At 38.8% G+C, this 144179-nt stretch overlaps 6 protein-coding genes across 10 annotated transcripts in view; 5 read left to right on the plus strand and 1 right to left on the minus strand.

Annotated features, from left to right (window-relative positions):
- The first annotated feature begins 876 nt into the window (after nt 1-876).
- Nucleotides 877-37433, plus strand: cdc14ab (cell division cycle 14Ab). 2 transcript variants are annotated; one of them, XM_038286639.1, is made up of 16 exons: nt 877-1309; nt 5183-5273; nt 8869-8944; nt 12157-12249; nt 15755-15834; nt 18470-18536; nt 22610-22672; nt 23049-23136; nt 23637-23867; nt 24578-24716; nt 26854-27016; nt 29603-29700; nt 29867-29914; nt 29993-30121; nt 30715-31069; nt 36439-37433. In XM_038286639.1, exons 1-16 carry the CDS (start codon nt 1264-1266, stop codon nt 36466-36468), a joined length of 1797 nt encoding a protein of 598 aa, XP_038142567.1. In that variant the 5' UTR covers nt 877-1263; the 3' UTR covers nt 36469-37433. The 2 variants fall into 2 exon arrangements, with proteins under 2 accessions (XP_038142567.1, XP_038142576.1); XM_038286648.1 differs by lacking the exon at nt 30715-31069.
- Nucleotides 37434-41916: 4483 nt separating this feature from the next.
- Nucleotides 41917-61335, plus strand: vcam1b (vascular cell adhesion molecule 1b). Of its 3 annotated transcripts, XM_038286690.1 has the most exons (11): nt 41927-42112; nt 43793-43960; nt 48156-48458; nt 48541-48834; nt 50733-50984; nt 51066-51332; nt 51414-51689; nt 54570-54872; nt 55770-56042; nt 60384-60644; nt 60723-61335. In XM_038286690.1, exons 3-11 carry the CDS (start codon nt 48167-48169, stop codon nt 60884-60886), a joined length of 2382 nt encoding a protein of 793 aa, XP_038142618.1. In that variant the 5' UTR covers nt 41927-42112; nt 43793-43960; nt 48156-48166; the 3' UTR covers nt 60887-61335. The 3 variants fall into 3 exon arrangements, with proteins under 3 accessions (XP_038142608.1, XP_038142600.1, XP_038142618.1); XM_038286680.1 differs by lacking the exon at nt 43793-43960 and having other exon boundaries at nt 41917-42112; nt 60726-61335; XM_038286672.1 differs by lacking the exon at nt 43793-43960 and having other exon boundaries at nt 41918-42112.
- An 8242-nt stretch (nt 61336-69577) lies between these two features.
- slc30a7 (solute carrier family 30 member 7) lies at nt 69578-81941 on the plus strand. The gene is made up of 11 exons (XM_038286703.1): nt 69578-69739; nt 69991-70092; nt 74158-74271; nt 74344-74431; nt 75120-75249; nt 75366-75536; nt 75613-75660; nt 78081-78216; nt 80161-80251; nt 80346-80495; nt 81452-81941. The coding sequence occupies exons 1-11, from the start codon at nt 69660-69662 to the stop codon at nt 81497-81499; spliced, it is 1158 nt and encodes a 385-aa protein (XP_038142631.1). The 5' UTR covers nt 69578-69659; the 3' UTR covers nt 81500-81941.
- dph5 (diphthamide biosynthesis 5) lies at nt 81935-91788 on the minus strand. The gene is made up of 7 exons (XM_038286715.1): nt 91533-91788; nt 86649-86773; nt 86146-86254; nt 85387-85507; nt 83993-84032; nt 82609-82712; nt 81935-82306 (listed from the first exon to the last, which is right to left on the minus strand). Exons 1-7 carry the CDS (start codon nt 91665-91667, stop codon nt 82074-82076), a joined length of 867 nt encoding a protein of 288 aa, XP_038142643.1. The 5' UTR covers nt 91668-91788; the 3' UTR covers nt 81935-82073.
- A 26456-nt stretch (nt 91789-118244) lies between these two features.
- On the plus strand, nt 118245-122834 carry s1pr1 (sphingosine-1-phosphate receptor 1). The gene is made up of 2 exons (XM_038286726.1): nt 118245-118496; nt 119677-122834. Exon 2 carries the CDS (start codon nt 119799-119801, stop codon nt 120921-120923), a length of 1125 nt encoding a protein of 374 aa, XP_038142654.1. The 5' UTR covers nt 118245-118496; nt 119677-119798; the 3' UTR covers nt 120924-122834.
- Nucleotides 122835-136819: 13985 nt separating this feature from the next.
- Nucleotides 136820-144179, plus strand: part of zbtb37 (zinc finger and BTB domain containing 37) — a 7415-nt gene continuing 55 nt past the window's right edge. Inside the window, exons 1-4 of one of the 2 annotated variants that reach the window (XM_038286765.1) lie at nt 136820-137186; nt 138427-139386; nt 139458-139557; nt 142785-144179. The exon at nt 142785-144179 is cut by the window's right edge and continues 55 nt beyond it. In XM_038286765.1, coding sequence (XP_038142693.1) covers nt 138461-139386; nt 139458-139557; nt 142785-143312 — 1554 coding nt within the window. In that variant the 5' untranslated portion in view covers nt 136820-137186; nt 138427-138460 and the 3' untranslated portion in view covers nt 143313-144179. The remainder of the gene's footprint in view (nt 137187-138426; nt 139387-139457; nt 139558-142784) is intronic. The other variant, XM_038286757.1, reaches the window with a different exon arrangement.

Below are 144179 nucleotides of genomic sequence, written 5' to 3' on the forward strand. Positions count from 1 at the left end.
CTATGAAAGCATACCATTTAGGCTTTTATGAATAAATTTTTGTGGGTTGGATACAATGTTTTAATTTTCCTGAGAGTTGAATTTTGGGTTTTTATTTGCTACGGGGTAAGCTGCTGCCCTAATCCTTAAAATGGACATAAATTCCTTAAAATTATAGTGTTTGCAAGTTATCTATACTTTGATAAAGTAGTGAAAAAATAACCTTTTGTGGATATAATCTGAGATTTCCCTTTATAAAATGACACTTTGTTATGCTGAAAATTGTAACAATATTACAGAACGTAAGTGAATTATTTGTTGGAATGCTTGGAGTTTTTTTTTTTTTTTTTTTTTTCTCTTTAGTGATAAATTCCAACAGAGCTAGTGGTTTATAACATAGAATAGAATGAAAAATCCCTTTATTCCATAAAAATTATTCAAAAAATATCCACTGGACTTGGTTTCCAAGATTTGAAGACGTCTCAATTCAAATGTCTGGATCCGCAGTGAGTTCAAACTCACTGCGGATTTAAGTTTTTACGGAATGATTATGACCTGGATGACTGAGAACCTTCATCAGCAAAATCCCTTTATTGTCCTACAATGGGCAACAAACACTGGCACTCCATAGGCCTACATATGGTTTACTTAAAATAAAAGCTTCAGTTCAGAACTGTACAAATTAATGAACTCATTAGTTTGTTGTTAAAAAAAGTATATTTTAATAAAACTGGTTTCATTTGCTTTAAAATCTTTTAGTTTAGGGATTCCTGTTTTTCATTCGTTGACTGTTTCCCAATGGACCCTGAACGCGGCACAAAGTGTTCTGTTCACTGATTGGCTACGGGTTCCCTTAGAGCTGCTATCGTTGTTATGGTAACGTGACTTAAGGAGGGATTTAGTCAATCAGAGTTTCAGACTCTTCAAGCTTTCGGAGCTCTAACTAGCTAATATGCTAACCCGCGAACATTCATCTGATTAATGGAGGAGAAACAAAACAAAACTAACAATGGAAATAAACCCGCAACGAGTAAGAAGACGCTACAATAAGTGATGGGCAACCGAGAAGGAAGGTTTTCAACTTTTTAGTCTGTGTCCCAACCGCTCTTAGCCACGCAAGGGCTAACGAGCTGCTAGCAGTTTAAAAAGTTTCTGAAGCTGTCCAGGAGTTAGACGGAACCCTTTCTGGAGCTTTTGACGAGACCCAAACAAGTGCGGGATTTAAGACTTGACCCAAGACCGTGAAGGGTGTGAAGCACTCTGGTACCGTCTGCCCTGTTCGGGATGGCGGAAGAGGCCGAGTCCAAGGAAGCGGCAGAGTTTATTAAAGGTAACTATTATGTTTAGAAACATAAAAATAAATAAAGGTTAGATTTAACAGAACTTGATGACAAAGATTAAAATAGAATAAACCTTATTTTGAGAAACTTTAAATATTGTTTGCAACGTTTTGAAGTTGTCGTATCGAACTAAACATTTGATTTAAAAATTTTAACATGCTTTATATAATATCAATTTTAATATTTTTATTTTTTTGTTGACTTCTACTTTTTAATTATATTGATAGTATATATGTTTTAAAGATCTGAGGAAATTAAACCATTATAAGTAACTTTAGATCAGGTGGATGTTCTTCTGTCAGCTTTCAGAGTTCTTGTTTAATATCTTTTAACATTTCTGTCTCTGGTTAGTTATAATAGGAACTTTTTACTGCCAGTTTTCACCACTGAAAGATGTAGAAAACCTGAACTATGGTGATTAGTTTGATTTAATTAACAACGAACAGGATTTTATTAAATTTATAGAACCAAGGTGGTATAAGAACTTCTACAATACTTAAAATCTGCTAATGCTGCTTTTAGTAATATATTTTTTTTACGTGGTATTCTTTTTTTTTTGTCTTATTTGATTCCATAATCTGAATGCATTGAAATTAAATAGCTGTTTAATCAAATTGTATTTTATTCATTAAAAGAAAGATAGAATTAAACAGATCGACATGCAAAACACTTTTTTAGAATAGAAAATAGAATGGAAAATCCCTTTATTGTCCCACAATGGAGAAATTATGGTGTCACAGCAGCAACAAAAATTATCGCAAAAGTGGTCACACAAATGTGGACCGTAAAAACGTGGATAAAAATGATAAGTGACAGAGTTAAAAAATATAGAGGTAATTTCTCCAATGTGAGATCAATAAAGTTCAGTTTATATTATTATTATTATGAGTTGAGCCATGATCCAATATATGTTTCTAAGCTGTAAGATTTTTTTTTCTGTTTAATTTTTAAGCTTTTTCTTGGTTTTTCAGTCAAAAACTAGCTTTTATCTCCATCATCCCCTCTGCAAAGTGAACTTTATTTAAAGAACAACGAAAGCTAAGCTTTGAAAAATGCTGTAAAATAATCATGTTTCACTGCAAACAATAAAAATATAACATTTTCAAAGCAAGCAGCTGATGGCATCCATAAATATGAATTAATCAATCCTACTTTATATGTATAATGGATATACAAAATAAATCGTATTTTGGCCTAATACTGAACCCTATGGGACACCACAAATAACTTCTAACATTTAGATCTAGTTTTCTCTATTTGTACAAACACAGCCTCCTCTCGAATGTCATACTTTTTCAAACATCTAACTGGGAAATCATGATTGAATACAGTAAATGCTGTCTTAGAATATATTAATATACTCATTATTTATTTTAGGAGGGCATAAATATTGCAAATTTATAGTAAATGTTCATTTATTAAGTTTATTATACGACTATCAAGTATTCAGCCTGTAGTACACTTGGTGACATTTTTGTCTAATACAGCATAGAAGTGATTTTATGTAAGAACTGGCTAATAATAAATAATTAATAATAATTATAATAATTAATAATTTTTATATAAATAATTACTACTTGTATATAATTAAATAATACAAAGTAATAAAATTTAAAATATACAATGATATAGTTTTAACATGAGTATCGGCCAATGATGGTCATTTTTAAACACATTTGCGTTGGTTCGATGAGTAAAACTGGGGCGATATTGACGAGCTATGTTTATTTCCATCTAACTGCCAGCTGTTCGTCATGTGGCCTTGATAGTAATGCAGCGCACAAATGTGGCTGTTAAACTACAGCAGCGAAGCAATGTCGGCACCCCAACATGGTTGATTTTTTATTTCACAGAGAAATCTTTAATATTGGCCATAATGTCAATATTGATCTAAATTTATATCCGTGCATCCCTGAAGAAAATGCAACCAAGCTAACTTTAGGACTGCAGCTAATTCTGGTAATTGATGAATCTTTTGATATTTTTTTTGTTATTTTATTTATTTATTTTTTTTTTATTATTAATAATCGGCTGACAAAAGGTTAGTTAAAGGGAATTTTTACAGATTAAAACCAGGTGAAACTAAAACTTCCATTGAGGATTTCTGGATAGAGCCTATTAAAATATGAAAAAGGTTTTTTTTTTACTCTTAAGTGCAAAATGATTAATTATTTTTATTTTATTTTTTTTTTACAATTTTGGTATAATTACTGCTCTAAGTGGGATGCTCTGTCAGCTTAAGGCATGTTTTAGAGTCTCTGTACTCGAGTTAATGATTATTTGATTAAAAAATTAGTTGATTCATATGTTGGTTAGTTGGTGATTCAATAAAGAATTAATTATGATTAATAGTTTCGGCCCTAGCTAACTTTGAATAAAACTTTGATATAGAAACATGTTGGATATTATTTCTAGTATTTTATTTTTATTTTTGTTTTGTCTGATCTAATAGCTTTATAAATGCCAAGGAATTAGATCTAATTCTTAATTCATCTGAAGGAATATTTTTTCCCCACCATCTTCAAGAATGGGAAAAGTAAGGCTGCTGGTATATTTGGTCATATTACGTGTGTCCCCATTCCTGTACAGTGGATTCATCGACTGATTTCATTTGGTGTGAAAATGTCCCAGTTAAGAATGATGTTAGACTTATTAAGGTTGTGTTGGTTTTTGGGTATGCTATATATTTTGTATTCTCGTCGTAGTTGTCTGCTCAATCAGTGTTTGCTCTTCGATCTAATGGGATGTAAAATATCTAAAGTGCTGCTTTCCTGAAGTGAAGTCTCGCCTGTTGGATGAACTTCAACTTGAATATTTTGAGTTGATGAACTATTACAGTTCACATAATGATGTGGCACTATGGTCAAAGGAATTCATTTCTATTAACATTTATTTTCTCATTTAATTTTTATTCCTAACTTCCAAAAGAAAAAGAATGGTTATGAACATGTGTTCAAACATGTTTAGTGGTAGAAACTGGTATTAGGGTTGTATGATTCAATTAAGGAAACATGTCATTGTAACACTGGTGTTGTTTTTATAACCTCTCCTGCCTGAACCCTATTCAGCTTTGTAACGCCAGCCTGTAAGGTTGTGGAGAAGAAAATAAAAAGCATCATCATGTGAAATTGCTCATCCTGCTGCTGGACTCTCAAATGCTCAAACCATTTTAAGCAGACCAATACATTGGCTGGCCAATGTTTTTGGCAATGTTGAGGGATTTTTGTTGTTTTTCTTGTATCGGGCTGATACGTGCATGTGTTTGTAGATTTTTTATTAAATTCAGCAGCCTTACCTTTAGATCATTTGAAGCACATGCATTGCCACTATCTCCATTTACTTTACATTAATAAAGCTTTCTTTGATTTGTTAATTATTATTTATTATTATTTTTATTATTATTTATACTTATTTTCTGTTTAAATTTAGACTTATGCAACATTTGCTAGAATTGTGTTTTATCGTGTAAATGGGTAGGAGAAAAAATATGGCTCTAAAAATTGCTCCAAATAAGACATGTTAATATAATCTGCATTGGCCTTAAAAAAAAAAAATATGAATGGATGGATGGATATTGGTCAATCTCTTTTTAAAGGGGAGTTTGTATACAGATTGGGAGCTGCATTGACAATCAAAACAGCAGAGTCTCTCCCATTGAGCCAGTGAAGGAATGTTCTTACACTTCTCAGCTATTTATCACAAAAGAGAAAATAAGCAACAAAACCACCTCCCTAACTGAATAGTTATACTTCCCTTCTTCTAACTCCTCCTTGTTACATGCAATTGCTTATTTAAACAAAAAATGAAATTCATGATTTAATTAGATTATATCCTTATATGTTTTCTGTTTTATTTATCCTTAGACCGGCTTTACTTTGCCACATTACGCAGCAAACCCAAAAGCACCGCCAACACCCACTACTTCTGCACCGATGATGAGTTCACCTATGAAAAGTAAGTTTCATCTGCTGTATTTAACAGGGAAAAAACATTCTTTCCAGCTAAACGGTACACTAAAAACACATTTGTAATAAAGTGTGTGTATATATATATATATATATATATCTATATATCTATATATCTATATATATATATATATATATATATATATATATATAAATATAAATATAAATAAATAATTTGTCACTTTTTTATAGTTTGTACATGCAAAAAAATATTCATAGAATGTACATGAGCAGGATATGGCACATTCTTTTTTTATTTAGTAGAGTTTTATAACTAGATGCACCCAAGTCTTCAGTGATGACATTTGATGCTGGTGGTTCTATTTAAAGTCTAATTAATTTAAAAGCACAGTTTGTAAAAGATGAATACTTTGTGTTGTCCCTTCTGTTTTCCATTTTTAAGAAGATTTGAATTATTCTGCATCCGTTAAGACACTGACATTTGCACCCTGTGTACTTAGCAGCTGTACCGAAAGATCACATGAAGCGCAGGCGTTGCTGCTCACTACATTTACTGTCATTGTTAATGTTTTGTGTCATTTTTTAAATAGAGGTATCCTTTTTAAACTGAGGCTTTTCTAATATTTTTATCACCTTGCCATTTTTATTATGTGCAATGGACTATTTGATACCCTGTGTAATAACCTGTTTCTCTATATTTGACATCCAGCACAATAACTGTGTGTGGGTGGGTGTGTGTGTGTGTGTGTGTGTATATACCCGTAAACACCCTCTAAAATAACCCTGTATAATGATCTCACTATTTAAAAAAGAAAAAAATATATACTTTATATATCCCCATGCACCTTTTTCTTCCTTTGGCACATTCATCTTCTTTGACTATTTGAGCTGATGTAATGAGTACATTTCTCCACTGTGAAATCAATACAATCAATCAATCAATCATTGAATTGGAAGAAGAAAAATCAATGAATGTACTGGTAATGACCTTAGTAACTCTGTATCAGTTGATCTCTTATTAAAATCAAGACAAAACCCTTATAGGAGCAGCAAATTGTCATATTTTGGAGACCATTTGTGTTGATCTTTAGTCGTCCAAGACATGAAAATCTTGATCGCTTCAATTAGAGGCAACTGGACTTGTTCTCTTGCTACTTAGAGATGTTTCAAATTTTATTTGTGAGGCTTCTTTAGATCTGAACATGGTTGGAGTCACTGGCCCCACCCTTCTTCATCTTTTAGTGTTAGGGTTCAAAGCTGAAGCAATACCTCCATGAAAGCACAGAAGTCCAGTTGCCATTTGTCTTTTTTGTTGCTTATTCTAAGCTTTCAGAAAGCTTAGAATAATTTCTTCTTCCCATATACAACAATAACTGCTGGAAGATGTCTAAACTCTTGATGAGTTGGTATTAGGACACGCACAATTTTGCACAAGTAGTAATTGCAATTATTAACCAATGTTGCAATATTGATTTTTATTTGCAATAACTTGTAGATGTTTCAACTTTTGAAAGCTTACTTTTGTAGAGTCCAATTTTGCAGCATTGCTCACTTTTATTTGCATTCGAGGATCTAGCTGCAAGTCTCTCTAGCTTTCTGTGTGGGGACAAGCCAACTTAAAGCGTTCAGTGGGGGTAGATTCAGCTTTTCTAGTTTTTCTTTTTTCTTTCTTTTTTTTTTTTCGTCTTAACCTCTATGTCTAAAAAAGATACCCCCAGAAACTATCCACACAATGGGGAAATTCACTCTCTGCATTTAACCCATCCCCTTGGGGAGCAGTGGGCTACCATTGTGTGGCGCCTGGGGAGCAGTGTGGGGTTCGGCTTTGATCAGGAACCCAGAGTGGAGGCTGAGGGGGATCAAATTTGGTACTTGCAACCTTCTCAAAGCACAAGCGCACTGCTCTAACCACTAGGCCAAAATTCCACTTTTGGGCTTCTGTAGTTCAGAGGAACGTCCCGTCATTACTTATTGTTGGTTGTATGTATTCAAAACTGTTCACCTACCTTATTACGTAACACCACTAGCTGCAAATATTTTGTCTTATTTCCATTGTTTACAGCGGCAGCGCCTGCAGACTCATCTTACAAGCATGCATTACAGTTTGAATCTAGGTGCACTTTAAATGTAGTTTAAAATCAAAGATCTTCAAATGGTGAATCTGGTTTTTAAAGTAAGTTAGTTTTTTATAAAGCATAAGGGAGAAAAAAAAAATCAATTGGTACGAAATGGTCTGAGTTTAATTTTCAGGTTTTATTTTTTATTTTTTCATTCAAAACACTTGGATGAAAAATCTTTTTTTTTTTTTCTTATATGAAGCAAGTTATTTTTTTATTTCTATGTTTTTGTTACAGCAGGAGACTTGGTAGCTTTGGGTATTTGATCCTCCTTTATCCAACTTTTTGTCCCCTCAGTAAAATTTGACATCAGTCCGGTATGTGAGAGTAAAGCTGCTGTTAAACTGGACCCTGCAGTTTTTCTTTTAAGCTGTGATCCTTCTGACCCAAAGTTCAGTATAAGGAATCTGTTTAGTTGGTTTTATGTTTTTTGGTAGCCAAAGATTGATTTATTATTACAGACTCAAGGTCCAATATACATTAAAAGAAAACAGATACACTAAGAATAAAAAGAATAAGATTACAACAGAGAAGGTGCCTAACCATTCAGGAGGCAATTATACCAATGTCTCCAAAGCACAGATGAGTATTTAACTGCACTATATTTGACATTGGTCATCAGTAAAATAATTATATTATTAGACTCATTTAGACGACAAATAAATGTATACATAAGCTTTCTCAAAACAGCCTCAAAAGTCCTGACACTAACAGATACAAACAATTAACTGGCACTGGTCCATCTGGGCTTATTTAACAAAAGTCTTAGTGCATCACTATAAGCCACCTTCAACTTATGAAGAATGGCTTTTTTAAAGTTGCACCACAAATGCGCCGTATACAGTGATGTGCAATATGATCTGAACAAGTGCAGTTTCACTTTATCAGAACAGAATCCAAACTTGCGGAAAAGGATATTTACCTGAGCGTATATCATTCGGACCTGACGGTAAATGTCTTCATCATCAGACAGACAGTCTGTCAACACATGACCAAAATATTTGACTTAATTTGAGACGTTCAAAGGTTAGGGTTAAACATAAAACAAAATCTTTTCTTTATTTTATATTCAAACAGATTTATTGTTCTGCTGAAGGTTTCATGTGTTCCTTTTGCTTTGGATGATCTTCTGTAAGAAAATCTTAAAATAGTTTCTTAATTTAAAAAAATACAATAAAACTTTGCCTGATATGCCATCAGATGGAAAAAAAAGGGGTCTACAAAAGGAGAAGTCATAAATTATTTGGGAAAAATAATTCATTTTACTGTCAACCAGAAGTTTCAGTCGAGAGTGTAGAGGCCTAGCCAGTTGGGAGGGACCTGTTGGGGATGTTTAGATCATTCTGAAGCACAGCATCATGAAACCTTAAGATAAGAGGAAGTATTTCTGGAATTTCAAGGGAGACTTTCTCTCTTTGGCACTCAGCTGTACTTCCTGTTTTCTTACTTCTTTCAATCTGAGGATCTCAGATTATTTTAAACCATTCTTCTTTTCTGTTTCTCCAGTTTCTATGCAGACTTTGGGCCTCTGAACTTGGCCATGTTGTACCGATACTGCTGCAAGCTCAACAAGAAGCTAAAGGTGAGTTTCTCTGCTGCTGATCCTCCCTCTGAAAGAATGTCCTGAATGCAAAACGGGAAAGATGTAAACATGACGCAACCATTCATTCAGACAGCGCAGCAGGTTTGCTCGTCCATAATGAGGACTCGCTCTGCTGCTCCTGCTTTTGGCTCATCAGCTCCTCATTCACACCATTAAACATGCTTTCTCCTTGTTTGTGTTTGTTGCCATGGTGCTTGGATTCCTCTAGTTGACTGTTGTCACCCATCACACCGACCGGATGGTCTGGATTCACGTGGCGTACTCCCGAGTTAGACACGCAACATAAAGCTACTATTCATTCCCAGTTTACAAATAATCTGGGTTTAGCAGCATCAGTTACCAATGACTAAGGCCAAACTGTTGCTGTGTGGTTCCAGATGATCCCATTTCACCAGTCTGACTAGGTGAAGATCTCATTCTCTGGATTTGCTCTTGGTTTGAACTTTTCCATTTAGACCCAAAGACATCCCACAGCCTTTTTGCTTTATGTTTTCATGTTTGAGCCCTGATTGTCTGCTGGTTTTTTGGCTTTGATCTGATGGAGCAAAAGCAGAAAGCTATTAGATGGGAATAATATAGATATATATATGAAAAAGGAATATATTAAATATCCCAACAAATTATTAGCAATATTTTATACTCAACAGTGAAGGTTTTGATTATATGTCTTTAGTGATTGAAAAAAAAAATCAACTGGTGTTTAGTATGTGACCCCAAAACTGTCAGAAGATACCTGATCCTGGATAACAGAGCTGCAACAAGTTACCATATAAAAAAAAAAATCCAAAGTCAGTGAAAGCAGTGGAAGAAGGAAAAGTCATAGCTGTTGTTAAATGTGAAAATGAAAGATCCAGTGACGCCAACCAAACGGGTGACTTTCCAAACAAAATTAAAACTGCAGAAAGTGATACAGCTCCACAAATCTAGAAATTGGCAACAATTCACAAAACTATAGGCCTCTTTCTTTTTTTTCCAGTTTTCCAATAATTTAGAAAACTCTTTATTAACTGACTGGAAAACTTTTTAGATAAACACTAACTAAAGTCAGTATGAATTTAGATCAGAGATTTGCAACTTTGACAGTCCTGGTATTAATAGAGGGAGTCAGCAACGCCCTAGATTAAAAAAGGAAAATTACAGTTGTTCCTTTCACTGATTAAAAATAATTTTAAACATTTGATCCCATTATATCAGGAAATCAGGGTATTATGGTGTACAGGGTGAGGAGTTGGGGTTCTGGAGTGGATGAGGAGCTGAGTTGAAGTAGCAGACAACAATATGCAAGAACAGATGATAATCAGTCATTATGCTTGGAAATTGCTTCTGATGTCCCACATGGTACAGCACTGGGACTCAGTGTTTATTCTCTACATAAACTACATTTTGTAAGGTTTCAAAAGGGTTTAATTTTTTCTTTGTAGATGATACTCATATTTTCTGTGAGCTTAATCACCCCAGAGACAAATAAGCTAAAAAATGCTTTAAAAAAACAAAAACAAATTGTCCTTAAATCTGAAAAAACAAAGTTTATTTAAAAATTATAAAGAATATATAGATGTAAAATTCACAATAGATGATTTAGAGGTGGAAAAAGTAAATTAAATACATCTTGGCTGTAATTATTTGATGTAAGATCTGCTGGAAGCCTTTTTCAGACTAAACTACCTAGAATCATCCCAATTTTTAGTTAAGTATTTTCTAAATATTGAAAGCACTACACATTCTATACTGTTCACCTATTTTTACCACACCTGAGTCTGGAGTAACACCTTCAGGACATCACTGAAATGCTGCTGAATCAGGATAATTCATAACTAGGGCTGCAACTAACAATTATTTTGCAAATCGATGAATCTGTTGTTTATTTTTTCGATAGCAAATAATCTGATAGCAAAAGGGTTTTTATTTTAATTCTGACACAATTATTTCTCTAAGTGGGATGCTCTGTCATCTGAAGCCACGTTTTAGGGTCTCTACACTCCAGTTTGCGATTAATCGATTATTGACGATTACTTCAATAAACGATTATTAACAAATAATCCGATTAATTGTTTCAGCCCTATTCAGAACACTCGCTATGATGATCAAACTATTCCATTAATCTTTCACTCCTGTTTGCTCAAATAGTTTGATCTGGTAGAATTTCAAACCTCACAAATAATGTTTAAAACTAGAAAAAAAGATGGCTACCAGATGGCATACAATTACTATTTGTTGATTGAGGGGAGGGTATAATTACAGGAATAATCTAAATTTTTAAATCTTACTAAGAACGAAAGAGTAAATGGTGTGAAAGTATAGAAGTTGAAATAAAGCATTTCCAAGCAGGAGACTGTTTAGGGAAAGGTTCAAACTGGTCCTCTTAACAAGATATAAGATTGAAGAAGGGGGGGAGGGGGAGGTGAATATCAATGGTATATACATAATTTCTGCAAAATTGTGGCCATGTTGCCTACGGCTAATAATTGTACGAATGAAGATGTGTGATTGTGTTCATGTATATAAATAAATGCTCATTTAATGGACTCTTGGATTATTATTGCCTCTAGATGTTTGAGAACAAATAACTATTATGATTCATAAGTTACATTTCAAGTGTTTTAATTTCCAGATTCATGGATGTTTGCATTTTGCCATTCCTTTCACCACAGGCATTGATTTGTGTTGATTTATTCAAGTAATATCACCTGATTAAGGCTTTTCTAACATTTCGCAATACAAAATGATTAATAAATCTATGTATGGTTTATACTGATTTGTTCAACCTTTTTTTATGAGGCCAGATTTAAAGCTCTGAGAGGTATGAGTTGATCCATTATACTCGTTCTGGTTCGTGGCCCTTCCTCATGTGCAACAAACGGGAATAATGGGATGGAACGAGCACTCTGGCAGTGTTGTTCTGGAAGTTTCTCACGCTTAATGATTACCAGGTTCATCAGGCAGCCTCTAATAAGAAAACTGTGGCAGCTGATTGTTTCACAGACTGCTGTGAGAATCCGCAGCTCAGTGTTTTCTCTGATTCAGCAGCTGCAGTTTTAGTTCTGCCTTAAAATTATCAACTTTGACTTAGTCATTTGTTAACACATGAATGCCAAAGAGGAGGGGGGGATTAAAATGCTAATTGAACATCAGTTAAGCCATATGTTTATCTACTAATGTTCATTAGTTTGATCATTTTTGTTTCTTTGCAGTCATTCACGCTGACCAGGAAGCGAATTGTTCACTACACTAGCTTTGACCAAAGGAAACGGTCCAATGCTGCTGTGCTGATCGGAGGCTACGCTGTGAGTCCATTTCCTCTCTCTGATCACTTTGTCTGAAGTTTTGTAATGTTAGCACATCTAATCTCCCATAACAAAACGAAAAACTTTTAATCCTTTAATTGTATTTAGTAATACCTATTAAAATAAGAACCTTAATGATTTTATAAGGTTTCTAAAGAAGTTTGGAAAATGATCCACTGTCTCTTTCCAAAAGGGTAAAAAATTTTCTTGGAAAAAAATTGGTTGAATTAAGCATTTCTTTGCCAAAGATGATAGAATACTTTCTGATTTGTGTTAATTCTCACAAGTAGAGTAATTGTATGTTTCTTTCTATCTATGTGCATATTAACAGGAGTTTAGACGGTTGTGGTTAGCGCGCTAATTCGTTTTGGTTCGACCGTCTATTACGAAACCATCCAGGGAAAATTCACATTTAGGTTGTGGTTGAAAGGTTTAGTCATTCCAAAGCACCAAACTGCTTTAGAAGTTGAGTAACTTAATTAGGCCTTGATGTTCTCTTAATGCACACAAAAATTAATAAGCAGTCATGCAAAACATTGTAACAGAAGGAGCAAGTTCAACTATCACCATTGTCTATAAACCCGTCTCAACATTATTAATGAGTCTGCACTGCACAATTACGAGGATTATGTGAATACATTCTTTTTTTCACCATGGTTCAATGCAAATATTTAGAAAATTGTGCCATTTTTTAAAGTTTCTGTAACCGGTTTAATATATACACGCGTGCCAGTACTATTTAATCTGATGCAGAGATCTGCCTTTATTGTCTGTAGACCATTTATACAATCAGCCTCTGTAATATTGTAGACCGAAGGAAAATCATTATTAAGCAACAGTAAAACATTATGCTGCATCAGTAAAAGAGATCTGTGACACTGAGTCCAGGGTCTGACAGCTGCCATGGGATCTGAGCCTCTCGTAGCTCAAATCCACACTGATGAATTCTAAAATGAGAGAAAAAAAAAATGATTTATTGATTGACTGTATTGATCTCACAGTGGAGCAATTTACTCATTACGTCAGCTCAAAGAAGAAGGTGCCAAAGGAAGAAAAAGGTGCATTAAATATATGCAGTATATACAGTGCATTCACATGACAGGTTTTTGTATCTTTTTTTTATAGTAGGATTATTATGCAGGGTCATTGGACAGGGTGTTTAAATTGGACCATACCAATGTTTTCCTACTGTATGCACCCTTATGCACTAAGTAAATTTTGTGGCACTAGTGGCTTTGATCTTTAAATCTTCGCTCCATTCTCTTATCAAGGCCCTGAGCAAGATTTCCTTCCTAGCTTCATTTTTTCCACCACAGCATCAAGTTAGAACGGATTTCTCAAGATTTGCTACCATCCTAGTGTTGGCTTGTTTGACACACTCACTATAAACTCAGAACAAAAAAAATAGTAATATACATTTAACAACTTTGTTTTGTTTTGGTTTTTTGTGTTTTTTACATATGACAATTTAAATTAACGAATAGTTAATCTGAATAGCAATCTGATGAACTGCAAATGTATTGTAAGCAGTATTACAACATTGCTCAGTGTCTCCACTATCACTTCAGTGATCTATCGTTTAGCTCAGAGGTGTAAATTGGGACTGGCCAGCTGGTACCACTCTGCCCTTCTGGGTGTTGGACATCTTTTTTTCTTGGGTACTGCCAAGGCAAACACACACAGTCATCATATAAGGGCTGCAGAGGCTACTATTATGATGGCACCATGATCAACTGTTCACCTAATCAAGAGAATTTCAACTGTTGTGAAGAAAGTGTCAGGGCCAAAGAAAGTCCAGCAAATGTCAGGATTAGGGGGGGTTTAGATTAAAAGATTGCGTTTACAACAAGCGCGTGCTCAGGACGCGCAGCAGGAAGGTGGGAGTATTTCTGGATTTTGGACGCTGTTTTTTTGTCAAGATTGTTGCAAGGCAGCCTCTGTCTCCAGGAAAAACAGAAAGGACAGACTGACTTTCTGCATGCAGAGGTGTTTTTTCCCCCTAATGAAGTCCTCTGAGGTTGTCTGGAGCACCTAAAGAAAGGACCTTACACAGAAGGAACTGTTGAGCAGGACTACAAGTTCACCCTTCTTGTGTTGGGTTTTCTCAAAACAGTGACAGGAATAAAGATCAGGACCAAAACATCTTTCAGAAGTAACTTTCCCTGATATTCCAGGAAAGGTGGGACTTTTTCCTACATGATGCTTCATCAGGTCACAAAGCAACGTGATAAAATAAGTGGCTCAAGGAACAGATCCCTTGATCTCATTGAAAACTTGAGGTCTATCCTTAAATAAAAGGTGGGCTGTAAAGGAAGATCAACATTTTATAACCACCAAAGAAAGAACAGCTCAGAATTAGACCCATTAAACCCATTCTATCAAAGTGAACTACATAAATCCTGGAATAGAATTCGCAGCACTTTGACCAATGAATCTTTGCTGTAGGCATTTCTCAGACAGACCTGTGAAATGGATCACATTTATTTTATAGCTTCTGTTATACCGTAGAGAAAACTAAGAAATAGATGTACTGAAGCAAAAATGTTTGAAAACTAGGTTTCTTTCTGTTTCAACAGGAATTTATTCCACTGATTGTTTGGAAACTTTTGACCATGTTTCTGGGAAAATCCAAAGTTCCTCTCAGAAGTAGAAGAAAAGACTCAGTCAGAAATTCAATGTTTTGACATCTTAGAGGAACCATTTAACTTTCTGTTTTAATGGATGTTCAGGGATCTGATTCTGCTTTATTAGACTATTTATTCTACACTCCTAATTTCCTTGAAACTCCTAATACCTGCAGAGTTCTGGAAGCTTTCTGGACATGTGGTATAAGCAGATCCTTGTAGGTGGAACCGGCGGACACAGACTCTCTCCTGCTGTGTTTTGCACGTTAAATATTTGATGTCAGTTCAGCCTCTGAAACAAAAGGTGATTGTGTCCCCGGAGCAGCTCCAGACTCCGACACAATCAGACCAGTCAGATCCACAACAATACGAGTTTTTTATGATCTAAGAGATGAAATTTCCACAGAAGTTTGAAACATAGATACTTTTATTTTTACTCGGGTTTTCCCTTATTAAGGGATTTATGTTTTTGTCCTCAGAACTTAAACTTCCTCCTTACTCATTACTTTTTTTGAATTTTTTTCCAGTAAACCTATCTGATAATCCACAACTTTGGTTTTTGGTCTTGTTACATTTAATAAGAAGAAGACACTTTCTCACTCCAGCCCTTTAGTGCTGCAGTTAGCACACAGATCTATGCATAAGAGCTATTAAGGCCTGTGACAATGGATTCTGGACTAGAAAACATTCAATGTCATGGAGCCAAACATGTATATGTCAGAATTAGTGCAGAGGGACTTTAAAATAAAATTGCAAAGGAAACTTTGATTTTTGGCAGAATCCCCCACGTACAAAATGAAATTTTGCTTTGTTTACACTCTGTGTGTAGAAAATGACCATAAAGTTTGTCTAAATCTAATTATCTTTCCCTTTTTTTTCAGGTAATTTACCTGAAGAAAACCCCAGAGGAAGCCTACAGAGCCCTGATATCTGGATCCAACGCCTCATACCTGCCCTTCAGGTCAGTTCTAACCTTTTTATAAATGTTTTTTTCTCATTATTTTTCATCCAATCCATGATGGTTACTCATACCTGCTTACGATCATTATACCCACACTGCTGCAATGAGTAAATTTATAAAATTACTAAAAAAAGCAAACAATCATGTCTCCTTAATGAGCTGTAAACACAACTGACCACTTGGACCATCAGTGGTTTGGATGTAATGTTTAAGTGGTTATACATTCACACTCTGCAATGGTTTGTGATATTTATCCAGTTAATGCTTTGTTTTTATTTATTTATTTCCTCCTTCAAACCTTGATGTATATTATATTGGCTTGATATGCTAAATCTCATGCAGAGAAGGATCATCATAGCGTTTTTCTATTTGTCCTTTTTATTATTGTGTTATTGTGATAAAGCACTCAATCATATTGAAATTAAATATGCTGTGCAGCTCTATTCTAATGGTAACCTTTAATAGCAGTTATGGTTTTGTTCCTTTAATAGGGATTTAATATGAGGTCAGGGTTGTGTGAAATGAACCGGTCATGGTTTAATCTGCAGGGCTGCATTTATCGTTTATTTTTAAACATGGAGACATAATGTCATCCTCTTGACTACATCACTGCAAACCAGATCCAGCAGCTTCCAGTCAGAAAGCTTTAGACTGTGCGCAGAGTTCAGTTTAAACTTGTGCTGCTGTGAGCTTTAATGACTAACCCTGAGCTGGCAGCAGTAGAGACAAATATTAAGAGTTTGGCAGCGATGAAGAAGGAAATGTCCGAATGTGGAGGTTTGGCCTTTAAGCTCAAACCACAGACTGAAATAACGTCAACCGTCTGACTTAACCCACTGGAAGGAAACTTATGATGATGATGATAAGCAGAGGAAACTCTACCCATGTATTTATCATGCACAACTGCTCCTGTTTGGATTTACCACAATTAAAGCTGTTCTCCTGCTGCCGGTTTTCTCTGGCTAGACGTTTTATTCTGTTACTTAAGAATATGATTCTAATGTGAGAAATCTGGTTCTTTTGAAAACTGCAGAAGTTATGTTTGTTTGAAGCTTCTGCTGACCCAAACAGAGAAGCTGAGTCTGTGTGAGAGGTGTGTTTTTGTGTGTTGTGGGAGGTTGTTTGTACTTTAACTTGTAGCTGAGTGAGGACACATTTTTACTGGGTAGGACTTTGATGTAAACTGAGGAGTTTTTTCTGATACTCATGGTCAGGTTTAGGACCAAGATGTAACGTAGGTTGAGTTGGGCCATAGAAAGGGTAGAAAATGAATAAAAGTCGAAGCATGGTCCGCAGTCTATAAAACGCAGATGTGTGTTTGTGTGTATGAGAGATAAAGGGCTTTTTGTTGTCGTCAACACGCAGCAATTATGTAACATCAGAGCGCCACTGAAAGGAGGAGGACTTTGTTCTTCTGTCGGCCTCATGAGGAGCACTGTGCTCTTTGCAGAGCGCTGATGTATAAAAACATGATGCAGACAGGCTACACCCACTGCAGAGCATTAAAGATCCCACAGCGGGGCCCCAGTTCTGTCTGTAGAAACTGATGATACTGAAAATAAGATGTGGACAGGCAGAGATCCAGGAGGTTGAAGATTTGATCCAGTCGTTCCTAATGTGGAGGTCTGCCTCCTGATTTCTGACAGTGGGTGAAGCAAAGCGACATTGAAAGAAACCAGGGTTCGTCTTTGAGCCATTCTCAGATGTGGAAGTTTGTTGGCAACATTTTGGGAGTATTCTTCATAATATAAGATGTTAGAACCAAGAGCTAAAAAGGGGTTTTTAGTTGGTTTATGCTGCAGACTGATTCATCTTTCTGCATTTTGTAAAGCACAAAGAAGGCATGTCTCCCTCAGCATCAATCGCTTCATCATGTGCACCAGAGTGTTTGACTGTTGGTTGCATGAGCCGAGTCCCATCAGGTTTTACACTGATGCTTTTAGTCCCTGATGAATCCTGGTTCTATTTTATTTTGTAAAGTTCAGTCGCAGATGATTTCTTCCAGTGACTAAAGATTCTGCTGCTGCTCCATCACTGGTAGTGCTGGTTCATCCATTTTTTCCTTTCCTCATGAAGAGCTTCAGCATGTTTCTCCTCATCTTGTCTGTAATTTAATCCTTTAAATGTTGCTAGAAATTAGCATAGCAGATTAAATAAACAAAACTAAGTTGATCTGGTAGAAAAAAAACTGTGAAGTTTCCTAAAATAAAGGACAAAAACGGTTTCATTAGCAGTGTAGCATGATGGGCTGCAGAAACTATTATCAGTATTCACACTACGGTCAAGTGAGTTGTTTTTACACCTTTTCTGCGTCATAAGATAATTTTGCATGAAGTGGTTTCCTACAGCTCTGTAAGAGTGCTGCGCTAAACATTGGAAGATTTCAGAGCTGCTGTCTGAGTTCGTAAATTCAACATTGAGAGGTTGGACAGGAACTGTAGGATTCAACAGATTATTCAAATTCTCCAAATATTCCTTCCTTCTACCAGACTGACAGGTTGAAGCGGATAAGAAAATCCACCTACATGTTTTTATTTTCTTAAAAGAATTTGGGTGATGTTTCAATGACACATAAAGCTTCATCTGTATTTTTATGCGTTAGTCTTAACCTGCTTTCTGCTGTCTGCCTCTGCAGAGATGCTTCCTTTGGGAATTGCACCTTCAACCTCACCGTGCTGGACTGTCTGCAGGGAATCAGGAAGGTGAGATCATCAGCTGCCTCAAACCCTGCTGTAGAAATCTTGCTGATTTGTTTGGAAGAAGACGAGTTTTACAATGTCTGAATGGGAAATTAGTTTATAAGAACAAAATTTATCAAAAGACCAGAATCTCTTTCTAAACTCTGAGAACTTGACATTCAAAGAGAAAAGCAGCTCCTATCTAAGCTTCAAAATCCTCTGTTGTTTGATGAATAATGAAAGCATTTAGCATTGGAACTTTTTTTTTTTTTGATCAGATAAAAAACAACAGTTTTATCTCCAAGCATGTTTTAGTTACAATCTTTTCTCAACTAAACTTTTAGGATAGAATAGAAAATCCCTATATTGTCCCCCAATGGGGAAATTCTGGTGTTTACAGCTGCAAAAAGATTATAGAGAAAAATGATCACACAAATGTGGACCTTGGGAAAATGTATAACATAATAGTGAAGAGTTATAAGATAAACAATAAAATACTGTACTGTAAAGTGTTTTAACGATATAAAACTATGCACCTGGAGAATAAATAACCATATACAGCTATGGACATTTTTACAGTAGTGGGTATTTGAAAAATAGCAGAAACATCAGAGATGTGCAAAAGGAAAGCAGCATGTTATTTACCTGACTAATATAGAAACTGTGCAAAATCAGCATGAATGTAATAACTTATTGAGGTTAATGGGAACAGTGATGGTTATACGTCTTAGAGCTGCTGGGAGGATGGATCTGCGATAACGCTCCCTGGTGCATTTAGGGTGCAGCAGTCTCTCACTGAAGGAGCTCTCCAGTTCTGCAACAGCTTCATGCATGGGGTGGGAAACATGATCCAACAGAGATATTAATTTTAGTTAAGATCCTTTTGTTTCCCACCTCCTGCACTGAGTCCGGAGGGCATCCAATCAGAGCTGGCCTTCCAGATCAGATTATCCAACCGCTTTCTCACAGTTACAGATAAGCCACGGCTCCAACAGACAGCTCCATAGAAGATGGCTGTTGCCACATCTGAGACATAGAAGGTCTTAAGGAGCGCCCCCTGCACTCCAAAAGGCCTTTGCAGGAAGAGTCTGCTCTGACTTTTTTTATGTGAGCCCAATCCAGTTTGTTATTCAGGTGAACACCTCGGTACTTATAAGAGTCCACTATCTCAATGTCCGTTTCCTGGATGTTCACTGGTGTCAGTGTGGTGGATCTGCTTCTGCGAAAGCCCACATTCTGCTGCACCTGCAAGTGGACCACATGAAAATGTCTCACAAATACTTGGAATGTTTACGGTTTTTATGCGTTCCTGATGGACGTTTTTTAAACCTACATTTCTGTCATGAAATGAACTGGTCATTCAGGGCTGGATTAGAAATAAACATGGATATCTACTTTTAGAGGCTCAGGTAGATTCATCTAATGCTGGACACCTAAACAACAGTCCTGAGGTTTTTATTCTGGATTTTTCCACATTTGCATTGCGTTTTTTCCTCTGCCTCTGATGACTCAACATTTTAAACATGACTTCAATAGATGAACAGTTGACAGCTCTCAATTTAAACCTTATCTTTATGGTTAATGCTTTAGGATATCAGGAAATTGTAGTTCTGATACTTTTGCTGAACATTAATAAGAATTTAGTTGCAGAGATATAGGAAGGATAGTCCGAGAACAGCTCCAAAATTCCATGCATCCCTGAAGAGTTTATGTGGAGCAAGTTCCCCCTGGCTCTGAGGTTGAAACAGGAACAGGCCTGGATGTTTGCAAGTCCAAAACAAGCAGGAGGCCGACCAGAAATCTCTCAGCAGCTTACTGTTACATAACGGTTCAGGGTGCTGAGCCGGACAAGGAGCTGCTGAACTATCTGAGAGCTGCCGCGGCCAATCAGAGGGCAGCAGCTCTTAGTGTTTGTCTGGACGCTAATCTGACAGAAGTGTAAATAATCCACCACTGAGTGTGTTTACATGGAGCTGAGAGTACCACGACTGTATCTGGGTATTGTTCTGAAGGAGTATCACCAGTTCTGTTTCACCAGTTTGTTTTTTATCTCTTTCTGTCCATCTGCATGACTGTATATCGTTACCGGTATTTTTAATCAAATGTAAAAATCAAACAGAAATCCAGGTGAACTGACAGATGCAATCGTGTTTCAACTGATCTATTTGCTTTAGGACTGTTTTCACAGCACCTTTGTGCTCTTGGACCCCCTCCCTATCACTCGGGGGAAATTGAAATTAGGCAATAAATATAACCATATTACAAAGGGTAGCTACAATAATATTTATTCAATGTGCTTCATAGAGCTGACCTTTATAAAGTCCCTTTATGACATACTGGCATGTAAAATGCTATTGGTCCCCAATGGGGGAGTGTTGGACTAGTGGTTAGAGCAGTGCGGTTATGCTCTGAGAAGGTTGCAAGTAGCAAGTTTGATCCCCACAGTCTCCACTCTAGGTCCTGAGCAAGACCCTTAACCCCACACTGCTACCCGGGCGCCGCACAGTGGCAGCCCACTGCTCCCCAAGGGGATGGGTTAGATGCAGAGGTAAATTTCTCCAATGTGAGATCAATAAAGTTAAATTATTATTATTAAACAGACTTCCTCTTAGATGTTAGTCCTTTTAACCAGGAGTCATGGCATTCCTGCTGCTGTTTGCAATTGTTCTATTTCTCATAAATAGTCTGTGTTTTTAAATGCACAAATATACATGTTGTTGTTTTTTTTGTTTGAATATTTATTTGCACATTTCTTGAATCTTTAATATGTGGAGGGTTACTAGCGACCAACTACCCCCTAAGGGATGGTTCAATGTAGAGGAAAGATTCCCCCTCTGTGGAACTATAAAGAGAGGTTTCCTTTCTTTTGCTATTTCCTTTGGGAATTGTTCCTTACTGTACAGACTGTCATTGCTCCAGCACCACCTAAATATTCCCTCTAAAGGACAATAGTGTATTTTTCTATTTGATTTTAATGGCAGTATATTTTGATATATTGTGCAGTCTCAGAGGATGGGTGTCATTAGGGATGCACTGTTCCTGCCCAATATGAGCACAAGTATTACTTTTTTTTTTAAACCCGCTGATGCCAAGTATTGGTCCACATGGTGCAGTTGCAATGCAAGTGTTACTTTTTAGATCCTCCTAATGTCTTTGAACATGACTTGCAGTCTTAAAAATAAGCCTGATTTGAGTTGTGCTTTCAGAAGTTTTGGGCAGCAGAGCTCTGCTAACAGACCAGTTTGGATGCTAAGCTAACCAGAGGATTCCCTTTAAACAAGTAGTGGCTGCTTCATCACTCATCTTTGTTCACTTGAAAATACTGCAACATCACTGATGTAGTTCTTCAATATCATGGCTTCTTAAAGTCATGCTGTAGTTAAACTTCCATGCTGCTGCTCCTACAGCTAATCCTGTTGCTTTTTCTCCTTCCTTGGCTTTATGGTAAATTACCATTGTTTACGGGGCTGTAGTATTTGTAGGCAAACTAGGATTAATAGCGATAATTCAGCAAATGTATTATTAATATATCAATTTATACAGAGTTTAAATTGTATCGTTGGCTATAAGAACAACCTACTTAGACTAGTAATTATGCCAAAATTGAGACAATAATATAAAGACATTTTGCATTCAAGATGGAAAACCTTTTTTTCTTCCTCAGTATGCTATATCCAGAACTCCTCAAGTGGCTGAGTTCACCCCCTTACCTGGTTTCAATTCTGTATAAAATCTGCTTTAATAAACATTTTGCTAGCTGATTTTAATTGATTAATCGATAGATTAACAAAGTAATCATTAGTGGTGCAACTACACTAATAGTTTATTATGATTAGTAATAACTCTAGAAACAGTTATTTTAGTATCAGAGCATATCTGTATGTTCCTAGGTGGTATAGTTCAATCAGATAAAGACCTTGAAGTGTACATGTTTACATTTTTTTTTTTCTTCTGGTCATGTTTTTTTCTGCTTTTCTAATAAAGGTTCTGGAAAATGATGATGATTATCATCATTGATGATGATGATTTTTTTTTGTTTAACTTTTCTATTTTCTATTGAAACCTTAAAAAGAAATCTGTTTCATTGTGTCTTTCAGGCTTTGCAGCATTGCTTCTTTGACTTTGAAACATTCGACGTGGAAGAATATGAACACTACGAGGTAAAAGTGGTACCAGCAGGGTTATAGACAACAGTACCAACCGGTCACAACTTCAGGGCGTTTAGTGATTCATCATGAAAGACAGACTGTGTTTTTTAGTGGGTCGGTCCAAAACTGGTCCAAAACTGGTTAAAGCAACATTTTCACTGTTTCCATTCTGCAGCATAAAGTCTGAAGGTGTGAAACAGTGGTTGGTAAATTAGACTGTAGTGCCCTCTTCAGGATGCCCAGAGTACTATCACTGTTCAGGTTTTAATTCAAGGAAACTCAGTTAAAAAAGTTATCAGAATTAAAATCTTTAAAAAAATTCACTGCCTGTTGCTGTTCTACACCCCTGCCTTGATCGTTTATAGCTGCTTTGTTTTTCTATCCGCAGCGTGTGGAAAATGGAGACCTGAACTGGATCGTCCCAGGAAAGTTTCTGGCCTTCAGTGGACCTCATCCGAAATCTAAGGTAGAAAATGGTGAGTAAACAATTTTAAAGAATTTCTTTCATATTATTGTCACTTTATTTAAACCATTATAGGACTTGTCATGCAGGTTTTCTTTTAATAATCCTGTAAAAGTCTAGGGTAACAGGAATCCATTGAGTATTTTTACTCCATCCTGCATTAGTTGTTTTGCTTTCTGGAGGACCTCCCCTAACGAGTTCTAACAACACCAATTTTAACAAGCTGCATGGCATTTTCTATATTTCCATCCGTCAGCTTGTTAGGTTAAACTCATTCTTGTGTTGCACAATAGGACGCACACACACCTCTGCCCTGATTTTGGAAAAGTAAACAGCAGTTGTAGGTCAGATCCCAAAGCTTCCAGAGATGCCAGACAACTAAGAAAATCAATTTTCCACACATTATTTACTAGTCAGAAATTTTTCAAATTGTTTTTGAAAGTCTGAATGATATATACACACTGGTAGGTCCAGAGAAGAGTTTCACCCCTCTGATATCCCTATCCCCCATAGGCTACCCATTGCACGCTCCTGAGGCTTACTTCACATACTTCAGGAAGCACAATGTGACCACCATCATCCGCCTGAACAAAAAGATCTATGATGGCAGGCGATTCACCAACGCTGGCTTCGACCACTACGACCTTTTCTTCATAGATGGCAGCACGCCAAATGACATCATCATTCGCAGATTCTTGCACATCTGTGAGAATGCACAAGGAGCTGTGGCTGTCCACTGCAAGGGTGAGTGCTCTCTCTGTCTCCAGAGGGCGATGTTCTCCTATTTAATGTTTAGTCGGATGAGGACAGACAGAAACGCTGACAATTTTACACTTGAGTTTAAAAGCAGCTAGCAAAATGTTTATCAAAGCAGATTTTATACAGAATTTAAACCATGTAAGGGGTAAACCCAGCCACTTGATGAGTTCTGGATATAGCATACTGAAGGAGAAAAAAAGGTTTTCCATCTTAAATGCAAAATGTCTTTATATTATTTTCCCAATTTTGGTATAATTACTAGTCTATGCAGGTTGCTCTTCTAGCCAACGACACAACAGACTGTTCAGACTGGTTGAATAAAATCAGTTTTATTGAGTGAAACTTTGACCTTAAAAGGGGGTGAGACCTGCAGTGCTTTAGATGTTCTGGGTTCTGCTGTGACCTCCTATATGAGTCCTTTTTCACAGCACTACATGTGACTGCACTGCAGGGCTGGGAAAGGACTTCCCTGATCCGACCTGGATGATGATCCTCTGTTTATTCTGGCATCATTTCAATTTGGGTCTTATCTCACAGGCAGCAGTGGCACAGACTCTGTAAATCTGCAACTCGGCACCAATGAAGTTGTGTTTGTTGTTCCAAGTGATAGTCTACATCTTAGATCAGTGGTTCAGATTCAAACAGCTTTTTTGAATCATGTCACTTGCTGATTCATTTTTGTCTCTCTCCATCAGCTGGTCTGGGCAGAACGGGCACTCTGATTGGCTGTTACCTGATGAAACATTACCGCTTCACTGCCGCCGAGGCCATCGCCTGGATCAGGATCTGCAGGCCGGGTTCTGTAATCGGCCCGCAGCAGAATTTCCTTGAAGAGTGAGTTTCTTTGCTTACTGGGGTGTTTCCTATGATTTGTGATAGTTTTGAGCCCAGTAATGTCTGCATTAAAAATTATTGTACTAATTATTTTTGTTCAGACCTCCTCTTTTGAAAGTAAAGTTTTTGTCCTTTTAAACTATAGCAGAGAATTAAGGCTAGGCTGCAGATGTTCTGACATTTTAAGGAACAGATTATTTGCCTGATGCCTGAGACCACACATTTTGCTGGAAAAACTTTCTCCAACATTATGTTTCTCTGCTGAGAAACACAATCTAAGCAATCTTTCTTAGATGCTAGGCTTACCTGAGCTGTTTCCTTCTGTTTTGCTGGGTATCCAAACATTTTTACTCTTTTATTCCAGTAAATTTAATCGAGAAATCTCACAGAAAGAGCTGCCCTATGTGTGGCTGTTAGTCTGAGGGGAAGCTGTTTCACTGTGAACATCATTATCAAGAGTTTGCTGACAGTTGGGCTGCTGGAAAATGAATCAAAAGACCAAATTACACAACATTACAGATTTTTGAAAAACCCCTGATTCTGCTGTCTAATTCCTCAAACGTAATGCTTTAACTGGTACTGGATTGACCTTCTATTCTGCCTGTTAACAACTTAAGCAAAAATTGATTATGAAAGACTGCCTCGTCCTCCTTAAAGTACTTTAACAGCAATACTAACATCCATCATCATGAGCCGATAGGAAACATTTCACTTGATGGTATTAGAATTGGGGGGGAAAAAAGGAGTGATTTTTCATTCCAACACAGCATGAGACGGACACTTATCTCAGTTTCCATGGAGTCCCAATTTCATTTCCTGATTCCAGCCTCTCATGACATTAGCATCAGATTATTACTGGAAACTTCATCTTACACCTCATATTGACTCTGTTAGTGCGAGCATTTCCTCTTGAATATCTAACTGTCCAGCAATAACAAAGGAAGAACTTGGTGTTATAAACATACTGATAAACATTTAAACAGCCTATGCCTTATTCAGATGCATTTGTGAGCTGACCTGCAGGCTGATTGTTAAAGTAAACTGCATGGCAGAAGGAGATTACTCAAACATGCAGATAAGGGAGTCCCAGAGGACCATGGTCCTGAACCATAGTTTGAGACAGACCTGTTTCAGCTCTGTAGAGGCTGTAATGGAGCAGGAATGCAGAACTTGGAATGTTACAAAGTTAATTTCAGTAATTCAATGAGTGAAAACCATAACATAGATTCACTTGATGTTTTCAATCTTTTTTTTTGTTGATTATAGTGATTGTCAGTTTACAGTGATTAGAAAAAACAAACATTTTAAATTGAAATGTATAAATCCAGTTGAGGTAATTAAGAAATGTGGACTTAATAGATGTTTAATACCTGCTTAAGGAGGGTTACTTAAAAAATTTTAACCAGGCAAATGTTCCTCATTGTATTTAATCTTTTAGGTTACTGAATATGACTATTATAGTCGTATAGTATAATATTGGCTAAAATAATATTCTTTTATTGCTCATGGAGGGGCTTAAATTGAATCAAGGCAAATAACAATGTTTCTTTTATTATAGGATGTTTAAGGAAAATGAATTACCAAGGAAAAAACTAAATGAATAAATCACAGATTATTTGACTTCAGGAGAAAGGGAATCATTCCTTACATGAAGATTTTTGCACTTTCTGTCATGTAATTTCCCCCCTGTACTCTTTAAGTCCGCCTCAGCAGTAGTTTTTTTTTTTTTTTTTAATTGGGAAATCCCTCTTGGCCATTTACTGTAACTCCAATTAAGATGTCATTTTGGCTTCAGTGGGTATTGAAGGCTGAGGGAAACTTATCAGACAACCTGGTAAGCAACCAGTTTTAATTAGGATCCTTTTACCATTTACCAGCAGTGATCTTTTGTTTGCATTCTTTACCAGGCTCCATGAAATACAGCATTTGACTCTGTTTGACAGTTAAAGTAGGGTTTTAAGTCGAGTGAATGGTTGACTTCTAGATCATGGTTGCCTTAAACTTCAGTCTGTCCCTTGAATGTCTGTTAGCATTTCAGTTTTCTTTTCTTTTAAAAAGGCTGATAAAGCATCAAAAACTTGTCCTGTTAATGAGTAAAGATTTAAGGTTGTGATGATGTTTTTGTGTGTGTTAACAGAAAGCAGGCGGCTCTCTGGTTGCAAAGTGACAGCCAGCTCCCTCAGAAGGGGAAAATGGAGGACAAGACAACGCGTCTTATCAGCGGCATGGACGAACTCTCATTAAACTCCACCCGCAACAGCAATGTGCCCCGCTCGCTGAGCTCTGACCATCTTCAAGAGGTCAGAACCACAGCTGGGCATCTTTATCCTTACTTCATGAATAACACTTCATAAACCAGTTGGCTTGTTATAGATGCAGTGTTACTGACTTGCCTAATTGTTTCAGTGCTAACATGGTTCTAGTGCCTGCTAATAATCCGGTCCTTTTGTTCTTAGTCTTGAAAGCTTTTTTTTTTTAACCTAAGCTGTCTTATGAAGACCAACGGCCAATTGAAATATTCTGAGCACCATGTTTACTTTTGCCTAATTTCTAAAAATCATTTTGATCTGATAGATCTCAGAGCTTATATTTGACAATACAAAGTGAACAATCAGATTAACTCCAGACACATAAACCCTGTGCTGTGAGCACGGCTTGTGACTATTTAAGAAGACAGCCAGCTGTTTGTATTTGCTTGGTTTCCTCTGCAGAAACTAAGAAAAATACAACAGAGGGAGGATGACATTTTTAACTGGTGAAGATGGTTTTCATGCATGCTTGATGTCAGGGATTGCTGTCGAGGCAATCAGCTGGTTTTCCTTGGATCGAAAACTTTGAACCAATCTGACTTTGATCTGGTTAAATTGTAAAGCACCTTGAAATTACATTTGTTGTGAATTGGTGCTATATAAATAAAGTGACCTGAATGGTTTTCAATTAAGGAAAGGCAAAGACTCTAAGCTGGATGTGTCCTAGATAAACCAGTTTGTTTTTTTGCTGTGCTAAACTAGAACCAGTGAAGAAAAGAGTCTTATCTAGTCAGTTCCCAGTTGGTTCTACCTTTCAGTTATCCTTGGTTTTGCTCTAAAATCGCACTGATGGCAAACTTCAGGAACCAATTGTTAACTGTTATAAACTGGATAACTTAACGTTCTTTTTTTGGACTCAGTGATTTCAAATGAGCCGCTACATTAAATCTTAGACCACATATCCTTACCGATATGTACTTTATGTTAGTGATATTGATTCCATTACTTAATAAACACTCTGCGGTCTTTGTAAATCTATTATTAGAATAGGTGATTTTTTCAGAACCTATTCTGTTTTGGGGGGTTTATATCCCCACATCTGGATGATTCTTTGTGATCCACTACAATTGTCCTGCTTTTCTTTGCATGAAGACACCTATTGCCTTGGGACACTGGTCAATATTTGACTGACATTAATTAAATGACATCAGAAAATATGGAGTAGAGGAGGAAGAATTGTATGTTTATCTGAAAAAAATAAAGTCATAGAACAGCTTAAAGGATCAGGCAGTGAAGTGGTAATATTTTTGGTTTCATCTGAATCAGGATTTAAATAAATGGCTAAATGCCATTTTGTCAGAAATATTCAAAAACTATGGATATACATTAGTGCTGTCAATCGATTAAATTTTTTTAATCGCATCAATGCCTAAGTTAACTCGCGATTAATCGCATTTTAATCACACATTTTTTTTCTGATTGAAAATCATTTAAATACTCTCGATGACATACAAAAAATACATACAGGCTAGGTTTGTGCCAATGTTCTTTTTTTTTAATGAAAACAGGTCACAGATACTGATTTATGCCATAGAAACATATGGCAAGAAGATGGGGAGGCATGTAGCAAAAAATAACAAATATGTAGGCAAAAAAAGGCCCTGAAAACAGGCTGATGTAAAAGACAGTCTTTACAGTCAATACTGTCTTTTGAACAGAGACAAGCATTTTACCCTACTGCTATAAAATGTAGTAGAGTTAATATTAGATGTTAATTAACCAAGATAATAATGAACAATTTTCAATCAATACATCAAAATCAATAGACCGACATCACTAGATGGAGGTAGTCTATGCTCTAGAAAGTTACTTTTCAGCCTCTTAACAAAAATGAGAACACACACACACACACGATACTGACCTGTGGCGTACACAGACAGACAGACACACACAGCCTATGTTTTGCTATGTAACTTGTAAGTGTTACAAATTAAATTAAATTTACCATTCAAGAGTGCTGTAGCAGATTCCATTTCACGTCAGTAATCTGTTTTCTCAGCGTATTTCAGGTTGCTACTAGGCACCAGACACTCAACTTGTTTGTTGGTGGTGGGGCTTAAAGAAAAGGCACTAGCGCCACCCGGTGTATGGGCGTCTTTTTCCCTCGAGGAGCTCCGCTCTCGAAGCCTATGGAAAATGCATAGACTGAGGGAAAATTGTACCATAAAACCACATAGCGTTAATCTCACGTTAAAAAAAATTTTCGCCATTAAAATGGCCTCGCGTTAACGCGATAATAACGCGATAATTTTGACAGCACTAATATACATTTATGATGATGTACTGTACTGTCTTTTTCTGGGTCTTTAGATGCGTCATAAGATATTTTCATTTACAAAACGTTTGCCAAAAATCTGAAAACAGATGTTTTTATTCTGTTGGAATCAATACCGGTTTCCTTTTCATCTTCAGGGTGATTAAAAATGACAATATGGTAACAAATATTAAACAAGTCTCAATTTAAACAAAAATAAACATTTATTAATCAATGGAAAATGTAAAAAAAAAAAAAATTTTCGTCTATCTTGTCTCTTGTTTTCATTTGTCAACTTATGGAGCACTTGTTTTATCCTCCAGGGTGAACTGACGGACAGTTCAGGTCTGACGCAGGGGGACAAACTTCGAGCCCTGAAGAGCCGACGGCATCCTCGTTCAGCTATGACCGGACCCGTGAGGTACAGGACTTCACTTTAAACCAGAAGGAGGGAAACCAGGGGGATCTGTTTGGATTAAAAAAAGGCTTTAAGATTTTCAACCAGGTTTATGTGACGAGGAACAGTAGGTGTTTGTTCAGGAAGGTGGGGGTAGTTATGGAGGCTGATGCATTTCGTTTTGTTTCAGATTTGAGGAGACAAATATTCAAAGCCACTCAAGTTCACAGCCCCTGAGGTACGGTCTTCATTTAATGGCATTGGACGGTCTAACCAGTGAGAAAACTAGTACTGATCACAATTGATGTGCTTTTAGGGCATCTATTGGGAGCAGCCAGAGTCCCGCCTCAATTCTAAAGCCCTCCAAGTTTGCTGCATCCTCTACTTCTGCTGCTGCCAAGAGGATTGGGAGGAACTCGTTATCGCCGATGACAAATATTCGAAGGTCAGGGCCTGCTCTTCATCATCATCTCATACTTTACTCCTGCAGTTCTCCCCTTGTCCTTTTCATCAGTATCCTTAATTCTATCACTTCGTTCTGTTTTGATTACATCCTGATTGTATTCATCAGGCCGGCCTCTTCCTCTTGTCCTGCTGCTCTCTACTAACTGATTATTCTAATAAATCATGAGCTGGTCCGAGCTGTTAAAAAGAAGCCTGCTAATTCATCATAAAAGACGGGAATGAATATCTGGTTGCTCTTTTATATTTACCCAAATGAGTAATTGATTTGGTTTCATTTCATTTATTTAAAAGAACATGCAACCTGATGTTTACTCTTTCATGTCTTAATGCAGTCTTTTCATTCCTGACTGAATTTAATTATTCAACCACCACTAACTACTTCTTTCGTCACATATTTACCCTCTGTAGTTTAAGGATTTAGTAAATAACTTGTAGTTTGTCTCTCCCGTTACAAACTGAGAGCAGAGGAAAGTGATACTACATAATGTTTCTGACATGTCAAATGACAATAGCTTCAGCTCTCATGATATTCATGTATGTTGTATTTGCTCCTCCCACATCTGCTGACCTCAGCTCAGCTTTTGGCTCGCGGTTGGCCAACTCTCTCGGAGATCTTTATGGCGCCGACATCGAGGAGGATGAGAAGACTCCATTCTCCTCTCTTCCGCCTTCCTCTTCCCCCTCCGTTTCTGTAAGCTCCTCCCCCTCTCTTCTGGCCCCACCCTCTCTGTCAAACTATGGTAGTGGGCCGCGCAGCATGCAACACGAGGTCAACAACAACAGTACCTTGTACAGCGGTTCTGTGGCGCCCCCTGCCGGCAAGGGTTATATGAGACCACCGCATCAGGATGCCGGTGGCTACAGGGGCCACGGGCCCTACAGCGCCATGAAGGGCCCCTCAGGACGTTACCTGAGCCGCTCCATACCTGTAAGTCCTCTGACGCAGCAGCAGCTTTCCCCCTCCCCTTTGATCTGATTGTTTCTTTTTTTTTTCTGGCTTCAGTTGCACATGGAGAACAGCGTTAAAGAATGCTTCAGTTCTGTTTTCCATGTGTTTCTGAACTCTTCTGTTTGTTATGTGTGATAAGGTGTTTCCTTACTGTAAAACTCACTTATTAAAGATGCACCGATCAGTCAACCAGAACCAATTTTATTCCTCTTAGATCTGTGATAAACTGTCATCTTTGTATTTAAATACCCCAAAAATAATGTTTTATTTCTATATCGCCCATCCCTTCTGCCTCTATCAAAGAACCTGCAGCATGTTTGTTTCTCCTTTTTTGCTCCTTAGAATCAAAAGTCTCAGAATTCGCTGCTTAGGTCCTAAAGAAAACCAGAGAACAGTATTGGCCTGAAAGAACCTTACCGGTGCATCTCTAATCCTACTGAGAGCCACATATAAAATGAGCGCCTCATCATTATGGCTCTTTACAAGTGTTTTAAAGGAATAGTACACCCAAAACATGATTAGCCTTCATTTTCTACTCACCCCCATGCTGAACAACACTCTGGAGTACTTTTTTGATATCTCAAATGCATCTGGAGATCTGGGAGGCTTCTTGCTGTCTGCTGACATTCAAATAATGGAGGTCTATGGTGCCCGAGACAGAAAGGTCCATAAAAGTCCACAAAAAACGTGTCAATATTCCTCCATACTGCTCGTCCAATGTATTCCAAGTGTCCTGAGTGGGTAGCATCCAGAATTTACTCGAAACGAAGTCATTTAGAATGTTTTTGGAGCATAAACAGTAGTGTATAGGATTTCCTGAAAGCGCGCACCTGCGCGATCACGACGCTACGGAAGCCGGCAGACCAAACCAGATGAAAGTGCGCATTCAGCTCGGCAAAGAACTCATGCTCTTCCTCAACACTGAAGTCCTCAGACATTTATCTTTCGTTGTTTCTTTCTTTGCACTGGTAAACAGCACATTTCTTCTTCTACGCTTGCATTATTGGCAGAGCAGATGCTGAATGCGCACTTTCATCTGGTTTGGTGTGCCGGCTTCCGTAGTGTCGTGATCGCGCATGTGCGCGCTTTCAGGAAATCCTATACACTACTGTTTATGCTCTAAAAAAATTCTAAATGACTTCGTTTCGAGTAAATTCTGGATGCTACCCACTCAGGACACTTGGAATACATTGGACGAGCAGTATGGAGGATTATTGAAACGTTTTTTGTGGACTTTTATGGACCTTTCTGCCTCGGGCGCTGGGCACCTCCATTATTTGAATGTCAGCAGACAGCAAGAAGCCTCCCAGATCTCCAGATGCATTTGAGATATCAAAAAAGTACTCCAGGGTGTTGTTCAGCATGGGGGTGAGTAGAAAATGAAGGCTAATCATGTTTTGGGTGTACTATTCCTTTAAATGTTTGGGTTTTTTTTAACCATTGTATGAAGTCTGTTATGTCTCCTGTGATGGTTTGTCTCTATAAATCTGTAGATTCCTTCCATTTCTTTCTAATGTGTTGATCAGAGGGAGCTGAGGTATTTCTCTCCATCGGTGTTTTAACTTCACACTAAGCTGCTGCTGAGATGAGGAAATGCTGCAACAAATTTGTGTGAAACAATTTGCTTCAATAAAAGGCCATTTATATTTTCACTACACGTCATCTTGAGGCGCTTTATGAGAAAGTTGACTTGACATCATCTGTCAGTCAACCCTGAAGTCTCGTCAGCAGCTCACCAATCAGCCATCTCAATTTGCTTATGGTGATCTTTCAAGGCAAGGCAAATTAATTTGTATGGCACAATTCAGTGCAAAGACAATGCAAAGTGCTTTAAATGATTAAAATATAGGAAAATAAAACAGAATCAAAGCAAGTAGGAAAAAAAATAAGAAAAAAATAAATTAAAAAATGCAGACTCCAACAATGACGTCTTTACCAACTTCTGTCAACCCTGTTGACTTTATAGGTCCCGGACCTATTTATTTCAAACTCAACGTTGTTTTTTCAAACCACAAGATCCCTGATCTTGACACAATATGGTACCCACAAGATCAGTTTCAGTTGGCATCAGGCCAATTCACTGAAATCATGCAGACAGATGACTGAGACATAAATGCAATAAGAAGGGAGTCGATGCTCTGGTTTCTGATCACAGAGCTTCATATGGTTAGCCTGAAGCTGCTTCTTTTTGTAATGTCAGGTTAGTCTCAAACCACATGTACCAAGCTCCTGAAGTCCAAAACTGTTGCAATCCAACTAAATTATAATCTGTCAAATATGTGATGGTTTAATTTAATCTGTGATACTTAACAGAGCTTCAAGAGAAATAAGAAATATTTGTTTAGAGTAGATCAAAACTTGGTTTAATTATTTCTTAGATTGTTTTTGATTGTAGAGTCCTCTACTTATTTCATTTATAGTCCTGGATATTCTTCTTGATTAATATCCGGTTTGACATTTTTGTCATTTAAATGCTTTTGATTATTAAACTACTTCAAATATTAGACCCAACGGTAGCCTTTTTAAATAAAAAAAATCTCTCAGTAACAAATTTGATTTATTATCTGAAGTGTGTGAGATGAAAATGAAATATTTTAAAAAGAAAAGCATTATGTTTGGATATAAATGAAATCAAGAATAAACTAGAAAAGCACTTGGAGAGTGCAGACCTCCCGCCAAGCAGCAACATTTTCCCCGAATTGCAACTTACATGATCTGCTTCATTTCCAAGTTTACATGAATTGGCATTATTGGCATAAGGCACACCTCTGGTTTAAAAATAAAAAGAAATCAATTCATAAGTTTTCAATTAATCCTGCTAACTTTAAACCAACAACATTTCCTTTTCTTGTGTTTTTGTCTTCAGTAAAATATCTCCGGAATGCCGAGAATGTCAATAGTAACTGCTTCCACCCTCTGGTTTAGTGGATAAATATCCCCTTCTCATGATATTAGAGAATCTTTTTAAAAGTTCCTCTATCCAGATTATGATCTGGATCATCACTAAAATGTAATGGATTGTTCCTTCGTATGAGGGATAAAAATGTAAATAATATCCGTCCATAACTTTTCAATTTATTCTGTACACACACTGGCAAACACAAACTCTTCTAAAAACATGACTTCCTTGGTGGAGGTAGTCAAAACCAGCCCTTAGATATGTGACAAGTTGGAGATGCTTACAGAGATACTGCTGAGGCTTGTAACTCCAGAGAACCACAATTAGAACCATGGTCCACACATGGGGAGAATAGGACAGCCTTCACAGGAGAGGGACATTTTTCACCCTGAGAACAATTTGTCCTTTGCCACCAGAATGTGGACCTATGCAAATTTAAAGGGTAGGGGTTATCTTTTAGATAGTGGGCTGGACTCTACCAGGGGATTGAACAACACAGAAGGCGAAACTAAAACCTCTCACAGCATCACAGTTTTTTGCCTTTAATTACAAGTTTGAAATTGTTGGTATCCTTACTAAATAAAAGAGAAAACACAAATCTGAATCTGACAGACGTAATGAAAAATAAAATTCAGTGAAATTGACCGAATGAAAGTCAAAATTGCTTTTCAAGCATGCTTAAATGGAGTGATTAAAAAAAAAGATCAAATACAAAAATTATGGTTCTGTTAAATTAAAGCAATCACTGTAACCAAATGTAACTGTCAAAGAGACTTCTGCTCCTCTCAGTAGGTATTTTGGCCCCTCTCCTCATGAGCAAACTTCCCCGGTTGTCTTAGGTTTGATGGTGACCTTTTCCAGGCAGCCTGTTTTAGCTCCTTCCAAAGGTGTTGTTCATCAGGAAGTAGATCAGGGCTTATAGAAACCACATTAAAATAGTTCAATGATTTTCCTCTTCGCCATTCTTGGTGTTTCCAGTTGTGTGGTTTGGGTCATTATCTTTTGAAGACCCATGAATAAGACCAAGCTTTCTGACACTGGGGAGCACATTTCTCTCTAAAATCCCTTGATGCTCTTGTACCCTTGTAATGATTGTAATGAAGGAAACAGCCCCAGAACATAAAAGTAGAGACAGTGTTCTTTTCTTGATTTGCTTCATTTTTCTGTCATTGAACATGGAGCTGATTTGCCTTCATGGAACTCTTCATTTTGTCTCATCGGTTCATGGGACATTATCCCGGATGCTTTATGCCTTGCCAACATGTAGTTCGGCAAATTCCAGTCTGCTGTTATGAGTTGTTTTCAACAACAATGTCCTCTAGACTTGCACTTGTTAATCTGTAGTGCTCTGAAATCGGACGAGTTTCACTTGGTGACCAACTGGTCATTATGAAGACCACCAATTTAAAGCGCCGGCCATTGTGTTGAGTTTTTCTCTGAGCAGACGCCACGCATCTCTCTCGTGTGCTGTTACCTAACAATTACTACTGTTGTGCAGCATACTACCCCAGCCATCATAAAATCGATCTCACGATTGATGTTCATAGATCATATTTATCATAACATGCTAACAGAACGTGAACAACTTTGCGGAAAATCACACTTCCTGTCCGCCCATAAATTACTGTGTATTATATAGTAATACAAAACTAATGAACTACTGATGGAGCAACCAACCAAATCTGAACCGGAAGTTTACAGCACCTTAATTTGCAAAGAGCTTTAAGGTGCTGCTGTGGTATTTCCCTTATATCTGCATTAACCACTCTGTCTCTACCATACATCATATTGGAATTATATCTATAGGTCCTTCCTTTGTGTGTGACCATCAAGCTAGTCTTCAGCAGGCATTGACCGCTCTCAGGTGATAGTGGACAGGGTCCAATAAGCATAAGATGAGGCTTAGCATTATTGTCCTTTCAGTTTTTAACTGACAGGTCACATGGATAGTAGGCAGAGATGTCATTAACTCCTGAACATTTTCATCTAAACAATGGAAAATCATGCACATCTTCATTTTTTAGTCATCCATGAGCCTTGTTATCGTCATGAAAAAGATTCATTTAAAGAAGTAATTTCATAATTTTCATAGTTGATTGTGGAAAAAAACACTGATGGAGACATCTGCTCCTCAGAGACTTTTTATAGGAAAGAAAGTTGACAGGAAGTCTTCTGGCAGCCTGAGCCTAAAGTAGCCTAACTATTGAGCTAACTAGCTGGACCACAGCTTTGCATATCAGGATATATGAACCCTAATCCACATGGGAACCTGTCCAGTGCTCTTATGTTTATAAAAATGAAAGCTCAGATTTTAACACATTCTGTATGTGAGGGAGGTCCAGCAAGGATTTGCCTGACATCATTTTATTCTTCAAGCATAATTTTTATTTTCACTGTGAGAAAACTTGTACTTACACATTTGACTCTGTTTCCATGTTTTCTTTTTCAGTCTCTTCAGTCGGAATACATCCAGTACTAAAACGAGAAGTTCGACCTGATTATCTGAACCACCTCCCCATCATCACAATTCCCATCTGAATGCTGCTGAATGCAACGGTTTTAAAAAGGGAAACAGGATTAACGAGTGAGAGTTTGTCTCTCTGGACTGAATGTCTTCCCAGCTCAGACTGTATTTAAATGAAGCTGTATATAAATATACACGTGTTTTGCTGAACATGTATTTTACACTAGAGTCAAATTTTATATTTTATATTTTGTTGTGGAAGAGGAAATATTTTTGTTTAATGACATCAAGTATTTTTGAGGGTTTGTTTTTTGATAATTGAGAAGGGGGGTCAGCTGATGGCTACTCACCCCATCGCCATGGTTACAGTATTTACGTCCAGTCCGATCAGTTCAGTTGCCGATTTTCCTGCTGATGGTACTGATCAATGTTAAGGGGGGGGTTTCTGATTGACAGCAAAAATGAAGATGCAAGTAGAAGGGACCAGATGAGGCTGTCAACAGCTTAACTCAGGGGACTGAAGGAGAATTCAGAGCGTTAAGACGCCTTAAGAAAGCTTTAAAGTTCAGCTTTTAGCAGTAAAATATAACAACTATAATGTAAGGAACTTAATATGAAGCAAGATAAGAGTACAGAACAACTCAGGTTGTAAATTGACACCAGCTCAAAAAGTACGAAGGAATGTATTCTCTTCTTATGCATATTCCAGCACATCTGGAAAACTAAAACATGCAATAAAATATGTAGAACTTTTCACACAATTTACTCTTTAATATATATTTTAGTTGCCTTGAAGACTGGAGACATGACCAGAATTTTTAAGTGTTTTATTGATGCATTCAGACTGAAATATTTTATCATGATACACCAGCAGCTGCCTTTAGAGGGCGCTTTAGTACACTCAGCACATGTAATGTTCTATAACATGACTGTTATATTTTAATGATCTTGTTTACTAAAAGAGCTGTCATAAAAAAAAACTAAAAAAACAAAACAAAAATGTGTTTTTTTTGTTAATGTTTAAGAACGGAACATGAATGGCCTTTTTTTCCAGTATATCTGATCAGGAAAAATACATAAAGCAATATTTGTTCATTGGTATAGTGGAGGATTTTAACAATTTTTTAAAAAGACCTCTCCACTTTAATAAAAGGAAATGCACATCCACAACCCTGTACCCGCTCCCAAGAAGGAACGCCTTTTAAACGCGTGCGAAAGCATGCACAAGCCCATTTCTCCTCATGCACACTCTGAGCTCATACAACCTTACTGTGTCCGAACGTCCGCCCTAACCCCTAAATCCGTTAACTTACCATTCGGACAAATGATCACTACTATTTGCTCCCTGTTCGTCACGCAATTCCACCCTTAGTGTGCGGTGTCTGTAACTTTATTAGTCGCCGTTGTAGGGTAGCCACAGTGGGTCGCTGTGAGAGCAAATCCCATAATGCTTTACGTAGAGAGCTCTGTGAAGAATATATCTGCATCTTCAGGGGCCTTTCTTTTCTTCTCATACACTTCGTGGACACCTTTTCTCTTATGACCCTCGGCCATTTTCAAAGAACCGCGAGAAAGATGAGCTTTAATGACTGTCTTAAACCGTAGCTCACCACACATATACTCCTGAAAGTATGCATGCATAGAAAAAGAAGGCTAACGGGATGAACACATAGGATGGCCTTATAAAAACATATCACCAGAATGATTGACAATTAGGAGGACCACTTATTTGGATGATCCACCCAGAAAAAGTACATCCTCCACTATACCTTTATGACCACCTCAGTCTCTCATTTAACAGGACAGAGAAGGTTTGGGTTCTGTCACACTGCTGGGATCATTTCTATGTTGAACCTAATTGACTGGATGTGATCAACCAGAACTGTGGATCAGAGCTTCCAACATAAACTGAAGTAATGTTAGAAAGATGGAGAACCTGGTTTCTAACAGGAAGATGTTCAAATGTAGCTGTTGATGTTTTATCCATGAATGTTTTTAACCTGTATTTATGTCACATTGAGACTTAAAAGGGAAGTCGGAAAAATATGTTGTCGTTTTTTCTTTTAACTCTCAGCCGAGTTTCTATATAACTACAAATGGGAAATAAAATGACTATCTTGTCACTGTTTATCCGAGTCAAATGAAGTTTCTATCAGATTTCTATTAATATAAGGTAAAAAGAGGTCAACTGCTTCTATTTGATTCTATCCATCTTGATTCACCATCTATGTTGTTTCCATCCTTGCATATATTTGCCCATCGACTTCTTCATAGGGTTCATCTTTCCATTCATCCATTTCTGTATCGCTCCTTTCTATGTCATTTCAGTTCTATGAGAAATGAGCCTAGATTTCTGGGAAATTTTGTTTCTATAAAAAATATATATATATATACAGGAATCCTAATAAGAGCACCTATATATCAAGGTTATAGAATAATATAACTAAAATGTAATTCTGTCTGTTACCAGTTAATTCAACTGGATGAGATTTTAACACCTTGATATCATACCTGGAGCACAAAACGCATTTTAGCACAGTAAGCATTATTATAAACACATTTCTACAGATATCCCCAACAACCCCAATCTCTACAGCATTGGTTTTGTTAGGTTGCAAAAATTACGCAATTGAAATATTTTTTCAATTGCATGATTGTGGTTAGGGCATAGAGCCTGGAATCCTGTGGTTCTGAGTCTGAGCTCCACTCCCACAGACTGCCACTCAGGGGGCCTGTTTCAATAAGGAAGTTCAACCAACTCTGAGTTAAAACTTGAACTCTGAGTTGACTTATCCTGAGATTGGAAACTCTGAGTTTTGGGTTTCAGAACAGCTGAAATGAGTTAGTTCAATCAACTCTAAATTGACTGACTCTGAGTTAAGCACGTGCACCACAACTATAAAAAGCCATTATCAATGGAGCACAGATATTACGAGTCACCATGGCAACAGCGTCAGACAAAAAAAGGTGTGCATATTTCTCACCAGCAGAACTGGATGTGCTTATGCAAGCATATGCAGAATTTGAACATGTATTTTTTTTAAAAGCAACACGGCTGCAGCGGCGAAGGAGAGAGAGTTAGCTTGGGTGAAAATAGCTGCTGGAGTCAATGCGTAAGTTTACATTTTAATTACTTTTATACAGTGTTGGGTGTAATGAATTAAGTTACTTAAGTCATATAAATACTGTAATTAAATTAAAGACTATAAAACAATAGTGGATTTAATATCAAATTTTAAAAGATATATTTTGATTTGAACTTTCTCCCTCTAGTTACACACTTTGGTCAATTTAAGATTAATTCATGCAATTGAATATTGTTTATTTGAAAGCATTAGAAGTGCAGTTTCTTGTCTCGTATTGTTCAAGTGGTTGAGGTTGATTTGGGATTTAGAAAGTAATTAATAAGTAAGTAAAACAAATTAGTAAGTAGACCAATACTTTCTAGAGACAGTAATTATTACATTAATCTAATTAGACTTGTTGAAGATAAAATTTGTAGTTAGTAATTAAGAACTATTTTAGAGTAACTTACCCAACTGTTATAATATCAGAGGTGAAACTGGAAAAACAGTATTTTATTAAACCTAATTTAGTTTTCATGGATAGGTGCAATCCTGCAGGCATCAAAAGAACATGGCAGCAGCTGAAAATGAAATATAAAAACATACTTCAAGCAGGTAAGCCTTGAGCACATCATGGGAGTAGAGTAGCTACCTGGCTTTACAAACAGGATCATCCATAAAAGGACATGCCATTTCATTCCCTTTGATGCGCTCTACGTGACTGAAATGTGTGCAATGAATATGTCCCCAAAGAATCAATGAGGTGTTTAAACACCACTTCCTCTTTAAAAAAGGGGAGGAGACCAAAATAAACTCTGGATTTTCTGAAGAAAACCTGCTCCCGACCAGGTTAGGTTCACAGAGTAAATTGCCATGGTAACTGACTCTGAGTATAAGTTACCTCTCTTTCAGAAACGGGCTTGACTTACTCTGCTTTCTCAGGTTTAACTTACCTCCCTTTCTGAAACAGAAAGCCCAGAGTTTCCCTCATTTCAGGGTTAACAAACTCAGAGTTTTCACTTAACCTCCTTTCTGAAACAGGCCCAGGGTCTCTGAACAACCTCACACTGCTCCCTGGGTGCCCCATGATGGCAGCCCACTGCTCCTCAAGGGGATGGATTAAATCCAGATGTAAATTTCTCCAATGTGAGATAAATAAAACTTGAATATTTTTTTTGATGCTGAAATCATCTACTGAAAACTAACAGGACAAAACAGATGTAGATATAATTCATTTACAAGGGATACATAACTCAAATTGGACATTTCTGTTTGAAATGCTAAACTTGTTTTTCCCAGCAAGTTGGAAAAAATTTTCCAGAAAACCTGCAAGTGATCAAGAACCCAAAGCCAAAGAAATAGAAATTTTACATATAAGAAAAAATGAATGAAATAAATTTATTTACCTTCTTAGTTCAAAATGACCCAATAAAGCCTTCTTTGCAAACTTGTCCAATAAAGTTAATTCTAAAATTAACCTTTTCTAAATGCACAGTTTACAACCTGCGGAAATCATCATTTAAAGTTGAACGTTATGTTGATGTTATTACTTATTTAAGTTTTTGTTTTATGTTTCAAACTATCTGTATGCCTTATGGAAGGTCAACCATCTGAATGGTTTGAAAATGTATAGAAATGCTCAATAAAATCACAAGGTTTTTTAAAATGACGGATTTTCCCATTTCATTATTGAATCATGTTTTAACTAATTACCAATTTACATCAAACAAAATAATGCATACAAATATGATGAGTTGACTTATTTGCAATTAACTTTTAAGACGGGAACATCTAAACTACAACAAGTAGACAGAAAAATTAAAAGCACTGCTAAAATCTATTAAATAGTGTGATAATTCTACTCAGCTGGAGTTAAAAGGAGTTGAAAAAATATCTTTCAAAGACTTCAAGGCAATCTTGTTCATAGAGATTTATGATTTTTTATTTTTTTCTACATTTTTAAGAAATTAAATTATGGAAAAACTGTCGGGCTTTTTATTGCATGTATTGCCAGTTTTGTTTAAAAGATCACATCTTAGAATGTTTATTAAGTGACCAATTTGTTGATTTAAATAGTGTCTCTTCTAGAAATTTAGAATAGAACAAACAGCACTTAATCTCATTTCCTCTTATAAACTAACTGAGCATTAGGATGTGTGGTTTTGGATGTGAAAGAGATTTAATTAGTGCTGTTAGAGATAGATTAAAGCTGCATTCAGTGATTTAAGCTCATCATGTTTATATTCATGAGTCCACCGACCTTCACACAGATACAAAGGCCCTGCCAGGGGGGGGATGCAGGGAAAAGAAAAAGGCATAATGAAAGTGAAAAACATGGTCAGCATTTTGTCCTGCAGAGGGTGCTCTGGGCTCCCAGATATAAAATGCAGCCAGCTTCAAGGGGGGGCGTTTTGTTTCATCAGAGGTGTGGGGGGTGTTTCATGTGTCAAGCTCATTTTCTGCCTCAGATTCAGAAACAGGAACACAAAGGAGTCGCTGCTTTGCTGCTGTTTCATCGATCCATTCATCCTTCCAGAGAACAGTGAGGATGGACCTGCTGCAGGACCACTGGAGCTTTGTTCAGCTCCTCTCAGGTGGGATTCAGGATTTCTCTGCTTCATATTCACACTCAGCAGTCTGTAAAACCTGCCAGAGCAGATGTTAGCTCATATATGCGTTTTAATGGTTCTAGACGCTGCCTTTTGAAACCTCTCAGCTGCTCTGCATTCATTTAAATAAGAAAACAGCACAGACAGCGTAAAAAAGCTCTTCTAAAATGGTCAGATTTTCTAATACACATTTGATTAATGTGTATTAGATATCAAAAAGAGCACAGATGCTTTACCTCTACAGTCAGTTTATCTGGAACTTTAATCATCAGGTGATCACCTGATGGGTCAGAGGTTCAGAAAACACGTTCCTTTGTTTATTCTAAATGACTGATGCGTTAATCAGAGTCTGAAAGGTAAAGACGTATTGTGCATTTTTAGGATTTGAACCACATTTCTTGTCAAAGGAAATAAAGACTGTTAGCTCTGCTCTGTATTTTTTTGTTTTGTCCTATGTTTTTGTAAATTTATTCGGCGTCTTCTTTGAACAGGGCTCCACTTTTGTCTCCGGTGATCAGGGTTTTCTGACTGCTCCATGTTCACAGCCCCAAAGCAGCGTTTTTTTAGTCTAGCACTGTTTGTTTTCAATATTTGCTGTCTCAAACACAGCTGAGTTAAACGAGGGAGTCAACATCAGACCTCCACAGAGTAAAAACATTTCAAACAGGTGTGTTTGAACAGCAAACCATGTTTGACATGCAGAGCAACATGTCCCCAGAGACAGCACAGATGGACACTGATTTAATGTACGAAGGGCTCTGTGTTCACATATTTGTTAACATCGGACACATAACTAACAAACACTGCTTCTAAGTCATGGTTACAGAGTTAATCTTGCTCTGTTGTCTCCATCTCTGGTCTGTCCACCTGCCATTGTGCATGTATAACTTACACTGAGTCTAACATCACTGGATGAGTTCTAATCCCCTCTGCTTTGCAGAATTGTTCTTATTTAGCAAGATGGAGGATTTCTGTGTATAAATTGGCTTTTTAAGGTCCTGCTTTAACTTTCTAGTGGATTTTTTTTTTAGCCATTCAAAGGTGGATTTGCTGCTGTGTTTTTGATCATTATTTTGCTATATAACCCCGGTGTGCTGGAGCTTAGTCACAAACTCAAGGTCAGGCCTTCTGTGGAGAACACAATTCACGCTTCCATAAATGACAGTATATCTTCCAGGTTCTGATCCAGCCAAGCAGCCTCAGGCCGCCTCTCTTTCCATCACCATGTTTGACTGTCAGAAAAATGGTAAATTTCTGATCTGTTAAGTTCGATTTTTTTTAATAGCTTCCTTTGGAGAGACTCAAGACCACTGCCTACATAATATATATATGTGTATCTAATATGAAGACATTTGGGAAAACTTTATTATTGCACCATGACCTCTGCTGTAGTAGTGAGTCCTGAGAGCTTTAGCTTTTTTTCTACAACTGCCTGAGCCATTGAAGCTCTTTGGAGTATTTGTGGTATATTGGCGTTTTCTGGGAAGTTTCTTCTCAATCCAACATTTTTCCAGTTGTTTATTTGTTATCAGGATCCCCATTAGTAGCCCACTAGGGTAGCATTAAGTCTCCCTGAGGACCGTCACCGAATAAATACATAGAAAGTGTTATAGAATATACTAGTAACTGCAAAATCTCCTACCCATCATCATCATCATAAACCAGGACCAGGTCGGGGAGCATTTGTCTCTGTAGAGACTCCCAGGCTCCCCTGACACCTCCTGCACCTCTGCTGGGGGAGCCCGAGGTGCTGCCGAGCAAGCGCTTCAGCGTTTCCTGGGTCCTCCCCTTGACCCCCCTCTTAGTGGAAGGTGCCTGGAACATCTCCCAAAGGGAAGCGTCCAGGGGGCATCAGAAAAAGATGTCTCGATGTGGAGGAAAAGCGGCTTTACACCAAGCCTCATCCGAATGACTGAATGGCTCCTTACCCTCTCTAAGGGATTGCCCAGACAACCTGCTGAGGAAGGTCATTCCTGCATATATTCGATCATGATCCAGATTACATGACCATAGGTAAGGGTAGGAATGTAGACCAACTGATGAATCTTGAGCTTGGCATTTTCGCTCAGCTCCCTCTTTGCCACTCAGGCTGATGCAGCGTCTGTATTATAGCAGCAGCTGCACCAATCTGTCTATCAATCTCCCGCTCTATTTCCCCCTCACTTGTTAACTCAAAGACACTTGAATTCATCCACTTAAGGCAGGAAGTCACCTTCAACCAGAAGGTAACAAGTCACCTTTTTCTGTTTGAGAACCACGGCCTCAGACAAGAGGAAGCAAGCAGAACCACTACATTAATGAGGGACGAAATCTGTAAGTTGTCAAATCCGATCCCTTCTGGCCCTTGGATGTGGCTACAAATTATTTCCATAAAGGCTGTGAACAGGGGCAATGACAGAGTGCAGCTCTGCTGGAGTCTAAAATGCACCAGGAATTTGTCAAAATTGACCAAATTGACCAAAATGATAAAACAATTGTTTCGTTCATAAAGAGACGAAATGGCCCTTAGTAGATGCTCCCCAGCTCCTTACTCCTGAAGCACCCACACACAGGGCACCACTAGGGTGAGGGGTGCCTTACCTGGTCCATAGAACTCATGTGAAAACTTCCAAGCACCCTTTATTACCATGCAGAGTGTGTAAAGCTGGTCCACTGTTCCATGTCCAGGACAAAAACACTCTGCTCCTCCTGAAGCCGAGGTTCAACATTCAGCCAGACACTATAGCACCCAGAATTAGATCTTCCTAAGGATACGGAGAAGTGTGATTCCCTCTATAGTTGGAACCCACCTTACTGTCCCACTTGTTATGTAGTCAGCTGCTACCCACTCAAATGAGAACAGTGTTAGAAAAGCGCTATTTTCCCCTCCGGAGACACCAGAAAGTTTGCCAGAATTGCTTTGAGGACAAATGATATTCTTTCCCAGTGGCCTCCCAGACCTGAGTTTTCGCTTCTTTGACCACCTGGTCAGCAGCATGCCTGATGTCTTGCTGCCATAGGAGTCCCACAAAACTCCTTCTTCAGCTTGAAAGCATCCTTTACTGCCTTTACTGCCACCACCAGGTTCAGAGATTGTCTCCCTGCAGGCACCACAGGCCTTACGGCGACAGCTACAGGCAGCTGCATCTACCGTTGAGGCAGAGACGATGGCCCACTCAGACCTCATGTCCCCAGCCTCTTCCAGGATCCGGGAGTTGTGCACATCCTTTAACGAGTGCTCCACAAGACATTCCCAACAGATCTGTACTACTTGCTTGGGCCTGCCCATATGTCTGGCGTCCTCCTCTTCCAGTCAGTTGCGCAGCTTTGCTCTGCAATATTTGAAGCTTACTTATGTGTTTCTCTGGAGCACGGGACCATATGGCTGATCAATAATCAAAAGGACACAATACTAATGGTTGTATGACTTCTTTAATTGAAAAGTATGACATAAAGTAGGGACCGCTTCTAATGACAGAAATAGCCCTACCCAGTTGTCTACTTTCTTATCAATTTGACTAGACCAGTTTAATTGTTCATCCATATTTAAACCTAAAATGTCAAACTTCTGCAACCGAGGTTTGCTTTCAGAGTGAGAGACAATGGCACAACATTCCTCAATGAATAATTTGAAGCAGGATTTAGACGTTGTGTTAAAACAAGTCTATTATTGTCCAACCCTCTGGAAACCATGTCTAATTAACTTTGCGGTTTCAAATTTACAACTCTATTATTGGTTGCATCATCGGGTATTTAGTCATTTGTAAAAATAGGAAAAAGAAGGGGACCAAACAACTTCTCTGAGGGACACCACAATCCTGTCTCCAGTTGGTAGAAAAACTACAACTTTAATGCACAGACTGAAATCTGTCAAACAGCTTTTCCTAGATCTAAGAACAAATTCTTTAAACTCATATGCAGAACAATGTCCCAGCAGTAAAGCATTATGTATCAAATCTGTTAATGTACAGTAAATCATGGTTTTGACTGCTGTTCTCTGGAGTCCCAAAGTTATTTTATTTCTTTAGATGTGGGCAGGATATGCTGCTGCTTGATCCCCTTTAACCTGCTTTGTGTTGTCAGACGGCTTCTATTTAGGCGATTTCTTGAACTAAAGGTCAGACAGAAATCAGGAAAAATTAAAACAAAGAAGTTTGATTCATTGGCAATGAAATAAGACATCACCTGTTTGGGGGGTAAGAATACCTTGAAATGAATTAACTTCTCTGATTATGTCTCATTCAGTCAGAAGTTTTTTTAATTTTTTTATTTTAATTTTCTGTTTTTGTTTCTGTTGGAATAAAGCATAGAAACTAAAATAGTTTCTCCTGGAAAACAGCTCCAGATGTTTGACATTTAACCTGCTGACTGCAAACAAAAGACTGTTTTGCAAAGTAGTTGAATAATAACAAAGATCTTCTGTGGTTGTAGGAAAAGTGGTCATTTCTGGACAAAAATAAATCAAAATGAATCATTTATGCTTCATTTTGTTAAATGTCCTGTACCCCTATTTTGTTGCTATTGGTTCTCATCATACAGTCCGGTGCAAAACTCAGCCTCGCCTTTGTTCTTTGTGTTTCTTCCAAGCAGAAAGATTTCTAAAATGGCTTAACTTCTTCATCAGTGGCTTGGCTTTCGGGATGTTTTCTGGGGGGGTTGACTTCTTTTGTATTCGGTTTACAAAATGTTTAACATTTTTACTTGTGGAATGCAAAGTAATCAGAACTAGAGGGCAGAGTGAAGAATATCTTAATACTTTTTCACAGAGTGGTTCGATGTGAGCCTGGACAACATTGAGACAAAACTATGGTTAAACTCTATAGCATTGTGCATGAATCATATTGATATAATTTGTGTAACATGTTATCGTTTCAGACTTTAACATTACATAAAAACATAATTAGAAACTTGGGAGTAAAGAGGCAGAAATGTTCTAGCCTCTTCTTTCTGAGTGATATGCCAACGTATTTATGCAAACACAAAGTTATAAATAGTTTCCTACAAGTACTTATTTTCTGCATATTTAAACTGTTTACTTTAAAGAAGTCATTGTGTTGGGTAAATTGGGTTAGTAATGTTGCCTCGCAGCAGAAATCTGGGCTTTAAGCCCAAGTTGCAATCCGCTAACAGTTTTTACTCTGCTATAAGAGTTCTGATTCATTTTAGTGCTCACGTTCTAACAATTTAGGACATTTAACTCCCATTAAATATTCCCTGTTTTCTGAGCCATCTGTGACATTGACAGTGTTTCCTACTACACTTTGACCCTGCTAATTATTCTCATTCGTTTTGGCAAGAAGATTACAGCCAAAGGCATTTCTAAAACACATAACTGCTGAAGTCACCTTTGGCTGTCAAGTTAAATGGGCTCCTGTTAGCTGCAGGGATGCAAAATGTATCCATCAAACCTCCACTCTCAAAAAAAAAGCTTTAAGATCCATTCTTTAGGCTCATAATCACCAACAGCCTGAATCTGTGGAATCCCAAAGATGACAGTTTCACTGATGGGGAATAGGTTTTTAGGTCCTGTAAGGAGATATAGGCAGAAACCTCTCTGCATTGTTTGAGGTGTTTGATATAAAATTTGAGAAAAAGGACGTAAGAAGTGACTTGTCAATAGTTGTGTAGACATCTTTAGGAAGAAAAAAAAAGGATAAATCCACAGCAAAAAAACACAGTTCTATCATTCCTTAGGGGATCATCTTCCTCCATCTTGCCAGGCTTGAACAATGATTGGCCTCAGATTTCATTGGCTGTCCTAAACTGACGTCTAGGTGCAGGTAACGAATCAGAGTGCTACTTTGTGCCACAGATCCAATGACTGTGAGGTGCAGGTAGGTGGTAGACAGTGAACGGATAAATAAAACATTAATGAAGTGAAGCTAAAGCAATAAATCTGAACCCATTCAACATGTGAAATTAATATTACAGAAGATTCTTTAAAACTTCAGAGCAGTGAAGATCTGAAAACATCCATGACCAGTTGGTTTATCAATGCAGATGTTTAAAGATTTTTCTATTTTATTTTTTATTTTTTTGTCCCCTGTAGTGATACTGCTGATGTCATCGTGGTGCGTTCAGGGTCTCCGTGTCAACGTGTTTCCCAGGAAGCCTCTATTTAAGCTCGGCACGCTCCAGCAGGTGGTCTGCCAGGTTCAGGAGTGTTCAGCAGTACCTGACATTTCCTGGTTTACCGTAAACGACCGTCCTCTGTTGGCGTCCACCGCCACCAACAGGACCCACTCTGTTCTGACTTTTAACTCTGTGACAATACAAGACGAGGGACAGATGGCATGTAAAGTCACGTGTGCAGGACAACGGGCAGAGATCCGGACCTCTGTCTCAGTTTACTGTGAGTTTATACACCAAGAGATCATTATTCTCGTCTCATTTCATGCTATGAACCTAAAATCACCTTCCTCTTCTGGTTTCAGCCTTTCCTTCAGACCCTGTAATCACAGGTCATGACCACCTGAGAGATAACGTGGAGACGTCCCTCACCTGCCAGGTCCCACACCTCTACCCTGCTGAAGATGTTGATTTCACCTGGCTTAAAGGAAACACAGTTCTGAATAGCACTAACACACAGTCAGGGTCTAGCTCAGTGACTTACACGCCTCAGAAAAAGGACTCTGGGGGGAACCTCACCTGCCGGGTGATGCTCAAGCTTCAAGGTCTGCCATCTGAGAAGAGGACGAGAGAGACCACAGTCCATATAAACGTCCTCTGTGAGTTTGTGACTAAGTTTGTCCATTTCTTCTCAGCCTGTTAGAGGCCTGGGTCCAGAGGTCCTGTATCCGAGTCCCAATACCATCATCTGCAATCTGTGGTTCCAGACCCCAAACGGTTCTTTAGACACTCAACCATGGCTCTTCATCACTTGGGCTAAAAATGATGAAGAGCCAGATAATGTCTTGAGCAACAACTATTCTAACAAATGCATGTTTTAGTATTTTACTCCACTGACTAATTACAACGCATAACCCCACCCCAAAAAAATTACTCAAATTAAACCAGAAATCATATGTAGGAAAATGTCAGTTTTTTTAACATTATCTAAAAAATAACAACAATCCATTGAAACTATATTATCATCTTCTCACAAGTTTTTTTCTTCATCAAAACATAACATTTTAAATAGCACTGTGTTTAAAACGTACACATTTTCTGTGGTAGATATCGATTACTTATAAGTTATCTTTTTCTCTTTTAAAAAGAGAAAATTAGCAATCTGTGGTTGATATCTGTTGTATTAAAATTTTTATTTGTTTGTTTTAAAGCGTCTGGAAATATTTGCATGTCTAAACTAAATGTATTAGATGGACTGAAGTCAAAACTAAACACTTTGGATTGTAAAGGTTTAAGACCCCTGATCTAATCCGTGATCAATCTGGGTTGATCACGGATTTGATTAGATCAATGTCGATGTCTGGAATTAGAACGCAACGTGTAGAATTAGGGTTTGATTTCCAGAAGCAGGGTCTTGAGTTGTAAGGTTTTATTATGGGTGTTTGTGTTTAACTAATGCCAGGGCTAACTCCTTTGTGCCGTTTCTGAGGCATGGTTTTCTTTTCATAATACTGTTAATTCCCTAAAGGTGATAGCTGCAAGTGTAACCTCTCACAACCATTAAGTGGCAAACCCGCACTCATCTGCCCTCTGACCCCCTTATGTTGGCACTGACAGTCAAAAGCCTTCACACTTGTATGCTTTCATTTGGCTTAAATCTTAGTAAATGTAACTATGAGAAGCCATTTCTCAGCTCTATCTACTAGGATCTGGCAATGCCTAACCCATCCATCCATCCATTATCTGACACGCTTGTCCCGAGTGGGGTCGCGAGGGTGCCGGTGCCTATCTCCAGCAGTCAATGGGCGAGAAGTAGGGTACACCCTGGACAGGTTGCGAGTCCATCGCAGGGCAACAGAGACACACAGGACAAACAACCATTCACACACACACTCATACCTAAGGAGAATTTAGAGAAGCCAATTAACCTAACAGTCATGTTTTTGGACTGTGGGAGGAAGCCGGAGTACCCGGAGAGAACCCATGCGTGCTCAGGGAGAACATGCAAACTCCATGCAGAAAGACCCTGGGAATCGAACCCAGAACCTTCTTGCTGCAAGGCAGCAGTGCTACCCACTGCTTAACTGAGCAGCCCATGCAATGCCTAACCCTAAATGGATATTCATATTGGTGAGGAATTCTTCTGCGCCGCTTTGGCATCTCAACCAGAAAAAAGTTATGTATTTTGGACCAGTTAAGAAGTCAACAAACAATTATTTATATACTATATTTCTTCAGTAAAATACCACTCTAGTTATCCTGTGGTTGATATATTATTTTTGCAGAACATAAACGAAAAACATTATCATTTTGATGCAAAAGTTGTAACTACTGTGTGACTTTTCACTTCAGTCCAAAAATGAAATCTTAACGTTTTTCTTCACCTGACTCATGATGTCTGAGGTAAGTATGGACTGATGTCTTTCTGAGACATGCAGTTTTAATCCGAGTCCCCCTGTCCGTGTCCTCCAGTCCACTGTCCTGTTGGCCCTCAGCTCAGCCTGCTTTTTCTAATCAGATCCAAATCCTGATTCCCTTTCATCTTCCTCCTCTGCAGATGCTCCGGTCTTCAGGAATGTATCCGGCCCCATGGAAGTGATGGCGGGCTCTCCGCTGACTCTCAGCTGTTCCGCAGAGGGAAACCCGGAGCCAACCATCACCTGGACAGTAGGTGGTAGGTTTCTACATTCTGCTCCTGCTGGTCTGTTTGTCCTGTCGGCTGTCGAACTTTCTGATGCTGGACGATACGAGTGTAAAGCCATAAACTCAGAGGGAAACCAAACTGCAGCTGTAGACGTCAGTGTTCTTGGTGAGAGTTAGCTCCGGTCTCATTCAGTCTTCTTCTTGTAGTCTCTATTGGGTTTTGACACTTGCTTGTTTTCTCGCGTAGCTCCGCCTACCATGACCTTCCTGTTGGTGAATCCAGGTGAGGAGGTGGTGGAAGGTCAGCAGGTGAATTTTACTTGTGGCTCCGAGGGAGCTCCACCTCCTACACTGGTTCTGAAGAGGAAGGGGGAGGAGCTTCACAGGACTGAGTCCGCCTCCGTATGCATGTTCAGCCTCCCTTTTGCTGTACTGGAGGACTCTGCCCTCTATGAGTGTGAAGCCTCCAATCAGTATGGCTCCCAGCATACCTCCAGGTTCATCACTGTCAGAGGTACCTTTGTTCCAAGATGTTGGATATTTTTGCCCATCAGGACTGCTCTCACACTCTCCATGTGTTCCTCCTTGTTACCAGCCCACCCTCTACAGGTGGAGGCCAGCCCTCAGGTCTCAGCGGAGCGGGGCTCAGCACTTACGCTGACTTGTAGGGCCTCAGGGTGCCTGCACCCCCCCACTCTCAGTTGGAGAAGGACAGACCGGAACCGAACCCTCCTCCAGAAGAAGAAGCAGCGGGATGGGCGGTCCCAGCTTCACCTGTGGAACCTGGACCTTCAGCATCAGGGAGGGTACAGCTGTGAGGCCGAGTGTGACTCCGTCATTAGGACCAGGGAGATCCACGTCCAGGTGTACTGTGAGTCTGACCACATTTTCAATACTTTGTGGAACCTTCTTCTGTGCATGCTTGGATCTTGTGTGCTTGCTACAATTGTTCTGTGTCTGTGGATCTTGTCCTTTGTGTGTAGATTTTTTTCTCCTTATGTGAATCGTGCTGTGCATGTGTTGATCTTATCCTGTGCATGTATGAATCACATATGTGTATTTGTGAAAATTGAGACCGATCTACTTCCATAATGTTGGTGACCGGATGGTTTCCAAACAAATGGCTCATTTTTTCTCTGTTTTTATAAAGCTTCTATGCATGTTGTTGAGTTTCAATTAACATACCACTAACTTGTGGCAGACTTGGGGAACTGCACCATTTTCCAATTCTGTCTAAGCCACTTTATAGGGAGATGGTAATTGGAGTGGTGTTCCTTGGTTTGAAGAGTAAAAAATGTCAGTTTCACTTTTCAGGCCTTTGCTACGTGTCTTTTACCTTCTTTCCTCATTTTGATTATTGTTGATGAGGGCTACCATTCCCTAAAATCAGAGGTGGGTTGAGTAAAACTTTGGAAAAATAGCTTTTAGGAATACTTTTACTGAACTGTACTTATCATTTTCAGTATTGCTACTCTTACTTCGCTAAAAATACTGGTTGCTCTGTCTACTGTGAGTAACTTCAGATCAGATAAATATATACAGGAAACAGAAGATGTTGTTAGTGGAAGTTTGCAACCCCTTGGCCGCGGGGGAGTGGTGGCCTAGTGGTTAGGGCATTGTGCTTGGTATCCAGAGATTCTGAGTTCAAGCCCCACTCCCACAGACTGCCACTCTAGGGAGTTGCCCTTAACCCCACAATGCTCCCCAGGCGCCGCACAATGGCAGCCCACTGCTCCCCAAGGGGATGGGTTAAATGCAGAGAGTTTATTTCATTGCTCTGTACTTGTGACAGTGCAATGACAGTGAAAAAACTGGGGAGAAAAAAAGGAAGTTCGTCATCCTCTAGGACTGGTTTTCTAAGTTTTATGTTGAAAAATCTGTTTTGAAAGAATTGATTCCTCTACGTGAATTTTTTATTTTTTATTGTGTAATTTATTATTTACTTATTTTTTTGTATTTTATTTTTTAAAATACCAGAACCTGCAGCTTAGGTCTTACTGACTGCAACATTTCTAAACATATATTAGATGTTATGATCCAACAGTTACTCAATACTTGAATTGCCTTTTTATCAAATATGTTTTCTCTTTTGATTCCATAGATGACTACTTTTTAGTTTGTATCTGGTGTACAACACACATTAAAGTAGTTATACAGTCGCCCGAGGAAAATGTTTGGATATATGTAATAAAATATTTCATTATAAGCCTAAATTACCTTCATATTCAGGTTGAGGAGTGGATTTAAAGCTCTTACCAGAGCAGAAACAGAAAGTGAAGCAAACAACAATATAAACCCACGGCGGCTATCAGGAACCTTTTACTTACATTTTAATATCTCTAGGAGTGTTGGTATCGTAGTACTACTGAAGGAGTTTGGCTTCCTTCCAGCTGATATCAGATGTTTTTAAGGAAGGAGATAATGCTGATGAATCAAATTATTACTTTTTTCCTTTCCAGAACACACACTGATAGAAGTTTATGGGAAATTATTCCAGCATTAATCACTACTGTTCAGTTTCACTCTGACTTGCTGCTGCCGCTCAGTCTATTCTGTCCTGCCACTGCAGCATACCTACAGGTCAAGGGTCAGGAAGTTCTACATTTTTTTTGTTTACATTGGTTTTGTTCCTCAGCATTTTATCACACTACTCTTTCTGGCAACACGTCCTACTGTTGACAGTTAAAAACACAGCAGCTGTAGGTGCCAGGCCTCTGAGTCAGAAAGGAGATTAAAGTAAATTTAGTGAATGAAGGAGCTCCTGTTTCACAGTATTTCAGCCTAAAAAAAAACAGCTGATCTGGGGTTTGGTTTAATCCAAGAGACTCTGATATAAAAGGCGATCATGACTGGGAGACCCAAGAAGAAACAACAGAGCTGTTAAGTGAGAGAAAATGTGAATTTTATTTATCCTCAACCTTCAATCTGAACTGCAGAGGACAAACTCCAGCGCTCCGACCAACATTACCCAACACAGAGAGAAACCAAACACCCCCCACCACCCCACCCACATATACACTCTGACTTCCCGGACCTCCTCACCAAATGTGAAACGCTCTACTACGAGACAGACTGTCGGAGAGTCTGTGTTTCAAATAAAATGGTTTAATCCAGGCCTCAACTCTCTATCAAGTCCTCTGTCATGACATTCCTTTTTTTTTTTTTATCAGAGTCAGAGCTGCGTTTAAAACAGAACCTATTGAAATACACAGAAAAATCTACCTTTTCAGTTTCCAAAGAGATTTTTTTAAGAAAAATGTTTTGCGGAGATCTGAACTGAAGCAGACTTTGTTCAGCTTTCTTGCAGGGACACCAGGATCCCGCTGACATGCAGAGCTTTTACGGGTGTTACTTTTTACTTTAACTGGAAGTTGATGTCTTTACAGATGTACTATGGCAGGAGATCCAGAATATTTTGTGGAGGTTTCAGGTGTGCTGAAGATGTTCTGTTGAAGGTTTATGGTTTGACCAGTGACAGAAGAGGCAGGGGGGGTTTAAAGGTGAAGGAAAACTTTTATATGTAGTTAGATAGTAGCCTACTGGAGATATTTTACAGGATGTTCTACAAGGTTTATCTGTTCCAGATTATTTTTCACCAACAATCCTTCAAATTCTATTTTATCAGTCTGACAGAATCCAGATCAGGACTGTGAGCATAATGAAAAGTTTAGATGATATAGGAGATTAGCTTTTTCCTGTCTGTTGTTTAGTTCCTCTCATTGATGTCTCTGCTCTTTTCTTGTCTCTCCAGCATTCCCCTCTGATCCTGTTCTGGAGGATCCTGGTCCCGTCCTGCTTGGCCAGGAAACTGAATATCACTGCAATGTCTTCAACATTTTCTCAGCCAATCAGCTGAGGTTCTCCTGGCTTTCAGGAAATGAAACCCTAATGATGGAGATGTACAAGTCCTCTGGTTCCCTGCAGAACATCTCATCAGTCCTAAAGCACCAGGTTGAGACGGTGCAGCAGGTCCTGACCTGTAGGGTGGAGCTGCTGACAGTGGACAGAGACGTTTGGAAATCCAGAAGGACTAGCATCCCTCTGCAGATCCACTGTAAGTAATCAGGGTTTGGGTTTTAATCATCTCAGATTCCCTTTTTAAAACTCCAGAGTTATTCTGAGTTGTTAGAAGTCAACTTTATGAGTTGACTTCTAACATTCATTGAGGTGGTTTCATTCAGATTATTCCTATTTCTGTGATAATTCCAATAAAAAAACAGGAAATGTAAAGCTTTTCTCTATAACATGCTATGAGCCTTTAGCTATTAAAAAAATAGTTTGGTAGCTCCATGCTCCTTTTTTGGTAAGTGGTGATTTGAAGGTCAAATGTCAAGAACAGCTTAATTTAGGAGGATCCGCCAACAGAGCAGACAATCCAACTTCCCAATTAACTAAAGGACGCGAGTAAAAGCTGTAAATATTTTGATGAGACTTAAGTAATAAAACAAGATTCCATTCTCAAAAACTGGCTCAATTATAGCTGATGTTAATTGAGTCCTTTGGGGAGATAACAATATTTCAGTGTGCAAGACATATTAAAAAAATTATGTACACAAAGAGGAAGGGTGTATAGATATATAATTTTAGAGTTTTCATATGTTTTAGGTTTATAATCACTAAATAGTTCCATTTAGTTAGTTTTTCCCTATTATTTAGTTATTATTTATATTTACCTCTTCTTGCACCCAAAGGATCTGAATAAGCTCTACACTGGTGGCCTCCTTATTCATTAATTCAACTATTAAACCGGGTTGCCATCAGTGCAGTACCTGCTCATAAATGGTAGCTTTTGAATTCTATGTTACAGTTTCCCATCAGCATTGACCAAGCTCTGCACTGGTGGCGACCTTGTGTAATTCCTTGAACTGATGTCTTTTTTTCTCCTAATCCTCTCTTTCTCCTTTAAATCTTGATAACCCTAACCTCAGGTTTGTATCTGTTTCTGACCCAGATCCTCCCAGGTTGCCCTCCTTGTCCATCAGTCCAGGTGATGAGGTGCTAGAGGGTCAGCAGGTGACGTTTACCTGCCGTTCAGATGGAGTTCCGCCACCCGCAGTAATGTTGAGGAGAAATGGGGAGGAGCTTCTGAGGAGTGACTCTGATTCCTCCTCCTCTATCACTCTCAGCATCTCCTCCGCCCTTCTAGAAGAGTCGGGCCTCTACCAGTGTGAGGCCTCGAACCAGTATGGCTCCCAGTTTGTCTCCAGCTCTGTCACAGTCAAAGGTCAGAAGGTTGATGATGAAAGACGAATTTCTGTGAAGTGTTTTCCAAACCGATAAGCTGGCACCTCAAAAATAATCCAGCTCAACAATTTGCCGTAAAATGTCAAGTAATGAGTAGCTAGCTAAAGTTTACCTGAGTGTTTATTCTCTGTATAAATGCAGTCCTATAATGAAACCATCCATATTCATAGAAAGTACACAATGCTTATTTTGCAGCAAAAAAAAAAAAAAAAAATCCTTGTCATTGTTTTGTTGTGAATATTAGAATTGGCCCTTTTTATTTTTATAATTGAGGAGTATTACAATAATAGTTTCGCCCCAGAGCCACAGTTTTCAGGCCCCTGCCCAAGGCTTTAACAAGACTAAACACCAGTTAATTATCATAAAAAATAGGCTTCATTGTTGACACTCTATCATCTGAACTGATAACTAATCATCTCTGGGTCAAAATAGTCAAAATGTGTCTGGATGATCTGAATTCAGCAGGTGATTTTAGATCAGTGGAAACCTGAAGGTTTGTTTAAGAAGTTTAATGAACCCTTGAAGACATTTCTGTTGACAGATTAGGACAGAACTACTTTGGTTTAATAGGATCACAGGACCATGATCGGGACCACAGGTCTAATCTTGGACAAACTTTATTCAACTTTCCTGCCGGGACTGAAGGATCATGCTGACACATGGATCTTCATCCTGTTTGCCCCTATCCATTTTCTGCTGAGAAGATCTCAGAATTTTCCTAATCCAGAATTGGCTGGATTAAAGAGGTTCAAATCTGTCAAACAAAATTCCACAAAATACTAGCCTAGTAAACTAGCCCCACCCGCAGTGTTGGGCACGTTACTTTGAAAAAGTAATTAGTTATAGTTACTAGTTACTTCTCCCAAAAAGTAACTGAGTTACTAACTGAGTTACTCCACAATAAAAGTAACTAGTTACTAGTAAAAGTAACTATTGCGTTACTTTTGCGTTTCTCGCCCCCGTAACCCTCACCACCCAGCCCCCACCTTCTCGCCGTGTGTTTCCAAAGCCAGCTGAATAGAGCGAACGACAAAGACAAGAACCTGCAGAGAGTTTTGCATTTATTGCAACTGGTGAGTATATGAAATTAATAACTGGGGATGTCTAATTCTGAAATCTATCTATCTATCTATCTATCTATCTATCTATCTATCTATCTATCTATCTATCTATCTATCTATCTATCTATCTATCTATCTATCTATCTATCTATCTATCTATACTCTGTGTGTGACATAAAATATGGATCTCCATCCCTGCCACAAAGGCCATCAAATAATGTTTAAAATAAAAAATACAGTAGGTTGAGAAGGCAGAGTATCCATCCATCCATCCATCCATCCATCCATCCATCCATCCATCCATCCATCCAGATTTCTCCCTTTCTCCATATAGGCTATCATTTGATCGTTCACGCTCTCCATAGTTCTCCTGTGGCGTGAGCACAGGGCGACTGTTGCGCGCCTTTAGCGAGCATGCGCGTTTCCTGTCGCGTGTGCGGTGAATCGTGCCGCCTGCGGTGTGCGGAGATGCAGGGGAAACCGTATGTGATGGGGAAACGCAGCTCGACCTAACACCGGTATTTCTATCAGGAAAACGCTGTTTTGCTGCTGGAGTCATCCTCACTCTCCATCTCTCTGTGTGTGCTGTACGTTAACACCCGCCAGCGGAAACACCCACCTACCCAACTGACAGATGGAATCTCACTCATCAGCCATTCTCATCCTCCCCTCTCTCATGACAAGGCGCGCACCTCTGGATGACCTAAAAATAATCTTTAATATCTCTTAAACAAAAGTAGCACAAACAATTTTTTTTTTCTGCACAAATCTGCACTAACGTTGCACTAACCATTCAGTCTATATGCAGAGTTTTTTTTTGACGTGGGTGGGGTGTCAGCTTCACGCAGCTGCGCACGAGTCTTATCATGAAAAAAGGTTAATTGTGCGACCTGAGTAACGCGCAGTAACGGGGTGTATGGAATGGTAACTGCGTTATAGTTACAGTCAAAGTAATTAGTTAGATTACTCGTTACTAAAACAAGGTAACGGCGTTAGTAACGCCGTTACTTTCAACGCCGTTAGTCCCATCACTGCCCACCCGCCAACGGCCAAAATAATTTTTGCCTGCAAGTTTGGTCTAGCCTTGATCAATGCCCCAGGCCCTAGAACTGGCGGGCCAATCACAACGCAGAGATGTGTTTTGAATTTCTGGATGCAAAAAGGGCGGGGTTTTTAGGGCGGGACGACAAAGCAGCGCAACGCTGGAGAAATACACAAAGGAAGATGGCAGCAACTATTGAACAGTTCTCGTTTGACTCAGCTTTGGAATCAGTTTCGGAAGGGTTAGACTTTCGGTTTTCGTTTAAACGTGAGCAGGAAGAGGCTCTACGCTCATTAATTTTTAAGAAGGACGTATTCACAGTTTTACCGACAGGCTGTTTTTTTACACTCCCCCACCAGCTTTCTGTCACGCTTACTACGTCACAGTCAGTTGTGCTCATTGGTCAGAGCGTTGGCCAATAGGCACAGACATGGTTTGAAAGACAACGGGTTGTTCTCAACAACAATGTCTCATTAATTGGGGCCAGACTAAATTACACATTTAATCTCACATTTAGTCTGGTTTATTTTTTTCCCGTCCTGTTCCCAGTTCTTCTGGTTTCCATATTTTCTTCTCTTTGTTTTTACAGCTTTCATCAGGGAGGTTGACAGAAATAGCATCTGATCCCACTGCTGAGTCACGTAACTGTTGAGCTGTCAACCTCCCTTCAGTGGGTGATTGGATCGGACCAATGCAGGAACTGTGGGTGTTATAGTTCAATCTTAAACGCCGTAATGCATGTCTCATAGTCCACGAATGGAATAGAAACATCCAGAAAGATTAAATACAAATGAAAGCCATGTGTCCAGTGACGTACAAAATAAACAAGACCAGCAGAACTTCAGAAAGTAATCTTCAGGAAACTGATCTCTTTAAACTTAACATACAGGGTCATTGACATACTTTTCTATCAGTTTAGACCCTGTTGGCTTTAATTAAATAATAACTTATTAAATGTTGTGTCGCTTTGCAGTGCACCAAATTGGTATAAAACATGCGTAAACTGTTGTTTTCTTGTGGCTCAAGAGTTTTAAAACTTTTTAAAATGAGCAGAAACTATTTTGACCCATAGTCGGATGACAGGGTCGTCCACTATCAGGTGATGATGTGCTGCCTAAAGGTCAAAGAAAAGGTCAAGAGGCCCATTTGAAATTCTTTGACCTGTTGCTGCAAATGTGAGAGATGAAATCAACTTTACAAAGCACTTTAAACACATTAAACTGAAGAATGACATTTCTAAAAGCTGATAAAAGCCTGTTTGCTAGTTTTCTACTAAGCGGGCTGATCAGAAACCAGCTGTCACTGACTTCACTTCTCTGTTATCTGAGGAGGTCAGAAGGCTCTTGTAGCTGTTTACAGGCTGAACCTCCTCAAAGTGTTAGAATTAGTCACCAGTGCCGCCTCCACACACTCTTCTCACTTTAGTGTTCAGTGATTTATCACAGTTAACGTCAGCAAGTTAAGAGGTGGCCAGAGCCTCGATGTCTTCGACAGAACATGGCCAGATTTTCCTCAGGGGATAAATCACCACAAAAGTAGGAAATATTATAACTATAGCTATATATATAACTAACTATAGAAGAAGAATTATTAAAAAGGAAATGACAGCAATACGCCATCAGATTTTCTTTTCCCCCCTCTAATATGTCACAGCCCACAAAATAATGTTAGATACAAAGAAAGACCTACTTCCTTGATACCTACCTCTCTACCAACCTAACTTATCATTATTTATATAGTTCTTTACAACATCCAAAAGATGTTGAAGGTCTGTGGCTGTAGCGATAATGCCTGTAGCAATTAACATTTGTTGACAGCATGAATGTGCTTTAGGCCTTTAAAAGTCTAAATGTGCAGTCTCATCTTAAGAAACTTCTGTAACAGTGGCAGAAAATGATGTTACACCTGAAATACTTAGCATTACACCTGCATGAGATCTTTTAACATCCTTTAGGCCAATGCAAGGCCTGCATGATGTGCATCTAACACTGTATGCATGCCATCGATGTGACACAACATAATGGCAGAGAGATGATTTACAAATCTCTGTAACATTTGCCAGGTATTATGCAACTGGAGCAGAATAGATTATAGCGCTTTACAAACATAACGCACTATAAAACCAGAAAAGCATTATTTTATTACCCTCAGAACATCCATGCTTATAACACTGACAGGACCCACTCTAACTATGTTTGTCTGGGTTTGTTCTGTTCAGCTCCCCCGAGGAACACCACCGTCCTCATCCTTCCCTCTGCAGAAGTCAAGGAGGGACAAAATGTGACTGTCTGCTGCCAAACAATCAGCTTCCCACCATCAGCTGTGATCCTGAGGAAGCTAAACAACGGAACCGAGCTGTATTCAACCAATGGCACCTTCCTATTGGTCAACGTCACATCCAGAGACTCTGGGTTGTATCAGGTTAACGTGAGCAACGATCTTGGTTCTGAGATCAAAGTCTTCAGCATCAGAGTCAGAGGTTGGTAAAAATCACTAAACTACTATATGAAGATGTTGGATTACATTTTACTTTATTTGTTTGCTTGTATTTCATTAGCAGAGGTCAGAACCGGAGTTCATCCAGGTTTCAGTATCATCCTCATCTCAGCCGCCTGCATTGCTGCCGGGCTCACGGCTTTTGCTTTGGTCCTCGACTACATGAGGAGATCCAGGAAGAAAGGTTTTTATCAGCTGGCCCAGTCCGCCCCGCCTTCAGCATGAAGCCAACACACTCGTTACTGAGGCCCCTAAGCTCCGAAATATGTCTTTCCTTCAGTGCTGATGTGATTTTGTCACATCAGAACATTTTGCTCCTAAATGTCAAAGGGTGGCAATCATGTCCTTGAGACGGGATACCTGACTTCAGGAAGATGGCTTTTAAAGTAGGGCTTTAATGCACTGAAATGTGGCTTTAGTGTTGCTGTAAGAGGTTCACTGCACAGGGAAAGTCTTGAAGTAATGTTAAATCTTTCCCCAAATCTGATGCTTTCAGTTTAAAAACACAGCTTTTTTTTTTTATATAATGGCTAACGTGGATCAGGTGGCCAAAATATCACACATGTCCCAGCTCCCTCTGGTTGTGGTGCTCCTTAGATTCAAGCTCTGACTCCAGCATTCACAACAAGATTTAAAATATCTCTTTTCCCAGCATACAGTGCTGTAACACCACAATTCCCTCCTACGGATATCATTTTTTTTCACATTGTTTTGTAAAATCTATGAAACTTTTAGAAATAATATAACCAGTAAACATCATTAAATAGTTTTAAGGAAAAATGAACCAAAGTATTTTTGGGGAAAACCCAAAAGTGACTAAAGGAAAACAATTCAGGGGCCAGGAATGTTTCCAGCATGAAACACAAGTCGTTAGGTTATTGGAAATCCTGTAACCCCAGTTGTTGCTGCCAAGAGTGACAGAAACAGTTTTTAGGTTTAGGGTCCGTTTCAGGTTGCCTTGGATCCACCGCTTCCTACATTAAATTGTCCTTAAACAGCCTTTTCTATTTACTCTTGTTGATGATTTTAAATGAATATGTAAGGAATCTTTATTGGTGTAAATAGTTTTCACAGCACTGTATGAGGTCATCTGTATGAGTGCGCATATTAAATAATGTTTCTGTCTTTCTAGAAACATGACTTCTACCTCACCCTCCTTAAATCACTGTTATGAGCCCAATGTTTTGCTGATGAGTTCCAAAAACGCAGCTATAATCACAGAAATGTAAATACTGCACATCAGCACATTATAATGCTTTGTTTTTCTAACTTTTGCACATATCTAAAGGCAGCTGTAACGTCCCTACGCCCTGGCACCAGCCCAGTGCTGCAGGAACATCTCCCCTCTGCATTTAAAAACCCACCTGATGCTTCAGGTTTCAGCCTGCAGATCGAAACTAAAAGCACAAGCTTGATTAAAACTAAAAGGTTTTTCTTTTTTCTTTCTCATGAAGAAACACTTGTTTATACTTATCTTCTGTTAGTTTGGTACAGATGCTGCAAAGTAGTTTTGTTACAAATTCTTTTGATTTATAAGTTCTGTACAGGGCCTTTCTCATTGTTTCTAATAAAAATATTTATTTCCTCACTCTAACTGTTTCACTTGTGATAACATCATTTTATATCCCGGGATTTGTTTTTTTTTTTATTGGAATTTCCTTTCATTTTCAAGCTTTCACTTTTGCTTCTGTTGCTGTTTACTGGAAAAAACTTCAGGGTGTCCTACACGGTTACCGGGGTGACGGTTCAGCTCCAGCCCTGAGAATGGTGTTTATAAGACTGCTTTACTCTGGTTCCTTAAGGCTGTGAAGGACAAAAAAAGGCCTTTGGCTTAGATTTAAAAAATCCACAGTAGTTAAAGACTTTATTAGGTAAATATTTAATTTAGAGTCACAATTAAACTTCTTAAATGCACCAAACTTTTGGTAAAATATTATTTTCTTTACCCTAAGGTATGTATTAATCATAATCTCGATTACATTGCATCATTCTGTTTTCTCAGGAAAACCCAAATACGCAACGCCATCTGAGCTGCATCACACTCTTGTATTCAAACATCAGAATCCCAAAAAGTCAACTGGAACAATTCTGGTTCTGCCTGTTTTGGAGCTGAAACACTGGGGCCGGTCTAACTCCTAGAACAGTTTGACAGTGATGACAAGATGGTTTAAACAAAACAGTTCTGGTAGCTTTTATGTCCACTGCTAAGACAACTGGTTCCCAGAGCTTGTTGCCATGGAAACTGGGATGTGAGGTGTGAAGAGAGGGAGTGAATGTGGATCGGGTCCATCGCTGGTGTTGGTTCCATTCCAGCTCAGGCTCACAGGGACTGTCTGTTCTCCCAGTCCACTGCAACAGAGCTGTGAGGTCCTCACCAGAACGCTGATGTCCAGTCATGTGATGCTGTCTCCATGGCAACTGTGAGAAAATGAAGGGAACCGGCTTGAGTTCCCTTTTGTTTTACTGTATCCAATGTGGAGGTCAGGATGCAACCGTTATACACCAGAGCAAAACCAAACCACACTGTGGTACCTGGAAAAACCAAAACAACCTGTATAAATAGAACATGTTAGTACCTATTTTAGATGCTATTTTGAAGAGAGAAACAGAGCTTATTAAAAAAAAAGACATTTTTATTGTAGGCATGTGTTTTAGAAACATATTCCTGTTGGATCTTCTTGCAGCAGCTTCCTGATGTCTTCTTTTAAATGCCTTGAACTTTGGACCCTTAGTTATTTCTACGGCTTTCAGTATGTCAGCCAAACAGCCGATCAGAGGTTAAAGATGTTCCATCCTGCAGAAATCAGATGCTCAAAAGAAACAAAAAGTCTAATTAAAATCTGCTGTCGGAGTTTCTTAAGGTCAGCAAAACAAAGAGCTCCATCTTCACTCTTGCTGACAGGAAATACCAGCATGGCAGGAGATTAAAACGACAAGACACAGCAGAACTCTCTGCATAAGCGAGTCCAGAGGTGAGGGGTCACAGAAACGCGGCACGACAGTGAATGCGACATGATGGAAAAACACCAGATGGAGCAAAAAGAAACATTCATCATGATAGTCCATTAAATGTTTCAGCTGAATCTGCACAAAGCAGTGGCTGAGTCACAAAGGTCCTGTATAGACAAAAAGTTTGGCTTCAGGCTCTACACAGAGAAAAATGAAAGAGATGGAAATGAGATGAACTGCCAGAGGAAGCACTCATCCATCAGAGCTCTTAAAATAAAACACAAAATTATAGAAAAGAGTTGGCTGCCGAACTCAGTGAGTTTTGTAATGTAAAAGAAAACTTAAACCTGTTTTCTAACATTGAACAGAGGGCTTTTATGCTGCTGCAGCAGAAAACGGTAAATGTCCTGTACTTGTATAGCAACTTTTTAAAATCAGGACTCCAAGACACCCTCTACAATTATCCATTCATGCACACATTCACTGTGGCAAGCTGCATTGTAGCCACAGCTGTCCTGGGGCAGGCTGACAGAAGCAAGGCTGCTGTACACAGGCGCCACCAGACCCTTTGACCTTCAGTAGTAGGCAATGCAAGTGAAGTGTTTTGCCCAATGACACAACCACAGGGAAAGACAGGTTGGGGACCAGCAACCCTCCGTTTGCAGAACTTCTGCATCCTACGCTGCTGTTGCCCTTTAAGAAATTATCTGTAATATTTCTGAAGCAGCAGTTGTCTTGGTAAAAATCATCAGTGTTCAACACAGAACATTTGTCTGTTGGGATGAAACGTTCCTATACTGAAAGGTTTTATTCTTGGACGAGTCCATCAAAGCCAAGTTCCAAAACTATAGAGGAAAAACCTTCAGGAACTTCAATTTACTTTAGTCAACAAACAAAAACGAAGTTAGATATAACGTCAACGCATTTTTTAAGGATTGCCTTCGACTGTTCTAGTTAAACAGTTCAACTGAAACACCATTAGTTCAACTTTTTTATTTTCTTTAGTCCAACTGTTTTTAATATTCTTTTTTGTTTCTGCATGTTTTATTTAATTTTTTTCCCTACTTGCTTTGATTCTGTTTTATTTTCCTGTATCTTAATCATGTAAAGCACTTTGCATTGTCTTTGTACTGAATTGTGCTATACAAATAAATTTGCCTTGCCTTGTCAATGCCACAAAATATGCAACCTACAGTATAAATACAGTGCCTCTGCTTTTAACCTAAAGATTTTAATAATAGGCCTTTGAATTAGATATTTTAACCATCTCTTCATCAATTTAGCCACTGTATGTGATCAATCTGTGTGTGTAAACCACACAAACATTTCCCCCTCACAGAAGCTAATTCAAAAGTGTTTCTGCAGGCTTATATCTGACATTCACATCCTGACGGATGTTTTTTAAAACTTCAATCCCCATTTTCTCCCCTCTTTTCCCTCATTTATGTTTTTTGTTTTTCTCTGCTTCTCCATGTTCAGTCTTTGCTCCTCTGCCCTTGAAAAAACTCATAACTTCCTCTGATGGAAAGCCAATTTAGTCGAGTAAGAAACTTAAACAGTGCAACTCAAGTACATTTTAACAGCACACACGGACATCTATTTCCTGTAAGTTTTAATTATTATGGTGTGCTTCTGCTGAGGGACCTTCAAGAAATAACCTAGTTCCAGCATCCCTCAGTGACCTTCTTTCTCCAAACCCCACTCAGGTTCCCATTATGGTCTTCCTCTGTGCAGGCTCAGACTTAGACATCAGATCAACTTCTCTACCTCTTCTCAAATGGTTTCTCATGAATTTGAACTTTCTTAATGTCTGTTTATATCTTCCTTTTCATCCAAGGTGGAAACCGATGTGTCCTGCTCTCATCCACTCCTAATAAGAGCTGATGTTTCTTCAACCTGTCTATACGTGTTGAGGGAAGAAAAAAAACTGTGATGATTTAGGCTGTCAGGTGAACAGTGTTGGCTCCTTGTGTCTTAATGGATCAAAGGTGTGAGCCAGGTTGGTCTCTCTGTAGGAGGTGAGGAGGAGATCACCCATCGCTTTGCTCCAGGTGAGACAGATCAATTACATAACACCCACCAGCTGGTCTATATGGAAGAGTGACAATAATTTTGCTTCCTAAAAAAATTGAAACCAGAGGGGTAGAATGGCCTGGTAAAAGTACAGACCACTGACAGATCAGTCAACAATTGCTCAGTCAACAGATTACTGAGAAATTGGCACATATTAAAACCATGCCACACTTTTCAGATTTTTATTTGTGACTGAAACGGTAAGTAATGCATGAATTTCCTTACTCTCCCTAAGTACGCCCTACTTGTTCTTTACTTATTTCTGTAATCCAAATAAAATGCATTGAATCATGTGGTTGTAATGTGAGAGGATATGGGAAAATTCTACAGGTATTTATTTTATTTTTTTCTTTAAATAATAGAGCAAAAATATCCTTCAACACCTTTGATCTGGTAAAAAAAAAAAAGAAAAAAAAGAAAGAAAGATAAATCTCTGCTTCCTACTTTAGTTTCTTGTAACGCAACTGATAATGAAACAGCTCACAATGACATTAGAGACTCCAGATTCATCTTCTGCACAGGGGCGCCCTCTACTGGTCAGACTCTATTTAGCATTCCTCTATTTATTGCTTTCTGTTTTTCTTTCTTTTTCCTTTTTAATTTTCTAATTTGAAACTTAACCTGAGTTTTTTTTTCTTGTTTATTTTTTGTAAAATCTCAATCAATTCCCAGTTGCTTTTTAGCTCCTGCTTCTATATAATAAAGGTTCTTGATGGTTACTCTAATTTTATACATCTGATTAGAAGAAACAAAATGACATGATATCAATGTCTACCTTTAAGTAGGGAGAAGCAAAACTATGTGTCTTGTTTTGGAAAGAGTTATGAAATCATGATTGTTTTGTTTTGTTTTTATAATTGTATTTCTTAACATGTTCTTTCCATTTTTTTAATTAAAACCTGCCAGACATTTTTTTCCCTAATTAAAATTTAGGACATGGAATAAAAAAGCAAAAACATTTTGTTTCAACATTAAGAGTACAATTACTCACACAACAAGAACCAAACTTTCCCTTGCTTAAAATGTACGTAATTAAAATGTAATATTTCCATGTTTGACAAAACAAAAACAAAAAGCGTAAAAAGACCAAGTAGGCTAAAATGCCACCATTTAAAATTTGGTTAAGTGATAGTAAATCAATCGGAGTCGAGTTAACTCAGGAAAGCAAAATGCTTTTTACCATTCCAATTTCTTTCTACGGTACAAGGTTACGTCAATAAATTGAAACAAAATAAAAATAATTAATTGCAATAATATTTCTTAAAAAGGTGAGAAGGGAAGCTTTGATATATGCAAAATAGAAATGCATTATATTCTGCAGAGAGTGAATTTCCCCATTGTGGGATAACAAAGGGATTTACATTTACATACATTACATAGTATATAGAACTGTTACACATCGAGTGGCCTATAGCTCTTCGGTGTTTTCTGACACCATTCCTGCATTAGTGCAGCATGGGACAAGGGTTATAAGCCTGTGGTTCTGCTGAGGTGTTCTGGTGATTGCAGCTAAAACCTAATCAATGCAAGTTAGAAGGAGGCCCCGCTGAAAAAGGAATTTAGCATTTCCATAAACTTGTCAGTATAGAAAGCAACATCAGTCTTTTTATATTGCGCATTTCAGCAGCAAGACGACTAAAAGGAGACATCAAAGCTATTGGTAGACTCTGCTCTGGCTTTGGACAAACACTTGGCAGCAGATAATTCCTACTCTCTCATGTGGTGAAGCCTCTGTTGTTTTCTCAGGACAACAGCTTATTGTCTGGAAGCCTCTGTGCTTCCTCAGGCTCTACTGAGTCCTAGTGGTTCTCCTCTATACTCTTGAATGGGTTTTCATCCACAATCATCTCAATGTTGCAGTTATTTATGTTGCTACCCGCCATCTTGTGCCTATTGGCTGAATCTGGTTTCATTCTACATGGTATAGATCTCTTACTAAAATCTTACTGCTATGTGGAAAGATGCTGCTGTTTTACTTATCCCTCAATCCAGGAAAACATTTAGCTGATTTTAGACTAGTAAGTCTGGACTCAGTTTTACTGAAAATGTCTGAATCAGTGGTGAGATTTTAAATCAGTTTGCATACAAACCTAACAGCAGGATGGCAAACTCTCTCTCTTTTTTAACCCGCTTTTTAAAATCACTTTGGTTTTAAAGGGACATATGCCAGACTTTAATTGTGGGTATTCAAAGGCTTTTAATTAAAATAAATAAATAAAAAAGGATACTTTATTCAGAAAGCTTAGAGAAAAGCTTGGTCTAATAAATGTCTGCATTTTTTTGTATGAGAGAGGAAAGGGGAAAAAATGTCTCCCAAGTCCAGAATAATACTTCCAATGGATCACCCCATGGCTGTGTGCTATCACTCCTCCTTTTTTATTCTTATGTATAAACAAGCAGATTTATGATAACACAAACTGATGAATCTGTTGTTGTTAGTCCTTATTTGGAAGGATAAAAGAAGCCAGGGATGAAGATCAAAAACATGATCGTTCATTTTAGGGAAAACTTCAGAAGCCAAGTCATTCATTTAGACCTCAGGCATTTATTTTTTTTTTTTACAATTATCTTTGGGCTATTGTAGATTTTAAATTTAACTTTGGAGCTTTAAGTGAGTCCGTGTGTTAAAAGGCTGATCAGGGTTTGTTCTGTTTAGGAAAACTATGCCATTATTTTATAGACCACATAATGATTATTTTATCAAATCTGTTTGTCCTCTTATTTTGCTGTCATGGTTTGATCAAACTTTAAAAGAGATACGTAGAGTCCCAACAATCAGTCTCATTACTGTTCAGCAGGCAGACAGCTGCTTGTCTCTTGTGTTTTAAGCAAAAACTCTTGCCTCCTTCACAGAGGTTCAGCTCCTTTTTCTCTTTTGTGGAGATTTTTATTCTCAAAAATTTTAACAAAGAGGTTTTAAAACCAGATTTGTTCCTACTGCTGTTATTAAAATGCACAAGCTTAGATAACACAGACACTCTCAAGGGACTGGACATTTGTCATTAAGCCTCACTCCCCCTCTATGTGTCCATTGATTTAATCTGTGGAGTATTGAGAACTTTAAAGACAGCTTTATTTTATAGTTCTGCAAATGATTAGATTTATTTTCTTCCCAGTATGTGTGCTAGACAAATATCCAAAATCAGGTCTACCTAAAGCTTCAAACAAAGTAACTTTGATCTTTTTTTTTTATTTATTTTTTTTAATCTCCACCTAACTTTCCTTGCTATCTGCTTCGGTTCAGCACTTGGCAGACTGACTGTCTTTTGCAGTTTGCTAATCTAAAATTAACTAAAAAAAATAAAATGTTATTATATCTATCTATCTATCTATCTATCTATCTATCTATCTATCTATCTATCTATCTATCTATCTATCTATCTATCTATCTATCTATCTATCTATCTATCTATCTATCTATCTATCTATATATATATATATATATATATATATATATATATATATATATATATATATATATATATATGTATAATTCAATATTACATTACCTGCCCTGGGTTTGGCATTTCATGCAAACTCTAAAACAGCGGTGTCCAAATTTCTGCTTTCTTGCATGTTGAAATTGTATTTCAAGAAAGAAAAAAGGCAACAGTGGATTACAAAGCTGAGCTAAACCAAAATGAACAAGTAACGAGCAGCTTCCTCAAAATGTAATGAGGTAGAAAGTGCTATTTTTGACTTTGATATGTGGTGGAGTGAAAGTACCCCAAAGCAATCACTCAAATAAAGAAAGGCCTACTCAAAAATAACTTAAATAAATTAATCAAGTAAATATACTAAGTTATTTTTTGCGTTTCATTGCGTTTCTTCTTTCTTTTTTTTTTTTGAACCAAAGACCCAAAAAAAGGGATGGCGCGAGGCCTTTTATTGTGAAACCCTTCCTCACCGGAAGTTGACAGTTAGCATCTCAGTCAGTTTACCTTCCCGGTAAGAGTGAGACTGTCCAGGTGTAAAAATGTTACCTTTATCTATAAAGGACGACGAGTACAAACCGGCTAAATTCAACCTGCTGCTCAAACTGTCCGGATGGTTCAGGTAAAAGCTGAGCGCTGTTTCCGGTTCTCCGTGATTGTTAGCCTGATGCTAACCCCGGTTAGCCTTAAACGATGTGATCTTCAATCAATCTGCTTCAAACTTGGCTTTATTTGGTTTGTCAGGCTGTAGAAAAGATGTTCCGTGGCGCTGATTACGTCTTTGGATCTAACTGTTAGGGGTTTGCTTCTTTCGTTGGTTTGTTTCTGGTTTTATTTGTTTGGTCAGTATTTTTGTTTCTGTTTGTTTTTCAGGTCAATTTTAGCTGATAAAACGTCCAGGAATCTGTTCTTCTTCCTCTGCCTCAACCTTTCCTTTGCCTTCGTGGAGTTAACATACGGCATCTGGAGTAACAGGTAGGCTAAAAGCAATAGGAGCATCTCTGTGTTATTTGCTCTCTGGATGTGCCACGTAAGTCTTAGCTTTAGCTATGTGTGTATGTGTGTGTGTCCGTGTCCGTCATCTTTAATCTGAAACTCTGCAGTTACTCAGTTTGATCAAACTGCACATGACAAAACAGGAAAGAGATTCCTGCCATTGAATCTGAAGAGTTTAAAAGTTGTGCTGAATGTTGATTCCTTTCAGATTTAGCTTGGGGCGCCGCTAGGAATTTGGGGCCCCATGAAAGACATTGCTATCGCCCCCCCAGAAAAAAAAAAAATAATAATATAAAAAGATGCACGCTTTAAATTTGCTACAGTGGAATCCGCTTATAGTGGTCACAGTTAAAGTAATCAACCGCTTATAGTGTTTAAAATGCTTGGGACAGAATAATTTCTTTACAAATGCTGTTTAAATAATTTGTTTATAGTAATCAAGAAAAATAGTCTTCATTTTTAGCGGTTTTATGAATGTAATCGTGCAAAAATAATTAATATGTGGTTCGAAAGTGATGACAACACTCCAGTGTCAGAGCCCGTGACGGATGAGGACATCATCACAGAGGTACTGGTACCCGCGCTTTGGTGCGGATACCAGTGCTGTGCGCAGCGAGGAGAGGGAGGAGGATGTGGAAATTGTCCAGAGCGGGGATGAGGAATGCAGTTTGCATTTTAAAGACTGGTCTCCTGCATGTTGGTTTCAAAAACTTTGACCTTTTACATCGTTTTGAGAAAGAAGTGAACTCGGTGTTGGACAGCACTCTGATCCAGGGAACCATGGATAATTTATTTATCCTGCACTTGCTGCTTTTGCACTTCTGGTTAGACCTAAACTGCATTTTGTTGCCTTGTACATGTACCTGTGTAATGGCAATAAAGTTGAATCTAATCTAATCTAAATATGTTAAGTGATTTGTTAATGCGGAGCAGCAGATCCGCAACACAAAACAGAGGTAGGCTAGCTTTAATTTTCTGTAGCCTATGCAGTTATCTTCTATGTTGTTGTTCTATGAAACCATTTGTTTCAAGCTTCAGACTTGTTACAAAGAAAATGCACCGGCGGCACCAGGCTACCAGAGTTATGTCTGCACACAGCGCAGTATACTGTAATTAAACTTGCTTGGTACTGTAATAAACTTCAGTAAATGCTGAAGCTGTCCGTTTCATTTCAAATTTCTCTTTGAAAATCCACACAAATGGCATTCAGATGGTATTCTGCATTAAAAAAAAAAGTGAAATAGCGGTAAATTTGGATATATTAATCAACTGCTTATAGTGTTCAAATTGGCTCTGGACCACTGTGACCGCTATAAGCAGATTCAACTGTATAAAGATGCACTGATGAGTATCATTTACATTTTCAATGTAATTTTTATTGTACAATTTCTACAAAGGAAAATAATCATAATTTGAAAAATGTCATCTACTTTGAACTTTACATAAAAAAATCCCCCATCAAAATAATAACAGAACACAGCTATAAAAAAAAGAAAATAGGTTGGATTGTGAAAATATAGTCCAGTTTGGTTTCACTATAACTTTATTAAAGGGAGGGTTGGGAATTGATAAGGTTTTCATGATTCAGATTCCCTTATCGATTCTGTGAAACGATTTGATTCCTTATCGCTTCTGTTTAATGAAAAAACATTACTGTACAATTTCGGGAAATAAACTCATCTTCCCCTGATTTAAATAAACGAGCGTCACCTTTCTCTCGCTCCCTGAACTGCTGAGCAACTTCGTAGCATGTTTCGTTACATCCATTGCAAAAGCTAGAATCATGCAAGAATTCCAGCTACCAGTAGTTTTAAATAAACATGCTAGCAATGAAGGGCTGGAATAACGAGAAAGGCACACTCCCTTAATAACCCCAAAGAGAGATAGGAAACTGGTTTATTTCCAGAAATCGTATATGATTAACTAGGAACCACATTAAGCACAACCAGCGATATAAAACTAGCTACTTACCACCAGAGTTGCCTTCCATGCTGGTCGTAACTTTAGCAATGATTGCAAAGTGCATTTTTGCCGTCTTTCTCTTCCTTAAAATGAAGCCAAACTTTCGATCGCTTTACCAGATGGGGCGCCATTTTTTTTTTTTTTTTGCTTTTCTAGACTTCTGCCTGGTCACGTCGTATTTGCTTACTGAATGCAGTGTGTGTAACTTGCGTAAAAAAACGTGACGGAAGTTGTGCTGCCTAGCGCTAGGCTCTGGTGCTGCCTGGAATCGATAAGAGAATCGTCAAGCGAGCTGCCAAGCGGTGCCATGGAATTGGAACACACAGAACCGGTTCTGACCAGGAACCGGTTTTCGATTCCCATCCCTAATTAAAGGACAGATTATTTTTATGCTGGCCCTGAGAACTTATTTTTCCTTCATATATACGTGTAATAACATATATTTTGGGTTTTGCTGCTCATGAGAATAATCAAGATTTATAGATGTCTTTAATGGTTGTTAAATAATCAGAATTAGAAGAATTAGTCAAAATGTTTACAGCTAAAAAATGAGGGAGATCATAAATATATCTTTTGTCCCAGTCAAGGGACCTTTGGATCTTCCTATCTTTTCCCTCTCAAATGGCGCCCCTGAGTTTAGCAGATCAGCAGGTCATTTTAAGTAGACGACAACAATTTTAGTTACAGGGAGAAGTAAAAACTTGGAGCTTGGTGTTTCCTCACTGTGATTGCTCAGGCTCTGAAACCTACTTCCTGTCAACAAAACTCTTTGGCTGGAGACAGTTTTTGAGAGGGGCTTGGGGAAAAAAAAAAAAGGCAAAAGAAAAAAAAACATGATGTAGAAAAATGTATGGTTGTCCACCCACATTAGCCATTCATCCACCTACTGGTCCTTCCATCCACTTTTTTAATCCCAAAACCAGAGAATAAATGGCTTTCAAGGATGCTACATACTGCAATAAAAAAAAGAAAAGTCAGAAATGGTTTATAATTAATTGTTTTTTTTAAATAACTCTAATTTGAAATAAATAGATTGGCATTCCACACATGTGCTGCCAGAGCCCTCCCTCAGATGATCCTGTCATTCATAGAACTAGGTGAAGTTATTGAATGACGCCATTGAGTTAAAACATTGCCCAAATGCTGTACAGACATGCTACAACTATTCTATGCCTGTTGGTCATGGTCACTCATGTTTATTTATAAACAGCTGATAAGCCTCTATGTTGTCAGATTTCAATCTGAACCGTTTTAATGAAATAAAATTTTGTTCTACTTTTAGGAACAAGGGGATTGTTTTACCTGGTTTGGTTAATGTCTACACTTAAAGCTCTGGGTTTTAATTGTCATTAATTAACTTAGGGGATTTTATTTATTTTATTATATTTTTAATACTTCATAGCAGATATTAAGCCAATGCTGCTTTAGAGGAAATGATCGTCTTGTTGTCTTGGTAATGGCTGGAGTACCCAGAGTGAACGCACACAGTTAATAAAGAGAACAACCCAACTCCTTTTTGTTGCTAAGCAACCATTGTCCATCTGTGCAGCTTCTGGTCTTACTACAACAATAGTAACTAATTTTATGCTACATTATGCTCAAAGCGAGCTGTGGGACCTTTTGCTGCGTCTTGATGCGCATCAACCATTGACTTTGCAATGGTTCTGTAATGCAGTTTTTAAGGTCTTCTGTTGTAAGCAGCTGTTTCACCAAATGTTTAAGGATGAGCTGATTTCTAAGCTCAGATTAGGCAAAGTGCCACTCAAACACCAAAGCTGTTGCAGTTTTAATGCAGCTTCAAACAAAGAAGGAGGTTTTCATCAAACCACAGAATATCTGGGTGTATTTTTTGCTGGTTAAAGTGCCTCTAGATGCTTTACTTACTACTGTTCTAGTAAGGACTCCGACCCAAGAGAGGTAAATACTAAGACCTAAATATCTGTGACCAAATGTAATATAATAGCAAATGCAATCCGATAAACAAGTGTTTAAAAACGGCAAATTGATTAAAACATGATAAACTTCATCTAAAGCCGGAGTGAATAAATAATCATCTATCTTCTCTGCTGTCTCTGTGTCCAGTTTAGGTCTCATCTCAGACTCCTTCCATATGTTCTTTGACTGCACTGCCCTGCTGGCAGGTCTTGCAGCATCAGTCATCTCCAGGTGGAGGTCCAACGACAGCTTCTCCTACGGGTGAGCCCCTCCACCGTAGCTCTGAGCACAGTTACTCAGCTTGTGTTTGATTGTTCTGTATTTGTCTTCCAGGTATGTTAGAGCAGAGGTTCTTGCAGGCTTTGTCAACGGACTCTTTCTCATCTTCACTGCCTTCTTCATCTTCTCAGAAGGAGTCGAGGTAACTTAAAAACAGCCTCAAATGTACAATCGTTATACTGCAATATTAGATATTTCTTAATTCAATCACTGAGAAGAAGAGATAATCGCTCTGAAGGACAGTTTAATCCACATGTAGACCAGTGATGTGGATGATTGGGTCCATGAGGAGCTTTGACATCAGGCGTGGCCACTAGAGGGCATCAGTGGTGCCGCTATGAGTGGATTCATTGAGCTGTCATTCGGTTATCAGACGGTTCGAAGGTCTGTCACAGCAGTGGGTTCCTGTGACCTTAGACAGGAATACCAGAACTTTACGGATTAGCATGACACCAAATTGTCATATTGTGCATTTATAAACATGCAGATGCCACACTGGGTGACTTTAAATGATATGCAAGGTTGGTTCTCTCTCACATTAAGTGATTCTGCTGGATCAGGTGTCACCAGTTCTCTGTCAGAAGCTCTCCTTGTTTACCAGCCTTTAGATCTCTGTGTTTATCTAAAACCTTAGACCGTCCTTATAACACATATTTTCAGGCATAGACCTAATTTCTTATTTCTGTTTGAAATATTTAACATTGAGGTTTTTGGGAGCTGCAGCAAGTACGTTGTTATTACAGCAGGAATCTTTAGATGGGTGACCTTAGAAAGCAGGAATTTCAAATTTTTATTTAATTTTGCTCCTTTTGTTTTGTTCTGCTTGTCAGAGAGCTCTGGAGCCGCCCGACGTTCACCACGAACGGCTGCTTCCTGTTTCTGTGGCTGGTCTACTGGTCAACCTGGTCGGGATCTTTGTGTTCCAGCATGGAGGACACGGACACACACATGGAGATGGAGGTAATTGGTTCCGGAGCTGAAATGGAAACGATAAAACCCCCCAAAAAGCCCATAATTATTTTTGATAAAATCTTGTAAAACATTAAATCTTTCTGCTTCCCTTGTTTGGTCCTAAGGTCATGGCCACAGCCACTCTCTGTTCAACGGCAGCCTGAGTCACGGACACAGTCATGGAGGGCACGGCCACAGCCATGAAGGGCACGGAGGACATGGCCACAGCCACGATAAACATGGACACGGAGGTCACGGACACAGTCATGGAGGACACGAGGATTCGCATTGTCAAAGTGAGGCAGCACTTCTGTCCGAATATAGATGTTTTAAAGGAACATGATGCTGAACCATTCTACTGTTCTTCCTCAGATGAGCTGCAGCGCCCAGGAGAAGGCTCCAGTAAACAGATCCTACAAGGTGAGACGATACATGCATACAGCGGCATCACCTTCAGATAAAAGATAGATACATCCATCTTTATCCTCAGTTCATTTGTAAATCATCGCTTCTGATGAAAAATCAAAGAGGCAGTTTTTTTAAGAGATAAATATAAGTTGAACGGAACATGGAAAAACAAGAGCATACTAGGTTTGTGTTGATCTTCATATCAAAGAAAGCAGCTTTAAGGAAGTAAATACCTGCTTTAAAAATTATATATAATCTTAAAAATTGGAGAGAATGGGATGCTTTTATTGGTTTTATAGCATTCAAACCTTTCATTTAATCTGTGTCTCTTCTGGTAATTTAATCTATCTTTAGTTATGACCTCAGAGTTATTAAGGCATGATGATATATGACTCCTTTAAATATAAACTTCATCAAGTTTCATCTGTCAACAAAGTGAATATTTGTCATGAGTATCTTTCAGCAGGAAAACATTAAAAAAAGATTAAAAAATCAACCCACCTGGACATCAGGGTCCCTCAGACTATAAAAAAAAAAGCTGTGGGATGAGCTGAAGAGAACATCAGATAGGTTCTTCTGTTTGTTGTATATGTGTAATTATGGTTAAATGATCCGAGATATAAGGAAAGTTTTCAGGTAAAGCATCTCTGACTGGAATCTGACCTTAAATCAAACTGGTTGAATGGGATCCTCTCAGAACCTAGAACTCAAATCCACCAGGGGGCAGTGTCGTTCCTCTAGGCATCCTCCTTAAAGGAATAGTACACCCAAAACATGATTAGCCTTCATTTTCTACTCACCCCCATGCTGAAAAACACTCTGGAGTACTTTTTTGATATCTCAAATGTATCTGGAGATCTGGGAGGCTTCTTGCTGTCTGCTGACATTCAAATAATGGAGGTCTATGGTGCCCGAGGCAGAAAGGTCCATAAAAGTCCACAAAAAACGTGTCAATATTCCTCCATACTGCTCGTCCAATGTATTCCAAGTGTCCTGAGTGGGTAGCATCCAGAATTTACTCGAAACGAAGTAACTTAGAATGTTTTTAGAGCATAAACAGTAGTGTATAGGATTTCCTGAAAGCGCGTGCCTGCAAGTTCACGACGCTACGGAAGCCGGCAGACCAAACCAGATGAAAGTGCGCATTCAGCGTCTGCTCTGCCGATAATGCAAGCGTAGAAGAAGAAATGTGCTGTTTACCTGTGCAAAGAAAGAAACAACGAAAGAAAAATGTCTGAGGACTTTAGTGTTGAGGAAGAGCATGAGTTCTTTGCCGAGCTGAATGCGCACTTTCATCTGGTTTGGTCTGCCGCGGTTTCCGTAGACTCGTGAACGCGCTTTTAGGAAATCCTATACACTACTGTTTATGCTCTAAAAACATTCTAAATGACTTCGTTTCGAGTAAATTCTGGATGCTACCCACTCAGGACACTTGGAATACATTGGACGAGCAGTATGGAGGAATATTGACACGTTTTTTGTGGACTTTTATGGACCTTTCTGCCTCGGGCGCCATAGACCTCCATTATTTGAATGTCAGCAGACAGCAAGAAGCCTCCCAGATCTCCAGATGCATTTGAGATATCAAAAAAGTACTCCAGAGTGTTGTTCAGCATGGGGGTGAGTAGAAAATGAAGGCTAATCATGTTTTGGGTGTACTATTCCTTTAATGTAGCTTTTGTGCACAACTGACTGGAATTCTGAGTTTAAGTAGAGATTTGATGTTTGCCTGATATCTGTTTCATAAATGGATATTTCAATGCTAGAAATAAATCTTTACAAACAAAAAAATATATATATTCTGGTAAATAATGTAAAGGGGTTTCAGCTGAGAAGCTGCACATGCGTTCTGCTATCAAAGATGAATAGAATACAAATATTATTGTTCCTCAGTGGGGAATTAAACATGCGTAAGCATTTTCATGCATGACGATTGAAAAAAAAAAATCAAATAAAACTGCAGTATATTTACTCTTAAATACATTAAAAAATTACAGAAGCAAAATAACTTTAAGTTACATAGCTTCTTTTTTGTAAGCAGAAAAAAAAAGTTCTTGTCTGGAAAGAGAATTTTAAAATATTGGACTTAAACTTTTAATCAATAATTAACAGTTGCTATAAATAAGAGGAGAAATAAAAATATAAAAAAAACATTGAACTAGTTTTGCACAAACTATGGTTTAAATGGTAAATACCCTGTTTTTATATAGCACATCTTTTTTGTTTCATTCATTAATAAACACATTCACATGCTGCTGTAGGCCAATTTGTGTTTGAGATTTTTATCTGTGTCACATGTTTACAAATATGATACCATTTGGGGTGAATATGTACTGAAATTATAAATTTGACGCAAAAAAAAAAAATCCATTTGCAGATTTATTCAGACAGAAAACAAATTAATTCAAATGTCTGTGATGTTTGGTTTCCAGGAGTCCTCCTTCACATCATCGCAGACACTCTGGGAAGTGTTGGTGTGATCATCTCTGCTCTCCTGATGCAGAAATACGATCTGATGATTGCTGATCCTATCTGCTCCATGCTGATCGCCCTCCTCATCGGAGTCAGGTAAAAACTCACTGAAAACTCAGATGATGGTGGCTCCTCTAAAGAAATACCGACAGCTTGTCAGATAGTCCTATATCAAGTCTGCTCTCTTGGCTTCCGCCCCGATAACTGACAGCTGTAACTACAGCCTCTAGCAGGGTTGACACGTGGGCGGGGCCTCTGAGCCGCCCTGTGGCCAGCCGACACCACAGCTGTGTCTACTGTGTGAGCCCTTTGCTTCAGTAGTCAACCAACCGGCTGGTCTAAAGGCTGCTAGAGTCCAGCTGTGTATGGGTGCTGAGCTGTGCTGAGGTTAAGGGAGGGGAACAATGGGGTGAGATCACTTCCTGCTCTGGAAGAAAGCTGCTGCTTTAATTTGCTTTTAATGCCTGCTTGAAGTTCCTCGAAGCCTCAGAGGGATTCGGAGGAACTATCAGCACCTCCTGCCTCGATTCATAGTCCAGAAAAGTATAGAGTTTCTAGATCCTGGAAGCAGATGACGGAAAAACATGCTTGCATACATTTTCTGAAGCTCTTGCTTATAGAACATTTGAATTTAGTTTTTATTATTCTTTGAAAAAATTTGCATTATTTCTTCATCTACATGGCTTAGAAAATCATCTTTCCTTTTGAGCCACTTTCAAAGTGCCAGCACAACCTTCTGTCTGCTCATTTTTATAACGTGGATCTCTTAGATCTGCAAGAGAAACATTTATTACAAGTTTGAAATTCTTTTTGCCCAATTAGCCCTTGTTACTTAAAATCCTGGAAGATAAGGTCCTCATGTCTGTTTAATGACCTCAAAGCTGTTTGGAGGACGGACTGTTTCCAATTCTTTGATTAAACAAACAGAAAAAAACAAGCCCAAAGCCTTCTTAATCAACAAAAAACATTGTGGAGTAACAATTGGCATCAGGCCAGGAACATAAATCTCTTTAAAGAGCTGCTACTGCTATGATCTTTAATGAAAATGACTTTTAAAAATATTATATCTGCCATAGGTGCTTTGCTTTAACTTTTTAAATCAGATTTTTATTTCTAATTTTAGGATTTAAAGTGAAGATTAACATGAGAATTTCCTTCCAAAGAAACATAAGACAAGATCTAGGCCTTAAGGGCCTTAATGGAAATGTAATGTAACTATGAGGACTTAAACCTGGTCTTAAATCTACTTGAAATATTAGTTTATGCTAGAAAACTTAACAGGTCCTGTTGAACAAAGATGGAAACCTCAGGGAATATCAGCTGCTGTTACAACAAACTGCTGATACTGCTGCAGGTTTAATGAGTCTCAGACATGGAGAGTTGTAATTTCAATAGTTGACATTCTCTGCAAACTTTAGTCTAAACTCCTTAGATGGATAAACAGACCGATGGATTTTTCTCTCAGCTTTCAGCTCTGTAGACACACTCCACTCAGGGAATGACCCGAAAGGATGAAAATCAATCTAAAGCCTGATGGCTGCCATGGAAACTGGTTTCCACTGATGTAAAGAATGTTCAGTTCGTTCTTAATGGGGCTCCAGCCCTCCTGGAAACTGTCCTGGAGTCTGGTCTGGGCTCCTCGGGTCTCCTGGATGCAGACGCAGCGGTCAGGTTTCTCTGAAGCCGCGGCGATAAATCGACTGGCCGCGCGCTGATGTAGTTTGATCGCTGGAAGCGTGCAGAGCTGCATATTTCAGGACTGTGCTGAGCAGAGCTGTGGTCAGCTGAGAGGCCTTCACCTGACCACAGAGATCGGGTTTCGACAGCTGGAAAGTTGGAGTCACCGTGCAGCTCGGGTCGAGTTAAACGCCTACAGATGTGAGAAAACTCAGACGGAGCTACGGCTAAAAGCCTGGAGACCCTGTGTGGATCTGTTTCAGAATCATCTCTGAAGTTCTACAGGACCATCTTGGTTTTGATGATCAGCTGTTCTTCTGTATCACTGTGACGTGTTAAAACTTTGTGACCTCTGACCCTCAGTGTGGTGCCGCTGCTGAAGGAGTCCATCGGTATCTTGATGCAGAGAACTCCACCATCACTAGACAACGCCCTGCCAGAGTGCTACCAGAGGGTTGGTGCCAACCTCAGACCCCACCCTGTACATATAAAGCTGATAACCTGTACTATGGGTGTGTCTAATTGCTGGTTTGATGTGTTGTGTTCAGGTGCAGCAGCTGCAGGGGGTCTACAACCTTCAGGAACCGCACTTCTGGACTCTGTGTACGGACGTTTATATCGGAACTTTAAAGCTGTTGGTGGCGCCCGACACCGACACACGCTGGATCCTCAGCCAGACGCACAACATCTTCACTCAGGTACCTGAACGCAGGTTCCTGCTGACGCCAACATCTAAAACGGGGCGCTCTGCTCTGAGGAAACCTGCTTGGTTTCATTGGAGAATTAAAAAAAAACTGGTTCCTTTATTTCCCTCAAAAGATGATCATGTTATTATTTCACTTTATCGCAGTTCTGCGTCAAATTTACATGAAAAATAAAAATGTATAATTACTTGTTTTATAAAGCTATTAATTTCTAGTATGAGCCCAGTTCATGGCTCTGTTGTTCAGCTTCAGTCTCCATTGCTCCTCCTCTACAGTTGGCTATACAGCTTCACTTACACTCTAATAAATGGCATTGTAGCTAAGAATGGAAATTCTTTTCCTGGAGCAAGAGAGGCTGCAGAAACCTTTTTGACCGTATTCCTAGAAAGATGCCGGATTATGCTCAAAATTAAATAAAAAGCTTTTGTTGTTGTAGCTGAAGTAACATTTCTAAGACTTGAAGCTGATTGAGCAGGAAGGTGCTTCACTTTTAGCTTCCTTCTAATCTAATCTGTGATGATTGGAACTTTTATCGGCTGCATTAAAGATATTTGCTGCTAATGGCCTCTCAACAGAGGCTCACTTAAAAACCATTACAAACTAGAGAGCACTGGGAGAGCACAGACATCAGCTTTTCCTGTCTCAGAATATTTTAATTTTTTAAATTCCTAAATCCCAACCGCAATCCGGATCATCAATTTAATGGGTTTAGTGTCGGGCTAAGAGACTCCTGTGGTAAAAATCACAGAACAATCCATCCATAGCTGCTTCAGACATCTTGCAAACCAACATTAGCTCCTTTGGTGGAGAAAACTGTAGAGATGGAGACTTTCAGTGAACTGGTTTTAGGTGGTGAACCATGAATTATTTATCTGTGATCTGTGTGAAGCGGAATTGGTTCCTGTAAGGCGTGAACTGCTGTCATTTCAGCCTCTGTCGTTTCTCTGCAGGTCGGAGTCCGCCAGCTGTACGTTCAGATCGACATCGCCGCCATGTAGAAGCTTCTCCTCCAACCCGGGGACCAGTCACATTCAGTCACCTGCTTCCGGGTGACCTTTAACCCCCTCCATGCAGTAAGGGGCGCTGGGCGCGCAAAGAACTGAAGGACTCAAACAGCTGCGCCCGTGTTCTCTGTTTTATAATTACTAATTGGACCTGTTCGGGTTCGGTGGGCGACTTGTTCTCCTCGCTCCTCCTGCTCTAAACTTTGTTTACAGCAAAGTATTCTGGGTAAGTGCCTTCATCAGAGACAATCTGAGCCCCTCCCACTATTGGTGACATCACAAGTGGTATCTGCTGATTGGTTCAGTGTAATGTCACCACTTACGTTATTTTTATGATTTTTTTTTTTTTTTTTTTACCGTGCCAAACCTTGTGACCAAATCATGTGACCTGTTAGTGGGATTTTTTAAAAACTGTAATAAATCAGTTCCTCAGTTATTGATTTTTATCTTTATTGATTTTTTTTCAGAACAGCTGCAGGTTGAGTCCATGTTAGATTTACAGTACAGATCATTCTGCTTTAAAGGAGTTTGGGTCCATCCTCAGGAGGATTCCTGGCAGGTAGAATGATTAGGATGTGAACGTGGAGCTGTCGATCATGCGCAGGTGTTTTAGCGCATCTGGCTCAGAGTTCACTCGGAGCATGTCTACCTCAAGGGGATGGAGTCTGGCGGTGACCACCAACGAATGGAGCGGCCCGCCCAGGTCGCATGAAGCCAGCTGACGCAGCGTCCCCGATCGGATCGTCTGGTCATCAGCGCCGAGCCGGGCCAAACCAACGCACACAGTGTCCTCTGTTACACCTGGACAGACGGAGTGGACAGAAACATTGAGCAGGAAACTGGAAGTTATGTTAGTTCTCCAGAAACAACATAACTTCAAAATGTGACTTTAATGTTAAAATAAACAGATCTTTCAATGCAAATGACATTTTAGTTTTATTTAAACAGGTTTTATCTACAACCTTTGGAAATATTAGTTTATTTAATTTACCAGGGTTTTAGTTTCTCCATTATGTAACAAGTTGATACCAGTAAGGCTGAAACATTGATGTGGAAAAGCCCACTGGGGGATCAATCAATAAAGCAGATCAAGTTCAACTCACCCAGCTCCTCCCCTTCCTCCCTCCTCCTCTGGATGATCTGAATCAGCTGATCTGCCGCCTGACTGACGGTCATGAAGCGAGGAGGCTCATAGATCTTCTTCCCTCTGAAAATGGAAATCGGTACAACACTGACAAAGTGGTCCCTTAAAGCCAGGGGCGCCCTACTACAGTCCTTAAAAAGCTTCTGTCCTTCAGCTTTTAGATGCATCCATTCTCCAACAAGCTGAATCTAATGAATGGCTGATTACCAGGCCTGAATGACTGACTGCTAATGAGGAGATTCAACCATCTGAGTCTATTGAAGAAGGAATGCATCAAAAAGTTAAAACCCACAGTAGCTCTGCAGGACTGGACCTGGGAAGCCCTGCTTTAGGAAAATAAAGAAAAAATAAGGCAAATAACAGTTTAATGTTGCTCCTTTTATAAGATTAAGGCCATTATCAGGACTTTTATGCACTTGCTGCTGCAGTCTGGGAGAGTCCAAGATTTTATTCACAGGTGGAAAACATTTAGACATCTTCTCTGAAATTATCATTCCAGAAAATAACTCAAAACATCAGACTTATCTCAAAGAAAAGATAAAATCCTCTAAAGCTTCAGGCTAGACTGAAGAGCTCTCAGCATGTAACACTTCCAGACAGAAGTCGAGGAAAGATGGATGAGTTTTGCATGGATTTAAGGAGAAACTAAGAGTATGACAGCTGGGCTAAGGTTTGCAAAAAAGCACAATGAGACCAAAACATCTCAAAGTATAAAGCCTAGTGGTGGAGGGTTGATGATTTGGCCTGTGTTGCTGTTGTGGTCAACCTGTCTGACACCTAATGTTTGGTGCAAATGGCGTCAAATCCAACAGTGTGGCTAAATAAAAAAAAAAGACTCCGATGCAATGGTCTAGTCAAAGTCATAACACCAACCGGAGTTGATCGGGTCAAGTCCCCTAGTTGGAGGCTTAAGACAACTTTGTAGAAAACAAATCACTGAAGCAACATTTGAAAGGGTGATTAAAGTTAAGGATGGTTCTTATTCAGTTTTTCCATTTAGTTTAGTTTGACTTTGTTGAGGCTTTAGGTCACGTTCCTGGTTTTATGGCTTTTTTGTGTTCTGGTGGAAAACCTCAGGATTTAAAACATGGCGAAGCTCTGAGGTGACTGAATATGGTCAGTGAATGTTAGAGGGTAGGAAAATGGTTCAGAATGGGATCTGATTTATGTGGAGAGAACATCATTATGAGCAGCTTTATGTGGGTCTGCTTTGATTTTTGATTTTTTTTTTTAGTTTCTGCCTTAGAATGCGGCCTGGCACTCGCTGGGGTTCACCATCAGCAGAGATGGTCAGAGACAAGTAGGGCACTTCAAACTGAAACAGAGGAAGATGTGAACCTTACCTCATCATGTTCTCAATGCTCTGCTCTTTGACTTTAATATCTGTAAAATAAAACAAGAAAAATGGAGAAAAACTTATACCTACGTACTGTAGTATGAAGGATCGTGCATCTCCTTCTCTCTGCTTTTTCTTAAAAACACGATTAGCCATCAAAGACTTTAGCTGTTTCTCTTAATTATTTTGTTTTCTGCTTGATCACCTTTTTATGCAGACTCAACAAAACATGCAGAGATATTTAAACAGTAGGACTTGACGGTGAAATGGCACACGTCAAAGGATAAATATTAAACATTAGGAAACCTGGAAGACCTCTGATAAACACAGTCCTCCTACTGAGAACTTAAAGTTATGGTGGAGGATTTTTCGCAAATTTTAGAAAAGACCAACCTTCGCCAAAATGCATATGCACATCCCTCTACCTGCTCCTGAGAGGGAATGAATGAAACCCGTGTGAGAGCCTGCATGCTCCGTTTAAATGTTGCTGTTTGCATTGCTCATACAAGGTTACTTTCCAAATGATTTGCAATGTTTCCGCCATGTCAGATTCACCACCAGTAAGTGAAAATGGGGACAAGCACGTAGGACGGCCATATGTAAACATATCACCGGTATGATTGACAATTAGAAGGACCACTTATTTTGATGATCCAGCAGGAAAAAGAACATCCTCCACTATACCTTTAATAATAATTGCACTTTATTGATCTCACATTGGAGAAATTTACCTCTGCATTTGACCCATCCCCTTAGGGAGCAGTGGGCTGCCATCGTGCGGCGCCCGGGGAGCAGTGTGGGGTTAAGGGTTTTGCTCAGGAACCCAGAGTGGAGGGTGTGGGGATCGAACTGGGTACTTGCAACCTTCTCAGAGCACAAGTGCCCTCCTCTAACCACTAGCCCAACACTCCCCTAAATATCAATAAAAATTGGACCAAGACTTCTGTACATAGTGGCTTAGCTGACTGCTTTTCTATATTTACTGCTGTATCCTTACATTGTAATAATGTCCTTTAACCTTCCCTTGTTCTCTATACATCTACCAGCAAGAATTTGCTGTTGTGCTTTGTGTCTGCAACAAAACAACCTGACATTCATGATTTATGTAGAGATGATGGATGAGCGTCTGACTCTTTATTACCTTTTTCCTTTATTTCTTCTAATGAATATTAATGACACAGACAGCAGCAGGCCATTTACCTCCCAGCAGACTGTTATTTTAAGGGGTTAGGAGCCTTCGGGGGCCCCGACTGATTGAAAGTGACACCTGGGGACTCCCTGAACACACTAAGGGAGGCAAAGTTCATCTAGATGATTCAGTTTGATATGGATTATCACAGTTTTTAGAATTTGTAACTATAAAATTTTTGTTTTCTGGTTTTATGCGAGTGCGATTCTCACCTAAAAGGCAGAGCGTGTGCAGTCCAGCCGCTCTGTTTTTGCAGATCTTGTCATAGAAACTCTCAGGTTTCCATGTTTCTGTCCAAAACACCACAGAAACCGTCTCTCCGAAGTTATACAGCTAAAAAAAATTAAAGAGGAGAAAGTCTTCTGGTTTATGAGCAGCTCCTTGTGCAATGAAATGATTCGGATCAGTATAGCCCTCCAGCAGGAGCAGAATCCCTAATTCTCTGTATCATGACCGTGACTTTAGCTGCTGCTGCAGCTTTGTCCAGAAGCTGAATCCTGAAGGGGTCCTGATGAAGGGGCTTTGCTCTGACAGCAGGGGCCGACTGAACCCAGTCCCAGTGGATGGAAACCAGAGCTCATTAGCATCTTCAGCCCCTCATTAACATATTAACAACATCTCAGTGGAGACACCGTGTCAGCATTAAATCTGGGTTTATGTGCGTGCTGTGACAGCTGGGTCCTGCTCTCTGATTGGCCGCTTTGACAGCTCAGCTATTGATGATGTTACATTAATTTGATGCTTTTGGTGGTATAACACTAATACAGTTTAATGAGTTTAATCAGGACCTGCGGCAGATGGGATGTCTTAACCTTGTGGCTCCCAGGGGGCCACTTGCATTAAGATGGCAATAATCACGACTAAAACCCTGAACTCTTTCTCTTAGGTTTAAACCTTGATTCTTCCAGGTATGGTTAACACCCTGGAGGCGGACTTCCACGACATTTGCTATTCAGAAGAAACAAAGTCACCTGCAGACCGCAGCAGCCTACGGCGTTCATGATGGAGGCGTTATGGATGACTTTGTAGGGGATCCCAGCATTCACTGCCCTGAGAACAAGGTCGCTGTGAGTGGTAGCTCTGGAAAGAGAAAACGCTGAAGTTTATTATTGGAACTATCCATGGTCAGAAATGTAAAGTTTTTGTTTGGTCTTCTGAGAACTGAGCAAAGAAAATCATGAAAGAGCTGAATTACAGAGTAATGTTCAGATGCAAATAAACGTTTCATATAACTTCTAAAAGCAGTCGGGGTTTCTGAGCAGAGCACTGCAGGCAAACTGCTCACCACTCTGTTATTAACTCTGAGGAATCTGGTGGTTTTTGGGGAGAAATGCGTAGAAATGGGGGCCAGAGCAGCTGTGAGATCAACTCTGCGGTCACAGCTTCTTCATCCTGACGCAGCAGACCTCAGATCTGTCGGACCGATGGAGGATTCTGGTTCCATGGTCCTGATTCCGTGGATAATGTGACTTACCCAAATGGGTCGCCCACCACCAGGAAGGCTACATCTGTGACATCTGCGTCCTTCAGGATCTCATCAGCTCCCTGTTCCACCATGTCCCTGTCTGCCAGGATCAACTGCTTCCCATAGTATTCCTCCTGGGGGGGGGGGATGGGGTAAAAATGTGAAATCTGCTGACACTCACAGATGATTGTAGTTAATGTAGCATTAGATATAATTATCAAATACTTTTTCATTCATTATAAAGTCGAAAATGAGCAAAAACAATCTCCTTTTCTTCTGCTTTAAATATTTAACATGTCCATGATCCTGTTTGTATCAAAGCAATGGTTCAATCTGTAAGCCTACAATGCAAAATGCTAAGTCTTGCCATTTTCCATCTGGTCCTAAAACATCACGTGCTGGTGAAGATTCTCAGTCATCCAGGTCATAGTTATTCTGAAAAATTGAAAAAAAAACAATACACTGGACTTTGTTTCCAAGGTTTGAAGACGTTTCGCTTCCCATCCAGGAAGCTTTCTCAATTCAAAATGTCTGGATTCACCTCATTTTGACATTTTGAATTGAGAAAGCTTCCTGGATAGGAAGCGAAACGTCTTCAAACCTTGGAAACAAAGTCCAGTGGATTATTTTTTAAAATTTTTCAGAAGTCACATGTATTTTACACTGCTAAAGGTTTTTACTCAGATAACGAAGTAAATCAGAAAGTGTCTTAGCAGTCGCTTCCGAAGCAATTCACACCATTAAAATCTATTTAAAACCAACACTGGGTTAATGGCAGCAATATCTGCATAAAAAAGCAACTAAGCAACTAAAAGGAGTTTAAAAGGACCCTTTAGCAGTTTGATGAAATAATGCATGTTCGGCAAAGGTAGTTCATAAAGATTAAAATACTTATCAAGTAGTTACATACAAGTATAACATGGTGGTAAAGAGTGTCTTGTTCTCAAAGCTGCTTTAAATCTAAAAAGCTGCAAAGGTAAGTAGGACAACGCTGGAGCAGCCAAACACTGGTGATAAATGTTTTTATGAGACAGTGGCCGACAGGCGCAAACATTCGGTACAGGACAAAACGAGCTGCAAAAACGTATGTGCCAAGCAAAAACAAAAAAGATATGAGCTACGAACAGCTGAAAACTTAGAGCAAACATGAAATGGGCTGCAAACATGTTTGAAGTTAGAAACAGGTAAAAACACATAAAAAAAACAACAAATGCTTCAGAAAAACAAACAAAAAATGCTGCAATTACTAAATATAGAAGCAAAAATCTAAAAGTCACTAGGATTAAACTGATTTTCAGATAATAAATAAAAAAATCTTGGTGTTTCCGGGGAGGAATCAGAGAAGAGCCGCTGCTCCTCCACATCAAGAGGAGCCAGTTGAGATGGCTCAGGCATTTAGTTAGGATGCCTCCTGGACGTCTCCCTGGTGAGGTGTTCCAGGCATGTCCCACCAGGAAGAGGCCCAGGGGGAGACCCAGGACACGCTGGAGGGACTATGTTTCTTGGCTGGCCTGGGAGTGCCTTGGATTTCTCCCAGAGAAGCTGGCCCAAGGGTCTGAAGCTGCTACCCCCGTGACCCGACCCTGGATAAGCGGAAGAAGGTGGATGGATGGATCTTGGTGTTATTTTCTGATCAGGACCTGTCATTTAAATCCCATATCAAAGAGGTTTCAAGAATTTCCTTCTTTCATCTGAGAATATTGCAAAAATTAGAAATATCATGTCCAGGGGTGATGCTGAGAAACTAGTCCATGCATTTGTTACTTCAAGGCTGGACTATTGTAATTCTTTACTATCAGGAAGTTAAAAGCCTTCAGCTGATCCAAAATGCTGCAGCCAGAGTTCTGATGAAAAATAAAAAGAGAGATCATATTTCTCCTATCCTGGCTTCTCTTCATTGGCTTCCTGTTAAATCCAGAATAGAATTTAAAATCCTCCTCCTTGCATATAAAGACTTAAATGGCCAAACTCCATCTTATATCAGAGATATGTTGTTCCTTATGTTCCTAACAGAGCACTTCAATCTTAATCTGCAGGTTTACTAGTGGTTCCTAGAATTTCTTTAAGTAGAATGGGAGGCAGATCTTTTAGTCATCAGGCTCCTCTCCTGTGGAACCAACTACCAGTTTTAGTCTGTGAGGCAGACACCCTGTCTACTTTTAAGGCTAGGCTTAAAACTTTCCTTTTTGATAAAGCTTCTAGTTAAAGGGGCTCAGGTTATCCTGAGCCATCTCTATAGTTATGCTGCTATAGGTTTAGACTTCTGGAAGACATAGTGAACCCTATTTCATTATTCTGCTTCATTCTATCTCTATTCTCGCACTCTGCAGAATCTATTAGTTCAATCTGTATCGTTCTGCTCTCTCTCTGCTTTTTCTCATAGTAGCTTCACCTCGTCTGTTCCTGTTTGACTGTGACACCATCCTGGAGAGAAATATCAGCTGTGCTGCTGCGATCAACACCTTTGTTTATAGATGTTGGAGATCGGCCTGTTTTATAGTGTAGTCCTGTTTCTCTGACTGTGACTAACTGGATGTGCTCTCTTCATCCTCTGACATGAGAGCTGGCTCGGAGCTCGTCTGCCTGGCTGTGTGTTTCCTGGACAGGGCCGCCTTTTACAGTTGCTTTTTGTATCTCTGCTTCTGTCTCCTTGAACCCCAGTCGGCCTTGGCAGATGGCCGCTCACACTGAGCCTGATTCTGCTGGAGGTTTCTGTTCCTGTTAAAAGGGAGTTTTTCCTCTCCACTGTCGCTACAAGCATGCTTGGTGGGAGGGATTCCATTGGAGTCAATGAGTCGATGCAATCAACTGGTTTTCTTTAAATAGAAAACTTTGAATCAATTTGACTGGATGATCTGGTTGAACTGTTAAGTGTCTTGAGATGACGTGTTGTGAATTGGCGCTATATAAATAAACTGAACTGAGTTAAAAATCAACAAAAATTAGTAAAACAAAGAACAAATCATATTGTTAGTCATATTACTATGCATAACTATGCTGTTACTGTGTAATACTTTAGGATAATGTGTTTGAAAATGAAATGAAAGATTTTTTTTAGGCTTAACCTGTTTGTATTGTAGGTTTGGTCCAATATGGTTTGTTCTTTGCTCATCTCTCTCTAGTGGTTTGCAGCACTTCCATTATATTAGAGTTTGCAGCTGTTTTCAGTATTTGCATTATTTTCTCTGTGTAACTGTAGCATTTTTTGTGGTTACTTCATTTGTTTTGTATTCGTTTTGTCGATTGCAGGTTTTTGCTACTTTTAGTGATTGCAGCATTTCTTGTTTGCAGCATTTTTCTGATGCCTTTGTTGTTATTTTGTTTTTTTGTGTTTGCATATTTTGGACCTCACATCATCCGTGTGTTTGAGCCTCACTTCGCCGTTTGTTGAACTGCTTCACCTTTTTGCAGTGTTTTTCTTTCACAGTGGTTTTTTTGTGCTTGCGTGTATGGGAGTTTGCATCACACGTTCTTGCAGCTTGTTTCATCACTTACTGTGCGTTTACACCTGTCGGCCACCATATTATATAGATCCGCTAACACCAGCTAGTAAAGAAAATACAAACATGCTGATACACTGTAAAGGCTCTAAGCAGCTAACCCATAAACTATAGAAGCTCAAAGAATAATAAAAACGGTACGGAAATTGACAAATACTAAGGAATTTAATAAGAACCCTGCTAGAAAAAAATAACTATATGTCTGCTTAACTCTGTTTACAAACTTTACCTTATGCTAAAATAAAAAGATAAATTGACAGACAGACGGACAAATTGATTTCAATAATCGATTAATCACAATTAACTTTTTCAGCCCTATAACAAATACATCACTATTTACTGCTTGTGCTACAATGTTTGGTGATTACTAGGTGTGCAATTTGCACTGATCACAGTTTTCTGGCCGATGCCAAATCTTTAAAAAGCCTGACATGCCGATATGGATTTCAGCCGGTACAGATTTAATTTTATAACTGACCATGTGAGCTTTTATAGCATCACAGGAAACAATATTTTAATCTGACTAAACAGAAAAAAATGCATCATTGCCAGTGAAAAAATAAAAACTTCTGAAATAACTGCTCTCAAATGTATATTAAAGCTTATGGCATCGACACTGGGTGAGTTTTAGACTTACAGAGTTTGATGTGATTGTGTGAAGGATCGGTTTCACATCTAAATATCAGCTGATCGCCGATCTCCCAAAATTAAGAAAATCAAGGCTGATCAATCGGCTGGCAAATCGGTGCAACCACAACATAGCCATGGTTTATCACTGAGGGTTTGGTCTAATAAAGCCCCTGTTACCGGGATACCCCTGAATGAGCTGGAGGATGGCACTAGGTAGAAGGACTTCTGGATTTTCTTCCTGGACCTGTTGCCCCAGCAACCTGACCTCAGTTTGTGGATGACAATGGATAGATTTTACAATACAAACCTTTCAAAAGCTTTGCCAGCACAGTTAAACAGGATGACCATAGTGTCGAAATATAATTGAGCATTTGTGCCAGAATTTGAAAAAAAAAATCAGGCTTAGCTTGATCTATTTTGCACAGATGAATAAGAAAAAGTCTCAATGTATTTATCAGAGATGGAACCCCTAAACAACCTGGACTGCAGTTAGATGTAGATTTACAGGATGCCTAATGTGGCCAAAAACAATACCCACACATTACTGAGATATTCAAATATATAAATAACAAGAAACAATCCTGCACCACTTTCTTTCAACTTCACGACAATTTACAACAAGTCGTATTTCGGCTTGAATATTTTAACACGTCACTGTTTGCTGTTGTAATGATGTGAGCACGTTTGCAAATAACTGCGTTATTATTTATAAATGGAGTCAGTGTATATTTCCTTCATTTGGTCCTTGTTTTTCCGGACTTACCAGAGCTTCTTTCCCCACAGTCAGGATGGAGGTATAGGCCTCCAGGTAAACCCGGGAGCAGCTCCTCACAGCCTGCAGACCCTTCACCGTGATGTCGGTGGCGTCTCCGAGCCCCAAACCGATTAGATAGAGCATCCTGTCAGCCCCGAATATTTAAAATTCACCACATGGAGCCACAATAACCAAACGACTCTATCCTCTCACATTCACGTGTAGTCCCACTAAACAAGGCGATATACGGCTCGCTGTAAAGTGTTTATAGTCACGACAGCTGTCAACGAGATACGGCCAATGGCAGGTCTACTAGCTCCAAACTCCATAAGCAAAATGATGTATTAAGTAAAATGCTTCCCCTGATTGCAATATTTGTTGAAATAATAACTGCTTTAGTATATTTTCCTCAGCAAAATGTCTCACCGTTAATTCGGTTATGTTATAATGAAATAATCAATTACTTAGTGTAATTTACAAACATTTTACTCAACTCCATTGAATGTCATACTCCTATGATTTTGGAAATACAATCTGTAATTTAGGTTTATTACACAATTCATGTGCGCCGATATGAAGAGGTTTTGGTAGGAGTTGCAAATTTTCTCCAAATTGTGATTTTTTTTTTCTTCATTAAAATATTTTTAACAAAAAAAAAACAAAAACAAAAAACTCTGCCTTGGAAATGTCATACTTTAAGTATAATCAGCCCCTATTCAGGGACACAATGCTATATTCCTAAATGGTAAATAATATAAATATAATATAAATGTATAATTAAAACAAAAAAGCTTGTCTAAGAATAGAACAAACTTTAACATTGTCTGTGTCTGCAGCATTATTTATTCACTGGTAGATTATCCAAGAATTTACGAAAGAATAACAATACCTTTTAATATTATTTAGGTGAAATGTTAAGGTGTGGCAAGACTACTCCTTAAAGTAAAATCTTTGTTCAAAAGTTCATCTATTTAGTTGAAATCTTAAGGTGTGGCAAGACTACTCCTTAAAGTAAAATTTTTGTTCAAAAGTTCATCTACTTAGTGTAAATGAGTAAGTATGATTGCTATAAAAACTGGCTGATATAACAGGTTTCTGCAATATTTTCACATAATATGCTTCTCAGGCAGGAGGGTTTTTTCAGGCTTGCAATTATTCCCTTTTTTACTCAAGATGTAGCAATGGTTCTCATGGAAAATACTTGAATTTTAATTTTACTAGATCAAAATACAGGGCTGCTCAGTGGAGCAGTGGGTAGAACTGCTGCGTTGCAGCGATAAGGTTCTGGGTTCGATTCTCCTGGCCTGGGATCTCTCTGCATGGAGTGTGCATGTTCTACCTGTCCATGTGTCGTTTCTCCCTGGATACTCTGGCTTCCTCACACAGTTAAGACTGTTAGGTTAATTGGCCTCTATAATGCTCCTTAGTTGTGTGCGTGACTGGAGTACACCGTGGACAGGGGGACACCCCCTGTAGGGCATACCTCGCCTCTTGCCCATGGATAGGTGATGACAGGCACCAGCACCCACTGCGACCCCAGCAGGAATAAGCGTGATGGAAAATAGATGGATGGTAGGGTTGTCAAAAGTATCGAAACTCAAAAAAGTATCGATACTGAAATGTTGTATCCGGATACAATACTCGTTTTTAAAAGTATCGATACAGTGCCGTCACCAGTGGCACCTAAGCAGTCATTCATCTAAAGTGCAGAATAGAGGACAATGCACTTTCAGAACGCTGTGTGATTGAATAATTCTGTGCACTTTTCAGTTTCAGACTTTTTTGTAACAGGTGCAGCTGCTGAGAATTATTTTTGTTTCTTAACCGGTTTGGCTAGTGTCATTGTTATGTGTGCAAAGCATAGCCAAGGAAGGAACACTTAATTTGAATTTTATAAGTTTTTTATCAAGCTTGCTTAATATTATGCACAGCATACAACCTTTATTGTGTTTATTTATTGTATTTTATTTATTAATGAAATTATTTCTGTTGAACTTTAGAGTCTTTGTTTTTATCCTTGTGGTATCGAAAATGGTATCGAGTATCGAATATTTTCCTTAGTGTCGGTATCGAGTTGAAAAGTTTAGTATCGTGACAACCCTAATGGATGGATAATATATTTGTCCCTGATTACAAATAAAGAATCAGACTATATATAAGTCAGCAGTCGCTGATAATAATATGTAATAATAGTTAATATAGCAAAAGGACCTCATGTTCCTATCTACTGCTTAGGAGCTGTACTGTGTCCCACAATTATTTCCATTACAGAAATTAGAGGCCATATTCATTTTAGATTTTAGATAATAAAAGTAATTGAAAAACACACTGAATGACCTTAAGAGATATCCTGCATGGTAATAATTTTATTTCTGGCTTTTTGGGACTAGGTGGTGGAGGTAGTTCGTCAGATGACCACTAAACCCTGGAATTTGAAGCATGGTGTCCTACTCTGGTACTGGGCCTGTTTCTTGCATACCGGGAATCATGGATCAGTGAAAATACATCCAAATACTCTAGAGTTGTCCTGGAGTGAAGAGGAAACACATAAGTAAACTGCAGCATCTTGGTTTCAGACCAACAATATTAAGATCATGGAGTCTCCAATTAAATGTTTGGACCTTATTGGCAGAGAAGACTTGTACTGTACAGTAGGTTTGGATCACCTGTTCATAGTCACCATTCAGCAAAGATGCCGTTCATTAAAAATATTTTTTATTCTGATAGATATTAGTTTAGTGGCTCACGGGGATGCAGAAATATCTTTCTTTCAACTTTTGCATTTTTAGTTTGTCAAGAAACACTTTTTTTATATGTATCTCTTCACTCTCTGTAGACTCAATCAAAGCTGTTTCATATTTCCTCTTTGTTTTTAGTTTTGATGGATTGCATATCCTTCCACATTCATTATATTTATAGTTTGTAGCTTTGCTTGCTAATGCTACCGTTGATTTAAACTTTATTACACAGAGTTTATAGGTCTTTGGAAAACTAACCAATTTCATCTTTCATCTACTGTTTTTATCTTGGAGTTTTCCATGAAAGGTAGTAACACAACTTTAACAGAATTATCATTATTCATTGAACAATGTTGCACCAAAATATTAGAATTAATTAAAACAAAATAATTGTGGATTATTAATTATTGTTTTTTAGACATATTTTTTTTACTTTTTTTTTAATAAAGATTATTCTGTTTAGGTCACATGGGTATAAATGTAAAAAAACTCTCTCTCTCCTGCCGCTCCTCTTGGTCGTCCAGTTGTCTCCATGGCGACGGTGGTCGGCACCACGGCGTGTGAAAGTTGTTCTGAATGAGTCGGTGGGAAAAGCAGTATCTCTCTCTCACTCTCAGCAGTCTGATTCTCCCTCGGTCGCCTCTTGTTGTGGTAAACAAGCGCCTGGACCACGTGACCCAAACCCATCCCCTGCGCCCCCTTTAACTGGGAACCAGTGAATGACTGGGATGGTGAGGAGGAGCAGAATGGAGAGCAGGATTGGGGCCTTTTGTTGCTGAGTTTCAGGGTTTGTTTGGCTCCAGTCATCCAGAGAATTGACGCTCTGGTTCTGTTAACTGTTTCTCTTCAGCTCTGTGTACGGTTATGGGCTTGGATCTAGATTCTGGGCCACAGACGAGCTGAACGAATCTAGAATCATATAAAACCATCAATATCTACTAGCTCTTTACACCTTTACTAAAAAAAACATAAGCAATAGAGCCAAAGTCAAAAATGACATCTTATTGTCAGCCTTATCTTACTTCTGAATCCATGAACTTAAGAAACTCAAACATCACAAATATATCAAACACAAAAAAACAACAGCTTATTAATCAAACAAAAAATAGATAAATACCAGATAATTTAGATGTTTAGGTTTTTTACGAAGACCTCTATAGTTAAATGACTGCTCTTCAATTAAAGTTTCTTAAGTAATTGTTAGCCTCTTTCATCACCTTATGTCAAACGAGTGTGTCAAACCCACATCTCTGTGATTTATCATTTACCTCTTATTGGTGTAATTGATTATCTCTGTGCATTTACTGGCCTTGGCCTGACCTCCTGGGGTCATCTTGTTGGGGGAGCAGCTGAGACCTTTTGGCCCTTTCATCCTTTTAAGCTCAAAGAAGCTAAAGTTCATCCCTTGTAATGAATAGACGCAACGATGTCCAATCTGTAATACTATTAAACACATGTCTTTTTCCGAAAACATAAGACCATAAAGGCAGCTCTATAGTCAAAAATTTTAACTAAATCAATTCAGAAATCTGTAGTCATCTGCCACATAGTTATTCTCAAATATAGTTGAAAATCGTGACAAAGGACCTGAAATAACATAAGATGTTAGAGTTTATTTAAATAAGATAAACTTTATTATTGATCAAAGTGAAAATGAACTATATTACAATTCATACACAAGGATATTCAAAGTGCTTTATGAAAAAAAAGCAATAGCCACTAGATAAAGAAACATCACTTCTAGCTTCAATATTGGGATCAATTTAAAAATGTTTTCTTGGTGGTATGGGATGAAGGCAGAGCTGGACTTATAACCATATAACAAGATCCTGAGTGCAAGCAGCTCAGATGAACATCCTAAGTTCCATGATGGGCTCAACCTTTGGAAATAAGGTGAGGAGAACTTACTGCTCCTCTATGTCAAAGATCAGAAAGCTGAGGTTGTTCTAGCAGCTTATCATGAGGCTTTTTCCTGGGTGCCTAACTTTTTCAAGGTTGTCTGTAGGGCTGGGCAATTAATTGCATTTTCAATATATTTGCAATTTAAGAAAATGCAATTTTTTAAATTGCAGAGCCCTTTAATTTTGGTCAATATGCTTAAATAGTAAAGCTTTACAACAATGGACTCTGGACAAGCAGCTTTTAGGGTCATTTTCATGCTTGAGGGAAACTTAAATAAAATCGCAATTGCACTATTGGCGGATAACGTTATGATTTCAGCACTGATGCCTGGTCTGATCACTCATTTCCCACACCTGCTTAGATCCACCCAGTTCTCATTACCCGCCCATTTGATCCACCTGAATTAGTCGTTATATAACCAGCTCTCAGACCAGTCATAGGTGACAGATTATTTCGAGCCATTGGTGAGACTTATTCTAACGTTCCTGTGTTCTGACTACATGATCTTGACCTGTTCTGCCTGTTGGCCTCTAAGCCTGCCTGTTCCCATTGGATCTGTTTGACTGACATGTCTTCTGACTCCTGCCTGATCTCTGCTTGCTTATGTACCATTCCTGGAACTGTGACCTGACTCTCTTTTGGTTTCTCCCTCTGCGCTTCACCAGATCTCTGATTTCCTTTATTCTAACAACCATGAAGACCATGTCATCGACATCGGCTATGGCTTCGTACTCTGGATCATCCTGGCTATATTCGTCTGTTCGGTTCTGATCCCTTGCCCTTCCTTCGACCGCCGATACATCAGCGTCAGGGACTCTTTGTGCGGCAACCGCAGAACTGTGTTGGCAGCCAGCTGGCTGGAACCATCCTCTGTCTCTAGATTCTGACTAAATTAGAAGATCAGGTTAGTGACTCACACGTTCATGATAATTGACTTCCATAAAGATGTGGTCACTAACCAGCTGTCTCCACCCGCAGAGGTTGCTGCCTTAGATACGGACGCCGCTTACTCTGATTCTGTTTTCAATAAACGTTCTGAAATATCTAAGTGTTTGCCATGAATATGGAATATGGATCATTCAGCTCTGAGCCTGACAGATAATAATCGGAATTTAGAGTTTTGGCCAAATTGTTCATCCCTAGGTTTCATGTCCGGGAGGAGACCCAGTTTATCCATTTTCAGCAGTTTTATCCACCATGAAGAGATGAAGAAAGTTGCTGGTTAAAGAGATTGGTTGATTGGTTCAAGCGATCTGACCCACATTCAGAGAACCACTCAGAGACCAAGGGGAAAAGTTTAAAAGGTTTATACAATGTAGATTAAATACTGAAGTTGGATTTGGAACTCAGTGGACTGGTGAACCAGAACTGGAAAGTGTTTGAGGGGGATCCAGCTTGTGGGGGTTAATCCAGAGAAGAGGGAACTCGTTGGAGGGCAGACAGATAGACAAGCGTTGGACCCAGAGGAGTAAAGGAGCGGACTGTCACTTGGATTTCCGATGAGGACTTGAACGGATCATGTGGAGATTTTCCCTGCTCAGTGTGTACTCAGTTAATCCTTCCATGTGGAAAAGGTCCAAGTATCCAGTTACTCAGGAAGGCTTCCTGCCGAAGAGCAAAGACAAAAACTAGATAAGACTCAGAGAAACAAAGCTTAGGTTAGACTCTGCTAATCTCAGCTTGGCTAGAGTACCCAAAACTGCCAAACACTCTGGCGTCGAGGTAGTTACAGCCCACTGCTCAAATACTCCTCCGGTAATGATCCAACGAGCCGCAGGTGTGCAGGGAGGCCCAACGAGGGCAGGGCACCACCTGGTGGTGAAGAGAGAAAAACACACAAACAACCCACACAAACTGGATTCCTAACAATTTCTAGTTTTAAATCCTGAACATGGATTAACCAGGACCTACCTAAAAAAACGAAAGTACTGGGGATAAATAGAAAATCTGCCTCTTTGAGTCCTTTTATTTGACAAAGTCATAATTAAAAGCTAGAACCTCAAAGCTAGATTTTTGTTTTTAAAAATATCTTCAGATTCTGAAAATCTGATCAAAACTGGAAGAGCTCAACAAGAGCATCAGACTGAACCCTCCAACGGGCGGTGATTTCTACATCTCTAATGTGACGCACGGCTGCATAGCATAGGTGAGACGTTCTTTATTTTGAGTGAAAAATTGTGGTACTGATGCCTCATCTTAACTGAGTCTTACAGCTTCAATCAGAGGTCAGGCCGTCTCCATAGACCTCAAACAGAAACAGGATTAAAACAGATAACCAGTCCGAACAGGATTAAAACTGTTTACAGTTTGTCTCAAGATCCAACCTCAGATTAGCTTCAACAAAATACCAAATATCTGAGACCTGAAACACATGCTGGCTTTTCTGTCAGGAAAAGAAATGTTTATTTCCCTTGGGAAACTAAACCAAAATGAAGTTTCTTGATTTTCCGTTTATCTTTTGGTATAAAAACAATCCTACATTAGAGCACAGAGGAGTAGAAAATCCAAACAGATGGAAAAGAAATCTTATATTTTCTTTCACTTTTATCCCTAAAGCCCAAATATTTTGAGTTTTCTGTGGTCAGATTTATTTCATCTGGTAATATTCATCCTTTCCATAGTTTCAGGCACCAACAAATCTACAAGAAAAGTCGGTGTGGGAACAAATCTGGCCTTTTAATGAGTTTTAGAAAAATGATGGTTTGTCTAACAGGTTGTTACTGGTCCAAAACCAACCTCCAATAGATTGCCAGTTTGGCAACAAATCTGTGAGAAAATCTTAAAACTGATTAAAAAACAAAAGTCTTCAAAAAAAGTTTGGAAGGATTTGCATATTTCCACTGTACAGAGCAAAACATCTATCAACCTTTCAAGGCAAAATCTTCAATATTACATTTAAAAAAACTAGTTGAACCACAAGGAGCAGGAATAATTTTTGGCAAAAAAGTACAAAACGCTCTAAAACATTGAATTACATTCTTCTTCGATTCACCAGGGATGAACCACAACATAGTGGGAACATAGATTGTGGTCGGATGAATCAGCGTTCCAGATCTTAGCTGGTAAAGGAGCATCCGACCACACCATATTGCATATGTGACAAGCAGATATTTTGGAGGAACAACAGCAGCCTTCATTAATATCTGTTAATCTTTAAAAAAAAAGACAACAGAAAATGTGATTTATAAAGGAACGTCTGAGGAAGGACAGAGTAAATTTGGACCTGCATGCAGGCCTGACCAGAAACCAAATATGAATGTCCAGCAATACCTGGGTGTCACTGTTGCATACCAATTGTTTTCTGTTGTCTCTTGTAAAACATTGGCTGACATTGGTGAAGGAGATCCAGAGAAGTAGATCCATCCATCCTTCTTTCCATGTTTTGTACCTGCTAATCCATGCAGAGTCCGTGGGGGGCTACTATCTGTTTTCACTAAGCAGCAGGTGGTGTGTGCCCTTTATGGTTGCCTTAAAACACTTTGCAAACTGTCAGGCATGATGATGGCAGCATAATCCTGAGGGTCTGCTCCAAATTCTTAAACCACGCTCCAGAATAAAACTTGAAACTAAGACTAAGGCCCCGTTCACACAAAGCCGAACCCTGGCCTAAACGCACAAATTTTTCACCAAACCAGCCTCTCATCCATACGAAGCTGGCGTTTCGGGGGTCTGTAAACAATCTTTTTTTTATTCAGCCTTCAGAGTGGGAAGATTTTGAAACGCCGTTTTTGCGTTTCCATCTTTAAGCTCTAACCACATTTTTTTTCTTACACGCATGCGTCATAGCGTCGCCTCTAAACACGCATGCGCGACACAGTATCACAACAACAATGGCGCCGTACTGTGTTGAATGGTTGCTGCTAATGCTACTCACCCTGCTGTTGGGCTTACAACAGAATCTACTTCTTCTGGAATATCTCCAGGAAGAACAGAGCAATATCGACGACATAGTTCAGCACCTGAATTTGACTGAACCACGAAAATGGACCCGCAGGGCAAACATGTATAAATATTAGTGCGCATGCCCAACATTTTGTTGCCTATTTTTGCTTTGGCACCACAGCGCCACTAACAGGCCTGGCATACATTTTGCAGCGTTTTCATGCATTTGTGTGGACGATCACATTTATTTTACGTCTCCGTCTTTACGACAAACGTTCTGGAAAATATTAGCGTTTCGTGTTCGTTTTGACTTCGTGTGGACGGGGCCTAAGTCTAAAAACTAAGTCTTTGAAATGACACTGCCTACAGCCCTCAACACCTGCGACAACTCATTGAAAAACTGCAAAATTAACTTTTAATAAATAAAGTATTTTTGAATTGAATGGAATTGAATTGAATTCCAACATTAATCTTCTTGAAAGACAACCTCAACAGCACTGAACATGTCTGGACTATGCCTTAAAGCTGGGTTTGTGCTAAGAAACCAGAAATTTTAGAAGAACTCTTAGAACCATGTAAAGGTTCCAGATATCCTACTAGAAACATTTCTAGAATCACTGATGGCTGCATTAGGAATGTGGTGGAGATACAAGCTGATGTGAGACATGTATGGACCTGTATGTATATCTGTACCTTTTTAGATAAGTGGAAATCCAAAATTAAATTAGATATTTATTTCCCCCTTATTGTACTGTTAAAGAAATTAAGTCAGTTGGTTCATAATAACTAATAAGTATAAATAACAACACGCCAATGACCGACCCGCCCTGGAAGATTTGTTTGCTGCTAGAATGGCACAGAAACCCACCAAAGTCGGGTCCCTGATCTGGCTTCAGTCCAGCTATACTGGCTGCTGCCTGCTGGCATGGAAAGTGGTATGTTAACTGAAAATGGGCCAGGTCTGGCAATGATGGCGCTGTTTGTATGCTGCCATGCTACATTTGGCCGACTGGGGGTATACTTATGTGGTCCATGTTTGGCCATATTATCTTCATGAAGAATAAAGGGAAGTAAAAATGATAAAGACATCTGGATTAAATCAAGTCAAAGTCAAGAGTAATCCTTTCAAAAACATCAAGAGATCAGATAAATTACTGGACTCTTAATTCCCAGCTTTGTTTAGATTCTTGTCTTCAGCAGTCATCAGTGGAACAACAGTAGAACTGGAGACCGGCTCTGCTGTGATCCCTTTGGACCCCCCTGGGTCCAATGTGACAGAATGCAGAATCTGGTTTTATCTCTCTGGGCGTTCCTACCACTCTAATTACTACCCTGGTTCTGACTATAGCAGTTTTGATCGCTCTGGCGGTGACACATTTAGTGTGTAACAGGTCTGAAACAGTCACACTCCTGAGGTCATTTCACAAAGTGGATGCAGTCTGCTCACGGATCATCTGTTTCTGCCAACTAAAATAGAAATGTCTACGTGGATAAAATCACATCATAGAAACACAAAGGAACCAAACGAAGACAAAATGACACAGAAACATAACTCAGTCTGCTTTATTTTGTGCTTGGGGGTTATCTAAAACCAGAGCAAAGACAAAGATCATCACGTAACAATAACCAGAGTTTCCTATTTGAATTATAGTTGGACCAAGGGGTCTTTGTGCTGTAAAACCTTCTTTAAACTTTTTGTAAATCCTTCAACAAAAGTGGTTAATTATGTATGAACTAGCGGAGCAAGAAATAGATAAATAGGGATTTTCCCTTCATTTAGCATCTTTTAAAATCCTACATTATCTATTTGACAAAAACTAAACCAAAACAAACAACATTGGAAATAAAATGTCCATCCTGTCTGATGTCACATTAATGTAGAGGTTTATAACATAGCAGCTGGAGTGATATAAAGCTCATAAGCACAACAATAGTTTCAGTAATTTGTTCCTCTGGTGTTTAAAGGTGAATGCAAACACAATACCAAGGCAGAAAGTCATCAGTAATGACACCAGACATAGAGGCAGTTGCCCAGGGTAACAACTGCTGAGGGGTCAGAAAACAAAAGACAAACAAACAAAAGAAAGAAAAAACAGAATAAAAAAAAAATGTGCAGCACCTACTTATTATATTTCTCTTAATCTGTATTGAATGTAAAACTTCATAAGACACAACTATTTCATTTAGTGCTGAGAGTTAAAGCTAACCTTTATAAACATTTCTTTAAAAAAATATTGAGCAAGTTTGAAGGTTAAATTGATTTTTTTCCCTCATATATGCCCTTAGAATTACCCATGTAAAGGGAATTTTCCTCTAATCAGAAACAGAATCAATCTTATTGCCAAGCAGGTTTGCACTTACAAGGACTTTGACTTGGTGTTGATAGTGCAATTTAGATAATTTAGATATATATACAGAATACAGAAACTATGGCTATATGCAATTCATAGTATATAGGTGTATACTACATACACACTAGAATGTGTGCTAATGTAACGTAGGAGGTCTGGAGATGCAAGGTTGGTGTAGCTTCTAGGTCCTGAACAGGGGAGGCAGAGAGGCAGTGTCACCAGGGTCCTGTTGAAAAGGCTGGTAGCGGATGGGAAGAAACTGTTCTTGTGGCGTGAGGTTTTGATTCTGATGGACAGCAGCCTCCTGCCATAGGGAAGAGTCTGAAATAGTTTGCCGCTGGGGTGTGAGGGAGCAGCCACAATCCTCCCTGCATGCCTCAGAGTCCTGGAAGCATACAGATCCTGGAGAGATGGAAGATTGCAGCCAATCACCTTCTCTGCGGACCGGATGACACGCTACAGTCTGACCTTGTCCTTGGGAATGAAAAGAGACCCAACTCTGTGACAGGAATCTTCTACTTATAATACAAATAAGACATATATACCTAATTACTAAACAATTAGCACATACATTTACATGGTAGACATATCAGTCTTGTGTACATTGTTATTGTTGCTTCTTGCCTGAGATTACATTATGCCTCTAAATAAAAGATTGGTCCAATTGCAGATACCTATCCTCTTATGCTAACATTGTTTTTTTAATTCTCCTTGTTGCCAGAGAGGGCAGATGTCTGCAAACACCCTGGACCTGTGCTCCTTTAAAGGCCCTGTGCCTGATTTTAATTCAATTTTCCAAAGAAAAAGGCTTTTTGAATGGTATATTGTGTGGCAGAAGAGGTAAATTTATTGAAATAATTTACTTATTGATTACACATATGCAGTAGTCCAGTCATCTTTAGTGTCAGCTTCTAAATTTAATGTGACAGTTTTATCTGTGAATAGGGTTCATGCTGTAGAGTTTCTCTTTTCCAATCAGCCACAAAGAGCTTTTCCCAACGAGGGGTGTTTTCGTGCACACCACGTCTTGGCAACCAACAAAAAGCTTTGCTGGCTGTCACTGCATATGTAGCAAAATAACCTAAAAGGGCCGAAACGGAGGAAGAGAAGAAGGAGTTGAAGCACAAGTTTGACAGAGGAAGGAAAAAAAGCATGTGTAAATATCAGGTGGCGAGCTCTGTGGGACCACCTCGGACTGAATCTGGACTCAAAATTGGCTGTATTCCTCGTAGACAGGTATCTTTTCATTACGAGATTAGCACATTATCACATGCACCCGGAATGGGAGGAACGTTGCTCAGTGGGAGAATTCAATTAAATTCAGTTTATTTATAAATCGCCAATTCATAACAGATGTCCTCTCAAGGCACTTTATAAAGACAGTATAGTCAGATTTGTTCACAATGTCTTTTAAGGAAAACGAGTTGATTGCATCCAGTCACTGACTTGCAGGATATGCTCCTTAGCAATCCCTCGCAAAGCGCATGCATGCAGTGACAGTGTATAGGAATAACTACCATTATCAGGAAGAAACCTCCAACACAGCAAGGTTCAGCAGAAGCAGCCCTCTGCTTAGTCCGACTAGGGTTCAGTGTTCAAAGTTATTGACCCATGCAGACACAATCAAGCAGGAGGTATAGCACTACTTACTGATGAATGTTAGTGCACTATCCCACCTCCAGCCATTGTTTTTTAATATAGCTGTCAGTCAAAGTTTTCCTTACACTACTTCCTGTGTGAAGGTCTCTACAGGGCCTATTCAGGAGGAGGCTTATAGAAGAGGTATGTCTCTGCCCCACCTGCCAAAACACTGCTGAGTTTGAATTCAGCAGCTGGATTCTCCGAAGACCAGATTTGTCGGCCAATCATGTCAAAGCGCAGCGTCAAGGTCTGTTTGGACTGGAAGACTCCTCGTTATGTGGTGGACAAATGCAGCCTTCTTTTTGCCCGATTTGGAGGATGGGTTTGGTGTATTCTACGTAGCCTTGAGTATCCCATGATTCATTACCAGTCCAAGCAAGCCAGATGAAAAAGATAAAATTGCGCCGAACAGTGGTTAATATTGTAAGTGCAGTTTAATATAATACAAGTATGTGAATAGTTCCATATGAAATTAATGAAAATTGTTGTTTTAAATGGCTATAGACTCAGATTTGCTGCCGGTATTGTTTGGTTTCTTGAAAGGTTTTATTTGTCACTGTGCAAATTGGTTTGACTGACATTTAAGCTCAGATTCTAATATCTGTGCAGCGTGGGCACTAAAAATATGATATTTTTCACGGTGCTGCTGCTGAAGTTAATTGAAAATGTCAATGGCACTCAGAACAGCAGTGAGAAGTTCGTCATCCATTATTTGCCTTCTTTGTGTGTTAACTGTTAAAGTTGCTAGACGACAGAGCGTAAGGGGGTGAAAGCCGGAGAAGGCTGAACCTGTTTGAATCCATAGGAACACTCTTCCGGGCTCCTTATTTACATGGACCTCCAAGGACCCAGTTTACCTGGACTGGGTCCTTGTAGGTCGCAGCTTCTGAAATTGAACAAGCCCATTTAAGAAGAAAAACAGCCAGAGCACAGAGGCACCTTCGAGGACACAGTCCTCTGTTTAGGGAACAGAAACTTGTACACCAGTAGAACAGCGCCGCACATGCATGGTGAGAAAGTCCGCAGAGCTATTTTCTCCCCCAGAAGCTGCAGTTCCTCGCGCGAGACAGTTCTTTGCACAATGTTTGATGAACTCTTGCACCAAAATAGTTTAATATACTTGCAAGTATGTGAAATTTGCTCTCAGAGGTTTTGATAAAAATGTGACACGATAGGTATCTTTGCCATGATTTCTCAGCTCAAAAAACGTTTGTACAGTAGAATTCCCAGATGACTTATCTGCAAATAACAGTTTAAATCGTCAAAAGTTATGTCAGGTTTCTTGAATTTACAGGACACTTTTCTAGAAATGACATTTTTCTTTCCCCAAACTTTTAGCCTTTAGGAACTTGCTATTTTCCCAGAACATAATTCCTAGGAAGGTCCATACCACAATGAGGTGAGTTTAATGGTATAATGGAGCAAGAGATGTGAAGATCAGTCTTAGAGGACTTACCTTTCTTAAGCTTATTAGGGAGGGTAGGGATCATGTTAGTTGTATGGTTAAGGCAAGGCCCTGCTATCTACCTTAAGAGAGCTGTTCACAAACAAATGTTAGCAGATTAAATGAACTGAAAGGACTTCGGAAAGATGGTTTAAGTGAGGTGACAGACTGATAAAAATCAGACAAAAAAACTGAAGTGAGAGTTATCTCTTCTAAACTTGGTCAGTTTGTTTTTGTGACATAGAAATTGACACCATGCCTTTTGGTGTTCATTTTAAAGATGTTAAAATTCACTCAGAAATGCTGAGGAATTCAACTTTGAATTGAAATTTAAGTCAATTTATTCTTTTATTGGATCTAAACAATAATATACCTGTTCTGGCCTTTCAGAAAATATTTCCTGGTTCCCTGGGTTCCCATTTTACTTGCAAAATAAGTCATTCCAGGTAACTGGGTTAGATCCTTTCTTTACAGTTTGCTGTTTCTCAACCTGGATGTTTTAACAGGATCATTTCCTGGAAGCTGAATCTTTACTCAACAAGTTACCAAACTGTGAGGAGGAAGGATGGGATGAATCACAGAGAAGTGGAGAGGGTGAGGAGGCCCTGCTCTCTTTGTAGCTCCCACAGAACCATCTCCAATTACAGGACAAAGGCAACTCTTTCAGCCCCACAGCTCCAACACTGCAGCTTTGCATGTCTAATGAGCGCTGCTCTGAATGCTAAAAGGACCCCGGGGTGCTGCAGAGGCCTCAGCACCCCCTGAGGCACCACCTACACACCACCCGGTAACCCTCTGGATTGGGACAACCAGATTGGGCCTCCTCTTTCAGAACCCGCCGGTCTTGATCCGTCCCACAGTGTGTCATAATAAAACCAGGACAGGAGGACATTTTTTTTTTTCTTTTTTAGCAGGCAAAGACATCAGGGTCAATTACATAGAGTGCTGTTGATATTTACTGTAAGGTCTGAAGAAAGTTTTTACAATGATCCAAAAAGGTTCTAGAAAGCAGTGACTGACCGACTCCTTCCTTCCAGCCTCATCCTACATACAGTTTTTTTGTTCAGCTTTTATTGTCATTCCACTGTCACAAGTACAGAGCAATGAAATTAACTCTGCATTTATCCCATCCCCTTGGGAAGCAGTGGGCTGCCATTGAGCAGCGCTCGGGGAGCAGTGTGGGGTTAAGGGTGTTTGCTCAGGGACCCAGAGTGGCAGTCTGTGGGAGTGGGGCTCAAACTCAGAACCTCTGGATTCCAAGCGCAGTGCCCTAACCACCAAGCCGCCACACCCCTGTTCCGAGTGTGCAGTGCATAAAGGACATATTCTGAACCCTAAATAACCTGCAGGGTGCGATGAGCTGGATCCTTTTTTTCTCTGCAGGCCAAATAATTGCGGTTTCTATCACTGAAATGCTAAACCTGTCCATGAACACTGCCAGCATTCCTGTGCCTGGAAATCAGCTTTAGCCAGGACTCTTCATTAGATCAACTGGACAGTCCTAGCAGCAACTAGAAGTTTTAGTGTGCAGCAAAAACTTATTATAAAAAGCTTTCTAGTCTTTTTTTTAACCATGAAACATTTTTATTTCTCAAGATTTGTTATGTTGTGTATTTATGTTGTATATGTTGAATGGACCCGAGGAAGAGTTAAGAGTGGAGGAAGCTTGATGGCTTGTTGGGATGACTGAGGTTCATCATCAGCTTCTCAAAACACAGCTAAATTTTGTGAGCCGCACAACTGCTACATTCTTATTATTGAAAATTTTGTAGATGTTTATATTACAGCTTTGTTCATGGAAGAGTAAATAATCTTAAATCTGTAATTAAAAGATGCACTTTGTAAATGCTTATAATGACTATAATTTAATCCAAAATAACTTTGTCCATCTGCCAGGCAATAAAGCCTAATGCTTTAACCGGAGGAGAGATGTTGTGAGAGAGGAGAATGGCTTAGATTGATGAGGATGATCATTTATTCATACTTGTATTGATCTTTGCCTTTTATTCCCACCCAACCTCCTGCTCTTAATGTTCAAAGTAGATCACAAAAGCAGGAAATGACATGCATTAATAGTCCAACCTTTAAGCTTAAACAGGTGATTCATGAGCCTTTTACCTCATGCTCAACTACTGAGTTGAAAGGAAAAGAAAACTCTTAAGTGAGGCAGTAACAAATGTCAAGGTAACTAATTTGATTACTGCAATTCTAGCTGTAGACCAATAACTAATATCTTCAGATGATTACCAGCAGCCAAATATGTTTAGGTCTTCAAGTGAGAAATTGTCCCTCACTGCAGTAATTGTTGGCAAATTTAGAAGCAGAACCGTGTGGTTGTTTATGGACAAAGCTTCACATTACAGTTTGTCGAAGGGATTATTTCTCTTTGGTTTTAAATCCTTTGCTCTTAACAGATGAAGTTATATGCAATAAATAATTGCATATAAAGAAAAACTGAGATCAATGCAAATATAGGTTTTGTAAAAGTCAAAATTAACCAACAGAAAATGTAAAAATGAAAGGCAAGCACTTCATAATAATCAATAATCGAGACATAAAACAAACTAGAAAGCAGAAACGGTGAATAAAAAAGGATGTAAAGAAAAATATATAGAATAGAGAAAGCCTAAAAGAACGATAGATGTAAAAAAAAAAATGCTGGAAAAAAAGGGATACACGCAGAATGGCCAGTGGTCATTATGCCTTTTTATAACGCTTTGTTATCTTGTACCAGAAGTTTCCAGGTTGAAAATGTGGCCTGTTATGGGACATTTCTAAACATTCATGTAGTAGTTAGCACTAACCAGAGGGACGTTTCCTAGCAACTTTGGTGATAAGTATTTCATTCTCCTCCTGGTCCACTCTTAATGAGATCCTGCTGATAGATATTCAGTCTTAGGTCACTTTAAGCAATAGGAGTCTTCCAGGTTGGCCACTAGAGTGTGAAGGCGGCTGTGTTTCCTTCAGCTAATTTGTCAAAGTTATGATATTCAATATAGGGAGGTATAAAAAAAATGGTTTTACTCCCAGTGGTTAAGACTACGTTATTTTTCAAATTTCATTAAAAAAAGCTGACGGCATCAGAAGCCTCAGAACTAGCCCTTGGCCCCAGCACTGCTGGCAAGGAGCCCATCAAAGTCAGTCAACATGTGCCGACCTTGAATACTTCATTAGACATCAAGCTGACCCAGATAAATGTAGACATTTGCAACGACCTACAAAATAAAATGGCCGAGTTGACCCTCCGAGCACAATAGGTCTAGATCCAAGAGTTGGAGACAACCAGAACTTCTTCAACCAGAAATTATTCAGGACATCGGAGGGAAGATCCAGACAAAAGGGGAGAAAATCAAGGGTTTTTTGTACGACTCGGTCCTCAGCCAGGTTATCCGAAGGGCTAACAGTCCTCAAGCTCCTTATAAAGCCCTGCTGATGAGGAGTACATGGGAAACGCCTGTCAGTTACACCTTGCAAAGAGGAGCAGAATAAACAATAAAAACAGGCTACACACAGAACTGTGGGTATGACACACAAGTACTAACTTAAAGTAGGTAGCAAACAGCATCTAATAGTCAAACTCTGTGTTGAAGTCAAGAAAACCCCCCAAAACTTTTGGGTCAAGTTCTGACATTTGTAAAGTAACACCTGCTAAAGGCAGAGTATAACTAGCTGGGATGCCATAAGGTAAATAAAAGACAATATTTAGAGAGTTACTGTTGTAAACTGTACAAGACACATTGGATCTGTATGAAATGCTTTTAATACTAGACCTGATATTCATATGATCACAAGTCTTTACCATCAACATTAAGTGAAGCAGTTATTTTGGTACTTCCTAAAAATGGTAAAGACTTGGAGAAAGTCTGGCCAAATGCATTCTGAAGAGTCATAAAGGAAACATTTACTTGAGTAATATTGTTTTTAAAAAGTTACCTTTAGGACTATTTTTATTGCACTGTACTTCTTACTTTTTAAGAAATATTCTTATGAATTATCGCTGCTCTTACCTGAGTAAAATGTCTGGCTACTCCGTCCAATTTAAGTTACTTGAGCTATTCAGAGAGATTAGCTGAATATACAGCAAATAGTAGCTATTGTCAGTGGACGTTCAGTGGAACCCTGCTCTAATATGATTACATTGAGAATTATTGTTATGTTTTATCTTAAAAAATATCAATTTGGAAGTATTTCTACTGCAGGAATTTGTTGTTTGTAATCATGTCATTTTTTGTATTTTACTCTTTTAAATACAAGAACTTGCACATAAAGTCTGTCTGACTGCATAATTTCTAAACAATAAATAAGATGTTCAACAAGTACTCTGTAATTGAGAAGCCTTTTTTACCAAATCTCCTTTTACTGTGTTAAAGAAATTCTGAAATGTCTTTTTTAACTCTTTGCTTGATTTTAAAAATGTTAATATTTTTCGGTACTCTGCCTCTGCGCATTTATATGTATTCCTTTAATACCATTAGTGGGTATTCAATGTCATCCAATCTTCTGAGATGCAAAATAAAATAATAATACTAAGTTTGAATGCTGAAAAGGTTTTAATTCAAGATGATACCCCTTTACTTTTTTAGGGAGGTTTCATTTAGGACAGTATTTATCTTGTGTGCAGAATTATTGTCCAAAAATCCCGAATCTAAAATACTAATAACTCAAACTCCATTCAGTTTTATAGAAATGATTGATGAACTCAGCAGGGATGGTTTTCTCCCACAATATTTAAACAGGCCTAAAATTTTATGTTTTTGGGGGGAAATCCTTTCTCTAAAAATGTAGCCATTTTTTTAACCAATAATATTGATTTACAAAGCATATAGGAAAAAAAACTCTCTTTAAACTAAGGGGTCTCTGAGGGTTAACACTATTTATTGTATTACAGTATTTATTTTTTTCTTTTCTTTTCTTTCTATTCTTTATCCTGCCTGGCAGCTCTCACATTCAGTATTATTACTACATGCCTTCCTAGAGCTATAACAGAGTAAGCTTTGCAAGTGACTTACTTCAAAGTATTCTTCTTCTTGCAATATATTTTTTTATATTTTAGTTTAGAATGTTCCACTGAGTAATACAGCTTTACAGGGTGGAAGGCCACTAAAGCAGTACTGCGCCAATCCACAGTAGATGCCAAAAAAGTGTAGCCAAAATTAAACAACTAAACTTCTACAAATTGATTTAGTAGAAGAGTATGTGCAGAAACTTATACGTATGACTACCTTTATGAATAAAGAATAGTTGCTGCAGTAAGGCACAAAACACATGAGAAGAGAAAATGTTGCAAGTACCGAAAACATCAGCAAGTTAAAAAAAAAAATCACTAATCTAGCTCTGTATAGATAGATGCTTAAAAAAATCATAAGAAGACTTATTTCTTCTCTCCAACTTTCCTCAGGGTGGTTTATCGGTTTGCTAACGGTCCGGTTCCCGAACATTAATTCATAGTAATATCTATAGTCTGGGCCCATATGTGTTGTTTTCTTTTCACAGCTTCTTGATTTTGCATAATGCAATGGTTTATTTCCTCTCTCCCCTTTCATCTTCTCCATGTTTCCCTGCTTCAAGTTGATGTATCTCCCTCCTCAGTAAACCTGGAAAGTCTTTTAGGGCAAGTGTGTGCAAAGATCTTGTTCTTTAAAGATAAATAGTTGAAACCACGCTTCAAACAGTGGATAAGTCTGACATAACTTGTTTAAATTGAAATGGCAAATGTATTTAATTATGCATAAAAGTTTTTTTATGCACACACTCATCCCCCTAATAATGTCTAAAAAAAAAAAAAAAAAAAAAAAAAAAAAAAAAAACCTTTACAACAAGACCCCAAGATTGATCAAATATAAAATAATCCAATTCCGGAAATGAAAGAAAATGTTTAAGTCTGCCCTCCTTGTGACCTAGTGATCTGGGGTGACTCTGGATATCTGGGGCCAGCAGCGCCTCTTCATCAGTCCTGGGTCCTTTAGGGCGAGTCTGGGGCTGCCCATACCTCCTATTGAGCATATTTTCCTTCTGAAGAAGCTTTGTAAATCCTATATACACCAGCATGCCTACACATACATACCACAGGAGTTTTGTTCCAGGTGTTCCCGGATACACACAATACTAAATACTAAGCTGCAGCTACAGATATACACCACCTTGAATAATATTGTGTAGTCACCATAGGTTTTGCCTTCCTTTCACATGGATATCTAAAGGATACCTACTGCTCTTAAAGCTAACACTGCTATGTTAACATTGGTTTTTTTGTTGTCTTCTTTTTGCCGTTATGTTCTCTGCTTTATGTCCTCTCATACAGGTGTGGAATCAGACTTCTAGGAGTTACTGAATATCTTCTGTGTCCATTTTTGCTGTTAGGGTTAGTCCTGTTTTATTTTCTCTCTTTCGATGCACTCTTTCCTGTGTGTCTCCCTCTTTCCCTTATGCCCCCTTTCTCTCTCACCTCCCTTTCCGTCTCTATGTCCAGTGTATACCATTTTACTCCCAAATCAATTTTTTATGAAGTTTAATTTACAAGTATCAAGCAGAACCTTCTAACAAAGGTCATAATGACTTGCTTGTGAAAGCAAAGCTATTGGACATCATGTAGCTCTGGGACATCTATTAACAGAGCTATATTGCCAAAACAGAACACTCACACAAAAAATTAAACGTTTCATGTCTTACTGATGACCAGTCAAATCTATGTAGGGGCACCTCAAGGATCGATAACAGACCCATTCTTTTTTCCACAGACATTTGCATTTATTTTTGATAAAACCACTAATAATCCTCTTGTGTAGGTTTCTACATCCTGCAGCGCCACAAATGCAAACCTAACAACCTTATGGCTGCAAAATAGAAAAAATAATACTAAACGATTTCGCCCTATGACTGGTTATATTAACATTCACATGTTTAAAAAAAACCCTCTTTCTTTTTATTTGTGATATTATTCCCTATCACAAAAATTCACACAATTGTTTACGTTCAGTGTTGTTTACGTTCAGTGTAAAGCTTATACCGGTATATATATATATATATATATATTTTTTTTTTTTTTTTTTTTTTTTTTGCTTAATGTTATCTGTTTCTGCAGTAAAAGAGATTCAACAGTGGGTAAAAGTGGATCTTTCTTTTTTTTTCTTCTTTTTTTTATTTGTGAACAGATTAAATAAGCTGGCCCACATTATTGCTCTCTAGTTTACCATCACCACTAAAGGCCTGAAAACACTATCCAGATGTACAGCACAGTTTAAACTCTACTGAAGTTTTTAAAATTAGGCAAACTTGAGAATGACAAAAATAAAAACCTATATTTAAATCCAGTTTCACAATGTATGTACACCAACGAGCCTTTCTTTAACACTTCAGTACTTTCTGTGTTATGTACAGCATCCTCCTTTATGAGACTTGAAGGTGATAACAGACAGCATGAAAAGTTTTTAAGACTCCGATCAATGCAAAAGTTTTCTGCAACTTAAATCACGACTGGTCAGATTTATATTTGTTTAAGTAGGTGCATGACCAATCCAGAGCTTTCAGTGTTGCTGTTCTGTTACATGCAGTAACTCTATTCAGACACTACATTTTTCTTGGATTTTACAGTTAAAAAGCACTTCGTTTTTGCGTTGTTTGGAGTTACTCTGATAAAACTTACAGTTCTACAACATCTTACAAAAGCATGTTCACTACTTGAACTTTTTTGTTTTATACTTTTTTTTTTTGTTTACTGGGAGGGGATCCTGGAGAAGTCACAAAACTTGTTCCCATCTGGCCTGGGAATGCCTTGTAATATCCCTGAACATCCTTGATGTTTCCTTAAATGGATGTCTTGGTTTTCCTCTTGTCCAAAGTAGTGTCTTATAACCCTATATTAGATAGGATGAATGGATGTCCGGACAGATGGATATTAACACATATTTCATTGTATTTTTTTTTGGATTCAGTACGGTAGATTGCAAACACCTTATTGCAGAAAAGAAAAGATAAGTAAGAAAAATTTGTATAGTTTTTATACGGTTGCTGAGGGCTTTCAAAAACAATACAAATATATAATTTAAAAGCAATACAAGTACTTGAAAGACAACAGTAAGTCTTGCAAACACAAACTTGACCAACACACAACGACACAAATACACACAGAGAAGAAATACTGTATTCACAGAAAACAGAGAACAAAAGAAGAAAAAAAAATGCTACAAACACATAAATTATATTAGCACACAAAACACATGCAAAGGGAAAATGCTGCAAGTTGCAAAAAAATTTTTTTTTTAATTTTAATTACAAAAACAAACAAAATAGCTTTGCATCACACATGTACTCCACACCACTAGGGGGAGATGATCATTACTACATATAGGTCCAGACCATAGATATTACCTATGAATGAATGTCTATAGACCAGATTCGTTTGCAAAAATATATTTGAATTGCCTGTCCAAATGACATTTGAAGAAAAAAAAAGAAAAACAATTATTTTGAATAATTTTCTTTTTAACAATCTCTCTGAGCATCCTGTCTTTACTGAGGATCTGGTCGCATATGAGTTGCTACTTAACTCCAACTAGTGGTGTGGAGGACTTCCAGTATGTGCAACATTTTTCCCCTGCATGTGTTTAGTGTTAGTATCTTTTTTTTGTGTTTGCAGTTTGTTTGCACTTTGCTTGCTGCTCTATATTCCCTGTGATTACAGCATTTCACTTCTCTAGTAATGTTGCTTTGCATGAGTTTTGTGTTTGTCTCATTTTCACATTTGCTTTTCTAATTTTTTTGTTTCCAAGTCTTATTTTTGCATTTGCAGTTCTTTTTGAATTTGCTGTTAGAATTTGCAGGACGTTTATACCCTTTGGCCACAGTAATGTTGAATTTGTATTTAAACTCAACATAACCCTGAACTCACCATTCCCACAGGAATCATTATGCTTTGGAGATGATTTTTTATTCAGGGACAGAGGAACTTTCCAGAGTTTATGGGAGGATGGATGGAGATAAACAAGAAAGATGGAACCACTACTTCTATTCTACCAAGGTGAGAAGAACATTAAGCCAAGAGGACCACTGTAATGTTGGGGAAGCTGGAAATATCCATATTTCAGGAGTGTCTGTAGAGATGACCGTCAGCAGTCAGGTATACCACAAAAACCACTGGATAAAGAAAAAAAAAGAAGATCAGTGTATAATAGCCACAAGTCATGTACTTTATGAAGCAAACATGGAAAAAAGTTCACCCTGTAAAGCTAAACTACATTTCTTTGGAGGAATTAGCAAATATTTGATTGATAGAGCTATAGTCACACCAAGAGTTTGGTGACCCAAAAGAAATGTCTGGGTCACCAACCAAAATCACTTTCTAATTTATTTGTAAAACATTTTGAAAGCTATTTGTTCTTTTTCTTCAGAACTGCACTACTTTGTGTCGGCCTTCTGCAGAAACTCCTGATAAAATCAGTTAAAGTTGAAGGTTTCCATGTGACAAAATATGAAAAGGAACAGAGAGGGAATATTGGATAAGTAACTGATGGGCAAAAAAGATAATTAGGGTTTTTTAATGGTTTTAAATATATCTATAAAAGTAATCAGAGTACTTTATGTTTGTCTTAAAAAGTGCTATTTGTATTTGATTTTCTTTATTTTGGGAAAGAATATTTGAAAATCATTTTTACAATGTTAAAAACCAAATCCAAATAGTGATAAAAATGAGAAAATATATATTTATTAATTCTATTAACATTTTTATTCCAATTAATTTTCCATTCATTTTTATGGTCTGATCTAAACCCTACCTCTCTCAATTCCAATACACACCTGACCCTGCACCTAATCTAAACTCAATTCACACTTTAGTTCTGAACCCCAATCCCAAATCAAGAACATATCTTTGCTTCTTGGGACTAATGGACTGAACCACAGTACCTCTAAGACTCTCCACATGGTAACAAATGCATAGCCACACACACATTGTTATCTTGCTATATGTAGTGAGGACTATGTGTGGACTCCCATTGTTTTCTATTGCTTTTCAGTTATTTTCAGCCCTTTCCATGCCCTAACCCTGACAATAAACCTAATCATAACCATTACTTTTGCAAAACCATCTCTAAACTTTACTTAAGCTTGAAAACTCTAGTTATTAGAAAAGGAAGTGAGAACCAGTAAAATGTTCTCAACTTTGGAACAATAAAGTCCTCAATTTGATGATGAAACTGGAAAATTATCCTCACTCTGATGCCAAACCAGGAGACCCCCATTCCCCATACACACACAGTGTTCAACTAACCTGAATGTCAGAAACAAGATTCAACTTTCCAAGTATTTTTTCCTTTTAAACAACAGAATCATCCATCAGCCCCTCACTGCCCCCCTCCCCTCCCTCACCCTGCTCTGAGGGCAGCAATGGCGAGCTGCCACATTCCTCGCCGCCGGGAAAACAACGAATCACATCCCAGGAAGTCAGAAAGGAAGAAGCTGGCTAATGCTTTCCTGTTAAACACTAAAACACACTCTCATACACAAACAGTGAGACACACACGACCTCAGCCAGTCCAAACCATAATTACAGGCTGCAGATGTTTGGCAGTTAAAGTTTCACTGCAGCAAAGAGTTACAGACCCAAGAGGAACCGGTACTGAAACCAGGACCCGGGATCTGGAGCAGAACCACAGCAGATAGTTTAACATAAAGTGCAAATAATGGGAGAATTAGGAGCAGCATAGAGCAAAATCAATCCAAATCTTTAAAGTAGTTGAGTGATACATTATTTCACAAGTAAAACCAGAACTTTCTGAAAGTTCATCTTGTCTGCAAATCTAAAGGTGATATTTAAAGTTCAGATTCTGTCACAGTTATTTTTATTTTCTCCGTTGGTAGTTCGAAGGTGATTTTTGTTTTGCTGTTGGCTCTCAGAGTTCTTCTGCTGCTCGGGTCCCATTTCCCTCCTCCCGTCGTCATGGTGACGCTCAGCTATGCAGAGCCTGAATACAGTCAGCAGCTTCGCGGAAAGAGGCCTTTGTTACCCACAACCCCCCATCACCTCCTCCCCCCGCCCGCTCCCCTTTTTGCTTTTCTGTTCATTTCAGCTTCATTTTTCAACAAATGAGAAACTACCTTCAACCAACTATGATTCCAATATATGTCCTAGCCTGTCAACGAACACACCCTGTTACTAATGAAAAATGTTTAACAACTTGCACTTTTTGCTACAAACTTTTTGTCAAGCATTTATGTGACCAAACCGCACAGATTGGGTCATGATTTGTCACTGAAAGTCCCCTTTTACTCATCTATTCCCTGTAGAGAAAATCCAGTTTACCAGAATCTGTTCAATTATTAAAAAGAACCCAACTGTCAATTTTCAATTCAGTTTAATTTTATCTAACAAATTTACAACACAGCATCTCAAGGCACTATGCAGAGACAATTTAACCAGTTTTCAATCTAAGACAAACCAGCTGATTGTATCGACTAATTGACTTGATCCCTCACACCAAGCATGCTTGTAGCAACAGTGGATAGGAAAAACGGTTTAACAGGAAGAAAAACAGACAACCTCCGAGTCAAAGCCCATGCCAGAGGATGAAAGTGAGAACACAGTTAGTCACAGTCAGAGAAACAGGACTACAATGAAAAAAAAGGCCAAGCTCCCACTTCTATTAGCAAAGGTGTTGATGGCAGCAGCACAACTGATATTTCTCTCCTGGATGGAGTCACAGCCAAACAGGAATAGACCAGATGAAGCTACTATGATGAGAAAAAGCAGAGAGAACATAAAGTTAGGAATTGAACTAACAAATACTGCAGAATGGGAGAATAGAGATGAATAGTGGTCCCTATGTCCTACAGCAATCTAAGCCTATAGCAGCATAACTATAGAGATAGCTCAGAATAACCTGAGCCACTCTATTCTTTTTAGTAAGCTTTATCAAAATGGAAAGTTTTAAGCCTACCCTTAAAAGTAGAAAGGGTCTCTGCCTCACAGACTAAAACTGGTATTTGGTTCCACAGGAGAGGAGCCTGATGACTAAAAGATCTGCCTCCAATTCTACTTTTAGAAATTCTAGGAACCAATAAACCTGCAGATTGAGAGTGAAGTGCTCTGTTAGGAACATAAGGAACAATCAGATCTCTGATATAAGATGGAGCGTGGCGATTTAAGGCTTTATAATTGAGAATTCTTTTCTGAATTGAACAGGAAGCCAATGAAGAGAAGCCAGGAAAGGAGAGATATGATCTCTCTTTTAAATTTTCATCAGAACTTTGGCTGCAGCATTTTGGATCAGCTGAAGGCTTTTGTGGACTTCCTGATAGTAAAGAATTACAATAGTCCAGCCTTGAAGTAACAAATGCATGGATTAGTTTTTCAGCATCACTTCTGGACAGGATATGTCTAAGCCTTGAGATATTTCAGAGATGAAAGAAGGGAATTCTAGAAACCTCTTTGTTATAGGATCTAAATGACAGGTCCTGATCAAAAATAATACCAAGATTTTTTACTTTATTATCTAAGATCAATTTAATGTATCTAAATAAACTGTTTGGAATTTTACCTCAGGGTGGATGGGTGAATGGACACTGTTTTAAAACAGAGTATTGATGTTTTCACAAACCATGGGATTTAATTGATGTATTTTCTTCTTTTATTTACTTATAAAAGTAAACTAAATCTTATAAAATATTCTTCTGATTATTATTAATTGTTGTCAGTCGGTTAGATCATTGAGTTGATGAGCAGCAGAGCAGGAGGAGGGCGGCATCATCTCCATCCTCCACCTCCTCTTCAGTGCGCGCGCGTGTGTGAGCGCGCGTGTGCGTCCTCTCTCTCACTCCGCTGATTGGACTCTTATTGCTCGCAACTCTGACTGAAGATAGAAAATATGAAATAAGATAAAAAGTTTTCTTGAGAACAACTCGATCATCTGAGCGTCGCTGCTGCAGATTTTTCTTTTCTTTTGGGGATAAAAGAGGGGAACTGCGCGTCTGGGAGTCGCTTCATGGTGATTTGCTGGGAGGATCTGCGCTCTGCTTCATTCAGGTCAGCTTTAGGAAAGGAATCAGATTTTTTTTTTTAAGGATTAAAAAACATCTCATTACAGTCATCTACGTGTTATGTTAAATGAAGTTGCATCGAGGCAGTTTGACTTTTTTATGGGAAACAAACTTCAGTGAGGGATCAGAAAAAGAGCAGATAACTGTGACTTTGATAAAATATGGCGACATTTTTCCGGTTTAAATTGTTTTTTAAAATGGTTTATAACCTTGACATAATATCATGTACTATATGGTTAAATCCGTGTCTTAATTTACATGTTGCAACAGGACAGTAGGGTTATTTTCGGTGTAAAGTTTTCACATAAAAGCATTTTTTTGTTTGTTTGTTTCATGGAGCTGAGAGACAAAAATATGATTTTTTTAAATATCAGACCCTTGCAGAAATGACTATTTTGTATTCAAACCTCAAATGAGTATATTTTATCGATCACTTAGATATTTTTTTGAAGGTCTGTGCTCTTTCTTCACATGAAATATGAGTAGCCCACCTTCCTTTGAATTTTGAGAATTTAAATATAGGCTTAGTTCATTTTATGTGAAATTTAAAACAATCATACTTTTGTTGATTTTCCCTTTGTTTTTGATACATTTATTTACTCTAGTCGTCATGTTTGAAACTAAAAACAAAGTATTTCAAAGATGAGTGATAATGTTTCCGGAAGAAGCTGATGCGTTTCATAACGTTTGAAGATATTTTGAGTTAATTCCTGAAAACACCTTAAATTAGACATTCTGGCTGCTTTTTAAGGGGAAATGTTTTTGCCTGTAGTTGGATGGGGCTCGACTTCCTAAATCTGCAGTAAGGGAAGTTTTTAATGAGCTTTAATTAACTTCAGAGCATGCCGCAGCTATTTCTGGCTTTTTCTTTCTTTTTTTTTTTTTTTTTACTTTATCCTAAATTGTTTTCCAGCTTGGTTCCCGTTTTCACTCTTATACTAGAAATTAATAAAATGCCCAGAGCGAGGAACTTTTTTTCGTTTCTTTGGGGGGGGGGGGGGGGGGGGGGGGGGGGGGGGGGGGGGGGGTTATTTAAATGTATATTGCTCTGCATGATATGAATCTGGGTGTTTCGATTAGATGGCAGTTATAAACCCATTCGTTACTCTGAAGAACCTGTTCAATCAGAGAACAATTGTTTATGCATATACTGACTTTCTCTGCAGGACCATGACCTTCACCAGCAGCAGAACTCTCTCTGCTCAACCTCAATGCGGCCAAATGACATGAGGAACTAAAGGTTGAGGACATTGCACCCCCTGCTGGACTCCACTTGCAGTTGCAGGCCATGGATGAGCCCGGTTACTCCGACCTTATTGCCACACATTACAACTACACTGGCAAGTTCCGCAAATCCACCCAGCAGGACTCGGGTCTAAAGGCTGACTCTGTTATTTTCATCATTGTATGCTGCTTTATCATTCTGGAGAACATCCTGGTCTTGACCACCATCTGGAGGACCAAGAAGTTCCACAAGCCCATGTACTACTTCATCGGGAACCTGGCGCTATCTGACCTATTGGCTGGCATTGTCTACACCGCCAACATCCTGCTGTCTGGTGCCAACACCTACAAGCTGACCCCCACACAATGGTTCTTCAGGGAGGGCAGCATGTTTGTGGCGCTGGCAGCGTCCGTCTTCAGCCTGTTGGCCATTGCTATTGAGCGCCACCTCACCATGCTGAAGATGAAGCTGCACAACAACGGAAACACGTTCCGAGTCTTCCTCCTGATCAGCACTGTGTGGATGATTGCAGCAGTGCTAGGCGGACTGCCGGTGATGGGCTGGAACTGCATCCAAAGCATGGAGCAGTGCTCCACCGTGCTGCCACTGTACCACAAGACCTACATCTTGTTCTGCACCACCGTCTTCAGCATTATCCTCATGGCCATCGTGGTGCTCTATGCCCGGATTTACGCTCTGGTACGCACCCGCAGCCGCAAACTTGTGTTCCGCAAAGTCACCAATGGTCGAAGCAGTGCCAATGCCAACAATAAGAGTTCAGAGAAGTCCATGGCGTTACTAAAGACTGTCATCATAGTTCTGAGCTGCTTCATCGCCTGCTGGGCACCGCTTTTTATCCTCCTGCTCCTAGATGTGGCCTGTGAGACCCTGACCTGTCCCATCCTCTACAAGGCTGAGTGGTTCCTTGCACTTGCTGTCCTGAACTCTGCCATGAACCCGCTCATCTACACACTGACCAGCAACGAGATGCGTCGGGCTTTCCTCAAGACACTGCTTTGCTGCACCGCCTGGATTCGACCGAAGCCCAAGTTCACAGGACCGATCATGGGAGCGGAGTTCAGCCGCAGCAAGTCGGATAACTCCTCGCACCCCAATAAAGAGGAGGGAGAGTACTCACCGAAGGAGACGACAGCAGTATCCTCAGGGAATGTCACCTCGTCGTCATAAACAGGAGACAGGGACAGGTCACACAGAGAGTTTGTGAATATACTGAAGATGCATTTGTTGTTATCTTCAGCCTACACACAGATCAGGACTCATTGGAGTATTGAGACTTGCTAAACTGGTTGAAGTGGAACCAGTGGAACCTGAAATAGTGGGAGTGAACACATTGTATGTAGTTCGTATTGTCCGTTCATTGTACTTGTAGCAACTCTGAACGTTCTGCTCCCAGTTGTAGTTCAGCGGGGTTCAGCCTCAGTCAGGACTGGGTCAGAACAGAACTGGATTCATTAGGTTTCCTCTCAGTCTTGTTGATGAAGCGGAACATTTTCCTTGGAACACAAAGTTATGGGAAACTGGGAGCACTGGGAGACGGTATAGCAGCTCTAGAAATGAATGTTGAGGGGAAATGAGCTTCTTAGATCATTTCTGTTTGAACCAGACTTTATTCTCACCCTTCAATAACAAAAAGAACTTGTAGCTTTTAAACCCACTACTGTTGGTTATTTAAGAGATTGATTCATGTAAAATGTCTTTCCTCCATCCACTATTCTTAAGAAACTCAATGTTTGAATGTCCGCATGTGAATTAAGAGCTCCGCTGCTTTTTCTCATTTTTTGGCACATAGAAAAGTTTCCAACATTTATTACAACTTTCTAGAACCAACAGAAACACTTTCTGTTTATTGCTTTTACATTTAAAATAATCATTTTCAAAGAAAAAAAGTATTTTTAGAAGTGCTGCTTAGAAGGCTTGTTAAATAATGAAAATAATACTTTTTAACTATCTTAAATTAAATAATATTAATCATGAAAACATGAACATAATACAATTTTTAAAAACCGTTTTCAGGGGTAAATAAAATTACTTTAAATTCTTACTTGGGTGGGTCAGTTTTCATTTGACCTTATTTTGAATGTCAAATGAAAATAGAATTATGAATTATATGAATTAAAACTTAAATCTCAGTAAAAAGAAATGACCCGCACAAAAAAATAGTTATGTGGTGTTTTATTCTGGTAAAATAAGCTTGCAATAATAAGTAAAAAGCACTTTCTGTGTGGGTTTTTCTGGGAAATATTCTGCCTTGAAGATCTTGCAATTTTGTTTTATTACTGCATGTAATCTAGGGCAACTTGATGCTGTTTTTAACCATACTTTGTTGGGTGAAATGTTTGTTTTCTATTATAAAGAACATTTGTTTATTCATAAACTGAATTGATAAAGAACTAGAGGTACAAATTTAACATCTCAAAAAGAGACATGAAACAGTTCAAATTTAATTGTAAATAATAAAAAAAGGCACTAGCAATTTTTCAGAGCTCCTGGATCCCAGACTACTATATGACATTACGCTGATTGAGACCTGGTTCCTGATCTTTGTTTGGGAGCCAGCTGCAACTTTGGATACTGATATTTTGACCAGTTACATATATGTAAAAAGTGTTTTTGTAAATGTTGTAGAATCTGTTTATCTGAATGTGTTTTCTATGTTTTATGTAGTTGACCTCAGATTAGTTTTACTGATTTATATGACACTAAAAACTCGTTGAAAGAAATACATTCCAACTGTTACAGAAGTACACAGAAACACAGAGGTCCATTTTGAGCCCAAATAAATAAGAGCAAAAATAAATGTACCCAAGAATTTGCCAATAAATAACATTAATATTTATGCTGCTTGGAGTCTTGCAAGGCATTGTAAAAGTAGTTTATGGCACAAAGAGGCTCCCATAGAGACTGCAGTCCGTTTCCCTGATTGCCTTTAGCGTTGGTCTCATATTCACTCTGTCAGGAGTCTGTTGGTTAGTCGGAGAGTCCCTGACAGTCCAGCCTCACATGTTCCTGTTCAATCTGTTTAACTCCTAAGTGTTTGTTTTTTTGTTAGAACTTAATAAAAGGAGAATTAGAAACACAGTTTTTGTCTGAATAATAAAAACACACCCAAATGTAAAAATATGAAGGGTAATAAAATTTTATTTATGAGGGAATTATCATATTTGCATCTTGGTATGGATTTTGATATGAGTCGTCACATCATTTCATAGCCAGGAGACATCTGAGATTTTATATAAATACTTTCAAAATCCATCCATCCATCCATCCATCCATCCATCCATCCATCCATCCATCCATCCATCCATCCATCCATCCATCCATCCATCCATCCATCCATCCATGTTTCCAGAATGAATCCAAGACCAAGACAAGAACGAATATGTACCTTAGTCCATTCAAAACCCTCTTGGTCTGCCATCCTGTTCCCACATTATGGGAATGTGGGATTATCCAAGCCTTTGGACTCAGACAGGGAATGTTGGCTCATACCATCTTTTAGTGTGTACCACCCACAGAAGCCTGACCAGCTGAGAGTAGTTTTTAACTCAAGTGTTTGAAGGACAGTCCCTTAACAAAGTCTCATTAAGTGGACCAGACCTAAAAATACACAACCAGGTGTCCTTATAGGAAAGAGGCTATGGCCTTTTCCGATGATGTACAACAAATGTTTTATTGTTTTGAAGTCAGAGAGGGTCAACGTTCTAATCTATGATTCCCTTGCTATTAAGATAGTTACCCTAGCAAAGGCCTTTGTGACTCTAAAATGAAGGTTCAATTATTTGGGTATAGTCCTTCCCCAGCTGTGGCTATTTACTGTATGAGGCATATGCAGTTTAAGGAGAACTATATTGACATGAAGCAAAGCAGTTCATTATGAGACATTTTTATAATGATAATGGCCGTGCATCTACTGAAACAGGAGAAGAGGCTGTTAACATACTCAAAAAGGCACGAAACATGCTGGCCCAGTTGAACTAATTAAAATATCATCTAATGACCAGAAGTATTGAAAGCATTTCCTGCTGTATGAGAGAACCAAGGACATAGAGGACTTGGATTTTTGGATTCAGCTCCCAATAATAGGAGGATGCTTGGTCCTTCTAAATAGATATTATCATGAAAAGGTTCATCAGATGCTTCACATAACACAAAGAAGGCTCAGAGGAGTTTGATTTTGGACTATTAGCATTTAACACGTTGTCTCCAAAGCTGCTCACAAATGTGTTCTCTGTCAAAAGCTTAGAAATCAAATGTAGACTGAAAATATGGCAGATTTAACCATTGACAGGTTGTTACCCATGCCACCATTCCCCAGTGTAGGACAGGATGATTTTGACAATTGGACAGTCACCACACGTTGCACCAGAGGAGAAGGTGCAGACCACAAACATTGGGGTGTACTTTTGTCCACAAGAGGTATGCATATTCAGCTCATTGAATCAATGTCAATATTCAGCTTCACCAATTTACTAAGGACCTGCTCAAATATTTTTCTCTGATAGAAGATCTAACTTCTTTGGACTGTGTAATGACCTAGAAGCTTAAAGCTACAAGTTTTCGAGCTAAAAGCTTTCCAGCTAGAAGCTTTCCAGCTGCTAAGAGCTAGAAGCTCTTAGCACTGGAAAAAGGATGTGCATGGCTCTTTACCTCAAACGTTTTAAAGATAGGTTAATTCTGGGAACCATTTAGTGGAGTTGTGTGAAACATCTTGGACAGCATTCTTTTGAAAGCTGCACATATCCAACTCACATATCAAGTGTTAAGTACTTTCATTGCAGAAGTGATGGCAGAAATGTGTGCAAGACCATTTATACCAGTCTCAAAAGATCCAGACAAACCAAATCTCGTCACTCCAACAATACCTTACATCCTAAAGAGTTATCTGAAGCTTTGCACCTCCAGACCTCTACTCAAAGCAATCGAAGCAACTAGTGTGTCTGGAAGACTATTTAAACTATGAAGACCATTGAAGACTAAGGACACTAAAGATTATGGAAGCAATGGAAAGGTGAGCCATTAATGATGAATGGAACATCAAAGATGGTGGCATTGTGATACTGAAAGATGGTCTTAGAAATGACAGGTCCATGGAAAGACCTGTAAGAATATTTGAGAGTAAGGACAATACAGTTCAAAAGGTATAAGTGAAAATGATCCATTTCTGATTCTAAATTCCAGGGTTTATCAAATTTCTACATTTGAACTGTTCTGATGAAAGTTTTTCTAAGCTGGACAAATAAAGATGACAGATACCTTTTATATCCTTCCATCTTCTTCTGCTCATTGCATCAGGGTCGTGGTGGGGTCGTTGCCTATCTCCGGCAATCTATGGGTGAGAGGCGGGGTACACCGTGGACAGGTCGCCACTCAGTCGAAGGTCAACACACAAATTTTGATTTGCTTTTCGCATTTCTAATTAACCTAACAGTCAGGTTTTTAGGCTGTGGGAAGCCGGAGTACCTGGAGAGAACACACACATGCAAAGAGAGAATATATAAAGTCCCTGTAAAATCTATGGGGATGTAGAAAGAATGATGCGGTACATTCACATATGGTTAGGCAGAACCATCTTAGTGGAACATGAATAAAAGGAGTTATTTTATACAAGAGTACCGCTACCCCCCTGTGGTCACATATCGGTGCTGCATTAGAGTGTCTAATGTCATACCTCTTTTTCTATCTGTCAAATGCTGATCTGTAGCAGAAGGGATACTTAGTGCTGAAGCAGCCAAAACTTTAACTAAAACCTGCTCATTACGATCACAATATTAACATTATTAAAAAGCCACTCTTCTTTGACACAGGCACACAGGGAGATCAAATAGGACCTTTGGGCAGCAAAATGTCAACAGCAGTCCAAAAAAACCCTGAGCGATCACTGAAAGTGGGTTTGGACAGAGACGACCTTTGGGTAAATAACTCCAGCGTCAGAGGAGTTGCTATATAAACAGACTTGAGCATTTAGCAGCATTTGGATCAGTTTTTCTCTTTGAAATCAAATGGATCAGATTGTGCTCTTGACGTTGTCTCACTGCTGTGAGTACATCTAATCTGTGCTTTTCATCTTGCTTGTTTAGAAGAAATACATCGACTCATAATGAGAGAAAGTTTTAGTTGTTCTGCCGTGATCTAATTTAAAAAAAATAATTTTTCAAACAACTTTCCAAAGGATTTTTTTACACAGCACTTTCTAATAAAAAAATGACAATACAGAAAATAGAGATTAAATATTTTGTGACCTCAACCATGCACCCACAAGTTGATTAACCTCACTCCTGCTTGTCTCTGATTGGTGGACAGGGTGGACGACCGCTGCCAGGTATGTGTGGTCAGGTGAGTCAACTTTAATACATCCTGTAACCTTTCTGCAAGATTTTCTTTGGTCAAATTCTAAAAAATAAGGTGATTTATGTATGATTAATAGTAAAATATGACATAAAGGTTAGAAAAACTGGAATCAAAACATAAATTGCTGAGGTCTCTATCAGGAATTAGGCTTTTGTGTTTTTTTGACAATTTTTTGACAAAAATTGATAAATTTATTTAGCAGTGTTTCACAATATTACACACAAGTTTTTTTTTAGTTTAATAATTATAAAACATATTAAATACAAAAAATTATTTTCCTTTAATTTGAAAATTATAACAAAATGTCTCTTAAAGTTTTAAAGTTACCCATGCCTGAACAAGAAAAAAAAATGTTTCTCAAGGTTGATTCAAAAAAGCTTGATAGAACCAGTGGCGATTTCTCATTGAATACTAGGGAGGCAAAAGCTCCCCCGTACATTTCATAAAATTATCAATAAAATATAATATATAATATATGATATGCATTGTCAAACTTCATAAAAGTATTCCTTAAACAGCATTAAATATGCCCTAAAAATTCATTTGTATATTGTGCATAAATCAGCTATTGACCCCACTCTCTGACACAACCACCTCCCCAGCTCTGGGGCAGGAGGTTGCTGCCTGTCCATCTCTATGAGAAATCCCTGTTAAGGTTTGAACCTCGGTCTGTTGAGGAAAGCAACAATAAAGTAAAGCACTAATTGGTTAACAAAGAAAAATACGTCACTTCCAGGGAGACTAAACCTCTTATGGGCAGGGGCGGGTCATGAAGCTGGCAGCTTGATGCTGATTGGCAAACATACCTAAGAATTTTTTAAGTCACAGCGAGGAAGTTTACCTCATGAGTCAAGAGGGAAAGTAGACCTAATCCTTCATTCAAAACCGTCATCTGTGTTGAACTCTTGCCGTATTTCTGGGGTTTATTATTTCCGAGCACTTCAGAACAGCTATTTTCACTCGTTATAGTGATGTTTTTTATGTGCTTCAACATTTTTAATACAATATGTGATGTTCAAATTGAATTAACACCATTCAGCCTCCCCTGTTTCAGAGAGCAGCAGCCACCACTGCACAGGACTAGTCAAAGTAACCCTTTTACTCCAGTGTGATAAAGCCCTTAATAGAGGAGGAATATGACATGATCAACTATGCTCATTTTTCTTTACTTAAAATTCACCAGCAAATGTTTTGGCACTAGACTGAGTGAAGCGGCTTTTGCAGTAGAATTTTTACAGGATTAATTATGGCAGATAGTGAAGAAGGTGATTGTACAAGTCTTGCTTTTATAGCTACCTTAATACCCTTTATACCTTAATTTTTTACAAAAATAATTTTAAGACATTTTAATAAAAAAAAAAAAGTATACTCTCAACACTGTTGCCAGTACGTCTGATAGCATATATATCAGGCATACTATGAGTAACTGTAAGTACCTTGTGAGTCTACCATATTACCAGTAACTTGCAGGTGGTCTGCATAGTGGGATGATTTGACCTGGAGTCTTTCTACATATTTTACGCTGTTGTTGTGCAATTATTCCCATTTGATAATGAATATTTATTAAAACCTGAATTAGAAATTATAATTAATAATGTATTATTCCAATCAATATCATCCCCATAGAAAATACATTTTTATGCTTCAATTCACAATTTGGACCTTCAGTTAACAATCATTAACTCAATGTTCCAGCTAATGTGGATGTTCAAACTGGTTGTGGACTTGTTTAACCACTTGCAAATGTAAACAGTTTTAATCTATAAGTGCAAATAGCAATTATCAATCATTGACCAAACCAATTATATACACTCACTGGCCACTTTATTAGGTACCCCATGCTAGTAACGGGTTGGACCCCCTTTTACCTTCAGAACTGCCTTAATTCTTCGTGGCATAGATTCAACAAGGTGCTGGAAGCATTCCTCAGGGAGTTTGGTCCATATTGACATGATGGCATCACACAGTTGCCGTAGATTTGTCGGCTGCACATCCATGATGCGAATCTCCCGTTCCACCACATCCCAAAGATGCTCTATTGGATTGAGATCTGGTGACTGTAGAGGCCATTTGAGTACAGTGAACTCATTGTCATGTTCAAGAAACCAGTCTGAGATGATTCCAGCTTTATGACATTATCCTGCTGAAAGTAGCCATCAGAAGTTGGGTACATTGTGGTCATAAAGGGATGGACATGGTCAGCAACAATACTCAGGTAGGCTGTGGCGTTGCAACGATGCTCAATTGGTACCAAGGGGCCCAAAGAGTGCCAAGAAAATATTCCCCACACCATGACACCACCACCACCAGCCTGAACTGTTGATACAAGGCAGGATGGATCCATGCTTTCATGTTGTAGACGCCAAATTCTGACCCTACCATCCGAATGTCACAGCAGAAATCGAGATTCATCAGACCAGGCAACGTTTTTCCAATCTTCTATTGTCCAATTTCCATGAGCTTGTGCAAATTGTAGCCTCAGTTTCCTGTTCTTAGCTGAAAGGAGTGGCACCCGGTGTGGTCTTCTGCTGCTGTAGCCCATCTGCCTCAAAGTTCGACGTACTGTGCGTTCAGAGATGCTCTTCTGCCCACTTTGGTTGTAACGGGTGGTTATTTGAGTCACTGTTGCCCTTCTATCAGCTCAAACCAGTCTGGCCATTCTCCTCTGACGTCTGGCATCAACAAGGCATTTCCGCCCACAGAACTGCCGCTCACTGGATGTTTTTTCTTTTTCGGACCATTCTCTGTAAACCCTAGAGATGGTTGTGCGTGAAAATCCCAGTAGATCAGCAGTTTCTGAAATACTCAGACCAGCCCTTCTGGCACCAACAATCATGCCACGTTCAAAGTCACTCAAATTTTCTTTCTTTCCCATACTGATGCTCGGTTTGAACTGCAGGAGATTGTCTTGACCATGTCTACATGCCTAAATGCACTGAGTTGCCGCCAAGTGATTGGCTGCTTAGAAATTAAGTGTTAACGAGCAGTTGGACAGGTGTACCTAATAACGTGGCCGGTGAGTGTATATATCACTCTATCATCAAACTATTAACTTGAAAGGGAATTTTCCAGCACTAACTTTTAAGGACAGTAGATAACTTATACAAAACAATCACCAACACATTTCACTTCATCTATGCTGAAATGTATTAAACACAATATTTTCCCTGTTACAAGAAATTATTCAATACAACACACAAACTACTAAGAAAAGAAAACAACAGCAGTCTCTAGAAAAAAATTATCTAGGTTTAGTTTAATTCCATTCAATCTGATCATCAATCAAACCAGCAGCAGGTTATAATCAGGTGAACAGTTCTCCGGACATGTGCGGGACTGACTGGCATTTTACAGTGCTGTCCCAGTATTCAACAAAATGAGACAATGTCCCGTATTTGACTGGATCAAATTAAAATTTATAGGTGGGCAATTCTGGAAATGTTGGTATCCAATCTGATACAAAGTATCAAACCTGATACACGGTCGGTATTGTCGATATTTATACTGATACCTTTTATATTTAAGCTTGATGCATCATGAAACTGTTAGCAAATTTGGTGTTTTAATGATTTTTAAATTGTTATTACAATTGAACAATGCAACATTAACAAAACAAGGTTTCAAAACATTTTAAAACCAAATTAGGGAGCTTTAAGGGAATCTGCTACAGTCACTGCATATTGAAGAGGGAATAAAAATATTGATCTTTAAAGAGTTTTTTTCCAATATTAATACCAACCTTGGTATCAGTAGTATTGATACTAGGATCAATCCACCCACCTCTAAATAATAAAGGAGCTGCAGTCTTTACACGTCGAGTCAGCTGCAAATTAAAATGACTGTTTTATGATTGGCAGGCTTTAGAACCCAGTAAATAAGCCAAATATACTGTGCTTTTTAGATATATAGGAATATATATCTTGACCTCTGAGACAGAGCAAAAAGATCAAATGACTTCCTGCAGTTCTCCGCTTCCACATTCACTGCAAAAAATGTTAATCTAAATAAGCCACTCCTTCTGAAAATAGGTGATTTTTTTCTTGTACTTAGGTGGTATAGGAGACTGTTTGAAAATTGAACAAGACAATTAACATTTTAAAATCTTATTTCATTGGCAAAACATCTTATTTACCTACTAAAATTAAGGGTGAATACACTTCAATTAAGACATTTTTTTGTTATTTCTATATCATTTTTGCAGGGTTCCTGTTGCTTTTTGTAAATAAAATGTTAAAACTCAAAAAAAAAAGAAAAAAAGATATATAGTAGGAGCGATGTTCCTCCTAAATTATCTTAAATTCCCTTTGAAGCCTTGTAGCCACCCTATTAATTGAAACAAGTATTTCCTTACTATGAAAAACATTGAGTAGAGTAAGGGTTATGTATTTCTGTTGTGCTTTTTTTGTTTGTTTTTTTAAATCATATTAGGGGTAAATAGATGTTTGATCAATGATCTGACTCTTTATTACACTTGTAATTAGCTCTAATTGATTTTTCATGTTATATATTTGAATGTTTGATTTAGAGTTGCTTCAAAAACTATGCCAATATTTAGACATTTGCTAAATAGAAAACCTAGCAACTCCTCATTCATGTTAATTATTGATCATTTATAAGAATGATTTAGTGTTAGCACTAATTTAGCATATACTACTACATTGCAGACAAACCTGGGATTCTGGTGGATTATGAAATTTCAGAAGGAGAGACAGCCCAAATCATCTGCCTGCTTCCCATTGACTATAGCGGAGGGCTATGTCGCCTCTTTAGAGGAGATGCCAGAACCCCCTTCAAGGTGATGACAGCTACAACCTATTCCTGCACTTTCAATCTGACATCATAGGAGGTGCTGGGAGAGTCTATGGTGGGCAGCACAATCAGGCTAAGGTGTGACTACAGGCTCCAGGATTATACCTCTGTCTCCAGTGACACCAAACCGGTGACCGTCTGGGGTGAGAGTTTATCAGTCTGTAAAGGCTTCTTCAGAAAGAGAGTTTACATTTAACCTATGTTTCTGAAACCATAAAGTAGTGCATTCTCCTGTCTCATGATATGGGGTAGGAAGTGTGGTTTTTTTTACATCGTAGGGTAAACATGAAAGCACTTTAAGTAAGATGTTTAATAAATTTTAAAAAATTACCAAAAATGTTTGGATTTTAGACACATGTTTTAATATGAAATAGCGTAAAAACAATTTTTACTCTGCAGGTACCAGACCCAGCCCCCATCTGTCAATCAACCGCCGTTTGTTCTCAACTGAAGACATCATCGAGGTGACCTGTGCAGGAGGAGAAAGAGAGTCCCCTTCCTCCTGCACTTTCTATAACCCATATATCATCGCAGAGGGTCCCTGCATCAGAAACATTACATTAAAAAATCTCATCAAATACATAAAACCCAGCGTGCTGCATCTTGTCAACCTCACCTGCACGTATGACCCAGACGAATTTCTCGCCATCCGCTCTGAGTACAGCAACCAGCAGCCACTTATTGTTGTTGGTATGTCTGCAGTTAGAAACAGAAAATATAAGCAGCAAATCATAAGAAAATATCATCACCTTGTAGGTTCTTTGCAGGCATAATGGCAGTAATCTGCAGGTATCTAATGAACCACTTGTAGGTACTCCCTGTTAGTCCATTAGCCTTTAAGAAGCCCACAATAGCCTTAGAGTCTCTCTTGTTTTGTTTGTAGGAAGTTTCAATCGTTTTTTTTTGTGTTTATTGATGAATAATAAATGTTAATTTTTGTTTATTGATTTGACTGAGACAACATCCCTTCACCTCCCAAGTTTCTTTGCTTTCAGATTCCTTTAAAATTTCTGTTTGGATGTCTTTAGATACCAGCTTAGTTACCGGTACTTCATCTGTCGATTGTTTGGTCTCGATGAGTGACGATCAGCTGGAAGCATTCAGAGAGCGGACATGGAGGTCGTCCGCTGCCGATGGAACCACCATCACCGTTCAGATGACCAACAGCAGCCTGAACATCCAAACGACCTGCACTGAGAGTCTGAACAAAACAAAAGTGATCTGATCCCATGGAGAGAGTTGAGGAAGAAACCTTTTTTAAACATAGGATTAAATAAAATCTAAAGGTGTATTGACTTCTCTGCTATTATCTCTATTAAATCTGTTGTGATTTACAGTAAAGCTCATGAAAGCAGTCATTCTGAGTTACAGTCAATTACATTTTTGCTTTTTTTCCCTTGCAAAAACAGAATCAAGCCTCTCAAAGTCCAGCGAAGATTCGTGCAATTATAATTATTTATAATAAAAAAACTAGGAAATAAAAAAGAAGCAGGGCAGAAAAAAAAATCCAAAACAAGGATAAGTGGAAACTCAGGATCCAGCCAGGCTGGTTGCAACAACAGGAAACATCTGATGCTAAACAGCGTTAATGAGCAGATTAGAGAAAACTTTTAGAGTAAGAGGAGCAGAGACACCCTTTTATACAGCATGTTTGCTGAGAGATCAAGCTGCTTTTCACATTGAGAATCGAAGGGTGTCGCTAACCGTTTGTGTAACAGTTGGTTCCTTTATTGGTTCTGGTCGTGCCCAGTAGCAAGAAATGTTCTCTTTATTGAGGCTGAGTGTTTCTACTCAGCTATAGTGTACCTCAAGGCACAGTCTTTGGCCACTATCTTTATAAATAGCTTCCTTTGGGCACAGCGTTAAACAGATTGTCACTGGGTTCCATGGATGATGATTTTTTTCCCCCCCTAAAGGAAACAGCAGCAGTGTTTGTTTTCAGGCTTTCTTCCTTCAAATTGCACTTGAAGTTGCTTTAAATATGCCATAAAATTAGGGCTGAGGCGATTCATCAAATGACCTATAAAAAGTCCTTAAAGCTAAATTTTCCAATTTGATGCGTCATTTAATTCACATGACTGCATACTGGTGCCCTTGTTTTATAAGGGAACACATGCTTCTGTTTACATTCACTGTGACAGAAGAATAGGAAAAGAATGAGAAAAAAAGTCTCAGAAGCCATTAGTTTTGAACCCAAAGTGCTCAGTTTACTGCTGGTCTGCATTAAAAATAACTTTGCTGTAGACCAAGGCACTTCTTAATTAAAAAAATGCCACACCTGTCAAGATAAAAAGCTCATGAATAACTTTAAAATATAGAAGCCTGTTTGTTTTTAAGATGTGGAATTTAAAGACATATTTTTGAAAGACTGTTCTTTGTTTTGCTTTTCTTTTTTACTTCTCGGCACGGACATAATTATAAATGAGATCTTAATAGAATATTTTCCTGGTAAAAGAAAAGTTGAAAAAACGTTTATTGACCATTACCAATAAAATTAGACAATGATATCACAGTTCAGAGAGGTTTTTATCTATAAAAGCAAGACTTAAGCTTAAATAACTTGGAATGAGGTTAAATTGGCTTAAAAAAAACAATGTAGAAAATTTCATATGTGTTTAAACCAATTAAAAATACAAATCGAAGAGGTTCATAAACCATCACTTTAAAAAATCTTAATAATTTATCTTAATAATTAATCTGATATCATTACCATTTAAACAATAATTTATTACCGTCATGTGATAATTCTAAAGGAAATAACAGAAGGTTTTATGAATTCTTAAAAGACAATGGAAAAAATAAAGAATGATCGGTTTTTGTTTGACATGAGGGAATTCGTAAAAAAGTATCTACCATTTGTTTATATTTCAATATTAAGGCGTAAAGAGAGGATCAGAAAACGCATTAATGTAATCCTCTTGTATAACTTATTAAGGTTTAAACATGTATTGATTATGTTTCTTATAACTTAATGAAACTTCAGACATTGGAGTGTCTGATTCAAGAAAACTTGCATGTTTTAGCTGCTTGCTAATTTATAAGCTTAGTTTTTAAGTTTTGCTTTTGAAACACAGTAAAAACCTATTAAAAAAAAACAATTAACTTATTGTTCACCTAAAAAAAAATACTTTCACTGTTGCTGCCAGACTTGGTATTAGTAATATATCTTTGCTCTGAGGAAAATTATGGGGTTCCAACCAGTGGAGGTCCTAAGAAATTGTTACTGGGGTGGCTAAGGGATTCCCAGAGGTGACCACATCAGCATGGTACCTGACCAGCGGTGGTTCCAGAAATTGTTCATAGGGTCCGTCATAGGGGCCAATGTGCACTGAGGGGTGGCTGAAAACTGATAGGTGCCAAAAACATCTTATGGTAGACCTATACTGATCAAAATAAACTAACAGGAAAATTAATGTTCACAACATCTATATTTTCTAAATAAATCACTAAAAACAGAGAAGATTTTAACTTCTGTACTTGCTGATAACGCTATATGAATATCTATACATTATTGCTGTTTGAAATGAATTTATTGTTATGCAGAGAAATGCTCTCCTAGAAAACCTAAAAACTAACTTATAAAAGAGCAACCATTCTGTATTAGTACTCTGCATTTGTAGTATATTGTTGTGAATGATGGAATGCTACATTTTTCTATTCAGTTTTTGGTCAATATACCAGCTTTAAAATGTTAAAGTAGGAGCACTTTTGCAAAATTAGCAACTCTGTTTCTATGCTTAACGAATTTTAAGAAGTAATAAATGCTTGAAATTATTTTACAGAGTTCATTTATAGTTTTAAACATTAATTAATTTTAAATCATTGTATGCAAATTAGCTGATTATGTCATCTAGTGACTTCTAGCTGATTTAAGGATAGCCAATAGAGACTTTTCTTGTTGAAGAGTTGGCAACAGTGGGTTCCAATGGTCCTAAGTGTGGCTGAGAGTGTAGCTTGCTGTATTATCTGGACTCTCCTGGTTCCAGACTGTCCTACAAAACTCAGAGAAAGAAAGATAAAAAGAGTCTGCTTCTGCTGTGGTTATTGGTTGGCCATTTTTATCTCATGGCTGTGAGAAACAACAAAGCATATTGGTTTAAAATTAAACTGAGATGTGCTAAAAAGGTCCAAAGGCAACACAGCCTTTGAGGATGATGTGTTTAACACCATGCTGCAGACTTTCTGACATTTTATCTGGGGACCAAGGTAGCAACAAACCACCCTTTTTGCTAAAGAAAAAAAAAAGTAATAAAGACATATTACAAACGGTATTATAGACATTGGCTGTTAATATGTGCCTGAAATTATTTAAACAGACTTCAGGCTCCAATTGGCTTTAAATAATTAGAAATATGTTATCTCATTAATAATACTGTTTTAAGAAAATTATGAAAATTCATTTATGTCTACATCTTCTCTGTTTTAATACTCTTTAAATTATTTATTATACATTTTATAATAAGTGCTCTAACTACTACAGGGCTGCCAACTTTTCACAAAACCTTGGGGTGAGATTTTGAAATAGTTTGGACAGGAAACCCTGTCAGGGTTAGATGATGAGATGTGCAGCTATAGGTTGGAGATTTTCAGAGGATTTAACTGAAACAAAGTGTCAGAATGTGGAATTTTAATAAAACAGTAAATGTTACTGAGTAACAATAAGTGCTCTGTAGTTATGTGGAACATTTTTCTCAAAATATAAATCATTTTATATATTCTGGTGATTTTTAGATAATTGAAGTAAAGCAGAATGGGACCTACTAAAATACCTGCATCTAATATATACTTTAAACTAAGAATTTCACAAATTTGTTCACTAATTATTCTCTGCAGTTCAAGTAAATTAAACAATGGGGAACTAATAAGCTATAACTAGATTCCTGGCACTGATACAGCAACCAGTTCCATAGAATCCCATGCAAATTGCACTGTGTATGAATATATGGTAATAGGCTAAGGAATAAAAAGCTTCCTTCATTATGTTATTAGTTTTTCTTACAATTGACAAAACTGCTAAACAATCAGACCCTCTAGGAGGCTGTAGATTTTATTTAAAAAAAACTCTCCATGACAGGAGATGGCACTTCTCTGGATGTTTCAGTTTGGAAGATGTAATTGATATTAAGTTTTTTAATATATTCAATAGACCAAAATGAAAATAAATGAATATGATACGTAATACTAAAATAAGAACATCCCTATGGTTTCTCCTCTGTGAAGCCAGGATAACTTGAGGTATCCTCTCTGTATGTGGATGGTCTTTTTGATCTTTTAAAAAATAAAATGCAATAGTTCTCTTTCTTTTTGTGGACCTCCTATGGGTTTGAGAAGCAAACCTGGAAGCTTTAAGAATTAAAATATTTGTGTTGGTTTATTTACTGCTAAATTCCAACAGGAGATTATTCAACTAGACTTAGGTGAATTTTAATATCTGTCATTTTTTTTTGTGTGAGAAATTAGGAATATGGAGAGTGAGAGTCTGTGAAAACACTGAGATGGGTAAGTGTCACTCCCAATGGGTGAGAGTTGACAGCCCTGCTACTGTAGCAGCTCAGCCATAGTATGCATGGTGCAGAAGTGACATGTCATTTCAACTTTTCTGTTTTTCTCAAACTTCTCTGTGAAAGTTCCAAGGAATCAGACTAAAATCAGACCCTGCATACTTGCATAGAACAGTCACGTGATAAACAAAAAATAATGATTAAAGTTTTTGTGTAATCAGAACTTCTGTTCTAATGGATATTCTAACATTAGCACTAAGCAAAATACTCTGCCAAACTCTTAAAGTGCCATCGTGACCCTTCCGCTGTCAGAGGCACGCTGGGAAATGTAGTCTTTGAAAACTAGAATAATTCGGTGCAGATACTGCTAAAGAACAGCATTTCCCATAATTCATTGCGAATTTTCTTCCTCCTCTCCTTCCTTCCTGCTGCCTCGGCTCTTCACTGCTGAAAAAGGAAGATGAAAAGCCGCCGCTGCAGCCCTTTACATAACCGACACTGAACCAAACCGGACCTCCAGAGGAATGTCGGCGAAGCGGCTGCTGTTGGAGCGGAGGCCGAGCTCAGCTGCCGATACCCGGCCCTGAACACGACGCGACCAGCCTGGAGGATCAGGCGGGTGGAGCTGCAGCCCGCCGGGCCGGGACGTTCCCAGCCGAACCCAGCCGAAGAGCGTTCCTCTTATCCACCGTCCAGTCAGCAATGCAGGGAGCCCCGCTGGACTGAAGAGCCGTCTGCCCCCCGCATCCCGTAACCAGACCCCGACATTCAGGTGAGACCCCCTCCCTGCTCACCTGGGTCCAGCAGGTAGACCTGTCCTGCTCCGGTGTCATGTTGGAAACAAGCTGGTATCAAATGGATCCTGTCTAAATAAAATATAGATACACTTAAGTCTAGAAGTTTCCATCGACTTAGCCTGAAGTTCAGTATTTTATTTATGTGTGATTAAAAAAAAAAATAATAATAATAAAACTATATAAAAAAACACGTTGATTTTAAATGTTGTGACATATACAACCAGAGAAACTGTTTAAAACAGTTTGCTTCACATCTCTACTTTTGTTTAGGATTCTGTTTCACATAAAGCTAAACCCATTTAAATATATTGGTTAAATTTCCACTATACAGTTGAAGATCCATCCACCTAGTGATATGGTACAGATGGCCATTAAACCCCAGGGCCTCTGTACACTGGCTGAGCATAAGCTCCAAAGCATGATGCTGCCACCACCCTGCTTGGTAGTTAGTGCTTTGTTATCGAGTTACTAGGCTTCACCTTGACTCGTTCATAAGTACAGAGTTAAAAAGTTTAGATCCATCAATTTAGTGTGTAGTTCCCTCTCAAGTCGAAATCAAGAAACCAAGTCGTTCTTTTATTTACTGGCTTTAATCATACAAGAATCATGATAGTGTGCCATGAGAACTGTCAAAATATACAGACAAAAGCAAATAAAAGTAATTATTTCCCAGTAAAGACATCAAAGGAAAAATGCGACCATACAATATATGACTCAACAGAAATTCTTCACGTTACATCATAACGGTCAAACAAAGTAAACAGTAAATTAAACAAAAATGTACCTCATTGGCCCCTTTCCCTTGAGAGAAAATCAGAATCTTCAGTCCTTTATTGCACCATGCACTTTATCCAATTTCCAGAACCACGTTACTGATCCACAGGAACCGACCCTCAAAGGTAACTGCCGTCAACCCGCGGCAGCAACCTTTCGGTTCTCGCCTTAATTAAGACTCATTCCCCCAAATTAAACAAATAATATTCATGAAATTATGCTTTTAATATGTAACTATTGTTACTAGAAATGTATGTATTTATCAACTCTATATTTTTAACCTAAATAATTATTTATTCTGACTTCGATGGCAGTTAAATAGTGCCTTATAGGTTGTTTTTGTAGAGTTAGTAAATGTTATAATTCTTTAATCGCTAATAAATATATGAATAAAGTTATGAATTACTAAAGATTCTGAAAGTTTGACTTTTGATCATGCAGTTGATCTTTTTATGGTCCTCCTGTTGGCTGCAGCATGGAGCGCACTGGCAGCATTCAGCTGGACATCCCTGACTTCAGTAACTCAGTCCTGTCACACCTGAACCAGCTGCGCGTTCAGGGACGCCTCTGTGACATCGTGGTCAACGTTCAGGGCCAGAGTTTCCGTGCACACAAGGTGGTCCTTGCCGCCAGCTCGCCGTACTTCCGCGACCACATGTCTCTGAGCCAGATGAGCACAGTGTCGCTGACTGTTATCCGCAACCCGTCCGTATTCGAGCAGCTGTTGACCTTCTGCTACACGGGCCGCCTCTGCCTGCAGCTGGCGGACATCATCAGCTACCTGACTGCTGCCAGCTTCCTGCAGATGCAGCACATTATCGACCGCTGCACCCAGATCCTGGAGGGCATCCACCTGAAGATCAGCTTGGCTGACGTGGACGAGGCCTCCAGGGAGGAGGAAGTGGTGATGCGGGGGTCCCGGAGCAGCAGGACAATGGAGGCTGCGGTTCGAGGAGGGGCTCATCACAGCGGTCTGAGGCTTCTTGGTCCCAGAGGAGGCGCAGAGGTGTTTGAGGTGGTCAGCCCAGCAGAGGAGCCGTCCAGCCCACCGCCGACAGTGGAGCACAGTGGGCTTGAGGGGCCTGGGACCACCAGCAGCAGGGTGAGCAAAGAGCCCATCCTCCGCATAAACCGGGCTGGTCAGTGGTACATGGAGACGGGCAGCGAGCCGGAGCGGACTGACAGCGCTGAGGAGGGCACCGGAGTGGACAGAGTCAGGATCAAGACAGAGAGGACGGAGGACTGGATCGGAGCAGGAGGTAACCAAGAGGAGGGGGCCTCCGCAGAGGAGGGCACCATGATGATTGACACATCAGGGCGCAGCACGCTGATGATGGCCCCACAGGGAGGCCCTGTAACCCGCAGTGGGCAGGCGTCCTCCAGCTTCAGCGAAGTCGACCGGTGAGTTCCTGTTACCTCCAGGTGCGACCCGACTGAGTGGAGAAACTTGATTATGCTTGTTTCTGGTTCAGGTTCAGTCCCACTGGCAGTGTGGTCGTCCTCACAGAGCGCCAGAGAGCCAAGAGTGAGTCTCCAAACAGAGCAGACGAGCTGCGGCAACCGAGCTCACAAGTAAGAACACAAAATGTAAAAGAAAAATGAAACTTGAGGTACTTTTGGACCTCTGGAACTAAGGTCAAATCTAGGTTCTACACAGTAGCCTGCAAAAGGATAAGAGCCCTTTTTCTAGAAGAGTATGTTTCTCCATTAATAGCTGTAGGTCTTTCAGAGTATGATTTCACTGGAGAATGGCTAAATTGGATGAAGTTTATTTGTGAACATCAATTATAAAGTCATTTATAAATTCTAATATGCTCTGAATTGGATCATATCGAAACCACAGCAGCTTTGAAACAATGTTTATGGTCGTTCTACATGGTTTCATCCAGGATTGCCTGACTTTAGCATCACCTATCTACTCTGACCCGCCTCCCGAAAGCTATTGATGACAAGCATCCGCACAGGATGACACTGCCACTACCATATCTTATCATCAGGTTGATTTTTTATTTGTTTTCCTTCACTTTTCATTTTGCATGCAGGGCAAAAAGTTATACTTTTGTCTTATCTAAACATAGTCCGTCTTCAACAGATTTAATGTGTTTTAAACATGACTTAGCTGAAAACCTATTTTCTTATGACTTATAGAGTGAGGAGATAACTGTTCTAAGCTAGCTTCCTGTTATGATTACGTGTATCAGACTAAAGGGTGACTCATCTTAGATTTGTATTTTGAAAACAAATCAAGGTATATTTTCTTTCTATTAGTTGGTTATATAATCAAAGTTTGTAGTTGTTATGTGAAAGTAAAATTTAACTTTAAGGGCTATATGCTGTTGCATGGAATTGTAAACATTTCAGCAGGTTTTGTTTAGTGAGTCGTAACAGATCAGAGATAAAACATTTCAGACAGCTTTCCTTGCAGGAGTGGATGTACCAGCAACTACAGCCCAGCCTCTGAGGTTTCATTATTTATAAAAAATTCAATAAATCACATAGCTCTATTTCAGATTACTTAGTGCTAAGTTAGCATGTTACTGGTTAAATTTTGGAAAAAGGATAATTAGAAAAAGATTTAAAGTTACAGTTTGTAATTTTCAACGACATCTAATGTTCAGACTGTTGCGGCATGAACCGCTCCCCCCACCACTTCTCTTCGTCCAACAATACGGAGGCCATCATGGTACGAAATGGGTTCAGCAATGTCTGCATCGCCTTTCCTGTCAAGTGATGATGAGTTTTTTTTACATGGATGATTGAATAAATAGTATTCTTTAGTCTGTGTAGATATAGATTTTATATAGACCTAACTTACTGCAGTCTTATCTAGAGTTTATCAGCTCTGCACTGTCGTTGCGCCAAAGAAGCCTGTCTCCATAACTAGGAGACCTGCACCAATCTCATTCTAAATGGCACTTCTTAAGGCAATGCAAACATTAAGGTTAAAACTGAGTCCTTGGATAGCATGTAATTATTACCCATTGTAGCTTCAACTACAGAATTGCTACTTTAGAGGGTTTAGAGGAGAAAGGCTCAATTAAAAAAAAGTCCAAGGACTTTTAAAACAATCACTTTTAGACACATGAAAACCTAAATAGAGAGGATTAATTAACAGACACAGATCAGCATATTAAAGGGGAACACCGTTTTTTTTTTTACATTGGGCCCTTGATTTTACGTTATTACATCATGTTCTATTTCATGTGGAGCTGTTCTGAGGATATTCCGTTTTGTTATATCCAAGTAACGTCTTTCTATGGGCAACGATTTGAAGGCACAAACTAAATTGTTCATAATTGATCATTTAGGGTACGCCAGCATTCATAACCTGTAGGCGAATCACTGTCCCCCAGACATCCACAGTTATATTTTTTATATTTATATATTTTTAAAACAAAGCGTTGCATGTATGACGTCATCCGTGCGCCAGACTGCAGTTGTGACAGGCAGCCCGGGCCACAGGCGGCTACGCTCTTCCCCTTCTATTCATTCGGCTTGCTAATCTGAATCATTCAATTCCATTTCGAGAGCGAGATCATCTGTGGTAGTAGCACTAGACATCTTCCAGGCATGTAAGTAAAACTAGCAGCAGTTCAACATACAGGATGAATGAATGTTGCCGGCGCGCGGATGACATCATACACACTCTGCTTTGTTTTAAAAAAATATAAATATAAAAAATACATTGATTCACCTACATATTATGAATGCTGGCATACCATAAAGAATAAATCATGAACAGTTTAGTTTGTGCCTTCAACTCGTTGCCCATAGGAAGACGTTACTTGGATTACAAAACCAAGTATCTTCAGAAAAGCTCCAAATGACACAAAACTCATATGGGTGAGTAGAACATGATGTAATAACGTAAAATCAAAGGGGCCAATGTAAAAAAAAAAAAAAAACGGTGTTCCCCTTTGATAAAATGGACAATTGCTTTCAAGTAATATCAAATATGGTCATTTAGTGAAAATATAGTTTCGTTCTCTCCAACTTTCTACGTCCTACGACAAGCCTGGATCACTTATAAAATTATACCTGAGAGAAGAAAAGAAATAGGAAAAAGTTTGTAATGGAACATATTCCCCTACATCACTCGTACGAACAATTGAGGAACGAATTTGTTCATATGAACAGTTATTGCATGGTCCCAAACACAGCAGCTCAACTACATAAAAAGTAAAAAAAAAAACTCAAACTGGGTGTTTATTTATATATATATACAATAATTCTGTGTATGAGAGTTCAGTATGTTCCTGCAGACAAGGTTTCCCTCAACATGACCTTTTCCAGCTGGCGTGCAGCAAGGTTAAGGCCTCCACATACTCAGGCAGACATGTATCAGACAGGTGTACACAAGGAAAAATATTTATGTCTGTGTACGAGATGTCTCTCCACACTATTCACTGGGAAAGTGCTCCTTGCCAGAAACGATTCATACTGAAATGTTTTAAAGGGAACACAGAGCGGGCAAGGCTCTCCAGACGATGGCAGGCAGTGACAACCACTCAAAACTCCCGGTCACAAGGACCCACTGCAGCAGCCACTCTCTCTCTCCTTTCTCCTCCCACCAAGAGGTGGGAGAAGAAACTACTGAGGGGCCCGTCTGGACCTTGTTTCTCTTGTTTTGGCATTGCTAGAGGGAAAAGATGATTTTCAGATGATGCCACAGCAGTGTGCGAAATCTAGGAATAGGTATGCTTGACTATGTGGGAGCCTTTAGAAAACGAGGGACAGTGCTTGGTAAATTTCTTGATTGTCTAGTTTCAGCTATAGAAATGTTTGTTTCTGTCTCCCAGGGGGAAGAGCAGGCAGCGTTTGATATGGGCGGCTATGAGGACTACCTGAGGGAGCAGGTTGGAGACCGCTGGTTCCGCTACAACCCTCGGCTCACTTGCATCTACTGCTGCAAGTCGTTCAACCAGAAAGGCAGCCTCGACCGGCATATGCGTCTCCACATGGGAATCACGCCGTTCGTCTGCCGCATTTGCGGGAAGAAATACACCCGGAAGGACCAGCTGGAGTACCACATCCGCAAGCACACCGGCAACAAGCCCTTCCACTGCCACGTCTGCGGAAAGAGCTTCCCCTTCCAGGCCATCCTCAACCAACACTTCCGCAAGAACCATCCGGGCTGTGCTCCCCAGGAGGCCCACAGTGCCTCCCCCGAAACCACCACCACCTCAGTCCCCTCCAGCCGAGGGCCAAACGACGAGGCCTCCCCGAGCCAGGAGGAGCCTGAAGCCGGTGGCGGTGGGAGCGGTAACGGTGGAGGCCAGTACGGAGAAGCTCCTCAGACCTCCGTTTCCACCACAGGGCCCGACTGACCTCAGTGAATGGAGGATGCCGAGTCAGCATTGGGAGCGGGTCCGATCCCGTTGCGTATAAAGGCGACAGGGTACCGATCCGTGTGAAGTCAACGCACACCTCAGAGTCCAGAATGAGATTCTTACCGCTTTAAACCGCATCTACCCTCACTAACCAGACAGAACAGATTAAGCTAAAGATGAAGAAACACCACACACTCCTACAACCTCATACACCACAAAGTTCAGTGGCTCTCGTTTGCCTCCGTTAACTTTTTGTTGCAGATTTCTACTTTTTATATATCCAGGTTCACAATGCAGCATTAAGACCATCCGGGGAGTCTGGGGGAGGACGTTGCCAAAATACTCAGTGCCAGTTTAACAGATCAAATCCTTTTTATTTGCCTTGAGACAATCTGGAGCAATCAGGTTAATAATGCTAACGTTAATAATAATAATAATAATTGCGCTGTTTAAGTGCCACAGTGACAGTTTTGTTCATGAGGAAAGTTTTATGTCAGGGGTGACTGGAGTTTCTGACATCCGTCACATTTCGTCCGTTTACACTACAAACAATATCTGCAGCTTTAACCTCAGTTTAAAGGCATTATACTTAGATTTTGTTTCGATGCCTTCAAAGACCTCATTTATACAAGGACATAAAATGAAGGCTGTTTCTCAATGAGTACTTGTGCGTTCTCATGTGCTCGTGAAACGTCATCAGCCTCAGTCCTAGTACCCTTCCAATTCACAAGAACACAAGACCGAGAACGGACAAAGTCCCTGGATGCTGTTTTCGCCCCTGCCTCTTTACTGTGCATGCATCAAAGCAGACTTGTCTGTTCTTGAGTTTGACAAATGTCCCAGCATGCACCACTGCAGCAGCAG

This window comes from Cyprinodon tularosa, unplaced genomic scaffold (assembly GCF_016077235.1).
Source record: "Cyprinodon tularosa strain WSP-4 unplaced genomic scaffold, ASM1607723v1 ctg106, whole genome shotgun sequence".
Lineage (NCBI taxonomy): Eukaryota > Metazoa > Chordata > Actinopteri > Cyprinodontiformes > Cyprinodontidae > Cyprinodon > Cyprinodon tularosa.

Bases quoted from the DNA above. Each gene is read 5' to 3' on its own strand.
- cdc14ab (XM_038286639.1), top strand. From the start codon at position 1,264: ATGGCGGAAGAGGCCGAGTCCAAGGAAGCGGCAGAGTTTATTAAAG. The intron at 18,537-22,609 runs GTGAGATCATCA...TGTGTCTTTCAG, and splicing joins GTCTGCAGGGAATCAGGAAG to GCTTTGCAGCATTGCTTCTT. The intron at 29,915-29,992 runs GTACGGTCTTCA...ATGTGCTTTTAG, and splicing joins TCAAGTTCACAGCCCCTGAG to GGCATCTATTGGGAGCAGCC.
- slc30a7 (XM_038286703.1), top strand. From the start codon at position 69,660: ATGTTACCTTTATCTATAAAGGACGACGAGTACAAACCGGCTAAATTC. The intron at 70,093-74,157 runs GTAGGCTAAAAG...CTCTGTGTCCAG, and splicing joins TACGGCATCTGGAGTAACAG to TTTAGGTCTCATCTCAGACT. The intron at 75,661-78,080 runs GTGAGACGATAC...TTTGGTTTCCAG, and splicing joins CAGTAAACAGATCCTACAAG to GAGTCCTCCTTCACATCATC.
- vcam1b (XM_038286672.1), top strand. From the start codon at position 42,067: ATGGACCTGCTGCAGGACCACTGGAGCTTTGTTCAGCTCCTCTCAG. The intron at 50,985-51,065 runs GTGAGAGTTAGC...TTTCTCGCGTAG, and splicing joins TGTAGACGTCAGTGTTCTTG to CTCCGCCTACCATGACCTTC. The intron at 54,873-55,769 runs GTAAGTAATCAG...TTTCTGACCCAG, and splicing joins CATCCCTCTGCAGATCCACT to ATCCTCCCAGGTTGCCCTCC.
- s1pr1 (XM_038286726.1), top strand. From the start codon at position 119,799: ATGGATGAGCCCGGTTACTCCGACCTTATTGCCACACATTACAACTAC.
- dph5 (XM_038286715.1), bottom strand. From the start codon at position 91,667: ATGCTCTATCTAATCGGTTTGGGGCTCGGAGACGCCACCGACATCACG. The intron at 86,255-86,648 runs GTAAGTCACATT...TTCTCTTTCCAG, and splicing joins GTGGTGGGCGACCCATTTGG to AGCTACCACTCACAGCGACC. The intron at 85,508-86,145 runs GTGACTTTGTTT...AATTTTTTTTAG, and splicing joins TAGGCTGCTGCGGTCTGCAG to CTGTATAACTTCGGAGAGAC.